The 144,179-nt window shown below is 41.8% G+C and overlaps 2 long non-coding RNA genes across 2 annotated transcripts; one reads left to right on the top strand and one right to left on the bottom strand.

Annotated features, from left to right (window-relative positions):
* The first annotated feature begins 29,032 nt into the window (after positions 1-29,032).
* Positions 29,033-132,735, top strand: LOC148005332 (uncharacterized). The gene is made up of 4 exons (XR_015623154.1): positions 29,033-29,378; positions 29,530-29,626; positions 31,411-31,478; positions 131,108-132,735. It is a non-coding gene; the product is annotated as an uncharacterized LOC148005332 (long non-coding RNA).
* LOC120103557 (uncharacterized) lies at positions 103,772-109,539 on the bottom strand. The gene is made up of 3 exons (XR_015623490.1): positions 109,277-109,539; positions 106,989-107,049; positions 103,772-105,986 (listed from the first exon to the last, which is right to left on the bottom strand). It is a non-coding gene; the product is annotated as an uncharacterized LOC120103557 (long non-coding RNA).
* Positions 132,736-144,179: the final 11,444 nt, after the last annotated feature.

Here is a 144,179-nt window from a genome sequence, read left to right as displayed (position 1 = left end):
GGCATTGGACATGTTTTAGTTTTAACGATGTTATCAAAACTTTCATAAATAAATACCTGGCAGTATCCAATTAAACATATTCTTTGTGATACCTGCACTTTAAAAAAAGCTTCCTTTTTTAAGTGGATAAAGATATACGTCGACATCGAAAGCATTTGTAAAGTATATAAAATGAGGGTTGTGTTCATATTCAAGAAATCAAACGGAAGAATCTTTGCCACTATTACTGTTTCCCTCAAATCTCTTAGCTTCTGGAAAAGTCTATTGTCGTTTTTATACGTGCAGAAGCTTTGCCTGAATCTGTGTGTGTGTGTCACGTACGTGTCTCGAGTGCATGGAGGTCAGAAAAGGGCATCAGATCCCATAGAACTGAACTTACAGACAATTGTGAGCCACCGTGTGGGTGCTGGGAACTGAATCTAGATCACTGCATGATCAGCAAGTGACCACAACCATGGAGCCATCTCTTCAGACTCTCGTTTTAAATTTTAATGAACATTGCAGCATGCTCATTAAAATATTATGGACATTAATGCATCAAAATGAACATTACTGCATGTTCATTAATATGAAATTAACATGTTCATTAATGAAATGCATAGGTCTGTAGCCAGAGTACCTAGATTCCAATTCCCCTCTGCCACTTACTAACTGAATTTCCCAAACTTTGGTTTCTCCCATCATCATCATCATCATCATCATCATCATCATCATCATCATCATCATCATCATCATCATCATCATCATTCCCTTTTTATCCAGAATGGTGTGCTCTCTCTCTCTCTCCTCTCTCTCTCTCTCTCTCTCTCTCTCTCTCTCTCTCTCTCTCTTCTCTTTTTCTCTGTATGCCTTCAAGACAGGGTTTCTCTGTGAGTAGCCTACCTGAACCTCAAAATGTAACTTTATTTGGAAGAAGGATTTTACAAATATAATTCCAATGAGACATATTAGATTGACATATCCTAAATCAAATGGCAGACATCCTTATAAGAAAGAAAATGATGTTGGGTATGGTGGAATACACCTATAATCCCAGCATTTGGAAGGTAGACACAGGAGGATCAGAAGTATCCTCAGCTACATAGTGAGTTTGAAACTAGCCTGGGCTATAATGTGATCCTATCTCAGAACAAAAAGAAACAAATAAGCCTCAAAGGACAAAACCACAACAGGATGGACACAAAGGGCCTCCAGATAAATGTTTTGCTTGAAAATGCAGTGAAGAGTTAAAGCGTTAGGTATCACCCTTGTTATAGCTGCAATTTCTTTGCTAGGTAAAGACCATCGTGTAAGACCTGTCATTTAACTTAAAGGAGAGATACCACAGGGGGAGAAAGGAGGAGAGGACACACGGAGGCAGAGGACGTCTGAAGGAGAAAGTAATGCTTGGAGTACAGCAACCACGTGACAAGGAATCACACTCTCAGGAGTAGCCAGAAGCTTAAAGAGTCTAGAACCTCAAGTCTTTGGGTAAAGCGAACCCTGCAGACACCTTCAACCGCTAGTGAGAAAAACTGTATTCACGTCTAAAGCCAGCAAACGTGTGTTTTGTTGCAGTAGCTTTGGGCGGCTGACCTGGTGGCACATCTGTCTCCCTTTGTTGTCCGCCCATAATAACCCTGCTTTCTCTTGTCATTGATATTAGAATATAACATTTGTTCACAATTTAGGGCTCTTTAAAGCCCAACCAGAACAGCCAATGTCACTCCCTTTACTTGAGTGGCTCACCACGGCATCTTTGCATGAATGTTTGTCATTCAGAGCTCAGCGAGTTAAATCACGCTTACAGAGACCTTTGTTCAGCCATCTTCCTTCTAAAGCAGGCTTCCAGTGTCTATTACATGACCCTGCTTTAGTTTATCCTTACAACGCGATTCTTTGTATTCATTCATGTATTTAGAATGTATCACTGATTCCTCAAAACACACACAAGTGCACACAAGTAGACATATACACATCGCATCTTCATGTATTCACTAGAACCACATTGTACTGTGCAGTGCAGTAGCTACCAGCTCTATGTAGTTATTTAAATATAAATTTAAACTAATATAAACATTTAAAATATATGTTTCTAATCCTAACGGCCATATTTCCCGTGCTGATTGCCACGGTAGTAACCACATTCAACTGCAAAGGTCTTGAATGTTCCCATCGCTGAAAGAGATCCATTCTATAGTGATACTATGGAACACAAGCACAAAATTACTCTATATTCTCAGTACTATGAATTTGTCTGTGATTTAATAGATGTCAAATAAATATTTTTCTTAGTGAAGATTGAATAAGCCTTCGGAAGATGGTTGATGTTGATGTGAATGAATTCTGTAATAATAGTCATCGCTGCTCCATGAAAGCAAACATGGTTTCTAGGGAGAGGATTCTCTACCCTGAATGATGGTTTCTTTGGCTTATAAATAAAGATTTCAATAGGGATCCACCGAGAAGTGGGAAGCGACCAGGTAGTGGGTGCGGGTTGAATATTATCTTCTATGCAATGTAGCATTTGCTTTTGGATGTCTAGAGAGACAGTGTTATCAATCTCACATCTTTAGTAATAATTTCTCTGTGCTTTGATTAATGTGGGTGTAAAATGTGTCTGATGTAACAGCATGTGTCTGAAACACTCTGAGGCAAAAGAAATAAAAAAGCAATTTTAATTTTAAAAAATAGGCTAAAAAGGAATGACAGCACTTAATTAGCAAAATGCCATTTTACTGCATTAGAGGAAAATCATAGAAATGTATCTTTGCCATACATGCAGAACAGAGCCAGTACATTTAAAAACCATTAAATCTCTGTCCATATGCTCCCTTTTCTGTTTTTAAATCATCACTATGAGGTTAGGAGCAAAATTTGTGAGAGCATGATACTGTACTTCACATATGAAAAAGGAAGGTCTGGTTTATTTTTTCCATTTCATTTCTGCCTGGAATTTATTATGTATTTATGAAGGCCAGAGGTCAATCCCACTGTCATTCCTCAGGAGCTCACTCATTATGCTAGCCTGGCTGGCTAGTGAGTACCAGGATCTGCCTCTCTCTGCCACCGTGGTGCTAGGATTGCAAGTGTATGCTACCACAAATGAGAGTTTTTAAATTATTTCACAATTTTACACACACAAACACACACATGTGCACACACACTCACACATACTCACACTCACACACGCTCACATAAACACACACATACACACTCACAAACACACACTCACACACACACTCACACTCACATACACACTCACACACACACACTCACTCATACCTACACACACGTGCACATATACTCACACACACATGCACACACATATACACTTAGATCACATTCCTCTCCATTATCTTTTTATCCCCCTCCCTTCAAGCTTCTCCTTGCTAACAAATGTCCCTCTTATTTTCCTGTTTTCTCTGTGTGTGTCCCATTGCATTTAATTAGGTTTGCTTGCAGAAGCATGGGTGTGGGGGTCATTAACTTGGTCCAGATCAACTTACCAGTGGCCACTCCACTGAAGAACACAACTTCCTCTCTTCTAGCTACTATTAACTGCCTATCGCTTCTTGTGTATGTGTGTGTACGGGTGATGGAGCTTCATGAACTTCCCCCTCATCCATGATGGAATGTTGGAATGTTGATTGGCCCAGGACAGGCCATGTACAGAGTCCTACTGTTGCTGTCAGTTCCTGGTTACAGCAGCTATTGCCGTGTTCAGGAGCCAACATCACACTGCATTTTTTTCCATTCTCAGGCTCCTCTATTCTTTCTGCAATGTTCCCTGAACCTTGAAAGGGGAGCTATAGATGTCCCACTTAGAACTGAGAAGTCAAGAGTCACATATTCTTAGTACTTTGACCAAATGTGAGTCTCTGTATTAACTGTTGTCCATTGCAATGAAGTTTCTATGACCCAGAATGACAGTAGCACTAATCTGTGAGTATAAACATATATATTTAGAAGGAAGATTGACACTTTGCCCACTCAGCAAAACAACAGTAGTAGATTCCCCTCTAGGGCCTGGGACTTTTCCCACTATGGACATTTGACCATCTTTACAGTACTAGGCGTGAGCTTCCTCCTCTGTGAAGTGGGCCTTAAATCCAGCCAGAAAGCAGTTGGCCACCTGCAAGCACTTATGCTACTATTGTACCCATGGTGACATCTTGCCTGGCAGGTCAGTACTGTAGCTCATGGAGATCATACCTAGGTAAGGGTGTTGATCACTTTCTCCCTCAGAAACCTGCATAACACCCTCTAACACTGACAGGAAGACCCAAGGAGGAAGTCACTACCTTACTCCCAGCTTAATTTCTCTACGTCCTGCAGCCAGAGTATGTGTTATCTTTAGCAATAGGGTCTTATTTTGTGGTTCCAATGGGTAACCAAGAGCAATGGCAATAGTCCAATTATGGTGGGAGGTGTCTCTGCGTCCACCCTCACCAAAATATCAGAGGAAGGTATTCTACGTCAGACACTGGGATTAGTACCCAGCTTTTTACATGAACGCTGGGGAGCTAACTCAGGCTTTCATATTGTAGGAAGTACTTTGCTGACTAAGCTGTCTCTGCAGCCCCCATTCCTCTCTCTTTATAGAATTCCTATGTATATAAAAACTCAAGCAAGGAAGTTCATTGATTAGCTAATAGAGAGTTATTATTGGCTACCTAATGGAAATTTCTTACTTCAAGATTACCTTGATTAAAAAGCTAATAAGTAATCCAAGGATTAGTTCTCAATGGGTGAATTTAAAGAATATTTAGTAACATCTACCCATTTCCTATTATAAAATCGTTCACAGAGTGTGGTTAGGATACTGTAAAGATGCAATAATCATTATTTGGTCTGAAGTGGGTTGTCCCATACCCTGCTGCACTGCTAAAGTGTTTCCAAACAAAAGTATCTGTGGACTTAGTAATATTAATAATATTTTGATATATGACTGAAATAGAAGAAACAGAAGAAACCAGAGTAGGGACTTTTTGCTGTAAAATAGAAAAGAGGTGTATGTGTGGGGGTTGAATCTTGGAAATCAAGAAAAGAAGACATTGAAAAGATTTAAAAGAGACTCTTAGTGATCTTTCTTCTCCTCTAACCTCCAATACACACATCTCACCCTTGCTGTGTTGTGTGCAGTGACCACAAGGCCATTCCTGGTTGATAAAGCTGCTGTCATATTGGTAAGGCCCCCCATCCACTGAATTTCTGGTGAGAGATAAGAAGCATGAAGGTTATATCACAATGATTTTTGGATCTTTTTTTTTTTTTTTTTATTAACTTGAGTATTTCTTATATACATTTCGAGTGTTATTCCCTTTCCCGGTTTCCGGGCAAACATCCCCCTCCCCCCTCCCCTTCCTTATGGGTGTTCCCCTCCCAACCCTCCCCCCATTGCCGCCCTCCCCCCATAGACTAGTTCACTGTGGGTTCAGTCTTAGCAGGACCCAGGGCTTCCCCTTCCACTGGTGCTCTTACTAGGATATTCATTGCTACCTATGGGGTCAGAGTCCAGGGTCAGTCCATGTATAGTCTTTAGGTAGTGGCTTAGTCCCTGGAAGCTCTGGTTGCTTGGCATTGTTGTACTTTTGGGGTCTCGAGCCCCTTCAAGCTCTTCCAGTTCTTTCTCTGATTCCTTCAATAGGGGACCTATTCTCAGTTCAGTGGTTTGCTGCTGGCATTCGCCTCTATATTTGCTGTATTCTGGCTGTGTCTCTCAGGAGCGATCTACATCCGGCTCCTGTCGGTCTGCACTTCTTTGCTTCATCCATCTTGTCTAATTGGGTGGCTGTATATGTATGGGCCACATGTGGGGCAGGCTCTGAATGGGTGTTCCTTCAGTCTCTGTTTTAATCTTTGCCTCTCCCTTCCCTGCCAAGGGTATTCTTTTTCCTCATTTAAAGAAGGAGTGAAGCATTCACATTTTGATCATCCGTCTTGAGTTTCGTTTGTTCTAGGGATCTAGGGTAATTCAAGCATTTGGGCTAATAGCCACTTATCAATGAGTGCATACCATGTATGTCTTTCTGTGATTGGGTTAGCTCACTCAGGATGATATTTTCCAGTTCCAACCATTTGCCTACGAATTTCATAAACTCGTTGTTTTTGATAGCTGAGTAATATTCCATTGTGTAGATGTACCACATTTTCTGTATCCATTCCTCTGTTGAAGGGCATCTGGGTTCTTTCCAGCTTCTGGCTATTATAAATAAGGCTGCGATGAACATAGTGGAGCACGTGTCTCTTTTATATGTTGAGGCATCTTTTGGGTATATGCCCAAGAGAGGTATAGCTGGATCATCAGGCAGTTCAATGTCCAATTTTCTGAGGAACCTCCAGACTGATTTCCAGAATGGTTTTACCAGTCTGCAATCCCACCAACAATGGAGGAGTGTTCCTCTTTCTCCACATCCTCGCCAGCATCTGCTGTCACCTGAGTTTTTGATCTTAGCCATTCTCACTGGTGTGAGGTGAAATCTCAGGGTTGTTTTGATTTGCATTTCCCTTATGACTAAAGATGTTGAACATTTCTTTAGGTGTTTCTCAGCCATTCCGCATTCCTCAGCTGTGAATTCTTTGTTTAGCTCTGAACCCCATTTTTTAATAGGGTTATTTGTTTCCCTGCGGTCTAACTTCTTGAGTTCTTTGTATATTTTGGAAATAAGGCCTCTATCTGTTGTAGGATTGGTAAAGATCTTTTCCCAATCTGTTGGTTGCCGTTTTGTCCTAACCACAGTGTCCTTTGCCTTACAGAAGCTTTGCAGTTTTATGAGATCCCATTTGTCGATTCTTGATCTTAGAGCATAAGCCATTGGTGTTTTGTTCAGGAAATTTTTTCCAGTGCCCATGTGTTCCAGATGCTTCCCTAGTTTTTCTTCTATTAGTTTGAGTGTGTCTGGTTTGATGTGGAGGTCCTTGATCCACTTGGACTTAAGCTTTGTACAGGGTGATAAGGATGGATCGATCTGCATTCTTCTACATGTTGCCCTCCAGTTGAACCAGCACCATTTGCTGAAAATACTATCTTTTTTCCATTGGATGGTTTTGGCTCCTTTGTCAAAAATCAAGTGACCATAGGTGTGCGGGTTCATTTCTGGGTCTTCAATTCTATTCCATTGGTCTATCTGTCTGTCTCTGTACCAATACCATGCAGTTTTTATCACTATTGCTCTGTAATACTGCTTGAGTTCAGGGATAGTGATTCCCCCTGAAGTCCTTTTATTGTTGAGGATAGCTTTAGCTATCCTGGGTTTTTTGTTATTCCAGATGAATTTGCAAATTGTTCTGTCTAACTCTTTGAAGAATTGGATTGGTATTTTGATGGGGATTGCATTGAATCTGTAGATTGCTTTTGGTAAAATGGCCATTTTTACCATATTAATCCTGCCAATCCATGAGCATGGGAGATCTTTCCATCTTCTGAGGTCTTCTTCAATTTCTTTCCTCAGTGTCTTGAAGTTCTTATTGTACAGATCTTTTACTTGCTTGGTTAAAGTCACACCGAGGTACTTTATATTATTTGGGTCTATTATGAAGGGTGTCGTTTCCCTAATTTCTTTCTCGGCTTGTTTCTCTTTTGTATAGAGGAAGGCAACTGATTTATTTGAGTTAATTTTATACCCAGCCACTTTGCTGAAGTTGTTTATCAGCTTTAGTAGTTCTCTGGTGGAACTTTTGGGATCACTTAAATATACTATCATGTCATCTGCAAATAGTGATATTTTGACCTCTTCTTTTCCGATCTGTATCCCTTTGATCTCCTTTTGTTGTCTGATTGCTCTGGCTAGAACTTCAAGAACTATATTGAATAAGTAGGGAGAGAGTGGGCAGCCTTGTCTAGTCCCTGATTTTAGTGGGATTGCTTCAAGTTTCTCTCCATTTAGTTTAATGTTAGCAACTGGTTTGCTGTATATGGCTTTTACTATGTTTAGGTATGGGCCTTGAATTCCTATTCTTTCCAGGACTTTTATCATGAAGGGGTGTTGAATTTTGTCAAATGCTTTCTCAGCATCTAATGAAATGATCATGTGGTTCTGTTCTTTCAGTTTGTTTATATAATGGATCACGTTGATGGTTTTCCGTATATTAAACCATCCCTGCATGCCTGGGATGAAGCCTACTTGATCATGGTGGATGATTGTTTTGATGTGCTCTTGAATTCGGTTTGCCAGAATTTTATTGAGTATTTTTGCGTCGATATTCATAAGGGAAATTGGTCTGAAGTTCTCTTTCTTTGTTGTGTCTTTGTGTGGTTTAGGTATAAGAGTAATTGTGGCTTCGTAGAAGGAATTCGGTAGGGCTCCATCTGTTTCAATTTTGTGGAATAGTTTGGATAATATTGGTATGAGGTCTTCTATGAAGGTTTGATAGAATTCTGCACTAAACCCGTCTGGACCTGGGCTCTTTTTGGTTGGGAGACCTTTAATGACTGCTTCTATTTCCTTAGGAGTTATGGGGTTGTTTAACTGGTTTATCTGTTCCTGATTTAACTTCGATACCTGGTATCTGTCTAGGAAATTGTCCATTTCCTGAAGATTTTCAAATTTTGTTGAATATAGGTTTTTATAGTAAGATCTGATGATTTTTTGAATTTCCTCCGAATCTGTAGTTATGTCTCCCTTTTCATTTCTGATTTTGTTAATTTGGACACACTCTCTGTGTCCTCTCGTTAGTCTGGCTAAGGGTTTATCTATCTTGTTGATTTTCTCAAAGAACCAACTATTGGTTCTGTTGATTCTTTCTATGGTCCTTTTTGTTTCTACTTGGTTGATTTCAGCTCTGAGTTTGATTATTTCCTGCCTTCTACTCCTCCTGGGTGTATTTGCTTCTTTTTGTTCTAGAGCTTTTAGGTGTGCTGTCAAGCTGCTGACATATGCTCTTTCCTGTTTCTTTCTGCAGGCACTCAGCGCTATGAGTTTTCCTCTTAGCACAGCTTTCATTGTGTCCCATAAGTTTGAGTATGTTGTATCTTCATTTTCATTAAATTCTAAAAAGTTTTTAATTTCTTTCTTTATTTCTTCCTTGACCAGGTTATCATTGAGTAGAGCATTGTTCAATTTCCACGTATATGTGGGCATTCTTCCCTTATTGTTATTGAAGACCAGTTTTAGGCCGTGGTGGTCCGATAGCACGCATGGGATTATTTCTATCTTTCTGTACCTGTTGAGGCCCATTTTTTGACCAATTATATGGTCAATTTTGGAGAAAGTACCATGAGGAGCTGAGAAGAAGGTATATCCTTTTGCTTTAGGATAGAATGTTCTATAAATATCCGTTAAGTCCATTTGGCTCATGACTTCTCTTAGTCTGTCTACATCACTGTTTAATTTCTGTTTCCATGATCTGTCCATTGATGAGAGTGGGGTGTTGAAATCTCCCACTATTATTGTGTGAGGTGCAATGTGTGTTTTGAGCTTTAGTAAGGTTTCCTTTACATATGTAGGTGCCCTTGTATTTGGGGCATAGATATTTAGGATTGAGAGTTCATCTTGGTTGATTTTTCCTTTGATGAATATGAAGTGTCCTTCCTTATCTTTTTTGATGACTTTTAGTTGGAAATTGATTTTATTTGATATTAGAATGGCTACTCCAGCTTGCTTCTTCTGACCATTTGCTTGGAAAGTTGTTTTCCAGCCTTTCACTCTGAGGTAGTGTCTGTCTTTGTCTCTGAGGTGTGTTTCCTGTAGGCAGCAGAATGCAGGGTCCTCGTTGCGTATCCAGTTTGTTAATCTATGTCTTTTTATTGGGGAGTTGAGGCCATTGATATTGAGAGATATTAAGGAATAGTGATTATTGCTTCCCGTTATATTCATATTTGATGTGAGGTTATGTTTGTGTGCTTTCATTCTCTTTGTTTTGTTGCCAAGACGATTAGTTTCTTGCTTCTTCTAGGGTATAGCTTGCCTCCTTATGTTGGGCTTTACCATTTATTATCCTTTGTAGTGCTGGATTTGTAGAAAGATATTGTGTAAATTTGGTTTTGTCATGGAATATCTTGGTTTCTCCATCAATGTTAATTGAGAGTTTTGCTGGATACAGTAATCTGGGCTGGCATTTGTGTTCTCTTAGGGTCTGTATAACATCAGTCCAGGATCTTCTGGCCTTCATAGTTTCTGGCGAGAAGTCTGGTGTGATTCTGATAGGTCTCCCTTTATATGTTACTTGACCTTTTTCCCTTACTGCTTTTAATATTCTTTCTTTATTTTGTGCGTTTGGTGTTTTGACAATTATGTGACGGGAGGTGTTTCTTTTCTGGTCCAATCTATTTGGAGTTCTGTAGGCTTCCTGTATGTCTATGGGTATCTCTTTTTTTAGGTTAGGGAAGTTTTCTTCTATGATTTTGTTGAAGATATTTACTGGTCCTTTGAGCTGGGAGTCTTCACTCTCTTCTATACCTATTATCCTTAGGTTTGATCTTCTCATTGAGTCCTGGATTTCCTGTATGTTTTGGACCAGTAGCTTTTTCCGCTTTACATTATCTTTGACAGTTGAGTCAATGATTTCTATGGAATCTTCTGCTCCTGAGATTCTCTCTTCCATCTCTTGTATTCTGTTGGTGAAGCTTGTATCTACAGCTCCTTGTCTCTTCTTTTGGTTTTCTATATCCAGGGTTGTTTCCATGTGTTCTTTCTTGATTGCTTCTATTTCCATTTTTAATTCCTTCAACTGTTTGATTGTGTTTTCCTGGAATTCTTTCAGGGATTTTTGCGATTCCTCTCTGTAGGCTTTTACTTGTTTATTAATGTTTTCCTGTGCTTCCCTAAGTGTGTTCAGGTCTTTCCTGAAGTCCTCCAGCATCATGATCAAATATGATTTTGAAACTAGATCTTGCTTTTCTGGTGTGTTTGGATATTCCATGTTTGTTTTGGTGGGAGAATTGGGCTCCGATGATGGCATGTAGTCTTGGTTTCTGTTGCTTGGGTTCCTGCGCTTGCCTCTCGCCATCAGATTATCTCTAGTGTTACTTTGTTCTGCTATTTCTGACAGTGGCTAGACTGTCCTATAAGCCTGTGTGTCAGGAGTGCTGTATACCTGTTTTCCTCTCTTTCAGTCAGTTATGGGGACAGAGTGTTCTGCTTTCGGGCGTGTAGTTTTTCCTCTCTACAGGTCTTCAGCTGTTCCTGTGGGCCTGTGTCTTGAGTTCACCAGGCAGCTTTCTTGCAGCCGAAAATTTGGTCTTACCTGTGGTCCCGAGGCTCAGGTTTGCTCGTGGGGTGCTCTCCAGGGGCTCTCTGCAGCGGCAGCAACCAGGAAGACCTGTGCCGCCCCTTCCGGGAGCTTCAGTGCACCAGGGTTCCAGATGGTCTTTGGCTTTTTCCTCTGGCGTCCGAGATGTGTGTGCAGGGAGCAGTCTCTTCTGGTTTCCCAGGCCTGTCTGCCTCTCTGAAGGTTTAGCTCTCCCTCCCACGGGATTTGGGTGCAGAGAACTGTTTATCCGGTCTGTTTCCTTCATGGTCCGGCGGTGTCTCCGGCAGGGGTCCTGCCGCTCCTGGGCCCTCCCCCACGGGAGCCCAGAGGCCTTATACAGTTTCCTCTTGGGCCAGGGATGTGGGCAGGGGTGAGCAGTGTTGGTGGTCTCTTCCGCTCTGCAGCCTCAGGAGTGCCCACCTGACCAGGCGGTTGGGTCTCTCTCTCACCGGGTCTGGGAGCAGAGAGCTGCTGCGGGCCGGGATCCGCGGGTGTGGGACTTCCGGTAAACACAGAACGTGCCCGGTTCTAGAGAAATTCTGCTTCCGTGTGTCCCAAGCTCACCAGGCAGCTTTCTTGCAGCAGAAAATTTGGTCTTACCTGTGGTCCCGAGGCTCAAGTTCGCTCGTGGGGTGCTGCCCAGGGGCTCTCTGCAGCGGCAGCAACCAGGAAGCATGATTTTTGGATCTTAAGGAATTATGTGTTGGTCAAAGTGACTCAGTTTAGGGAAGAAGGGAGTCCTTGGCCGTGGACAAAGTTAATAATGAAAGAAACATACTGGCTGGGAATTCTTTTGTGCAATCTAATTCTGGAAAGTGTATCTGCTCCATTACAGTCAATACTAAGGGAAATCATATGTTCTGTGTTTTTGTGCGTTTCTCTCCCTTAACTAGGAGACTGTGAAGAACTGATTTTTCTTGTCTTCATATTGAATGGGGCCTGACTCTGGTAACAGGCGAGTTAGAGTGGAGGCATTCAGAGAGGGGGACATGGAGGAGGAAGGGGGAAAGATAGATGTTTCTACTGTGTATGCTGATGAAAGTCTTCTCATATTCTACAGGCAGCTGTAAAACTGAGCCCATGTCTTGATGTGACCCCATGTCTTTCCTCCTAGATGTTATAGTAGGTTGAGCTCTGAGCAGATCCTGCAGCCATGGAGAGCTCACTCACCTCTGCTTTTTTCTCGATATTTTACCTCTCTCTCTTTCTTTCGCCACTTTCTTTAGCAGATGCATAGAGTGGCAAGTTACTTCGGCAGTTCTCATCTTGGTTCTTTCTATCTTTGACCTTGAGCTTATCCCAGGAAAAGCTTTACATACCCACAGGACTCCTGGCCCTGTTTCATCTCCGCCAGGCTCTCACTGTGCCTGGAAACTGAAGGAAGGAGACAGATTAATGGTATTACTTTGCTGACTCGGATTTAGCTCAACCTTGAACTAAAACACAAGTAGGAAGATGGTGAAGAAACAAAGGCTGGGCAAATAAACAATAGCTCCACTTTTTAAAAATATCCTTTCATGGGCAAACAGGATTAGTGGTTTGTATTGAACAACCCATCTGTCACCACAAGTTCAGAAAAACAAAGAAGAGATCTAAAAATCTCCAAGTGATAATAGTAGTAGTCGTGATGTGCATATTGTAGAAATTGGAAGCATTTCATCAGAAGAGTCAATATGCTGACGGTCCAGGTTCTACCCTGAGAGCTTAGTCACTTTGCCATTACCCAAACTGTTATCCTTTCAACCTCCTCTATCACGATGATTTCCTACTCAGGGTATCTTGAACTCACCCCATTGCAAATATTTCCTATCTTCTTACATACTTTATCCTAGACTGACATTCTGACAACGTTGTTACCGGGTTTCCCAAGTCCGCCACTAGCCACCCACCATCTGTCCATAAGGCATCAGGTCCAGGGAAAGCATCTGCCCATGAACACGCTGTACTCATTGCTATGCTCATTGTTTTCTCTAGGTATCACCCCTTTCCTCCATCATGGGCTGCTCTCTGTTCTGCTTCACTTGCTCCACAGCAGCTCCCCATCCAGGCCAACTCCTCCACTCAAATGTAGCAGAGTTCGCATTTCTCCACTTTAATCTTAGGCAGCCCTTCAAAGACTGCAGTCCAGCTTTTGATGGCGTACATTTGCTCGCTATTAAATAGTGTACATAACATGTGGAAGTTCCTGACAACCAGTAAAGCCCGACATATAGTAACCACCAACGAATATTCATCCATTCACCCATCCATTCCTTTTGTTCCTGAATACTGAGTTTTTAAAAAGGGGGTGGCAACTAATTGAAGAAAGTGATCACTTTGTTTTCTCTTCTATTTGCCTCCAGCAGGGCCTGGCACTCTAGAGAGCACTCAGTAGATAATCGATAAGTATTTATTGACTAACTGATTGATTAATATGTCTCGCATTTGGATTCTAAGTAAAGAAGTGCTTGGGGTTACTCTCATTTTTCTGCAAATGATTTCAAACTGACCTATAATTCATGGCAGAAAAAAAGCCACTAATTTTCTTTGCAGATGGAGAAGATGAAACATAAAGAAAGAATTAAAAGACTCTCAAGGTCAAGCGGGATTAGCTACAGACACAAATAGAATTTAAAAACCAAACATCTTGACTGCCAAACCATTGAATTTAGTCATTGAAGTATCATTTTTTTTCTCTGACATATATAGCTTTTTCCACTACCAGTTAATCTGTGATAAGTCAGTCAGGACATGCTGCTATGTGTCTATGCGTTTACTTTCCCCTTCCCCTTCCTCTCTCTCTCTCTCTCTCTCTCTCTCTCTCTCTCTCTCTCTCTCTCTCTCTCTCTTTCAATTCTGTTCCTTTCATTTCTAAAAGGGTCTTTCTATATAGCTGAGGTCGGCTTTCAACTCTTTATCTTCCTTCCAAAATGCCTGTTTGTTTGTTTTAGTTGACTCTTACATGTAAAAGACACAATTATTTATCTTATTATCCATCAAAGTGGTTATTTTATATTTCCTAGCACATTTTGTAAGGTCCAGGGCCATACCGTATGTGTCTCTACAGTTTTCGTGTATAGCATAGTAATGGCCATGAAATGGATATTTCTGAATGGATGAGTATGTTCAGATAAAAATGATCTTTTCATTAGATCATTCCTATTGTGATGCCAAGGATCAAACCTAGCCTTTTACATATGCTAAGCATGTGCTCTACCACTAAAGTATACCTGGAGCTTCAGGTAATTTTAGAGTACTGGTCAATTAACATGCCTATGTCCTCTGTACAGTGGTATAGGGAGTTCAGTGTCTAAACTGCCTCATTTAATTTACAACAACTTCTTCTTTACGTTTATTATCGTGTGTGTGTGTGTGTGTGTGCATATGTGTGTGTCTGTGCACATGCACACGTGTATGCACACATGTACTGAGGGAGGGACCTGCCATGGCTCATGTGGAAGTCAGAGGATAACTGGTGAAAGTTGGTTTTCTTTTTTCACCACATGGGTTCTGGGGATTGAAGTCGGGCTGCCAAGCCTGGTGGCTCCTACCTTCTGAGCAACGTTGCTGACTCTCAGTAACTTATTCTTAACGTCAAGCCATAAGTCTCTTGCCTAGTTACTGTCCCTTAGAGATTAAATAAGAAATTGAATCCATTATCGCATTATCCTTGGTTTGATTCTTAAACTCTTAAGTTAAACTAGACTTTAGTTTTCATAGAGAAGAGCAAAACACATATTTAAGGAAGGAAAATAAGTTCTCCCAACTGAAATAAGAGGCAATTCAAGGAGAAAGAGTTATTGGCCCCAAGTTAGTAAAGAAACATTTTAAACCTGACTCATCTGTGCCTTATGGATTTCATAACTGATGATTAGCTTCTCTTAATCAGTTGAATATCCATTTAGGGGACAAATTGATTAGCTCCTTGCATAATTAACAGAACATTAAGTACCATCACTTTGAGTTGAAAAATTGTTTTGATTAACAGCAATATGCACAGTTTAACATTGAGACATTAAATGGCATTTCCCTCTGCCATTATTAATCTGATTTTTTTCAATCTCCCAGATGTTAAAGAGGATATTTGCATCAATCTTTAGTGGCCAACGTTTGCAGTTTCCAAAATGCTTCTCTGGGAGGGGCTGGCACTAAATTTAACACACCTTTTCCACAGAGAACGCGAAAATAATAGAATGTGTGAATAACAATCGACATTACTATGTGACCAAACTCTCAATGTGTGATAACACTGTACTTAGTTAAATGGTAAAGCAACCCAGTTCTGAAGCATGGAACAAAAAAAATCCCTGATTAAATATTAAGCTTTTGAGAATAATTTTTAGGGAGAATTGATAAGGAGTTGGAGGAGGGTTGACAAGAATATTAAAATGGAGAGGACGGCTGTGAGCATCAGGAGCTGTATCACATAAACAGGTTCAGGAGCAGGGAGACATTACAGTTGAAAAATGTGTAGATATAGAGTAGAAGCAAACAAGACATGGGAGAAATGAAAGATTCAAAAGCTCTTCCTGGTGCAGCCAGGTCTAAGGAGATATTCAAACGTGGAGAGACAACCGAGGGATCAATGTTACAGTTCATGGAAGTCAAGAACACCGTTTGCAGATGGGCAGTGTTAGTGGTCCACAGAAGATTTCATCAAGCCACACAGATGCACAATTAAACCTAAACACTCTGAGCGCTAGGCAGCAGCATCCTGAGCCTGATGGTATTGGATTCTGAATATATCTTGGGCACCGAGGACCTAATTAGTCTTTGCAGGAGGATGTGCAGGTGTCTGTCAGTGTGGAGTCTGTGTTGAGCAAGACAGGTTAATGGAGACACTGGAATATTTATTTGAAATTGATGAGGTCTGAGGCAGCCTTCAAAAAAAAACTAACTGCAGAAGTTTAGAAACTTAGAGAATGTGTAAGAATATGGCTTAGGACTATTTTGAAAGGTCTGCCCTCTATGTCCATCTTCTCAGTTCTTACTAATTCACTCGACTCCATAAGGATTTGGTTCAAGAGGATTGCTGTGCAGGCTCCAGACAATTGATGCTGACCTATTTAAGATGACCATGTCGTTGGAACATTATTGCACAGTGCTCTTCACTGAGGGAGGGATGAATGTGACCAAGCAAATGCTGTCTGCCTCATAGTGGAGAGTATAGAATTCCTGAACCAGGTTAAGTCGCTTGAGCTCCACTAAGACTCATGGTTCCAAGCTTCATAGTAGTGGCCGGCTATCAAGTTGAAAATATGGTTCTTCATGGTCTTCAGAGATTCAGATTTAGAAAACTCTCTGGCATTTTGATTCCTAGCGGCAAGGGAGCTGACAATAAATCCCCAAACACAGAAAAGATCCCCTTTTGAAAATAATCAATAAACTAAGAGTTTCCTGAGAGTAAGTCCGATTATTACTGAACTTCAAATAATTGCTTTAGCACCCTAAGGTGAAAATGCTTGGAGACAGGGGCCATTGATTAGTTTTGAAAGACCAAATGAATGGGCAATAGTTGTGCCATGTGATTACTCCTGACTCTGTCTGCTCTCAGTAATATCAAAGTGTTTCCGAGTTCTGCAGTGTTTGTCTATGAACTCTAGCTGGTTTTTGCCTAGCCCATGCACAAAGCCATAAATCTGACCCCCAGTCATGCATGTACATACATATACACATGGGGATGGGAGTGGGGGCAGGGGTGGGGGAGTCTTGCATTTTTCTCTTCTTCACTGCCTCCCTTTTTTTGAGATAGGGATTTTTTTATGTAGCCCTTACTATTTTGGAACTCACTCTGTAGCTCGATCCCAAGAGATCCACCTGCTTCTGCCTCCTGAATGCTCTGACTAAAGGTACCTGTCACCATGCCCAGCTTAAAATTTTCATTATGAGCAGAATCTTGTTTTGTAGTTGGGGGATTTGTACATCAGTCATTTAACATTTAAAAATTATTTGTCCAACTCCTACTATGCACTAGGGTCCCCTCTGAACGCTTGAGATAAAACAATGAAATAGGCAAAGATTCTCCCTCATGAGGTTTACATTCTAAAAATATGCATGCATCATACTTCTAAGTTTGAGACTTTAAATTATTTTCTCAGAATATAATTGCCTCTTACAAGTTCTTCGCAAAAAAAAAGCAACTCAGAGTTTGAATTAAGTGAAAAAATTATTTTGGAAGCTTTCAAAGCTCACTGAGGAGAATAGAGATTGGCTTAAAGCACTAGGGAGTTTTATTTTTGCACATAAATATTTATGTGTGTAAAGGGGTGTGTGGTTAATTATAAGCGACGGGAGGAGAATGACAGATGCTTAGATCCTCTGTCCCCACAGAGAGACAGACCTTGCTTGTTGGAGTGTAGTGGCACATCGTGTGGTCTGTGTACTGAATCACTGATTTAAATATTGCAGCAGCTGGAGTGCAAAGTACATCAGCAAATACTACAGGAGGAGGAACACATGTGCCCTGAATGCAAAGTAAGAAGGCACTAGGTTTGCACCATCACACTGAGCAAAGCTGTGCATGCATGTTTCTATACTTCAGACTCTAAGGGTTAGAGAAGGACAACTGGGCAGTCCAGAAAACATAGACAGAGGAGTGAGTAGGAAGGGTAGGGAGACCTGATAGTAAGTCCTAAATTTCCAGGAAAGGTTTAAGGGAGGGAAGAAGGGGGCTGGAGAAATGGCTCAGCGGTTAAGAGCAGTGACTGCTCTTCCAGAGGTCCTGAGTTCAATTCCCAGCAACCACATGGTGGCTCACAACCATCTGTAATGGGATCTGATGCCCTCTTCTGGTGTGTCTGAAGAAAGAGACAGTATATTCACATACATATAATAAATAAATCTAAAAAAAGAAAGGGAAGAAGGAGAGAGGTAACTGAGGAATAGAAAAGAGAGGGGAGAAGAGGGGATGGGAAGCTAGAAAGAGGGGGAGAGAAGAGGTAGGGAGTAAGAGAGGGGGGAGAGAGAGATTCTCTTATTCTGTGGAAGAGATTGATTGATTGATTGACTGATTCTCTTATTCTGCCAAGGAAGCCTACTTAGAGAATTCATTTTTGTAATGAAGTCACTAAACCAAACAAATATAGTCCTTACTCCAGTGCTCACCGGGAGAATGAAAAGAAACCAGGAGCTAGTTTTCTTTAGCTCTCCCATTTTACTGTTTCCATTTTTACTGTGATCTGAAGTTCAAAACCCTTTGCTAAAATTTCCTTAAATAAATATTATCCACAGGGCTTTCTTGGTTTACACAGATGCTCCCCACATAGTTTTTTTTTTCCATTTTCTCTACGTTATAGCTTAGGATTCTGAGGCACAGAGTTTAAATGATAGCATACAAAGCTCACTCGTTTAGTATGCAGCAGAATGAAAGTGAAATTGAGAGCCCCTGGTTGCAAATCTATCTCCCCAGCATGCTGACACCTCTCACACTTACTCCTCTTCTTTGTTGATGCTGGTCTCTCTCTTCTCTTTATATTTCCACAGTCAGCAATGACAGAAATGCTGGGGGAGGAAGGCAGAGACAACAGTTAATGGTGACAGTGGGACATTTCTATTCACAGACATGACATTGCAAAGGAGGAAAAAACAGAAAGAGAAGCTTTTGAAGAAATATGAATCCCAAACAGGAAATGGACAGACACATTTTATCCAAAGAACAAGAAACTAGCCAAGAAATGCTACCTATTCTATAACGCAACCATTTATACTCAATATTTTCTGTCATCTTGGTGACTTCCTGGGGAAACAGTATGACCAAAAGTAGCCTTGAAAGTTATGAGATAACACAAGAAGATCCACCTCAACCTCTACCAGAAGATGCCTGTGATGGTCATCAGAAATTATGCCCTGGGGCCCCTTAACATTCTAATTTCTTCTAAGACTGTCACAGTCAACCGTCTATGTTGGCATGAGTAGGTTTCATAATGCTCATGTGGAAACAGCAGGGAACAGTCTACTGGATTCCCTTCTGCTTCATGCTTCATCAAGCAGATGGTGGGCTGTAACACTGATGTCAGAGGCAAGTGCACACAGCTGAAATTTCAGATTTTAGGGTATAGAGATTGTGAAATGCTAAACATTTGGGAGGAGATTACTACTGGGCTAGAGGATAGATTCATCTAGACCTGTTGGAGAGTTTTCAGTGCTAGGTTGGAGTGGCATTTCTGTGTAATTGTGTTTGGGGCCATAGCTGCATTTGAATCCTCTTTCTCAGGCCCACTGGTGTCCTTAGCCAGCTACTGTGTGTTGAGTCTGGAGACTTTAGCCTTGACATCCTAGATACCCATCAACATTTGGCTACTACTGCATATCTTTATTTTCCACTGCCATTTGATGACTAGCTTGAACCCCCCAAGATTAAGAGTGGGAAATAATTAAGGAGATAAACTTCCAGAAACTTGGGGATTTTACACTTATGAGTATATCCGTATAATTGTGCACTTTGTCTAGGATGTAAAAAATATTACATGTCCTTTTCTTCTTTACCTGGCTTTGTCATGTTATGGCTAAAAGTAAAGCTACTTGCAGGCATATGGGACAAGGGAGTGGGTATGAAGCTAGACCCCTACCAGGGTTTGGGAAATGTTAAAAGCTTGGAGAGTGGGTCTTGAATCTTTATTTTATCTTACTTATTGCTTAAAAAATAATGCTCATTAGCTAAGCCTATTTGGTCTGTTTAAATATGAATAGTTTAATGCATCAAATTTAGCCATTGCTGTAAGATAATGAGAGCTGTTAACTATGCCTTACCACTCCACTTGAGGGGTCTCAACACTCCTGGGCTCTTGCATGGGAGTAGGATTCAAGTTGATCAATTCTGAATCGCAGCCCTCAAAATCCCTCCCATCATTCAATCCTTTCTCTTTCTTCAGAGTTCAGGCCATGAACCCCTCGCTCTTCAAGCACCAGTTCATTACCAAAATTAAGATCTGAGGTTAAGGCTGTTACAAGTGACAGGGGGTGTTGCTTTCAGGGTCTCTTCTGAAGAGAAGTTCTGAAAAAGAGCCAAGCTACTGCAATGATTTCCACAAGGGAGGCTGGTCATAGGGACCTGCTTATTCTTCTTGGAAGAGAGATCAGGGAGAAGAAAATGTCCCTTCCCTACCTTCTATTCACCTACAGCAGCAAGAACAAAGTAAAATTAATATCGCAATGAATCATCTGCCACAGTGAGGTAGGTGACTTGTAGGTTATTAAGGTTCAGTGAAGACGTGTGGGCTATGCACACTCTATCTGTGATTGAATCAAGTTTGGCGATGGAGGACCAGAGAATGATTGGGCAATGATTTGCAGATGAGTGCTTGATTCAGGAAGATTCAAGCAATACTTTACTGGGATAATAAATGTGACGTTCGGTGTCAGAAGAGTAACACATTTTGGGAGGGAGGACTCTTCAGACAGGAGCAATAAATAGCATTTCTGTTGCCAAGAGTGCCTGCATGTAAGTATGCATAAAATGCCTAAGCTGTTACCTCTCTGCTGTGCTGCAGAAAGGACTCTCCCACAGCTGCTGCTGCAGCAAAGGGGGATGCCATGGAGTTTAACCCCCAGGAATTAACCTATGTAAATGACTTCTGGGTAGCAGGGTGAGATTTTTTCTTTTCCAAAAGCTCTCAGCCCAGAAGTAGCTCTTTTCTTGCCAACATTCTGGGTGATTTATACAAGTGTTCCCACTGAAGAGTGCAGAGAGAGGAAATTTTGCAGCAGAATGTGATTGTGGAACCAGAGGCAAGAGATGGCCCCTGAAATTTTAAAATGTACACAGAAGCAGGGCGGAAAAGATCAGCTGGACCAAGGCAAAGATTTATGTTTTGAGCTAAAACGGTGTTCCGATGAGACAGAGTTAACAGTTAGTACCTCATCTGCATGGTTCTTACGATTGTCCTTTGCTTAGAAATAGGAAAAACTGATATGCTTATTATCCTTGTGATATATTAAAATAACCAGATATTAAATATTAACAGTTTTGCTGAGTGCCTATGGTAGCTTGAAGCCCATCTACATATTTTCCCTCAGTCTCTTTCCCACTGATGTGTCCCTCTCTCACTGACGCTGGGCTAGGTCATATGACTCATGCTGGGAAAATGGCAACTGTGAGACAGGCAGGCTCAAAAGGTACTTGAGTGGAACAGCTGTTTTGTCGATGCTCTTAGAACCTTTAACACTCTGGTAAGCCCAGGCTACCCAGGAGGAGGTTGAAGGACATACAGTCTACCCGCTTCCCCCATCAGAGCAGCTCCACAGAGAGCTGAGCTCCAGAAGGAGGATGAGCTGGCTGATCAGTCACTGACCGCGGATGTGTGAGTAAGCAGCCCTGAGATTAGCAGAAGAACTTTCCAGAACAGCCAAAATATGACCTATCAAATTGCAAGCTGAAATAAAAAAAAATGGTTCTCCTGCTATGTCTGTACCTTTTGGGATATTTTGTTTTGAAGGTCGGTTGCTCATCAATAGAGAATAGAGTTTTTTTTTTTTTTTCCGGAGCTGGGGACCGAACCCAGGGCCTTGCGCTTCCTAGGCAAGCGCTCTACCACTGAGCTAAATCCCCAACCCTGATAATAGAGGTTTTTACACTGTGGATTATTCAATGCTTGTAAAAGTCCTATACAGTATCATAACTCTCATGTTAGAGATAAGAAAGCAGAGGAAGAGAAGGGATGAGAACATGGACCAGGCTCGCACAGCCTGCACGATGTAGGAATGAGATTGAAGGAGTCTCATTCTATCATCCGCCCACTTAATCACCTATGATCAAACACTACCTTAGGTCTTAGTTGGACAATGAAACACTTGACTTCAAATGTAATTCAATTATTTTAACTCATTATTATGCATGATCATTATGTAACTATGAATTTGCATATGAAAGTATATATTTAGTCCACACAACTTGATAAGTTTAGAGCTCAGTAGATACCCCTGAAACCATCGCATCACCATCAACATGTTCCCTCTGCCCTCTTCCTTTGTTGGCTGCTATTACTATCACTGTTATTTAGTGCAGAGAGTGACCAGCACTACCTTTTTTAGCTGAATTTTAATATTCAGTAAAATACTCCTGGGTAAAAGCACTGTGCTAGACCAGAGCACTGTGCTAGACCATGGATCTCCAGGATTTTCTCATCTCATCTACTAAAACTTTGTGCCCCTTCACTCATATCTCCTCATTCCCTCCTCCCCTTTCTTATTCCACTCTTTTGCTTCTCTGAGTTCAGCTCTTTTAGATTCTTCATGTAAGTTATGTCATAAAGTAATTGCTCTTTGGTATGTGGGCTACTTCATTAGAATGGTGTCCTCCAGGTTCATCTGTGTTGTTTCAAGTAGCAGGATTTTCTTTTTAAGGGTAAATAATATTCTATGGTAGATACACCATTTTCTTCATGCATGTTTATGTATACAGGAACACTCATGTGATGGGTGCACACGTGTACAGAGGGCAGAAGACAACTTTGGATGCTGTTACTCAGGTACTGTCCATCTTTATTTCTGAGGCAATATCTTTACCCAACCTGGAACTTGCCAGATAGGCTGGGCTGGCTGAGCGCTGAACCCTGGGAATCTGCTTGTCTTAGCATTCCCAGGGCTAGGATTACAGGATGCACCACCATGGGTTCTGAAACTTAAACTCAGGTCCTTTACTGACAGTCATCTCCCCAGCACCCCTCTCACCCATACCTCTTTGCTGTTTTCGATTGTCTTAACAATGCCTTGTACTGTAAGGAGCCCCTTAGGGAGCATCCAGCCATAGGGAAGCACGAAGAAGCACATCTACTAATATTTCTCCAACAGTATAAAAACTAAACAATATGGATGAAATGGTAAGCTTGAGGCATTGAACAAGTAACACAGGGCCATGATCCCTGAGATCTGGAAAGTAAACAAGAATCCCTATAATTATAAGACACTGTTCCCTAGGGAGGCAAAAATTGAAGAAGACAGGAATCCAAAGTGAGACCAGCTCTAGGTGTTGAGCTGGTGTCTCAGTTAGGACTGTGAACAGACACCATGACTAAGGCAACTCTTATAAGGATGGCATTTAGTTGGGGGCTGTTTTCCAGGTTCAGAGGTTCATCAAGGCGGGAGCATGGCAGCATTCAGGCAGGCTTGTGTGGGAGGAACTGAGAGTTCTACATCTTCATCTGAAGGCTGTTAGGAGAAGACTCGCTTCCAGGCAGCTAGAACAAGGGTAAACCCTTGCCCACCTACTCAAACAAGGCCACACCTACTCCAACAAGGCTATACCTCCTCATAGTGCCACTTCCTGGGCCAATCATATACAAAACATCACAGCTGGAAAGATGTAACTGTCAGGGACGTTAGGAAGACCAGGCTTCTTAGAATTTTTAGTGTAAAATAAATATAGGAGCATGAGGGAGAGAGGGAGGGGAGGAAGGGAGTACAAATATCTTCAGTTTGCTGCAGAGAGAACTTTTGAATCTATAGCTGGGTATTCATCTGCTTATCTGCTCATGCAAGGGAAGATACTGAAGAGCAACTTGGAAAGAAATACCCAGACTTAGTAGGCCTGGGAACAGCCCAAGCAGTAGGGCATCTAAACATTAAAGCCCTAAAGCAGAGTGCTCCAAAAGATAAAGACTTGATAAATTAACCCCGGATTAAAGGTTCCTTAAAATTCATAATAGTAAATCTTAAAAACAAAACTTGAGGTGACTAAACTGACTCCAGGAACTTAACTGTCTCCTGGAACAAACCTTAGCAATAGCTAAAGGCATATTCTAAAGCTAGTGTTCCACAATCGAAAAACTTAAGTGTTCCACACCCAGTGAAGCCATCAACCATCCTCCCCAAAAATATGACCTGTAATCAAGGGAAAGTCCATAGAAACTCAGAGGCAATGGAAATGATCGAATTATATGACAAAGACATTAAATTCTCATTTAGAAGTGCCCAAGAAGTGACAAATGGATGAAGTGAAGGAAGTAGGTGAATAAAAGACCCTAGCTGAGAGGGAGGGGCACTGAGGCAAGAGAATTGTGAGGCTAGCCTGGTCTACCTGGTGAGACATTGGGTCAACAAATAAATAAAGACCCTAATTTAATTTGTGGAGATTTACCAAAAAAGGTATCTGAATTTAAAAATCAAGACAGCAAGCAGATTGATATAAAGCCAGTTACATCGATGTTTCCATAAGATATAAATTATTTAAATAGTACCGCTAAAAGGAAAAGATTGGCAGACTAAAGAGTCCCAACTTTATTCTTTTTATAACACCACATTTTAACTACAAGGATAGATGAATTAAAATAAAAGCACAGGGACCTGCAAGATGGCTCTGTGTGTATGAAGCCTGACCTTAGTTTGATCTCAGAACCCAAACGGTGGAGGGAGAGAATGGATACCAGCAAATTGTCCTTTGACCTTCACATGTGTGCTGCTGTACACACAGACAGAGACATGTAGGCACACACAAATGCAGCTAAAATTTCTAAAAGATAATTGACCAGGCTTGAAATAAAATTAGAAATTTAAATTAAAAATACAGTATTTGTAACAGTATCAAAAACTATGGGATTTTATGAGTATATTTGGCAAAATAATGCTACATATGTATACTGAAAACTGCAAGACACTCTTCCTGAGAAGCAAAGAAAACCTGAATTAAAGAGAAATAAACCATGACTATCAGTAAGACGGGATCTTTAAGATGTCAAAATCCAAGCAGAATCCCCATCTAAACGGAGAAGCTAATTCTGGAGTTTGTACAAACATGAGAGATCAAGCAGAACACTTGCAAACAAGAGCGAAGTCTGAGGGCATAGAATAACTGGTTCTAACTTACTATAAACATAGCTAAGCCATCAAGATGATATGATTTAGGAGTAACATGGATGTAGATGAACAGAGCAAATCAGAGAGTCTAAAACCAGACCTTTGTAACACACAGTCAACCAATCCTTGATGGTGTATAAGGCAATTCAGTTGGGAGATGTAATTTTCAACAAATGTACTATGAAAATCGAAAAGCTATATGTGAAAAGAACCCCCCCCCCTTTCCCCCGCCAGTTGCATTTTAGTGAAGAACCACTCTGTGAACAGACAGTGACTTGGGAAGCTTTATAGAGTGTGGCCTGAAGATGATGCTTCCGCTGTGTTTCCATTTGGAGGGGCAATTTTTGTGCCTTAAGTTCCGAAATGCCTTCTAGCTTATGGTTAGAGTTGCTAAGAACAGAGTGTTTATACACCGAGTTCAGGCTGAGGAGTTGCTCTGCTGCCGCAGCTCACTTCACCCACACAGATCTGCAGTACTTGAAGTAGAGAACTCAGAAGAGATCTCCAACTATGTTTTGGAAATACTTGACCTTTGACAAGAAACCAATGCATAGGAAGGGAAGGTAGCTTGAAGACACAAGAGATCCGTTTTATATTTTATGTGGTATGTAACATTAGCTATAAACTTCAAATATGTGAGAAATAATTTTTGGTATGTTTTTATTTTGGTGAAGGTACATAAAATATAAAATTTACCAATTTATCTTCCTAGGACATGCAATTCAGCGACATTGTTATGGTTTGAAATGGAACACCCCTGCTCCCACCCCACACCCTAGCTCTTGGCACCCAGCTGTTGGCATGTCTTAGAAGGAAGGGTATGGGAGCTTTGGGATATGAACCCCAACTGAAAGATGTTTACAAGTGATCTTTTAAAGTTAGAGCCTGGCTCTGGTATTGATTCCTTCTCTGCTTCCTGATTGGTCAAGATGTGTGGCCTTGTCTACTCAGGTTCCTGCTGCAATGAGTTGAGCTACTTAGCTCCCCCCCCCCACCCATGCCTTCTATGCCACAGTGGACTGTATCTCCTGGAACCATGACCCTGTCTCCCCTTATGTCAGGTGTTTCCTCACAGTGAGAAGGAGAAGCTAACGCAGCATTAAACATGCACAGAACATGCAACCATCACCACTATTCATGAAATGATTTTTCTCATTACAGAAAGAAACCCCATAACTAGTAAGCACGAATTCCCACCTCTAGTACCCCTTTCCACAGGCCCTCAATTGACTCTAGTTTATTTGTGTGAAATTATTTTAGAGATTTCATATGAATGGGATCATACATCTGTCCCTTTGGGCCTTACAGTACTTGTTGTCCTGTCTTTCATCCATCTTGTATCCTTTCCTTTTTATAATCAAATAATATTCCGTCGCGTGTATGTAAAATACTTGGTTTATCCACCATCTTCTGATGGATACTCGAGTTCACACTTTTGCTTATGGTGGATAATGCTGTAGTGAACATCATATCTGAGTACCTGGTTCAGTCCCTACTGCCCAAGCTTTGGGGCAGATACCTAATAGTGAGACTATTGGGTACTATGAATGGTAGGGTTATTTTCAACTCTAGTGAATGTCTGTTATAAAAGAATTAAGATGCAGAGGCAGAAGCTTGAACAACAAAATGTCCCTATTAATAACAGGCTGCTTCTTTCTACCTTGCTCTGGGCTTCCCATATTGTGAAAAATACTTCAATGCACAGCTGGGTATATATTGTAACTGAAGGTAGTTGATTGATAGTCTGCCGTACAGGCTCAAAAGTGGGATGGCCACCTTTCTAAATCATAAAAGAGAAGAAAGAAACTTTAAGTGAGGCTTCAGAGTAGGCCAAACACCTCCTCCTGATTGACCTATGGATGTTCAATTTGTGCACTGAAAATCCCACATTCAGGGATTTCTTATTCCTGGAGAAACAGACCTTGCTTTAGGGTCATCTGGTAACTCCAGTTCTGGTACTACTGCTGATGTTGACCATGGTAGTTAGGTAACTACACTGGAGCCTCAGTTTTCTCATTCACAAATGGGCATCATGTATTCTGTAAGTGCCTCACAGGCACTTGGGGAGGATAGTACCTAGAAAGTTGTTTTTTTTGAAGATAAAGGCATTATCATACTATGTGGTGACAACAGTTTTACTGTGTGTGTGCGCGTGTGCGCTTGTGCGTGCGTGTGTGTTGGCATGTGTGGAGGTCAGACACCAGCTTGTGGGAGTTGGTTTTCTTCTCCTACCATGTGGGTTCTGGGGATTGATCTCAGGTCCATAGGCTTGGCAGTGAGCACCTTTGCCTCCTGAGCCATCTCAATGGCTCTCGATAGATTTTAAAGTTTTTTTTCCTCCCTTTCCCCCTAAGTATCTTATAATCAGGCAGTCTTGCTGATTTAATTTTGGCTCTTTTCTCTTTCCCTTTGGGAAGTCAAATGGCTAGAACCCAGATTCAGGAAGAGCTGCAAGGCAGAAATATACTTCAGAAGAACCTTGTCAGTTATATGCGGAAGGCTGCCTTAGGCAAGAGACTGCACCAGGCTTTCTGTCGGAAAAGAACTGATGACAGATAAATCTCAGGGTTTCCAGATATGATGCAAGATTACAGTGTTTCCAGGCCACTGTGAGGGAAATACGCAGCCTGTGTACATTATATACAATGCCAGCAGGGCCTGTAACCTACGTATATAACCTGTAGTCCAACGCATATAAACTAGGAAAGAACCAGTAATAGTTTCCCAAACAATTGGATCAAGTTTGTAGGCATGCAAGCTATACAGCCCCTTCAGCTTTGAGAAAAGCGATTTATGATTGAAGATGTGAGTATTTGTACAGTTTTCAGGGAATCATAGGAACAGTGTTGGGTTAAATCATAGAATATTTAAAAACAGTGACTTGAAGGGAGTGTTTTCCATAAGTTGTCTAATATCCTCAGGAAATAGTATCATTAAGCAAACACTTAAGATGCCAGCCTCATATGACCTCATTTATTTTTTCTCACCTCATTAATATGTGCCATTATTAGCTGTCAATACAGGCTTAGCCTCAACTAATGCTTGAGTGAAATAAGCCAGGTTCTCCACTCAACCAAATGACACAGCAGGGAATCAGCAGAGCAGAGAAGTTTTCCAATGAGACAGAAATTTAAGTTTTTAGAATCCCCCCACTCCTCCCCCGCAAAGCCACACATACTGGGGGAAAGACAGTAATTGGCTGTTTAGTCTGAAGTATTTTCCAGATTTCTTACCATTCCACTCCTTCAGCTTCGTGCTCCCCTTTAGAGACTCCGATGATAATAGCTAGCCCTTTTCAAGTGCTCACCATAAGCCGGACCATTATCACTTCGAATCCTCACACATCTCGAGGTAGGTTCTTTCATTGCCATTAGCAGGTCAGGGAACTAATATTGCGACACGCTATCTACCTTGCCAGAACGCTCTGGAAAAAGTTACTAATATCTTAATACAACCTCGAGATTTTACTTTAAACAAAATATTCTGCAGAAATTTAAATATAACATCAATAAATTAGGAGCCTATTATTTATCATTATAAAATAATGCTTACTTCACACACACACACATGCACACACGCACACACACACATACACACACATGCATGCACACACACACATATATTTAAGAGAAGGATTTCTTTAAATTACATTCTATTGGCGCATTTTGTTTATTGGTTAATACTTGGTGAAGAGGCTGGGAACCTACTGCCAAATGATAACCAATCAAGACTAGAAATAAAGACAGAAATAGTAAAGCAAATCACTGAGAAAGCACAACTCAATTGAATCCTTTCTTTTCATAAATGTATGCATCTTAGAGGTGGTTTGATTTGGACTGGGAAGATAGTCTTCCTAGGTATTTAGGAGATGCATTTTAGAAGCCTTGCCTTGAAAGAACCCTGTCAGATGGCATTAGAAGAGTCACTGGGCTTAGCTGAAAGCTGCAGACAGGATTCTTATTTAAGAAATGGGCAAACCAGGTAAATAGTTTATCTCAGTGCAGCAACTTGCATTGCTCAAACCTAATCGGAATGCTACCACAGTTATTTTTAGTCTACAGGGACTGCCCTCCTCTTTAATTATTTCTGTTTCAGATACCGTATGTAGAATACTTAAGTACTACTCGAGGGGCACACTGATTAGAACCACAGAAAGCGATTTAGCATTATAGAACAAGAGTGGGTCTTAGTGGAGACAGAGCCCACAACAAGCATATTTTGAGTAAACAAAAAATTAGCTTTCTTGAAGAGGTCTCTCCAGAATCAGAAAGCAACCAGAAGAGATAGAGGAAAATGGTGTGAAGTGAAATTGAAAAATAAGCGCCTGCTTTGATAGGCTCCTGTGATTAGATGACAAGATATTTGCATGATTAAGCAGGACCCAGCACGGTGGCATTACAGACTCAGGAAAACAGTACTTCCTAAAGACTCCATTTGAGGTAATTTTCTAGCTTTGCTTCCCCAGCTTCCCCAGCCTCTTACTTTGCACTGTGGCACTCACTACCTTTCCAACCTAAGCATTCGATTTTGCAATCAGATTTTTCTCAAGTACATCTCCTTATTACTTTTTCTTCCCTTTTTGTCTTCCAGATTTCACATTTGGATTACTCTGCTTCGACAAGACATTTCCACTTCCTTTCACAACAATAACCATGGCGTTCTCCGGTTGTGCGCTTAATTTTTGCAAGTGAGTATATTAAATGCTCCGTATGACTTGCTGTTATTAATCTCCAGTTAACCTAACGAGGAAAGTGAGGGTTAGAGAGGTTATCCATTTCTTCATGGCTGTGACGGGGCCAGGGAACTGAGACCATGGGATTCCATCTGGTGGGGGAAGGAAGAGTTCACCATTAGACACCAGGCTCTGTTGTTTAGTAACTTGGCAGTAACTACTGAACTCTTTATCTTCTATTATATGACCTTCAATTTCTGATAACACTTCAAAAATCATTGGAATGTAGGTAGCTGTTCCTACTGTTCCAGCTATTACTTTAAATATCAAAGTTACATCATGCAAGAGAACTAGTCAGAGATTAAATGACTCATCATTGTGGGGATTGGAGTCTAGAAGAGCATCACCCTCCTTTGGGCTAGGTGTTGCAAGGGCTACAAAACAAGCCGGATGAGGTAATTGCTCTCACATTAATGGTCCTGATTCAGTGAGATTCAGGATTAGAGCCCTTGGTTTCCTCTTGCCCCACTGTGGTTTTTTTTAATCCATCACTGGTCTATGTTCTGGTGGAATGGTCTTACCTAGCTTGCATGAAGACACTGGGATGAGACTTGGAGGGCTGCTGCGTACAGCAGTAAACTGAGGTTTCTGCAACGAGAGGAAAAGAAGGCACCAAAACAAACAACTCATTATGTTAAATATGATTTTAATTCTCCTTAAAAAAATAAAGCAAGTGACACAATAGTTTGGCATATTTTTGACAGCACCCACATTTGGTTTGATGAGCTATCTGATCCTAGTTGAGTTGTGTCCAAAAGAGGGCAGACAGATGGAAGGCTTCCACAAGGAGGGGGAAATCCTGGTTAGCACGAGCCTGGAATCCCTAATGTGCTGCTAATTTTTTTTCTCTTAAAAAGCAATAAATAGGTCTTAACAGATGGGCAAGCACTTGAACTGAAAGCATCTTTGAAAATTTGCAAGAAACAAGTGCCTTATCCAGTTGCAGAGAGCTCTAATGCATGGGAATCGTGGCCCACCTCACGGGGGAGGCTACAGACGTCAGTGCTCTGAGAAGCAAGCATTGACTCTATAAAAGCCAGTGAGCCGAGACCTGTAGCAAACTTGCCCTTCTTTGCTTCTCTGTTGGTGTGATGAGACATGACTGAAAGCACTGGAGGAGGGGTGTGGGTTGTTTGGCTTTTGGGAGTAGGTGGGTATTTGGCTTTCAGACCCATCAAAGGGAAGCTAAGGCAGGAGCTCAAGGCAGGAACCTAGAAGCAGGAACAGAAACAGAGAACGTTGTGTACCGTTTGCTCAAATGCCTTTTTCCCCCCTCTATCTTTATTAACTTGGGTATTGCTTATTTACATTTCAATTGTTATTCCCTTTCCCAGTTTCCAGGCCAACATCCCCCTAACCCTTCCCCCTCCCCTTCTATATGGGTGTTCCCCTCCCCATCCTCCCCCCATTATGGCTCTCCCCCCAATTATAGAGCCCAGGTACAATCAGAAATCGGGAAATGGCCCACAGGCGTGCCATGGGCCAGTCTGATGGAGGCAATGCCTCAACTGAGGTTTCTTCTTCTTCTTGGGCATCTCTAGGTTGTATCAAGTTGACAAAAACTTACTATGGCAATAGCTTTTTAAACTAGGAGTTGTGACCTATTAACAGGACCTGAAATCAATGTCAGTTGCTATGACTAGAATTTTTTAAAAGGTAGTGATAAGAGGAGGCCTTCAGCTCCAGCAGGACCTGAGTATGCCTAGTTTCTACCTCTGTTCCAATTTTGATTTCTGCAGGACCAGAGATCAGTGGATCTTTGCCCACAAGACAAGAACAGGACCTTTTGCAGTATATACCATGTGAGGTTAGAGTAAATGTCGTATCACGATGCTTTGATTCCATAATACAGTAAAAACTGGGTTCTGATAAATTTTTCCTACATGTTGTAGTCTATCTATCTATCATCTATCTATCTATCTATCTATCTATCTATCTATCTATCTATCTATCTATTATCATCATCATCTTCTCATTGCTATGTATTTAAACTTGCAAACTCTAATCAATCAGATAATGAATGCATCTACGTTCCAATGTAAACCCCATTCATGAATAACCACACTTTATTGTATAACATTAACACTTGAGTTGTGCTTGTAAATATGCCAGTATAATCAAGGAAACTCTCATTAGCTTGAGCAGGGTTGGCTGGGGTAGTCTGTGAAAACATTGTAGTTGCCAGATGTCTCTGGCAAGAATGCCTGGGGTAGATTTAGAAGCCTGGTGTTGGCGTAGCGTGAGCACCCGGAGGACAGGTGAACGATTGCTTTCTCTTTGTGAACCCAACTCAGGGACACTATTTTCAGATATCATGAAGTTAGAAATGTGGTAAGGAGTGAGAAGGAAGGGATCTAGAAGTCAAGCACAGTGAGGAACCAACACATAACAACTCATTTCCTTGCAAATAATTATTAATGAAAGTAAGAACGGGATTGGAGAAATAGTCAGAATGTTTCCTGCTTTTCCAGAGGACCTGAAATGGTTCCCAAAACCCCTATCTGGTGGCTGGCTCACCCTATCCCTAATTCCAGTTCCAGGGAATACAATCTCCTCTTTTGGCCTTTGAGGACACCGGCACTCATGTACACACACCCACACCCAGGCACACAGTCACATAATTAAAAATAAATCTTAAAATAATGCAGCAGTCTAGTGCTTGTTAACAGTTACTACATCCTACTACTGTGTTAAGTGTTTTATGTGAAGCATGGCAATCTTGGGACACAGGCACAGCAAATACACGCACGCTCAGAGATGTCGGGAAACTTGCGAATATATATAAAACCATCAGTGGTGAAAACAGAATTCACATTTACAGTCAGTGAAGCTTTTGGCTCCTTCCTGGTTCTGTGTTCAGCTTTGCAGCTCTGGTTGCTTTGACTCACTGTGTTCCTTGCCTGAGCTGGAAGCTATCGCCTCTTACCAGGACAGACAAGGACTTAGCTCCAGGAGTTATTCTCAGTCCCCACATTTTTCTTTTTTGCTGGTCTACATCCAGTCCATTAGTGCTTTGCCCAAAATATGGGCTATGCCATATTCATCCACTTTCTCCAAGTTCTGCTGCTTTTACCCCAACTGAAGCTGCTCTCAGGTAATTCTTAAGCTGCAGAGTGCTCCTCCAGCTATCGTTGGTGCTGCCCCACCATCCCGTCTCCGTGCCACAACTAAAGGAAAATGTAAAAGCATAAATTAAAAGAAAAATCACTCTTCTGCCCAAACACTACACTTGTTTTCCCTTGAGCCTAGAATAAAAGCGAACCTCTCAGCATTCTGACTGCAGAGGCTTTCTGTAGCAATTTTATGTGTAGCACTTAGTGACTCTTCTGAAATGATCTCTCTCTCCCTCTCTTTCTTCCTCCCTCTCTCTTTCTTCCTCCCTCTCTCTTTCCCTTCCTTCCTCCCTTCTTCCCTCCCTCCCTCTCCTTCTTCTGTCTGAACCTGATCTTGTCAGGTTGGCCTGGAATTGCTATGCAGCCCAAGGTTGGTCTGGAATTTGTATTCCTGTAGTCTCTGAGTCTGGAGTGCTGGGATTATAGGCCTGTGCCACCACACTGAGCTGTGAATACTTCTTACTTGTTAGTTTAGGATTTGCCTTCTCTGAGCACGAACTCTGCGATGCCCTTGCTGTATCCTTGCATTTAGAACACAACCAGCTTGTTAATAGCACACACTAAACATACCTGTGAGCACACGAATGGATTTGTTTTAGGATTTTTCAAAGGTTTACCTACTCCTCCCCCCACCCACAACATTTATTTTTAACTGGCAACCATACATGCTTAAAGCAGAACAATGTGATGATTTAATATACTGTAGAACGATTTCATGACACTGATGAACACAGTTTTTTCTTTAATTGCTTTGAGATAGGCAGTGCACCATTATCACCTTTGATTATCATGTTGGACAGCAGATTTTGAAAACAAATCCTCCCATCTAAATGAAATTTTGTATAGCTCGGTCAGCATTTCTCATCCCCAACCCCAGTCTCTGTGCCGACTGTCCACTCGCCCTCCGCAGATTCCATATGTTTGTGAAAACATGCAGTATGCATCTTCTTGTACCTGGCTATTTCACTCGGCATAATGTGTTCTAGGTCACCCATAGCAGGATTTCCTTCACTAAGGATGGATATTTGTTGATGAGCACTTAGGTAGATTCTGTATTTTGCCAAATGTTCCCATCTTGGGGCTGTCAAACCAGGAATAGAGTGAGGCTAGGATGTTCCCTTACCCTGCCAGTTGGATGGGCATTTCGAGCTACCCACTCAAAGCTGTCTTTGTGAGGCTTTCTTCTTTACATTTGGTTCTCTTTTCCTGTCAGACCTTCTGCCGTGACCCAGAGAGCTTTGAAAATGCACTTAGATGTGATGTCAAGTCTGCAATGGCTCCGAATCTTCGTTCTTATATCTGTAACGATAACAATCAGTGTGACTTGTGGGATGTTTCAAGGCTTCTATTAGGAAGTAGATATGAAAGCCAAAAATTTGGCAGCACATGGTGGTGCATATCTGAAATCCCAGAAGTCAGGAATTTGAGACAGGAGGATCATGGTGAAGTCAAGTCTAACCTGGAGTTCGGAATAAGAACTGGATATTAGGAGCACATTTTGTTTATTCTAAGTTTGGGGAAGGCTTCTATCTTCCAAACTGATGCTCAGAAATCAGGCAGTCACCCTCAAGGTTTTATCTCCCCTTATCTTCATATCCAATTACCTACCCTGACCACACCTAACCACCACAGGAACCTTCTACGTAAGGTGGGGCACCTGGTTTCAACCCTTAACAATTTGAGTTCTAATGCGAGGCCTAAGACTGTGACCTGGTGAACTGATGTGAATGGGATACAGAGATATGGAAAAAAATAATTCCATCTACTTATTTATTTTATAGGTGTGTGTGTGTGTGTGTGTGTGTGTGTGTGTGTGTGTATGCACACACACATGCCACAGCATGTATGTGGAGGTCAGAGGACAACTTGCAAAAGTCAGCTCTCTATTTCTTCATATTTCAAATGGAGCTTAGGGATCAAACTCAAGTTGTCAGGCTTTGTGGTAGGAACCTCTACCTACTGGGCCATCTTGTTTACCCTCAGAAACCTTTCCTCTCTTTTTCCAAATATAAGTTTCCTTCTTTGTCTTGAGGGAAATGCTATGTGTGCTTTTCTTCAAAATGCTTGTTCTATTCAGCAACATGGGACCCCCTTATCTGTGTAAACCAATACTTTCTTGGGCTTGTCAATGTTTGGTTGTTACCATTCTCTTACCTGGAGGTAGTAGCTTGAGGGGCATCTTCTCCTTTGTTTCCTCTTCTCCTTCTTCATAGGATTGAAGTAGTTCTGGAATCATCCTAGCAGTTTTCTTTTCCTCTTAATTTCTAACTGGGTGAAGTGACCACAAACTCTTACCAAACTGGCCTCACAAGTCTAGAGTCTGCCTTCATGCTCTAAATGAGAAAGCACTTAACTTACTGGCTTTGCACTTCTGTTGGTAATAAACCATCTTAGTTTATTGTGATTTTTTTTAATAAACTTAATTTCCCCATTCTTTCTTCCCATCTCATCATTACCGGCTGGACTACTGTAATGGCCACTAAGTGATACTCTTGCCTTTAATCTCACACCCCTCCAATCTAACTTGCTGTTACTGTTATTATCTCATTCCCTTAGGACCGTCTCCAGGCTTTCACAGTGACAATTAGGCAGTCTGGGAAACAAATTAAAGCCAGAGCCCATGGAGTTCGTGAGGCATGACTCCTACCTTTCTTATCTATCTCACGGGAGCTAGTCTAAGTGTGCCAACTGTGGACCTAATAAGAGAGGAGTGCCCTGGCAGAGCAATTCCAGATCTGACTGTGTACTAAATTGATGCTTAACCTGGACAGCCGCATCATGTCTCTGAGTCTTAGTGGGATGGCCTGATACAAAGACAATAGGAATAGTCAAAAATCTCTTCTACATTTACTATGTGCCAAAAAGCGTTATGAAGCTTTGAATGCATCTTCTTATTAGTTTATGACCTTTGAGGCAAATACTACTAGTGTCTACATTTTCTAAATGGGGCATAGACAAAAGATCTGGTCCAAAGATACACAGTTAAGAAATACTAAGACTGACTCCAACTCAGGCTCCAACGTTGACACTTAGATGCTATGAAAAGGAATTGATTTTGATGAGCTTCGGAAGTCGCGCTAGCTCTTAGAACACGTTAAGTTCCTGTTCCAGAGAAGGCTGAGGGTCCCCACAACCAACACAAAGCAAAGGAGCAGAGCTGTGTCAAGGTATGACACTGCAGCCAGTTCAGTTCACCCTCAGGCAGAGAACACTGTCTAAATATAGAACCTGCCTTACCATTGGAAAGTCTGACTAAAGTGGGTTAGTTGCCGGGCTGGCGAGGTGCTAGAGGCAGAGCAGGCAGAAAGGTGTGCCAGCTGCGCAGTAGCACCGCATAACAATGTAGGGCAAGATGCCTCCCCGAGCTCTGCCTCCTGAGCTCTGCCTCCTCTTTGCATCCCAGCTTGCATTGCATGCCCTTTTGCAGGATTACATAACACTGATTAAAGTAGATTACTCTATGGATCAATCTGCTTCTTAGTGAAGCAAGGGCGTTCTGCCAAACCCTTTCCCACCAGGATGACAATTTCACGCCTTTAGGTAGAATGTTCTTTGCTTGTTTTCAGTTTTAAGGAAACCCTGACATGTGTCTGATCCATTGCACGGCCGGGCTGACTTTGGACATACACACCTTCTAGCAATGTTAAAACTTCCATTTCTGACTTGACTCTTAGAGCATGTTTCCAGACCCCTTAGATACTGTCGTGAGTTGAACTGCCTTCCTCCCCCAAGGCACTCAAGGCTTTACTCCTAACACCTGTGAAAAGAGACTTTCTTTGGAATGGGGCTTTTGCGGAATGTAATCAAAAGATGATGAGGTCATACTAGATCTGGATTTATCTTTGCCCAACAAGAAGATGTCCTTATAAAAGGCAATTTGGATTCAAGCACTGATAGATTGGGTGGATGCTATGCAGTGTTAGGGATAGAGTCTGGAGTGATATATCTGTAAGTTAAAGATTGTCAAGGATTAAGAGCAAACTCTGGGACACAGAAAGAGGAAAAGCAAGGTTTCTTTGGAAACTCTTAGAAGCTTCAACGGGAGCATGTCCTGCTGACACCTTGATTTCAGACTTCTAGCATGCAAGAAGTGATGATGTAGAAGCTAAGAGAAGGGGCTATTTCAAGAACGTTTGAAAACTTATCGCATAGAAGAGAGAGGGGCAATTGGTAAAGCAATAAACTCGTTCACACACTGCTGACTGGTGGAGTCAGGCAGGGCCGAGCTGTTATCCTTCAGTGTAGCAATTTAGGGGGTGATTAATAAGTAACCTTGATGAGAGCAGTAGAGGCGTAGGTGGGACAAAATCGTGATTATAGTGGATTCAAAGGAAAATGTTAGCAGGCGAAGTGGAAATTCAGGACAAACTCTTTGGAGGAATTTTTTTTTTCTGCAAAGGGGCAGAAAAATAGCTGCAAGGTGATTTGATGTCAAGAAGAGAGAGGTTCGTCTTTTTGTTTACTTATTAAAGAGGGAAATACTGAAACATGGTAATGGCAGCAGCCTTCACAAAGAAGAAAAAGGATCTAGGGGACAGAAAAGAGACTTGCTGTGGCAATGTCCTTGAGCAGCTCTTGAGAATCGAGCCAGTGCACAGGGGGAGGGGCTGAGCCTTAAAAAGGAGCCTTGAGTGGATTCCCTGTCACTAGAGGGAAGACAGGATGTATGGGACAGACACAGCTAGCTAGGTTGTTTGTTATACAAGTGAGAGCTCATGGGATTTTTTTTTCTGATTGCTGTTTTTTTTTTTTCTATTTTTCTAGCCGTGTGGGAAGCAAGGTCATCGGCTAAGAATGAGGAGGGGGAAGAGGTGGGTCATGCTTCCTGAGGAGTGAGAATGAGCAAACTGAAATGTAGCAGAAACAGTTCCAGGCAGCAGTGTGGGATAAAAATGTAAGAGATTATTTGATGCGTAGAAAATAAAGGCTGGGGATTTCCTAAGTTGTTGGCAGCTCATCAGTGGGCTGGGCGAACAGGACTTGGGAATCTGAAGAATTGTGACCTTAAGGAGTTTAAAAATCAAGTGTAAGCAACAAATAACCAACACAGGGAAGGCTTGAATAATAATTTAAGACAATAGAAGAGATGTATGTGACAGGGAGGCATATAAAACTGCTGAATATGTTTAAAGAGTTCAGAGGAAGGAGAAAGGTGATCTAGAAGTGATGTGTTGGTTGAGCCTGGTACAAAAGATAAATTCAGCAAGGGATGAGTGAGGACAAAGGAAGTAATAGGTGCAAAGTCTGAAGCCTGGGGGGAAAGAGACAAAAATCTATCATCACCAAGTAGGGCTGCCTGATAAAACAAAGGACATCCCACTAAATCTGAATTTCAGATTAGTAACAAATAAACTTTCGTATAAAATTACTGGGTGCACACTTACCTGAGATCAGCTCTAACTGGCATCCATAGCACAAAACTGTTCAAGGGAAAATGAAAGGAATGAAGGGATTGGAGGCTTGGAAGGATGAAAAGGACATTCAGTGGTGGTGGGTGCTTCACAAAGCCATAGAAATGACACCTTGTCCCCAAGATGCCATTGGTGACACCTGGCACAGTGATGAAGACAGAAGTCCAAGCCATAGATACAGAGTACTCTGTGGAGAATTTTGGCAGTAGGAAGAGCAGCCACATGTCCCCCAGGCCCTCCTCTCACACCTCATGCTCCTCATGCTGCGTGCACTTAGACAAACAACAGAGATCCCATCTTTGAAGTATTCTGTGAAGGCCAGAGACTGACTAAACAAGAGCGATCAGTGCTGTTAGCTGGGAAATCAGCTACCCCCTGTTGAGGAAGAAGAGAAGTAAAGGAGACATTTAATTGCAAATGAAATACAAATGGAGGAAAAAGAGGAAGACAGATATGTCCTACTGTCATCAAAGATGTGTTTCCACATGAACACACTGCAGCCAGGGACCACAAGCACAACATAGGGACAAGACAGGGTCCATCAACATCGCATCATGAATGGGGCAGGGATTCATGAGGTCCCACCCCACCCCTCCCTAAGGAAGTATAGACTGTTCATGGTCACCATGGAAGGGGGAGTTATAGTCTTCAGTGGTGTAGCCACTGATAAGGTGCCCTTGTTCAAGTAAATGAACCCTATGTGTGCCCATGCAGTCTGTCCCTAGTTAATGGGACACACTCAATGAAAAATGGCATGGAAGCTTATGAGGAACATGTCGAGGGGAAGAGGAAGCAGTGTAGTGGGGGAGAGGAAAGAAACGAGAGAGGAGAAAGGAGAGGAGAGTCAATCTACATACATGATACATGTGCACAAATTTAAGAAAAACTAATTTTTAAAGCATATAGCAGTTCAACAGTAAACTCTCCGCCCACAATCAGACTACGAATCTCAGATTATAATTATAAATCATTTAGATGCAAACACTCCTTTGTCCGAGAAGGCCTGGCCCATGTAAAGTTTATTCCCTTGCAGATGAGTAGTTGGAGGAGTCAAAGAGCTTCCAGGAGGGTCAAGGGACAGCTGTGACAAGGACAATGGCGGAAACTTTCCTCCCTGGCCTCTAGAGTCAGGGCCCGGTGACTGAGGATGGCAAGTCCAAGGCTATAACTATCTGTGGGTGGAAGTGTTGGAATGACTAGTGAGTCTACCACATGTTTCCTCCCGTGGGCCCCAGTGTTCTATGGTATCATTCCAGAATATTTATTGTGGAAATGGTGCCCCCAGGAAGAAAAATTAACAGCTACCGGAAGGGGTGTTTTTAAAATGAGGGTTAACAGAGTGACCTTTGACAATAACTGCAAATGGATTAGGGTCAGGGACAGCGCAGTGCTCACAGATCTTAAAAATTTGTCATCTATCTTTCTCCCTGAACAGAGTATTCATCTTGCCAGTTCCTCTAGCTAATTAGATTGTTAACTCTGTCTATTTATAGCAACAAACACTTCACTGGCATGTAGGAAATGCTGATTATTAATCAGGGTCCTCCACTGACTCAGGGTGGAATGAAATGTGATTATTCAAATTAGATTTAGGCTTAGGTCTAATGACCTCACAGATATCATCCTGATTTTCCAAGTACTCATCTTTGAAAAATGCAGAGGTTTTTGGTCTCGTGGATCCTTGTGGTGAACAGCGATGCTGAATTTAGGCCCCCCCCCACCTTGTCCTTAAAAGGATTGTTCTCTCTTCTATACAAGTACCCGAGCACCTGCCAGCTCATGACTTAAGATCAGCGCCACCAAGTAAATCATTATACAAAGTAGTTATGGATGTAGAATTTTAATAGCAAATCAATGGAAGTTAATTTTCCCAGATGCTATTACGGAGGGTGTTCACCAGATCTGTCTCCTATCATATATCACATTACTTTATGCGTTGGGAGAAAAGCTGGGCTCTTACGTGGGTGATTTTAACAAAAGACAGACATTGTAATGACCCAACCCTCTCTTGTAGATTTGGCCAGCATCCTGCCCAGCATTTAACCATTTAGGCCTGCGGTTGAAAAGAAGGTCAGGGCAGGTAGGACAGAGGAAGAGAACGTAAGAGCAGTTTTTTGAAATAAGGCTTTTCTCAAACATTGAATGAGGTGTCAGGACAGATTAGCTGCTGCTGTCTCTTTTATACCTACTGACCCTTGGGCTAAACATATGTTACGTCAAGCCCCTGCCATGCTTGGGCCTCAGGAATTTTCAAGTGAGATGAGATTACTATTCCCTCCCTGCCTCCCTCCCTTCTCCATCTCTTTCCTTTTCTTTTTGAGACAGGGTCTTGCTATGTAGTCCAGGTTGGAACTTTTCCTGTTTATGCCTTGGCCTTCTAAAGTTCTGGGATTATTGCCACATACCACCACACTTTGTTTTGACCTATTTTTTTCTTAAGTAGCTTCAGATATTTGCTATTTAAACCTCTTTTCTTTTTTTAAAGGTTCTTCAGAGATTCTGAGAATCCTAGACATGCTGGTTCATGGTGTTTGTTTTGTTTTGTGAACTTGACACAGACCAGGGTTGACTTGGAAGAGGGAACCTCAAATGAGAAAATGCCTCCATTAGAGTGGCCTGTAGGCAAGTCTGTGAGACTTTTTTTTATTAATTGTTAATATGGGGTGGCCCGGTTCACTGTGGGTGGGGTCACTTTGGAGAGGTAGTCCTTTTGTATAGGAAAGCAGACTGAGCAAGCTAATCCTCCATGCTGAGCAAGCAGCATTCCTCCATGTTTCAGTTCCTGCCTCCAGATTCCTGCCTTCAGTTCCCACCCTGACTTCCCTTGTTGATGGGCTGTGAGGTGTAAGGTAAATTAGCCTTTCTCCCCTAGAAACAGCTGGCCATGGGCTTTCTCACAGGAACAGAAAGCAAACTAGAGCAGGTGGGGAGGGATACCTGCTGTAATTATTGCTATTTATCTGATATGCATCCTAGGGACGATTTAGTTCTAAGTAACAGAAATCGTCACCAGCATCCATAGACAGGTGTGGGGTCTCCAGATGTGCAGCTGGGACTTTCAGAGACCCACATGGGGTGCTCTATGCTCCTCTGTGAGAGCCGGGAGCAGCCTTTGCTGCTCTTTTGAATATCTGCCTTGTCTCTCTTTCTTTGGCAGACTAACTTGGTCTGATTCACTTGTATGTAGCTTACCACAGATGCCTTTAAGTGGTACTCCGAGTCCTTGAGTCTTAAGATATTTGTATCCTGGATCTCATAGGTACCTGATTTCATTCTTCTGGTGTCTTATGATGCTGGGGGAGATGGTTTTGTGAACCAGAGCACTGGCTGTGAAAGCCTATCTGAAAGCAGGGTAGGTCCCTGCATACGTATACATTCCCCATCCTTAGGTGCGGAGCCACATAGTAATGAGGCAGCCACTGGCCAGTCAGTTTAGATGAAATAATGAACTTCAGGTTCAGTGAGAGGCCCTGTCTCAGAAAGATGGAGAGTGACAGAAGGTGACACCAGACATCTGACCCTGGCTTCTGTACGTGCATGGAAAGACACCCCTGCACATACATGTGTGCATCCATCATCCTACAGCATACACACGCACATACAGCATAAGCATGTTTTAATAAAACTCACTGTTTTAAGCTGTGCAATGCTGTGGTTTTAATACATTTATTATGTTGCCCAGCCATCACCACTAATTTCAGAATATTTCCATCACTGGGAAAGAGTTATCAGAAAGTCAGAATTGTCCCCTGTTCTCATTCATTGTGCAACCACTAGTCTGACTTTGTCTCTATGGCTTTGCTAACTCTGGACATTTGACATAAACAGCATATGCGTCTTTCATTTGGCATAATCTTTTCAAGATTCATTTATATTGCAGCATATAGTAAGATTTTATTATTGACTAAATACTATTCTACTTATGGATATGTTACATTTTCACCAGCTAAATGATATATCTGCTATTTCTATTTTTGGGCTATTATCAACAAGGCTGCTATGAATATTTTTAAAAGGAATTTTAAGTATCTATTTTTAGGTAAAAAAAACCCAAAATTATGTGTACAATATAATTTCTGCGTATATGTTTGAGACAATGCATAGCCAAGTCTGGCCTTGAACTTGCAGTCTATGACCCTCCACCTCAAAAGTACCAGAATTACAGGTGTATCCTATTACACCAACAAATATGATGTTTTCGTATGTGTCTATATTATGGAATGATTAAATCTAGCTAATTATCACATCTACTACCTCATATATTTAATCATCTCTATAATGAGAATATTTAAAATCTACTCTCTTGGCAGTTTTCAAGTGCATTTTTATTGTTAATTACAGCCAGTTGCCATGCTGTACAATAGGTTCCTAGGACTGCTTCCTGTTTAACCGACCCTTGTGCATTTTACTCAGTATCTCCCCAGCACTACCCTCCCTCAAGTGCCTGCCCATCACCATTCTGTTGTGCATCTCTGGATTCGCAGAAGCTTTTCCGCAGAAGTGGGAGCACACGTGCTATTTGTCTTTCTGTGCCTGCCTTATTCCACTTGACTCAATGCTCCTTGGGTTCAGCCACGTTTGTGAAAACAGCAGTATTTTATTTTCTGTTCCTGATTGATATTAATACATTATGTTGATACACACGATACAGTTAAAAATTCCATCCATCTGCTGATGAACTCTTAGGTTGTTGCCGTGTCTTGGGATAATGCTACAAGGAGCCCAGCAGTGCAGATGTCTCTTTGGCGTGCTGGTTTCGGCTCCTCTGGGTGTATACTGAGTTATATCATAATTCAATTCTTCATTTTTTGAGAAACTTCTATAGCATTTTCCAACACTGGTATGGTAATTTTCACTGTCACCAACAGTGTTGGAGTGTATTCTTTTCACCACAATCCCAACAATGCCTGCTATCTGTCATCTGTTTAATTCAGTTACTCTAACCCATGTGAGGGGAAGTCCTCTAGGGTTTTGTTTTGCATTTCTCTAGTGATTAGACTTCCCTCTCTGTCTCCTTTTGAGAACTACACATTCAAGTCCTTTGCCCGTTTCTTCAGGCAAAATCTCTCTTAAATTGATTTGCATATGTGAAACTATCCTTGTAACTTAGAGATAAGTCCCACTTGATCATGATGAGTGCAGACCTTTCAATCGTTTTACTCCAAGAAGCTCACAAAGAAAAACATCAAAGAGATTGTTTAAGGAAGCCACATGAGCCCCTGCCCAGTCTGGAACACTATACATCACAGTCAACTTCTGTAGGGTCAGAATGGCTATTCTGAAACAATGGGGCTTCCTATGTGGTTTGACATTTTAACCAGCACTCACATTTTTATTCACTGCTCACCCCCTGCCCCCCACACACACAGGAAAAAGAAACTTCTAAGGAAGTTGACACTAGAAAGGTTTGCGTTACATCATCCTCTTTCATGACCCCTGTGCCCTTTGCCTGCAGGCCTTTTTATCAGCTAACATTAATTATTCTTGGTCTCCTTTCTGAGTTTTATACTATGCCTGCGCTTACAGTTATTTACACATCTGCATATATATATGTATGTATGTGTATATATATATATATATATATATATATATATATATATATATATATAATAGTCTAGGAACCACATATAAAGAAGAACATGGGATGTTTTCCGTACCGAATTTAGATCACCTCGATTAATAGTATACTTTCTCTGCCTGACCGTTTTGCTTCAAACCATAGTTTCATTTTTTCCTTACAGCTGAATAATATTCCTCTTTGTATGAGTACCACATTTTCATTATCTATTAATCTCCATTGACGGGTTTCTAGGTCGGTTCCATTTCCTTGCTATTGTAAATAGAACCATAATACATATGGATGTGCATGTATCTCTTTGGTAGAACATGGGACTCTTTGGAGAGGAATAACTGAGTCGTAATGCATCATTATTTTGATATGATGTGGAATTCAACTTACTAGTATATCATTGAGAGTATATCATTGAGAGTTTTATGTCTATTTTCAGCAAAGATATTCAGCCTACAATATTCTTTTTTGTGGTGTTTCTGTTTGGCTATGGTAAAAGATACAAAGTATTTTGAGAGGAACTAATTTTTTCAGTTCTCCTGAACTCATATATGATAAGGAAGTCTCAAGGTCATATGATATATCACTACTTAAACTTTTCAGAAACCACTATATTCTTTTTCCACAGTGACTACCTAATATTTTTAACATTCCTACCATAATTTTGAGATGAGGCTCATTAGTTTTTGGTATTATTGCTGTTATTGTTGTTATTATTATTGTTACTTTTATTTTCTTACAGTACAACTGTTGCTGCCCTTCCTGTCCCCCCTCCCACAGGTCCTCATCCCATTCCTCCTCCACACATACACACCTGTCTCCAAGAGGATTCTCTCCCCAAACCCCCGTCAGGCCTCCCTACTCCCTGGGGCCTTAGGTCTCTCTAGGGTCACAAGCATCTTCTCCCACTGAGACCAGACCAGGTAGTTCTCTGCCTGGTCAGACCAGCTCTAATGTGTGTATGCTGCCTGGTTGGTGTCTCAGTGTCTGAGAGATCTCAGAGGTCCTGTTAGTTGGGACTATAGTTGAGACTATAGGTCTTCCTATAGGGTTGCCTCCTCCTCAGCTTCTTCTAGCCTTTCTCTAATTCAACTACAGAGGTCTCCGGCTTCTGTCCAATGGTGAGGTGTAAGTATCTGCATCTGTCTCAGTCAGCTACTTGTTGGGTCTCTCAGAGGGCAGTCATACTAGGCTCCTGTCTGTAAGCATACCATAGCATTGGAAATAGGGTCAGACCTTGGAGCCTTCCCTTGAGATGGATCCCAAGTTAGCAGGTCACTGGACCTCCTTTCCCTCAGTCTCTTCTCCATTTTTCTTCCTGAAGTTCTTCTAAACAGGAACAATTTCTGAGTCAGAATTTTTGACTGTGGGATGGCAACCCCATCCCTCCACTTGATGCTCTATCTTTCTACTGGAGATAGACTTTAGTTTTTAAAGATTTATTTGTGGCCCAGAGCTGGGGCTATTCCACAGCCCACAGACACAAAACCTGACTGCAGAGAACTTGTCTGCCAGGAGCACTCTCCATCCTAAGCCCACAGGTAGGATCCCTCTTTCTCTCTACTGACTGTCCAAAGAGACACAGGAGTGCACAGGGCTCAGGAGCTGCAGGGAGGCCAGGCCAGGATGCTTCTGGTCTCCATCTGCATCCAGAGCTGGGACTGTCCCACAGCGCTTGGACCCAAAACCTACCAGCAGAGAGCTGGTCTGTCAGCTCTGTGACACTCCTAAGATCACAGGCTCACAGGCCCACAAGAGGGAAAAGCTTCAGTCAGAGACAGCGAGACCCACTAACATCAGAGATAACCAGATGGCAAGATGCAAGCACAAGGACCTAAGCAACTGAAACCAAAATTACTTGGCATCATCAGAACCCGATTCTGCCACGACAGCAAACACTGGAAATCCCAACACACCAGGAAAGCAAGATTTGGATTTAAAATCACATTTCATGATGATGAACACATAGGCACAGGGGAAATTTTCCTGAACAGAACACCAATGACTTATGCTCTACCTCATAAAATTGCAAAGCTTCTGTAAGGCAAAGGACACTGTCAATAGGACAAAACTGCAACCAACAGATTGGGAAAAGGTCTTTACCAATTCTATATCTGATAGAGGGCTATTATCCAAAATATACAAAGAACTCAAGAAGTCAGACCTTAGAGAATCAAATTACCAAATGGGGTAAAGAGTTAAACAAAGAATTCTCAACTGAAGAATACTGAACGGCTGTGAAGTACCGAAAGAAATGTTCAACATTCTTAGTCATCAGGGAAATGCAAACCAAAACAACCTGAGATACCACCTCACACCAGTCAGAGTGGCTAAGATAAAAACTCAGGTGACAGCAGATGCTGGCGAGGATGTGGAGAAAGAGGAACACTCCTCCACTGTTGGTGAAATTGCAAACTGGTACAACCACTCTGGAAATCAGTCTGGGGGTTCCTCAGAGTATTGGACATAGTGCTATCTGAGGACCCAGCTGTACCACTCCTGGGTACACACCCAAAATATGCTCCAACATATAGCAAGGACACGTGCTCCACTATGGTCATAGCAGCCTCATTTATAATAGCCAGGAGATGGAAAGAACCCAGATGCCACAGAGGAATAGGTACAGAAAATGTGGTACATTTACATAATGGAGTACTACTCAGGTATTAAAAACAAGGACTACATGAAATTCTTAGACAAATGGATGGAACTAGAAAACATCATCCTGAGTGAGGTAACCCAGTCACAAAAGAACACACATGGTATGCACTCACTGATAAGTGGGTATTAGCCTAAAAGCTTGGAATACCTAAGAAAAATGTACAGATCATATGAAACCCAAGAAGAAGGAAGACCAGAATGTGGATGCTCCACTCCTTCTTAGAAGGGAGAACACAATACTCACAGCAGGAAATACAGGGACAAAGGATGGGGCAGGGACTGAAGGAAAGGTCATCCAAAGACTTACCCCACCTGGGGATCCATCCCATATGCAGCCACCAAACCCAGTCACTATTGCTGATGCCAAGAGCTGCTTGCTGACAGGAGCCAGATATGGGTGTCTCCTGAGAGGCTCTGTGAGAGCCCTACAGATACAGATGAGGATGGTTGCAGCTAACCATAGAACTGAACCAGGGGACCCCAATGGAAACGTTAGAGAAAAGACTGAAGGAGCTGAAGCAGTTTGCAACCCTATAGGAAGAACAACAATATCAACCAACCAGACCCCACCAGAGCTCCCAGGGACTAAACCACCAACCGAAGAGTACACATGGAGGGACCCATGACACCAGCCACGTATGCAGCAGAGGATGGCATTGTCCAGCATCAGTAGCTTGGTCCCGTGAAGGCTCCTTTCCCCAATATAGGGTAATGCCAGGGCGTTGAGACTGGAGTGGATGGGTGGGATTGGGAACATCCTCATAGGAGCAGGAGGAAGGGGAAGGGTTATGGGAGAGAGGGTAAAGGGGATAACATTTGAAATGTAAATTCATAAAATATCCAAGAAAATAAAATAAAAACGGTTTATTTGTATTACTTTCCCCACATATGTAAATATATATCTGTGACTAGATATGTGTACCCTAATGCAGTATCTATGGCAGCCGGAGGCATCACTCTCCTGCAGTTGGAGTTACACATATGTGTAAGCTGCCTGACCTGAGTGTTAGGAATTGAACTCTGGTCCCCTGCAAGAGCAGTACCTGCTCTTAATCATTGAGGCATTTCTCCAATAGACCTTGCCTGGCTTTTATATTGAAATATTTAGGGAGTAGAATTGGATTGCCCCACTGCAATCACAGTGGTGGGGTCCATCTGGGTAAGAGAGGTATCTTGTTCAGTACAGCTCCAGATAGGGGTGGATAGCAGGCCATGTAAGAAAAATACCCATTGCCAAACAGTTCTCAGGAAGTGGGTGGTCTAGGCGTTCGTTATTTCTTCCTTCTGGGCTAACTAATAGTTATCAATATAGAGACGATCGGTTGGTGACATTGGGATTCTGTTGTTGTTCTGTTTGGTTTGTTTTTCAAGACAGGGTTTCTCTGTGTAGCCCTGGCTGTCCTGGAACTAGATCTGTAGACCAGGCTGGCTTCCAACTCAGAGATCTGCCTCTCTGCCTCTTGAATGCTGGGGTTAAAGGTGCATGACATCACCATCTAGCAACATTGTATTATTTTAAACTGAACTGATCCTTGAATGTTTCTTTAGGACAAGGCAGAAGAATCTGGTTAAAGGTAATATGCTCAGGATAGACAGACATTTCTTACATCAAATCTGTGAGGCAAACGAATATCCCAAGCCTTGTAACCGAGCTTGTAACTGACCACGAGATCACAAAGAGAGCTGGTGATCATCCTGGAATCAGCCTTTGGAACCCCATGCTTCTGACTGCATTCCCAGGCCACTTGTTGGATGAAACCGTAATTACTGCCCTTTGTTATTTTTTGGATCGAAATCTCCATTCTTTTTTCACCCTTTTGTGGAATTTTCAGACCAAACCACACATATACTTTCCAAAATGAGTTGGTTTAAAAAAAAAAAAAAACCCAAACCAAAACAATCCAGAACGCAGTCAAACCCATCTGTTTCCTTTTCTACACTGACTTATTTGTTGTGATAAAGCCCCCAACAGTCCTCAAAGAGATGCAGTTATAGGAAAGAAAACTGATTATAAAGGAAGGACTTTAGGGCTATGGAGATTTATTTCCCTTCTATGCAAAGTGCGCAGTAGCCTGTGATCACCTGGGCATAAAATATTGCTCACATTTGAGAGGCTAATCATGCAGTCTGTGCATGAGGGGAATAGTAAGCAAAGGATTCCCACTACAGAAGGCCTAACAATCAGGAGCTTAGCACACTGAGGTAGAAATGAAGCTGGCTGCACAGCATTTGAACCAAGCATTACTCTGGTGCTTGCCTCTGAGTATTAGGACTCTCAAAAATTATTGACTTGGATCCAAATGTGGAAAAGGATTTATTAACATTTACCTTGTTTTCTGTGAAAGTCATGATGAATATACATCAGTAAACCTGAATCTCCCCCCTCCCCGTGTGTGTGTGTGTGTGTGTGTGTGTGTGTGTGTGAGAGAGAGAGAGAGAGAGAGAGAGAGAGAGATACTAAAAGTAGATGTAGAGATCTGAGTATTGATATGCTGTTGATTAACAGTAAACTGTAGATAACTCATATTTGCTTCATATTGCTTTTGATAATTTTGAATTATTCCACATTACAACATTGTTTCACTACCTTGTGAGGTTAGGAAGCCAAGTCCTCCTTGCAGAGCAGGTCAAATGTTAAGTGAGTCTGTGTCTCAGATCATAGATTGTGGAACATGTTGCGTCTTCCCCCCGCTTCTGTTCCAAGAGGACTCTAGACAGAGCAGGTGACACTGATGGATGGTCCTTCCCTGGCTCTTTATTGAAAGCTCACATTGTACACAGGAAGGGTAAGATAGTTGATGTTTCAGTCAGGAGTAGACAGCTAACAGGTCAATAGAAACTCAACCTGAAATTGCTGTCACAGCAGCTTGTTACAGCTTTGGGCTTTGATATACAGCTACATCACTTTGTAATTCCGAGAGTGGCCTGCTTAGAGACGGTTCTATTCCGTGCAGCTGTAACCAGAAGTCAGGTGATCTGAGCCCAGCTCCTGCCAGAGCTGTGACCTTGGCAAGATTTCTCAATGCCTTTAAGATTATTTCTTCATTTGTTAGAACGGTAGTTAGGAAAGTGGAACTTTCCTAACCCAGGTTGACTAGCTGGACAGGCTAGAATTCTCTCAGGGGCATTTTTCTCTATAAGATGGGAAATGTGGGAGATGAGGACTAACATATAAGGAAAGCAGATATTATACATACTTGGATTTGCTTGATGTCACCAGGCTGGTGTATTAATTTTTCCATTTGTGGGTGAGTTAACAAGCTCAAAGATGAGTTGGTAGTGGTTGCTACTCAGTAGGACAAGGCTTGAAGAACTACATCTGACTTTAAAGTTATATCACTTGGAAGTGATTCCACTCCATTCAGCCATATATACCACACATCACATATTATATATTATATTTTTTAATTTCTACAAGAATGACCCATCTCCTCCTCTTTACTACTGCTGCCTCCTTGTTACAGGATGCTGGCCAAAGGAAAGCCTTAGCTTCACCCAGTCGTGAGGATTAGACCAGTGGGCCAATGCTAGGGACTGGAAGCTGTGGGCACAGAAGCAGTGCCTTGTCCATGCTGCTGATGCCACATCAGGAGTGGACAGCTCCCTAAGTTCACACTGGGCCTGAAGGCTTCCCTTCTCCCTTCAGCAGGAAGAATGAGAAAATGTCACTGCATATTATCTTTGCATTTTTACTGACATTAAACCATTATTGGAAAACACCCTTAAATATCTCCCCAGCCGGGTTCCGGAGCGAGCTCTCTGAGGGAAAGATTCCTCCTCAGTGGAGAGCAAGAATGCACTGTGAGCTTACACTCAGTGACAGATGGCTTAGGGCAGGGAGCTCTGACATCATTGGTCATTTTATCTGCATTTTCTTTATAGCTGAAAGGCCCAGCGCCATTATTTTTTCTAGTGCCCATTATCAATTGCACTTAATATACACCAGTTAATGAGATGTTAATAAAGTCCGTAAAAATAACATTACTTCACCTTAAGAGGGTGATTTGATTCACACACTTCAATCCTCTTCCTTCCAGTCAACTCATTTGAAATGTCCAAGGACATATTAAACACATCTCTAAATAACCAGAGAACAGAAAATGATGCCACCATCAGGCCAGAAACTGGAAGAGCTTTGTAGAAAACATTTGAAATAAAACTAAGCTTAGGATCTCACCATGTATGTTGTAATAAAAAAAATCTTACTAAATAACATTTGTATATGGATGAGTTGAATTGCATCTAAAAATAAGTTTAAAACTTTACCACCAGTGTCTGTGCATGTGGTCTTATTTTGAATTTAGGTCTTTGTCAATTCAGTCACACTGGAGTCTGGATTAGGGTGGGTTCAAAACCAGTGATAGGTGCCTATGGCAATGCGATATTCTGGTAATATCTCTTACATTCTGAGAGATTGGAACTTTTGCTGGACCTCATAGCCAAAGTTGATAATACACTTAAGGTCACATAAGACTTAAGATTGCTAGCCTACTGTTTGCTCAAATCTGCCTTTAAGAACAAAACAGAGATAACCCACCTCACTTGCTTTGGGTTTCCCATGTAATCGACCTTACAGCCTAAGCTAACACTTAGCTGTGACCTTAAATTATGTACCCTTGACCCAGAGGAATGTGTGTGTGTGTGTGTGTGTGTGTGTGTGTGTGTGTGTGTGTGTGTGTGTGTATCTTTTGCTGAAAGTGGCCAATACAGAAGTTGAAAGGGTATAAACTGATGACCACTTCAATGTATGGGGAAGATTTTTAATGTAGGTCTGAGAATGAGTACAGCCAGAGGCATCTACAAGAGTTGGAAGCAGAGAATGAAATTAGTAGACTGAACTTGGTCAGTGGACTGGACTTTACTGTGAGAGGAGAAAAAGGCCATGACCAAGAGAGTACACCGCCAAAACAGCAGTGTTATAAGGGAATGAGAAGGAGGGAGGAGGAAAGCTCAAGAGCTGGAGAAATTTAGGGTAGGGAATAGGGTATAAAGAGCTGTGAAAAGCCAGGATGCCAGCATAGATTTTGTAGTAGGTACTTGTGAGGTAGCCTAGAGACCACACAAGTGGTCTAATAGGCACCACAGAGAGCCATTTGTCCCCAGGTTCTTTTGGACCTGACAGAAAGCAACTTCTTAAAATCTACCATTGGTAGGTTGAAAGCATCTCATATATGGATGTTGTTTGGTAAGCAGTAATGTTTATTATCTGGGTCAGCTGAGATCAGTTGGAACCAGTAACTTAATTGTTTGTCAAATTGTTAAAACTTTCTATCCCATTCCTTCCCCATGTGTTGCTTTCTATGTTGTTTAATAAATACAAAGTGAAGTCCTTTGTTAGGGACAGACAGACACTGTCACACAACTCACAAAGGGATGGACACACATTGGGATAGACAGCCAGACACAAGGACAGATTCACAAAATATCCTTCAGGAAGGCACTGATTTACACTCCAACAGACAGACAGCGGGCAGAAGATATAAGGAACATGAAGTAGAGAATTAAAGTCTGAAGGTTCTCTAAACAACTCTAAGGGGCAGTGCTTTTATTTTCCTTAATGTAACATATGCATTATCGGTAATGCTGACTTAATCACTAATGTGTTATAATTCACGTATATGCCCTTATGAGAAATAGAAAATTTAGAAATTAATATAGCTACAAGCCAAGAACTGTTGGCAACTACCAGGAGTTAGAGGGGTAAGGAAAGAATTTTGCCTGGTGTCCTCAAGGGAGCATGATGCCACAGAATCCTTCACTATAGACTGCCAGCCTCCTAAAGTTTCAACCTGTGAGTTATGACCCCTTTGATGGGTCAAACAACCCCTTCACAGGGGCTGCCCAAGACCATTGGAAAACAGAGATATTTACATTATGACTCACAACAATAGCAAAATTACAGTTATGAAGTAGCAACAAAAATTATTTTATAGTTGGGGGTTGCTGCAATGCGCAAGAACTGTATTTAAGAGGCATGGCGTTAAGAAGGTTGTGAAACACTATTCTAGAACTATGAGAAACCATCATTTAAAATCTCCCTGTGATAACAACTCTAGGAAATAAATACATGTTTGATTGGAAAAGTCAGAAAGTGAGTTCATGGATATGCTCACCCACCTGCAGTTGGCAGACCCTAGATAATTTCAGGGCTCATGTGGTGTGGGACAAATCTGAAGCCTGTAAATGACCAAAGACATCTGGATCTTGACTGCACATGGAACAGCTGGGTCTGACCTGCACTGTCAAGTGAAATGGAGGTGCTATCACAGCAGGCTCCCATGAACCTTAGGAGAGGAGGCTGGCACAGGGACTTGTGTCACATGCAGAAAAGCTCAGGAGCTCACCTTATTGCATAAGTTTTCTCCAGATTCCAGGGTACGAAATAAACTGACAATGTTGTAAAAATAAAACTACAAAAATATAAAACATTCCTCCTTCCTTTGTTTGAAGTCGAACAGTTTAACTGGAAAGGCTCACATAATTCTGGTTGAGCAAAATATCTTAAATCCTGAAACAGGAAGCGTGTAGACATTATTTCATTAAAACTCATATTTTATCCAGCAGTTTGTATGGGGGCATGCTTAAGATAGAGATTTCATTTAGAGGCAACACCATATGCAAACATCAGAGTGGAAAAGAGAAAGAGGACATGGGTTAACTGAGTAGCTTCTGAAGCTGGATATTCAGTAGGCCAAGGCAGTAGAATGGAGAATTCGAGGCTAGCTTGGATTATGTATTAAACTCCAGGCCAACGTAATAAAACCCTGCCTTTAAAACCAAACCAAATCAAACAAACAACAGAGTTTATTTTAAAAACTACAAAGGTTTATTTCCTGAGGACTCTGCCTCTTGGGGCAGACCCAACTTAGTTCTCTTCCTCAGATCCTCTCAGCTTTCTCTTCTAGCTATCTCCATTCCTCCCTGTCAGCCACCCATAGCCAGAAACACTTTCTGCCAGAGACTTTCAGCAGACACACTGGGCTGAGACTCAGGTAGGTAATTTTTTCTATCCTTTAAGCCCTCAGTTATAATATCTTTATTCTCATTTTCAGTCTTATAGCCTTGTGTGTGCTCTCCTCACACCCAAACTCCACTCACTGGAGACTCCACCTCTTGGTACAAACTCAGGGTCTCCCTAGCACTTCCACCCTTGTCCTACAGACTTATTATCTGTCCTATGCAGCCTAATTTAAGGAGTCCCCTCCTCCCACCATACTTCCATTCCCTGGGGGCCTGATTTTTGGTGTGTACTGGATTCTTGTAGCTCTTTTGCAAGCCCCTCTCAGCCTTTTCTCTTAGCATGTCTCTATTCCTCTCTGCCACTTACCAACATGCCCAAGCACTGTACCAGGGACCACACAGCTACCATACATGAGACAGCAACAGCAACCAAAGAATGAAATGCCCTCTCAACAAAAACAAAGTAGATATTAAAACCTAGAAAAACCTCAATTATTATAACTTCAGATGCTTGGACCCCAGTGTAAAAATACAAGCCATGTACAACTAAGACAATTTGCCTCTACTTTAACTCAGTAACCCTTCTACAGTAGGCCCTTAGAAATATAATACATCTCATTTGCAAGACAAGGAATTCAAAATAGTAATTATGAATATGATCACAACTTTAGAGGATATCAATAAATCCCTTAATGAGGACCATGAAAACACAAAAAAACAGTTGAAAGAAATAAAGAAAACATTTTTAAAACCATGAAAGTAGAACTTAGAAAAGAAATAGAATCACTAAAGAATATCCAAACTGAAATAAAACTAGAAATGAAAATTTTAGGATGTCAAAAACTTTAGAGGTAAACCTCACCAACAGATTACAAAACATGGAAGAGAGAATCTCACTGCTGAAGACATGGTAGAAGAAATGAATATCTAAGTGAAAGAAAATGTTAAATATAAAAAAATCCATTCAACATCTAGGAAATCAGGGACACTATGAAAAAACAAAAATCTATGAATAATGGGGATAAAGGTAGGAGAAGAAACCTGGTTCAAAGGCACTGAAAATATTTTTTAACAAAATCATAGAAGAAAATTTCCCCAACCTAAATAAGGAGGTGTCTATCAAGATGCAAGAATCATATTGTCTTAGTTAGGTTACTATTGCTGTGATAAAGCACACGACTAAAGCAACTTGGGATAGAAAGGGTTTATTGGCTTATGCTTACACATTACTGCTTGTCCTCAAAGGAAGTCAGGGCAGGAACTCAAACAGGGCAGGAACCACAAAGCAAGAACTTATGCAGAGGCCACAGAGGAGTACTGCTTACTGGCTTGCTTCTCTTGGCTTGTTCAGCCTGCCTTTTTATAGAACCCAGGACCACCATCCCAGGGTTCTCCCACATCTATCACTAATTAATTGCCTGTAGCCTGACCTTATATAAACATTTTTGTCAAGTCTTCCTTCTTTCCAATGACTAAAGATTGTGTCAAATTGACATAAAACTAGCCAGTACAAATACAAATACCTAATAGATGAGGCCAAAGAATAAATTCACAACAACACATAATAACCAAAACATTAAATATAAAGAATAAAGAAAATATATTAAAAGCTTCATGAAAAATGACAAAATAACATATAAAGGCAGACTCATCAGAGTAACACTTGACTTCTCAGTGGAGACTCTGAAAGTCAGAAGGGACTGCATAGTTGTTCTACAGATGTAAGCCTGGACTACTATACCTAGCAAAACTGTCAATCACAGTAGATGGCGTAAGGAAAACATTCTACAATAAAACCAAATTTAAGCAGTATCTATATGTCAATCCAGCTTTACAGAGGCACTGGAATGAAACTTCAGTCTGAATAGGTTAACCACACCTTAAAAGAAACAAAGAATAAATAACTCCATAACAGTAAATCAGAAGAGGAGGGAAAAACATACCATAACAATAAAATAACAGAAATCAATAAACACTGTTCATTCATAACTCTATATATCGATGGTCTCAAATCCCCAATAAAAAAACACAACCAGACTGGATTAGAAAACTGAATGTATCTGTTTGATGCATCCAAGAAACACCCTTAACATCAAAGATTGACATGACCTCACAGTAAAAGGATGGAAAAATGTTTTCCAAAAAAATAGACCCAAGAAGCAAGCAGGTGTAGCAATTTTAATATCTGACAAAATAAACTTCAAATCGAAACTTATCAAAAAACATAGAAAAGTAAACTCACTACATATTCATCAAAGGGGAACAAACTCAAGAGGATTTCACAATTCTAAATATCTATTCACCAAATACAAGGGCATCCAAGTTAGTAAAAAGTACACTCGCTACTACAACTAAAGTCACATATTCACTCTCACATAGTAATAGTGTATTATGCAATACCCCAATTCTTGCCAATAGACAGATTATCCAGACAAAAACTAAACAGAAAAATGCTGGAGTTAAACATCTGAAATCAGTGGACCTAGCAGATATTTAAAGAATATTTTACCCAAACACAAAAGAATGTACTTTCTTCTCAGCATCTGGTGGAACTTTCTCAAAAACTGATCATGTACTTGGACACAAGTAAACCTCAGCAGATACAAGAAAACTGAAATAACATTCTGAGTCTTATCTTACCATCACAGACTAAAACCTGCTATCAACAACAGAAAATTTACAAATTGATGAAAAGTGAATAGCTCACTACTAAATGAAAATATGGATCAATGGAAATTAAGGATATTAAAAACATAGAAATTAATGAAAATGTAAACACAACATACTCAAACTTATGAGACACAATGAAGGTGTTCTAAGAGGCAAGTTCAGAGCACTAAGTGACTACCTTTAAAAAATTAGAGAGATCACATATTAGAAACTTAATGGTACACCTGGAAGCTCTAGAACAAGAAGAAATAATACTGAAGCATAATAGATGGATGGATGGCTAACGGTCTTTACTGTATCTGATGTGGTTTTAGTGTTTCAGTCTATTCGTGTGGTAGGTTACATTTATTCAAATAGATATTTGAACCATCACTACATCTCTGTGTTGAAGCCCACTTGATCGTGGTGGATCTTTTTGATGTGTTCTTGTTTGCCGGTATTTTGCTGTGAGCCCCCAGCCTGGAGTGGGTTGCAATGAGACAGAGTCAGACTCTGGTATCCCTTTAAAGACTGATAGTTGTTGGATATTTGGCTCTCCACCTATACTAAATGCTCATTGACAGCTTCTAAAAGATCCTACAATTTTTCTTGTTTTTTTCTGAGGATAAAAAGCTGCTGGCTTAAGTGATTAACACCTGTAGTCCAATGGCAGGGAAGGGAGGAGGAGGAATAAGGGGGGGACTAAGTAAAGTAGACTTTATTCTATCTCTGCAGAAATTCCGTGACTCTAACTTTCAACTTGCTAGTTAAAGTCACAGGAAGAAAAGGGGACAGTTTGAGAAGTGATTTTATTTCTAAGTTGTAAAAGTTTCCTATGAAAGCTCTCTAAGAAAAAGGAGGAAAGGGCTTATAAGAAAGGGGGGAATATGGGGGTATAAGAAAAAGGGGATAAGCTGAATGTTTCCTCTCTTTGTTTCAACACTTATACATCTTTCAGAATACATAACATGGTAAAAAGTTCATCACAGATTTACACATTAATTTAAATCATAAATCGAATAAGAAGTTTACAACAGACAATGGTTACATGCATATCCATTAGGAGTAATTATCTGGCTAAACATTCATTATCTGTCACAGCTCTACAGGTTCATGGAGAATTAAAAGCCATAACTAAGTTATCGGTGAAGTTTTGTATGGATAAACCCAGTCAATATTTTATTTTCTGTTCTAGCGTCTATAATAAATTGCTAGTTCCTTTTATGACTTTTGGTTAATGATTTTACAACCCTTTGGAATGTGCTCTGAGTAGTATTTGCATACTTGCTATCTCAGAAGCAATTAACTCATGGCACTAAAAGCTGGCAAAGTTTTCACTGCAGTTTTGATTACTGGAGAGAACCTAATAGCAGTCCCACTATAAAAGAGCTTAATAATTACTAATATAATTTTAAGAATTCTTGTAGGATCACCATTAAGGATTAAGAAACCATCTATATAGCATCACTACAAGAAAGTACATCTTCATTGTTCTCCAGAGACCTGCTCAACAGGATGGGCTAATATCTAGTGAGTGTTATATATTTTGTTATATATAGGAAAAGCATAGGAATAGCAGGAGTCATCTCTAAAATGAATTTCTCCTGGGCCTTTCCTATTGGAGAAAATCTGTCATGGATTATAATCCAAGGCAGACTCACCTTAGGAAGATCACCTTCTAGTTATTAGCTTCTGCCGTGATGGCTCCTGAAAGTATTTTATTGAGAATTTTTGCCCAAATGACTAGATTTCTTAATATGGGCAACCTACCAAAGTTAAATCAAGATCAGATAAGCAATTTAAGCAGACCCATGACCCCAAAGTAAATTTCTCCTCCCTCAAAAGCCATGACCCAATGGATTCAGTGTAGAATTCTACCCAATTTTTAAATGCCAATACAGTTAGAAACTGAAGTAACATTTCCTAATTGTTTTTGTAAGTCTATAATTACCCTGACACTTTTTCCACACAAAGACCCTACAAAGGAAGGAAATTACAGACCAGTATACTGTTTTAAACATAGATGCAAAAATTCAGATGCAAAAATTTTCAATAAAATACCAGCAAACTGATTCCGAGAATATCAAAAGAGATTATCCATCATGATCAAATGGGCTTCATCACAGAGATGCAGGGATTTTTCAAAATATGTATACCAAAAATGTAATCCACTACATAAACAGGCTGAAAAACAAATTCCACATGATCATGTAAGTAGGTGCGGCAAAGGCTTTAGACAAAATCAAACCTCCTTTCATGATTAAAGTCCTGGAGAGACTAGGGATACAAGGCACACATCTCAACATAATAGAGGCAATTTTCAGCATGTCGACAGCCAACATCAATCTAAATGGAGAGAAACTCAAAGCATTTCCACTAAAATAGAAATAAGATAAGGATTTCCATTCTCTCTATCTACTTAATATAGTATTTACTTAGCTAGAGAAGCAAGACAACTGAAAGAGATCAAGGGGATACAAATATGGAAGAAAGAAATCAAACTATCTTTATCTGCATTTGATAAGATTTTATATGTAAATGACCCTAAAAGCTACATAAAGAAACTTCTAAAGCTTATAAACACTTTGAGCAAAGTAGCAGGATACAGAATTAACACACAAAAATTAGTAGCCTTCCTAAATACAGAGGACAAACAGACTGAAAAAGAAATCAAGGAACAGTACCTTTTACAGTATTCTCAAAATAATATCTTGGGGTGATTCTAACTAAGCAAGTGTAAGATTTGTACAATAAAAATGTTAAGATATTTATGAAAAATATTGAAGAAAACATCAGAAGTTGAAAATATCTCCATTGCTCATGGATCAGTAGAATTAACAGAGTCAAAATGACCATTCTACAAAAAGCAATCTACAGATTCAATACAATTTCCATCAAAATTCCAACCCAATTCTTTCCCCAAACTGAAAACACTATTTTCAACTTCATATGGAAACACACACACACACACACACACACACACACACACACACACACACACACTCCTCAAGATAGCTAAAAACAAACCTGAATAATAAAAGACATGCTGGAGGTTTCACTACCAGAATTCAAGATGTACTACAGAGCTATAGTAATAACAATAACACATGATGTTGGAATTAAACAGATATATTGACAAATGGAATTCAGTTGAAGATCCAGAAATAAGTACAAATTCCACATTCCTTTGGACACCTGATTTTTAACAAAGAAGCCAAATATACCCACTGGATAAGAAATATCTTCAACAAATGGTTCTGGTTAGACTGGATTGTTGCAGGCAGAAAATGGAAATAAATCAATATTAATCACCCTACACAAAACTGAACTCGAGATGGATCAAGAACCTCCATATAAGGCCAGGTACCATGAATCTGATAGAAGATAAAAATGGCAATAGCTTCGAACTCATTAACATAGGAAAAGGCTACCTGAAGAGGACACCAATATCACAAGCATTAAGATCGAAAACTAATATATGGGACCTCATGAAATTTAAGATTTTTGTACGGCAAAGGACACCATCATCTGGACAAATTGACAGGCTACAGAATGGGCAAAGATCTTTAACGATTACACACAACAGGGGAACACTGCTGACACCAAGGGCCAATTGATAAAGAACTAGGGTCTAAAATATACAAACAACTAAAAAATACTTGGACATCAAGAAAACAATTAACCCAATTAAAAATGGGGTACAGAAGTAAGCAATGAGGTCTCAGAAGATGAAACACGAATGGCCAAGAAACACTTAATAAATGTTCAATGTACTTGGTCATCAGAGAAATGTAAATTAAAACTACTTTGAGATTTTATCTCTTACCAGTCAGAATGGACAGGATCCATCAAATGAACGAGAACTCACGCTGGTGAGGGATTGGGGATAGGGGAACAATTACTGCTGGTAGGACTGCAAACTTGAATGGGTACCATGGAGGTCAGTGACACATGCTCATTCACATTCATTGCTGCTCTACTTAAAATAGCCAGAAATTAGAAATAGCTAGATGCATATCAACTGATTGGATGGATAATGAAAATGTATGCGTATATGCAGTGGAATGTCATTCAGCTGTTAAAAAGTCCTAAATTATGAAATGGGTGGGTAAATGAATGGTGATGGAAAAAAAATCATCCTGGAGTAACACAGACCTCAAAAGGCAAATATTGTGTGTTCTCTCTTGTACGTGGATATAAGCTTTTAAGCCTTCAATGGGTGTACTACAGTCTGTGTGACCTCAGAGGTTTGATATGGAGTAAGGAACTGAATGGAGGGGATGATCTTCTAAGGAAAGAGAAATAGAATATATTTGAGTAGGAAGACTAAGTGGAGAGAAAGAAGGAAGGGAGGGGGAAAAGAGGGAGAAATGACAGAATACAGAGAAATACTAAGGGCCAACTGAGGGGTTGTATAGAAAACTATCACTGTAGAAGCTTCCTAAAGCAAATACATACATGAAAGGGATCTAATGGAGTCACTAAACAAGGGAGACAATACCCCATCTTGTACCACCAAGTAAAAACTTTAATGCCAGGAAAGAGCTACATCTAATTGAGCTATTGGCCAAAGGGGAATCAAAGAAACCTCCAAACAACAATTACATATTTCATCAAGTGTGTAGAACTCAACCTGATACCTAACCAAAGCCTTCATTCTACTGATTAGCATTCATGGTACTGAAAGGTATCTGCATGCTACCAGAGGAGAAAGGTAAACATCAAGCCAGCTACAAACCCTGTCTACCATGGTATGTCTGCCTGCATGATATGCTAGTGTAATGGTGGCACAAATGCTGGAGTAATCAATACTTTCTGGTTGAATTTAAGGCTCACTCAATGAGATGAAACCCATGCTTGATGCTGAATGGGTAGCCATGAACTTGAGACTGAGTCGGCCACAGACCAAGAGGAAGACAAAGTACTATTGTTCTGTTAAAGGAACAGAGCAATAAAATGTCTCCTAATACATTCTACTACACCTACAGATCAGTGCCTCACTCAGCCATTATCAGAGAAGCTTCTCACAGTAGATGCAAACTAACAGAGAGACTGACAAATGGACAATACACAGAGAATGAGAAATTTTGGAAAAATTTTGAAATCCATCCTAAAGGGCATGTCTTCATCAGGGCTCAGGGAGCTGCATAGAAATGGAATGATTGTAAGCTTGAGAAGAGATGAATGACTCCAAGGAAAATGTCTTCCAGGCACAACAGTGTTGATCCACACAGAAATTTATAGAGACTGACAGCATGGACTGGGCCTGCAAAGGTCCCAGCCAGGGGTGTTGCCAGAACTGAGATGGGAAAGTGGGCACAAGCTCCCACCCTTACCCAAGAAGCCATTTGCACTTGACACCTCCTTGCAAAGGAAAAATTAGTTTTCTTTAAAAGAATATCAGTGAGTGTACTAACCATACTTCAGGGCAGGGTCCATGACCCTATTAGATGACCAACACAAAATGAAATCAATTTTATTTTTGTAGACTCTGAGTCTCAAATTGCTTTGTTTGGACATTTTTGTGTCTTGTTTTCCTTTTGTTTGCATATTTTCATTTCTGTTTTATTGTGGAGATTGTGTGTGTGTGTGTGTGTGTGTGTGTGTGTGTTTGTGTGTGTATGCATGAGTGCATGTTCATGTTAGGGTCTTGATTTTTAAAGATAGAGAAAGAGAAAGAAAGGGTGTGGAGTCGAGTGGAGAGAATCTGCGAGCTATTGAGTAAGGGGGAAAACATGATCAGCATATACTGTACATTTTTTAAAATGAAAACAGAATGACAAATGTATAATGGTAGATCAGGAGATGGCTCAACAGTTTTGAGCGCTTGTTGCCCTTTTAGAGGACCTGTGTTCAGTTTCTATCACCTACATAGTGGCTCCATCCATAACTACAGTTCCAGGGGATCCAATGTCCTCTTGACATCTGTAGTCATCAGGCATACATACATGGCATGTATAAATGTAGGCAAGATACTCATACACATAAAATAAAGGAAATCAAATCTACAAGGAAAGAAGGATTGGTAAAGAGGGAAGATCAACAAGTCTGGAAGTTTTTTCAATAAATATTTGAATAATTAAAAAGAAAGTCAGAGGTTATAACTTCTGATATGAACTTATTCAAAGTACATACAAAGAAAAATAGGAAATTTACCAATTCTTTTTAATATTTCAATACAAGATTAGCTAGGACACTCAATTTATGAAAATAGAATATTCTGAGGGTGGGGATATTGCCATAAGAACAAAAATAGAATCCTTAAATTAAAATTTTAAATAAAGGCTACAGAGAGAAAATTGAATCCTAAAGTAAATTGAATTGGTGAATTAGAGGATGAGGTTGAAAAATTGTTCCAGAACACAGAAAAATAAGCCAACAAGATCATATATATATGAAAGACACTTGGAGAATCAATTCAACACATCTACACTAGTTTAATAACAACCCTCAAAAGGGAAAACAGCCACAGAAAATGTAAAAAAAAACAAAGATACAAATAACCAAAAACAACAACAAACCCAAAACAAAGCAAAAAACAGGAGAAAAAAGGTCCTAAGCCTCGAAAACTCTAATACCTACTAGCTATTAAGTAAAATTAGGGTAGACTCCCACACTGAGCCCAGTGCACTTTTCTTCCTACACTCAGGCAAAGCCAAAAAGTAAACAAAGCATCATCTGGAAAAGGGAGCACATAAGTGTCTCAGCTCACCGCCTTTTCACCACACTAAGTGCCAGAACATAAGGAGAAGAGAGAGGAAACATTGGGAGGAAAAAATGTTACTCAAGAATTTATTTGGGACCTGGAGATGTAGCTCAGTGGGTAGGGTGCTAGCCTAGCATAAAAGAGACCTTGACTGAGTTCAACACCCAACACTAAATGAACTGGGCAGGGTGGCACACCCCTGAGATTACAATACTTGAGAGGTGGGAGAAGAAGGCTCTGAGGTTGAAAGTCATCACTGGCTACCTGGTAGGTTTGATGGTGGGATTCCTTGAAGAAGCCTGATGTCAGAAGTTAAAAATGAAACCAAATCAAACCCATACACACCGGAATAGGCCAGAGCACTATAGAAAAATTTTCAAAGGATGAACCTATAAGCGTATTGCTGTTCAAATAATTTCTGCTAACATTATAAGCATTATAAAATTTAGTAAATGTTAAGCTACCATGAATGAATCCTATGTGAGCAATAAAAATCTCCTACAGAAAGAGGAAACAACGATATACTTTAGAGACAATTTGAAGAAAAGCCAGATGGCAAAAGTGAAAACAGAATAAGAAAGAAGAAAAGATTTCAATCTAATTGGTAATCAGAAAACGAGAAGCTAAAGATATACCAGTTTGAATCGACCAATATGATTGTTGAAGTTCAATCAGAATGTGTGACATTACCAAAGGAATAATGACTAGGGAAATAGGAACTCAGTCTATTGGTAGGATTTTAAATTAGACTAATACTATGAGGAATTCAGTGATAATGGACCAAATTGAGGATTTCTGCTTTTATGTACCTAAAAGGCAATTGCAAATATACTCCGGCATTGGTTGCAATAGCAGAAAGTTAGAAACAACCTACATCATCAGAAGAAGAAAGGCAAAGAGACAATAGTAAAGCACACAATTGACTCTGTGCGCATGCGTGTGCACAGGTGTGTTACAACTAGCAAATATTACATTAGTGGATCAACCTCAGTAAGAGATCTGCAAATTTTAAGATGGTATGTTCACCATGCATCCAGGTATAGTTCAATACTTCTCAAAGCCATACAGGCATTTATATAAACAGCATGAATCTATATAAGCAGCTAATAACATTGAGGAATAAGAGTGACATAGAGGTGTATGGAATTGTAATAGCCATTGCCTCGGAGGGATGGAGCAGAGAGTTAGGGGAATGTGAATTGCAACATGGCATTTCATCCCAGTAACATTTTGCCTCCTTTACTAAAATCTAAATCACACAGAATGCTAGCATTCATTAATTCTGAAGAACAATCTCCGTGATTATCTTGTTACTCTTTTTAATTTAAAATCTCTCATACACCCCAATGTGGAATGAACACCCTACCTTATGGTTTTGTTTGTTTGTTTGTTTTAATAACAAGGGTTCTGCTGGAGGATGGATGGATGGGTTTCTGGAGGGTAACTCCATAAAAACTGTTCTGAAAATGTATTTGCAACAGGCTATCTGTACCTGTGTTTTGCTTGGAGAGTGGACAAAACTGAATCTCTTTAAGAAGAACTTAGCAGCTGTTTTTATCCGCTCAGTAGTTGAATAGTGTTATTGGTATTTAGCAGCTGGGCCCAAAGATTCTGAATATACTGCGAATTGCACTCCTGCCTCCACACAATAAAGAGCTGACCCACTCCAAATGCCAATTATGAGCTAGGAATTGCATTCTATAGGGAATAATATAAAAATGTACCAGTCATTGTCTAAAAACATAAACATGTTCTTTTGTTTACGTGACAGGAAGTCTGGGCCGTTGTTGGCACTGGTTCAGTGCCTCAAGGATGTCAGGCTCCGTCTCACCATGTTCCTGGTTGCCTTTTCCTCAGTGTCATAATGGAGGCTGAAGCTTTGAGGTATCAATTCCAATGCCCAAACAAATCACAAGGACTCAGGAGGAAAGAGTAACTCTATATTTCCAAAACCAACCAACCAACCAAACAACAACCCTTTCTAGAAAACTCCCAGTAGCCTTTTACTTAGGTGTTACTGCACCACAAAGCCTTTGGTACCTTGATACTAGAAAGAAGTGGAGTTTGGAATGAACGTTGAGTCAACTCATAGCCCTGACGGCAGACGTGAATAGGCTAAAGTTTTAATATGAAATTTTAAAAAGCGAGTGTACCATTTAGGAAAATGCCACCTTGTATTTAAATCAAAGGGGGTTTTAACATAGAAATTTGACTACATGTCCAGATGACTAGAGAAACCAAGCAGAAGGCAGGAGGCAGCCTAGGTACTGTACCGCCTTTAAGCATCTACCTGCCTAGAAGGACACAGGGAGAAGGGAGAGTTACTCGGGTGCCAGGGCAGAAGCTGGCACCATGACAGGGCGATGCATCCGGATCTGGAGCCAAGGAGGGACTGCAGCATAGACGGGAAGGAAAGAGGCTGGCTGGCTTCTGCCTTTCTTCATGGGGTTCTGCCCCAGCTAAATTCAGCTGGAAGCTAGCTGATTCGGTCTGTAGGGTGCGCTCTCAGACGTAAAACTGGCCAGAGACGAACATGGAATTAACAAGAGAGGGAGAAGCGATCCAGGAACATGTTCATTGGATCAAATTCAAAGCATGTTTCTATGTAAGACAGGGAAGGAGACCACTAGCAACAAATTAATATCAGACGGTGATTTAGAATTCAAGGTGCGGGGCAATAAATATGATGCAAGGAGTTTGCTTCGTCTGCTTCCTCCCTTCCACCGGCTCTCCCACCTTCCCTACTTTTTCTTCCTCTCTTCTTATAGCTGACAGGTGCAATTCATAATGAAGAACACAATTATTTTGCAACTACAATGCGAAATTCTGTATCTATAGAGGTGATCTTAACGTCTTCGATAGATCAAAGCCACCAAGAATAAGTAAGGACATTCAGCAATAGTTCATATTAAGACAGATGACAGCAGATATCCACAACTGTGAGTGCGTCTGTTATTCCACAAGAAAAATGAGAGTGGATGGAGTCTATTATGGCTTCCACTCAAGAGGACATAAAAAACCAATATAACTTAAGGAAAGCAAGAGAGAAGAATCGATAAAAACAAAAACAGAAATCGATATGTTTAAAAGAAGAGGGGAACTGATAAATCCACCAAGGTCCCATTTCAAAAAAGATCAATAAAAGACAAAAACTCATCATAAAAAAAATGAGTCAAAGGCTAGCAAGATGTCTCGGAGGATAAAAGCACATGGTGTCAAGCCCTGTGACCTGAGCTTGATTCCCCAGAACCTACACGGTGGAAGGCGAAAACAGACTCTAGGCACATATGCACATATTCACATAAACACAACACACAGGGACACACACAGACACACACAGACACACACACACACAGACACATACACACACACAGACACACACACACACACACACACACACACACACACACACACACACACACTGACAACAGCTTTGAAAATGAAGCCAGAGACAGTTTGCAAAATCAAGGGAGAAAAGAAAAACTAAATACATAGCACTGAGAAGTAAATGCTAGCTAAAGATGGTCAAAGGTACTTTGCTGCCAACACTGACAGCTTGAGGTTAATTCCTGGACTCTCATGGTGAAAAGGGGGAACCTGATCCTGCAAATCATGCTCGTGGTGTGGCATTCAAGCTCACCCCTATAAGTAAATTAAAAATTTTTTTTTACAAAAAGAAATAAATGCTAATATGGTCACAGATATTAGATCAAATCCATTGTAAGAGCCATGCTGCCTGTGACGTAAATCACTTGGAAATATCCATTGTGAGGATGATTTTTTTCTTTAGTGAAACAGAAAAATTATAAAATTGGAAGAGGGCTTATTACAATTCATGAGGTCTGGAAATTACACTGTGTCATAGAATCAATATTAATAACATATGAATAATTTCTCCTATATGTATGCATCTCATCTATCAGTAAATTTAATTTACCAGCCTCTTTCCTCTTTTCCCCCATTAAAATCTACACTTCCTGAGGGCAAGGACCTGTCTCTTGATTTCGCAAACTCCAATATCTAGCTAAAGATCTACCGTGGCTGCCCAGGGAATGGATGTTTAAAAAAGAGCCTTCCCTCCTCTGTGATTCCTCCCGTCTTTCCTCAACATTCCTCCATAGAATAATCGAAAGCAAGGGCCATTCAGCCTGGAATGGAGCCTCTCCATCATCATTCTCTATGTCCTATCTGTGACCCATTTCTCTACAGACACTGTAGTCCTGGGAAGGACGCATGGACTGGCAGACTCCAGCGTGGTGCCCACAAAGGATCCTCTGCAAACCTTGCTGCTTATCAAGAGCTGCCCCAAGCTGGTGACTCACAGAATGGCCCAGCAGGCTCTGACGGTTGCTAGGAAACCATGGTTCCCATGTGGAACTCAGCACCACACTTGCAGGTTGTCCCTGATAACTTAGAGGAAAATAAAGAGTTGTCAGAAAAGGTAGGGAAAAACAAAAGGCTGAAGTGGAAACAGTTAATAACACCCATCTATGGGGATTCGAGACAAAAAAAATATGTTGGCATTTTCAACAAAAGCCAAATTTGTTTTTATCACTTCTGATGTGGAAACCAGTGAGTACCAGATCAAGAAAATGCCCAATTGTACTCTTGGAACTTTGGCTATGAAAGGCTTTGGGAAGTCACACGAAGTTCTCATGCTCTGGACCCCAGTCCACACTCTGATCTGGCTTTTGCAAGTACATTTTTGACCTACTGTTTCATTGTGAGTCATGTACTCAGAGGAAGCAGCACAAGGAATTATCAGTGGGTTTCAAACTTGACCGCATACCAAGATTAGCTGAAGAGTTTCTCAAATGCATATTGGAGCCCTCTACCCTCAGAATTTCTGATTAATGAGTGGCGTGGGTGGTGAGAGAAAGTGTGTATTCCTAATTATGTGTCCAGGTAACCTGATGGTGCAATCCAGTGATAACACTTTGGGAGTCTGCCTAGATTTTTAAGTCTTACTATGAAGCCTTAAGGAATTGCCAGATCATATAACTGGTAAAGAACCAGTCCAAGGGATGGTAGTGGATCTCCTAATCACTTAGCTACTACTACTGGTAGTGAGCTCAGACCCAGGCTCCCTGCATTCAACACCAGCACTTTTCCCACTACAAAATGCTCTCCAAGCGATGCCTCTTTAAAAATCCTCCAAGACACTCCAGATGGCTGCCAACAGGGGTGGTCCTGCCCAGTGAATGCCAAGTTGCTAAATCCAACCCTGATAGCGACAGCTTTGAAAATGAAGCCAGAGACAGTTTGCGAAAGCCTTTGTGTTCTTCCCAGCATCGTCTCTCATATTTCTAAAAACTGTAGATAGAGAAGGAAGTGTGTGGAAGACGAACAGACACAGTGAAGCAGGGCTCTGCCACATTTCCGAAGAGGCAGGCCTCCAACTCTGTGCTGCAAGCCAGAGCTGTTGGCAGGAAAGCCCATCTGCTTTGGACTCAAACCATGAAGCAGTCCCCTCTTGTCCGCCCCCTGACTCCCAGCCTCCTGTGTGCTGAGATGGCCTCAGAGATATATTTAAAATGTAAAATATACACATGCCTGCCACTTTTGCTTGAATTATGGGCTTTAGTGTAAGCTTCGAGATATAGCTCTTTCAATTCAAATCCTGGGTGCGGCAACGCAGCCCAATAATGCTATTACTTGGGAAGCTGAGGCAGGAGGATCAAAAGTTCAAGACCATCTTGGTCTACATCACGAGTTGTAGGCTAGCCTAGGTTACAGATTAAGCTCCAGGCAATCTGGGCTACAGAAGGAGACCTTGTCTCGAAACAAAACAAAAAGTCAGCTAAACAGCTTTTTATTCAGAAGGTCTGGATAAAGGCAAAATTGGGGGTGGGGGAGGTCCTGTGAAATTTGTCCTGGGTTCAACTAGTCTTCTTTCTGACCCTGTCAAGATGCCCAAGGACCACTCTTCCCTGCCCTCCCTGATTTCTATCCCCAAAGGAATTGCTGTTTATTCACCTCCAGCAAACCTTAGCTAAAGTGATGAGATGAGAGATCTGAGGGCTTGTTTGCCACAGGCCTTTTAATTTTAATAAAAGATGTTTTTAGATTAAAGAAACTTTTGATGCTTGAAAAAAATTCTAATGAAGAGAATGTGGATATGGGGTGGGGAGAGAATCACCAACCTTTAGTATCTTTCTTGGGAGTCTCTGTGCCATACCTCCCAGGTGGCCACACTTGTGTCCTCCTAAAGCTAAAGCTTACCTTGTGCACTGATGACGCTGACAGGCTGAGATCTTAAAGCCCACTCGGATCTGCAACAGCCTCTTTGGGGCTTTATGTCCACTAGGTGGCATTCAGCTAGAGCCTGCCGACCAGTTCGGCCAGGGTCTCCTTTCTCTTAGGGTTTCAGGTTTATTCATACACTCAAAGAATGAACTCTGGGTACATGTGTGTGTGTGTGTGTGTGTGTGTGTGTGTGTGTGTGTGTGTGTGTGTGTGTGTGCACTTACTATTATTGTGTGTATGTGTGTGTGTGCATTTACTATTATTGTATGTGTGTTTGTATTGGTGTGTGTGTGTGTGTGTGTGTGTGTGTGTGTGTGCGTGTGTCTAACTACTGTTGACTGAGAGCAGAAATATATGACATTTTACTTGCGAATGCCACTTTGAAGTTGCCAGTGTGCTTCACATTATCCTCTTTAAGCTCATTTCTTGGATTGGTAAAAAATTTCATTTCCATTCACTTATGGCATAGCAGAGGTTTAAATATCTCAGCTTGAAAGTAGCTCAGTTAGAACTTGAATGTAAGTCTTGATTTGGATTCCAACAATATATGTCATCAAACCCAGAAAACAAGGAAGTAGCATAGAGGAGATATAATCTGGCTGATTGTGTGGGTAGAGAGGCCTCTGGAGGACCAAGTGGACCTGGAAACTCAGTCTGGTCAAACTATCAAAGTACAGAGGAGGAAATCGCATGATGGCAGCCCTTCCACTGGGGATACCAGTGGATGTATTAGTCTCTGTACTTGGCCTCCAGTGCTCGTGTTACACTAGGTAGCCTGTGACTTCCAGGAAGGCAATAAACTTTGTCACTTAGGGTTGAGCTGACAGGGAGGAAAGGTTCCTTCAATGTGGCAGAGTATTTTCCTGGGAACCTTTGAGATTCTATTCATGTAGTCAAGACAACTCCTGAGAAGGTGTGAGGTTGTTTTCAAACTACATTCCCGCTGAGAATGCAAAAGAAATGACTATGGGCACACGGAAGAGCTTGTACTGAGCAAGATCTCCCAGGAATTATCTATACTCTGTCTATGCATGCAGTGTTCAATATAAGTGTTATCTAGCAGTGTACTTCATTAATACTGTCTTGTTCTAGCATGCCTGTCCTATATTTCAGATGTTGCCAGGGATGCTAAGAAAAGGGACTATTTTAACCAGCAAGGTTCCATACATTTAATTACTACTGGGAAATTAATATGGCAATGCCTTTGACCAGAGGGGTTAAGAGGAGGGAATTTTAGGGGTATGGGTTAGCAAGCACAAGGATACCATATAGGAAGGAGTTTAATCTACAGGGAAAAATAAAATCCCTTGTCTTATCAAAGCGAAGAATCTGGAAACAGGAAAAAGTAAGGTTAAAACAAGTAACTTAAGACTGGTCTATAGGGTCTAGTGTGCCATGATGCAAGACAGCTGCGCTGTTTGTGGGCACCTGGGCAGCACTGAAGACTTTATTTTCATTCCGGGAGGACTATTCTAGAATGTTCATGATAGTTTAGAGACATTAGCAGGAAAGTGGTGGTGGGGAGCATAAGACACTAAAAAGGATTTTTCTTCTTTAAATTTAAAAAAGCATATTTACTATTAATGTTTGTGTGTGTGTGTGTGTGTGTGTGTGTGTGTGTGTGTGTGTGTGTGTGTGTCTGCAGAAGTTGAGAGTGAGTTATCTGCTTCCATGGTGGAGTCTTGAGATTAAACATAGATCCATTGAGCCATATTGCTAGTCCAAGATTTTCCTGTCAAAATGTGTGTGTGTGTGTGTATGTGTGTGTGTGTGTGTGTGACAGAGAGAGAGAGAGAGAGAGAGAGAGAGAGAGAGAGAGAGAGAGAGAGTGCAGTGGGTACAGGTAGAAATCAGAGGAAAATCCTCAGTTGACAGTTTCTTGGAGACCTGGCACTTTGCCAGCTAGGCCAGGCTTGCTTGCCACAAAGCTTGCCACTCTACAGGTATCCATCCATCTCCGCATCAAGTATGGCCGCTCTCGGGATTACAGGCATGCACCAGTACACCTGACTCTCTTTGTGGGTTCTGAGGGTTTGAACTCAGGTCTTCACAGTTGTGAAGTAAATGCTTTATAGCCATCTCCCCAGCCCTAGGATGATTTTTTTTTTTATGAGGCACAGAGGGATGACCTTGGTGTGGAAATGGAGAGAGAGGACAGATATGGAGAATCCTGGCAGGATCCTTGTTCCTTGCCAGTGAGAAACTCTTATCTTTTTTGAACATATTGTTCCCACTGATCTTGTGGATAAAAGCAAGTTTTCCTACCCCTTCTTCAACTGCACATTCTTGCTGCTTGTTTTTGTAATGTGATCCCCTGTTGTCTTAGCAGAGCAATAGAGCCCTCCTCGTTAAGACTGTGCTGCACATTAGAAGTGTTATTCATTGCAAGGAACTGATTTTATAGTGTTTCAAACCTGCCAAGTTGACAAATTAGGCACTGTACTATTTTCTACAATCTGGAGTCTCAGATTTGGGGAATTTTTAAAGTAAGCAAAATCCTGTGGCAAATGGCAGCACCTGCTGGCAAATACGGTATCACATGCTAAGTCTATGGTGTAGACGGTGTAATGGCCCAGAGAAAGATGAACAAAGAGAACAAAACTGCAGGGGCAAAGGCTTAGGATGCGACCCTGAGGGAGAAATAAACATATTCTGGGAAACAATAGGAAAACAGCACTGACAAGAAAATTCTAGACTTGGGCAAATCATTTTCTGGAGGTTTGAAAGAGCTAATAGACGTCTCTTACTGTGCTCGGTGGTTTTGCACAATGTAGATATGAATAACATCAGTCAGGGTGTGTGGCCTCATGGGTTATTTAGGAAGATACATTATAACATTATTCAGAGCTCGATGTAAGAAAGTTCCAACAGGATAACATTGTAATCAGTCCTTCAAGTCTGATACCTTTTCCCTGAAAACTTCATTGGCAATTTTAATGTGTGTGTGAAATGACTGTTTTAAAGGTTTCCCATGAGAAAACCCATTTTAAATACCTTACTAGGAATTGGTGTGAGGAGAACGCCACAGATTTTGGCCCTCACATTGCACCTTGATTGAAACAGTTTCCTGCTGTTGGGGTGCTGCTTATAACAAGGTATCTGGCCCAAGAGCTTAGAGTTCACCTGTCTCTACCTCCCATCTCCCTGCATCACAGACACTTGCTACCGTGCCTAGCTTTATGTGAGTTCTAGGGCTTTGAACTCAGGTCCTCGCACTTGCACAACAGGTCTTTTACCAATGGAACCATCTCTCTAGCATCTTTTCAACTGTCGTGCAAGAAAGCTCCAAAATGTATTTGTTTCTATTTTGTCATGGTTTCCCTCCCAGGAAGGACTCAAGATACAGTCAGTAAACCACGAACAGCTAACAGTCATAGTACCTTAAACCAGCTATGGAAAAGGGTGAAAGGAGGGATCTGAGAAAAGAGTGATGGCTCTTAGGGTTGGGAAGACAGGCGTGGGGATAAATAGTCACTGGAAGACAAATAGAAATGTTGTGTGTTAAGGATGAGCATTCCTGGTGTGAGATCAGAACCTTGGTGTGGTAGTCCTCTAGCTTGGTAACCTTGGGGAAATGAAGTAAAAATCTCTCATCTTTAAAAGAGGAAAAATAATAGCAGCTGCCTCATCGGGTGCTGTGGGTTTAAAAATAAGTTAAAATATGAAAGCAGCCTATAAAGGCTGGCTTATAGTAAGTACTATATGTGTCATTACTATTATTATAGCAGGTGACAAATGAGTAGCATCTCTCACAGCGCTGCACCAGCAGTTATAAATTCTCTCAGGAAATTGTGGCATAAATGAACTTTCTATCCTTCCCTCTCTCTGCCGAAGGCTGATCCCGAGGCATGTTGAGCGCCAGACTTTAGAAACACTATTTAGAAGGGAAAAGCACAAGTGGACAGACTGGGAGAGTCCCTGGGAAGTGGTTGGTGTCCACATAAACAGTTTGTTTTTTTTAAAAATAAAAAACAGAAGATTTGTATCAGAGAAGAGAACTGCCTGAAGAATAATTCAGAAATTTGTAGAGGTTCTTCTAGGGACAAGGAAAAAGGCTAGCCTAGTTAGGGTGCTGTGATGGTAATTTTTGCTTGTCAACTTGATGGAATTTAAAATCACCATTGAAACAAACCTCTGGACACATCTGTGAAGTTACTATATTAGGTTAGTTAGAGCGAGAACATCTACCCTGAATGTAGATACTACCATTCCATGCTCTGGGGTCTTGGACCAAGTAAGGAAGGAAAGAATTGGAACTTCAGCATTCACTGCTCTTTCCTTCCTAATCGGATGCAAGGACCAGCTGCCTGAAGCATCTGTCTACCGGGATGGACCATACAATACATCCTCAAATTGTAAGCCCAGACAAGACTTTCTTCACTTACATTGCTTTTTATCAGGATTTTGATTCAGCCATAGTGTAAGGAAAATACTAAGAGTGGGATCCGCATCTCTGTATCAGGGAAATAACTAAAGAGCAAGGCAGCGAAAGAATTTTCATACCAGACTGAGAAGGCGAGATGTTACTTTAAAGGCTCAGGAACCACAGGTAGATTTGGGTGGGATAAGGTGGCACACGGGGGGAATTAGAGAGTACAAGTCCAGAACACTGTCTAGGGGTCAGTCAGGACAAGGAATACCTTGAGGGTTTAGACTAAGGAAGGATAGATGGAAGATCGACAAGATGGCCCTCACTAAGGAAGCACTGAATGCAAAAGGCGAGGGGAGGAGAGGGCCTATGGTTTGAACTTAGAGATGCTAGCTCAACTGTGGCTATCAAGTAAATGAACCAGAATGTGTCTGCAGATGCTACAGATGCTAAGTTGTATTTGCTACGTGCTGAGGTTACGTGATGGAGAACATCATACTCTTAATTTCTGGGAGCAATTCCCATCCTCGTTTCCATGTAGAGGAGCTCCTTGATTGAAGGGTAGTTCCCTAGTCTCGACAATCCCAACAATTTTACCAAGTTTTCATTTTCCAGTATGTGTAGTGTCATTATAGGTCTGGTGACATCCCTGTTTACAGATTGCGTCTGTGTAGCGTTTATCTGAACCCTGCCAAAAAGACCCTAGAGCAGTGTGCAGTTTTCTTCGTTATTAGCAGCAGGGCTGATCCACAGTGAGCCCGTTTGTACTGACTTTCTGCCCCAGGACTGCAATGTCTCACCTTCCACTTCAGCATTAATATTAATGATGACTGCTAGAGCAGAAAAACGGATCGGCATGAGGAGTCATGGATCTGCTCTCCAAGGACTTGCCTGAATGCAAAGTTTACCCAGTACAAAGGTCCAGGACTGGTTTTTGACCTTCAGGTGAAGTCATATGAGAACCACTTTCTTCAAGTCTAAATCCTAATGCCTTTGGAGATGGTCTACTTTTTGCAACCCCATGTAGCAGTGCATGAAAGAGCGAGCGGTCCATTAAGCTGCAAGCAGCTGTGTGGTGGCCCCAAAGGCTTCTAAGGGCACTGGGTTGAGATGTAGTGGCTTCACTGTTTCATTTCTGAGTTGGAAGCCATTTAGACCTCTGTAAAAGGAACAGACAGAACAGCAAGTGCTATGAAATCAAACTGGGCCAGATTTGCCCTAACATTAAATTAAGACTGGTGTTCCGAGATCCAGGAATAGTAACATCAGGACACATAAAACAAAATAGGGGGTATTGTGGAAGGGACCATTTGTTTTCACATTTCAAGGCCCGAGTGGTCAGATGTAATAAGGGGTAGGAAGTAAAGGAGGAATAAATATTCAAATCTGTAGTTGGGCCCTGCTGCCAGATTGTGTTTAAATGCATTTCTGTATGTTTTGGGTCCTTGGCTATTTATTTTTAATTCATGGCATTATACATGGGTTCGAGATTATCTTCAGGTTGTGGAATTTCTCCAGCCTACAATCTGTTCACTCCTTGTCCTGCCATGTATAAGCCGGCGATGCCCCCAGTGGCTGTGAGCACAAAGAGCATTGAGTCATACTTGCCATTTTTACATTTTCTAGGTTTATGGCCTAATTTTAGGCCTGACTTATTTTTTTCCTGTCTAAGGGCTATATTAACAAGAGTCACAACGCCTCAACTGTGGCACAGCCGAGCATCCATCACATGACTGTTTCGTAAGCATGGTAGGCAGGAAGGAGCTCAGGAAGAAAGCTGACTACAGCTTCAGTGACGCGGTTGTGAGAGCAGTGTTAGTATCAGGAAGGCACACTGGAGCCGCAAGCTTGTGTGATTGTGCACAGTTCCGAGTTATCTGCTAAACGAGGATGTGTGGCCTTCACCAAATGAAGACTTGGTACACGTAATGCTCCTCCCAGAATACCCAGAGTATTCACCGACCCCCAGAAATTCATTGTTAAAGAAATAATTAACTCCGGAGGGGAGGTTTCAGACAGCAAGGATAAATACAGCAGAATATGTCCAGTGTCATGGAGATGACCTAATAGCCTTTACGGTGCTGGCTGCATACTATACCCATGTGGCATTCTTCTCTCTGTGGATGTTCTTCAGTGATGAGATTCATGTTGAAGGGGGACTTGAAAATCTTCTGAAATGTGAGAATTTTCCAAGCACAAGTTTGAAGGGCTTATTCTCAGCTTTTAATAATACAAACCGTGAGCAAACCGGGGCTCTGTACGATACACTTCGACCTCCTTCAAATGACGAATGAATCAAACGACAAACAAAAAGAACAAATGCAAAGTGAGGTATTCAAAAGTGATGCTTGAACTAGAACCTGCCAAGAGGCCATAGTCCCATGGCCTTCCTATGCCAATCGTGACTATTAGCATCTCTGACCATGGCGAGGGAGCGAGGGCTGGCTAGTGAGATGATTTACCAGATAAACAGGCTCACTGCCAAGCCTAATGACCTGAGTCCAATCCCCAGGACCTAAGTGGTAGAAGAAAGCTGGTTCCCACACAGCTTAGTACCTTCACACATTCCACCCCACCTCCTACACAGAGAATGAATACATAAATCTTTTTTTTTTTTTAAGAAAGACAGTGGACCAATTTTTGTTTCAGGCTTAATTTTCTTCGTGACTCAGTGAAGATGCCAAGATGACTAGAAGATAATTTGCCCTTTCCTCTCAATTAACCTGTAACTCAGTCAATCAAGCAACAGAGAAGGAGGCTGGACTCAGGATTAACAACAGTAAACCCACCACCAAGTTTATCAGGTAGAAATGAAAACCCACGGGTTCCTTTCAACCAAATGGTCTCTGGATTTAATGTTGCCTGTGGAAATTGAGCAGGTGCCTCCCACAAAGAGATCATGTCAATGGCTTCCAAGCCAGCAGTGCCACTCAAAATGTTATAACCCTCAGCCTCCACAGATTTTTAAAGTCTCAGCGTAGTCTTCCCCCACTCTGGACACTAATTTTTTGCTTACATTGCCTCTCAAAGAGAGGTTGTCATCCCATAATATTAAGCAGACAGTAAAAGCTGCTTGAGTAGGAAATAGCCTTAGGTTCTTATCCGAAATCACTGTTTTCTAACCACAATGACAGATTCCTGGAAAGGGCTCTGAGGCTGTATCCAGCCGACTTGTAACTGTTTTCCAATATGACAGTGGGGAACTCCTGAAGATGGCAGCAGCACTTTAAATTTCGCCAGCCTCAGAAGGGCGAGCATGCTTCATGCAAAAAGAAACCCTAAGATGCCAGCATTCGATCTCAGTCTTTCATTCTCACGTTCGGCCGCAGCATCAGATTTCACCTTTCCTTCTTCAAGCTTTGCACTGCATGGAATCTGGAGAGAGGAACTTAGAGGTGAAAAAAATGCATGTAGGATCCACTTTTTATCAAAGGAAAGGGAGGTTTTTGAAACCTTTCAACACCAGCAGCCCTACACACCCTCCCCAGCATGCAGTCCCCTCCTGTGAAACTGAAGAAACACACAAAGGTTGCAGATCTGCACTGATTTTTTTTTAAATGCTATTGCTCTCCACTGATCAGTAACTGTATTAGTTGAAGAATGAACAAAGTATTCTTTCTGCTTTTTCATTGTTGTTGCTAGAAATACCCATTAGGAAAAAATAATGTTTATTCTATAATTGCAGGAAACAGTACGAGGCAATGCCTGTATGGAAGAAATCTCCATGAATATAAATGAACCTTTCACTTTTGATTTAAAAAGCTATATTCTTCACATAATTTTCTATGTAGAGCTGAAAGCCTAAAACATATTTTCTAAGCTGATTATTACATTTACATTTACAATTATGTTTAGCTAAATTAGATATTTAAACTGTATAGGCAATACGAATCTATATAAAACTAACATAATGCATATTTGTATATGTATTTAATAATTTCCTGTCCTGTATCTCAGGTCACTGTTAAATATGCTTTAATAATTTGCCAAAAGGGTAGGAGGCACACTTTACACATTATTGCAACTTTCTGTAGATCAATAGATGCCAATTATACTCAGTTAATAGCTGCATACTTTTCCTACTGTGTCTGTAACACAAATGATTGAACCACAGTGCTATGATGGACAGTTTTTTTTTAATTTTAAATGCGTACCCCCTATGATTTGATGTAAACTTACATACTTGTCCTTTTATTCTTGCAGATCAGAGTTCCCCAGAGGTTCAGAGGCACAGAGGTTTTGTTTAACATGCAATTTAGAAAGCAGCTGTGGGTCGCTTTCTAATGTTGGAATAATGCATGAGTGTTCATCTTCTCACATCCTTCCAGAAACTGATGTTACCAGTATTCACCAGTGCTTAAGGTTTATTTGTCTGTTGTTTGTTTGCTTTTGTCTTTGGGGAAAGAAAAGGTATCGCTTTTGAGTTTTTGTTTTCCTCACAAAGTTGCCTAGCTTGGTATCTAAGTATGTATACCCAGAGTTCCAACTGCTTGACTGTACAGCGGATCCATTGTTTGATCTTGATAAATTAACATAATTTTTCTGTGACTCAGTCTCATCATTCCCACTGAAATTGGGAAAATGATAGTTCTCGCCACATAGGATTATTACTGGGATTAATTGAGCTCCTAGTCATGAAGACTTAAGAGTGTTGCTTAGTGCTTCTGGCAGTGCCTGATCCATGGTGAGCTCTGAGTAAGCTAAATGAATGTATCCAGTAATAATGAATGCCTCTGTACTGGTTACTGCTCTTGTTTTGTGACAAAATACTTGACAAAAAGCAACTTAAGAGGGAAAGGTTTATGCTGACTCACAATTCAAGGGGATACAATGTACTATGGTAGGAAAGCAGCTGCAGGAATATGTCTCATAGCATCCATAGTCAGAAAGCAGAAAGTGAGCAGACTAAAAAGCCTCAAGGCCCAACCCCAATGACATACTTTCTTTAGCATGACTCACCCTTAAATGTTCCACAACCTCTCCAAACAGTACTACCAGTTGGGGACTATGTATCCAAATACATGAGCCAATGGGGGAACATTTCACATTTAAATGACAATAACATTTTCATTTGCTTATTAAATAGTTGCATTTCTTTTGCTAAATATGAATGTTAAAATGTTAATTTTAAATGTAAAAAAGTATGAGGGTTTTAAATTTTCCTTAGAAAGCACTGTAATCCCAGATCCCCAACTTCCTTCTCTGATAAGCCCTATGGCTTATAAGATGCCAGATATGTGAGATTTGCCAAACCATTTGAATGGGAAGGAAATTGCTAAGGATTTTGGAAAATAGGAACATCATTTTCTAAGTAAAGAACATCCCAGGATTGACTACTCCTAATATCTTTTTTTAAATGATGAAATTTTCTTATCCAGTAGGCATAATCTTAGCTTACCTAGATAGATAATTTAATCTATTGCTGGAGAGAAAGGAAAAGGAGGAGGAAGAGAAGGAGGAGGAGGGGGAGGAGGAGGGGAGGAGGAGGAAGAAGAGGAGAGGGGAAAAGGAGGAGGAAGAGGGGAAGGGGAGGAGGGGGAAGAGTAAGAAGAGGAGGAGGAGGAGGAGGAGAGGTGTTGGTGGTAGTAGTTAGAAGGCTATTTAATTATGAGGGGATTAATTACCATGGGTGAGAAACAGTCCTTTTGGTATCTTGGGTGTCAGGTAGGTTAGTCTTCTCTGTTGAGATTGCTGATCACATCTCTCTTCTCCATGGGTTGTTTTTCAACTTAGATTTGTCCTCAACAAGCACTCTTGTATTATTTATCAGACACACAAATCTGAAAACATCCAGCATCAGGCTCCTCTAAATGTCAGAGACAACTATTTCTTGTCTTCTTCCTCTCGGCTTTTATTTGCGACATACCTTCTTATGTCACACCCCCCATGGCCCCTCTCTTCTATACAATGAAGGATAGATGTTCTTTGATCAGATTTAGTTTTATCTGTTTCAGTTAAATTAAAATTTGAGTAGTTATTCTCTATTTTAGAAAGATGTCAGATGCAACGTGTGTGTGTGTGTGTGTTGTGTGTGTGTGTTGTGTGTGTTGTGTGTGTGTGTGTTGTGTGTGTGTGTTGTGTGTGTGTTGTGTGTGTGTGTTGTGTGTGTGTTGTGTGTGTTGTGTGTGTGTGTTGTGTGTGTTGTGTGTGTGTTGTGTGTGTGTGTGTTGTGTGTGTGTGTGTTGTGTGTGTGTGTGTGTGTGTGTGTGTTGGGGGAGGGAGAAGAGAATAGAATAGAAGAGGAAATGTAAGAGATGGAAGGAACGTAAGGTCTGATTTCATTTCCCTGTTGGTGATAAAATATTCTGGCAAGATAAAACTAAGTGAGAAAGAGTTTTATTCTGACTGATAGTTCAAAAGTGTTGAGGGTATAAGGTCCTCGTACACACAGATAAGTACTAGGAGACCCAGGAAAGTTAAACACGCAGGCTTGTCTCTTCAAAGTCAGGAGATGTTCACCTGTTTTCCACCCAGAAGGTTGGGAATGGATGTGGTCTATAACCTGACGATGTTCGCTATCTGTAGGACTAGCCATCACCTCAATCCCCCAGACTTATGTTTGTTTATCCAGACATCCCCTCCCCCCATACTTTAAGCATTGCTTCTCAGTCAATAAAACCTCTCCTTATAGAAGATGTGGAATGCATTTTACAACAGTCTAAGTGACTTTTGTGCTATCTTAGAGCCAGATCAATTCCAGCTCTCACAGACATTGCTTATCTCAGTCATTCTTCCTAAACCCTTATGTTGAGCATGTTTCTGAGTCAACAGAACCCATCTTTATGGAAGAGGCCATATGTACTTTGTAAAGAGTTCAATGTAAATGCCTAAGTTTTGTTGTGTGCCACATAACAAGGACACATGCTCCACTATGTTCATAGCAGCCTTCCAGAAGCTGGAAGAACCCAGATGCCCTTCGACAGAGGAATGGATACAGAAAATGTGGTACATCTACACAATGGAGTACAGCTCACATGAAGCTCAAGAAGGATGACCAAAGTGCAGATGCTTCAATCCTTCTTAAAAGGGGGAACAAAAATATTCATAGGAGGGGATATGGAGACAAAGTTTGGAACAGAGACTAAAGGAATGGCCATTCAGAGCCTGTCCCACCTGGGGATACAGCCCATTTATATACAGCCACCAAAAACTAAATAATATTGATGAAGCCAAAGAGTACATGCTGACAGGAGCCTGATATAGCTGTCTCCCGAGAGGCTCTGCCAGAGCACGTCAAATACAGAGACAAATGCTAGCAGCAAACCATTGAACTGAGAATGGGATCCCAATGGGGGGGTGGACGACAGGGGACTTAGAGAAAGGATTGAAGCAGTTGAAGGGGTTTGCAACCCCATAAGAATAACAATGCCAACCAACCAGAGCTCCCAGGGACTAAAACACTACCTAAAAAGTACACATTTAGACCCATGGCTCAGCTGCATATGTAGCAGAAGAAGGCCTTGTTGGGCACCAAAGGGAGAAGCCCTTGGTCCTGCCAAGGCTGGAACCCCAGGGTACAGGAATGTTGAGGCGGGGGGGGGGGGAAGTAGGGTGGTTGGGGAGAGGGAACACCCTCATAGAAGCAGGGGGAGGGGGATGGGATAAGGGGCGTATGGCTGAAAAACCCCGTGGGAGAGAGACCTCACCGCCTGATCAGGTGGGCACTCCTGAGGCTGCAGAGCGGAGGAGACCACCAACACTGCCCACCCCTGCCCACATCCCTGGCCCAAGAGGCAACTGTATAAGGCCTCTGGGTTCCAGTAGGGGAGGGCCCAGGAGTGGCAGGATCCCTGCGCCTGAGACACCGCCGGACCCTGAAGGAAACAGACTGGATAAACAGTTCTCTGCACCCAAATCCCGTGGGAGGGAGAGCTAAACCTTCAGAGAGGCAGACACGCCTGGGAAACCAGAAGAGACTGCACTCTGTGCACATCCAGACGCCAGAGGAAAACACCAAACGTCATCTGGAACCCTGGTGCACGGAGGCTCCCGGAAAGAGCGGCGCAGATCTTCCCAGTTGCTGCCGCCGCGGAGAGGACTTGGGCAGTACCCCACGAGCAAACTTGAGCCTTGGAACCACAGGTAGGACCAACTTTTCCCCTGCAAGAAACCTGCCTGGTGAACTCAAGACACAGGCCCACAGGAACAGCTGAAGACCTGTAGAGAGGAAAAACTACACGCCCGAAAGCAGAACACTCTGTCCCCATAACTGGCTGAAAGAAAACAGGAAAACAGGTCTACAGCACTCCTGACACACAGGCTTATAGGACAGTCTAGCCACGGTCAGAAATAGCAGAACAAAGTAACACTAGAGATAATCTGGTGGCGAGAGGCAAGCGCAGGAACCCAAGCAACAGAAACCAAGACTACATGGCATCATCAGAGCCCAATTCTCCCACCAAAGCAAACACGGAATATCCAAACACACCAGAAAAGCAAGATCTAGTTTCAAAATCATATTTGATCATGATGCTGGAGGACTTCAAGAAAGACATAAAGAACTCCCTTAGAGAACAAGTAGAAGCCTACAGAGAGGAATCGCAAAAATCCCTGAAAGAATTCCAGGAAAACACAATCAAACAGTTGAAGGAATTAAAAATGGAAATAGAAGCAATCAAGAAAGAACACATGGAAACAACCCTGGACATAGAAAATCAAAAGAAAAGACAAGGAGCTGTAGATACAAGCTTCACCAACAGAATACAAGAGATGGAAGAGAGAATCTCGGCAGCAGAAGATTCCATAGAAATCATTGACTCAACTGTCAAAGATAATGTAAAGCAGAAAAAGCTACTGGTCCAAAACATACAGGAAATCCAGGACTCAATGAGAAGATCAAACCTAAGGATAATAGGTATAGAAGAGAGTGAAGACTCCCAGCTCAAAGGACCAGTAAATATCTTCAACAAAATCATAGAAGAAAACTTCCCTAACCTAAAAAAAGAGATACCCATAGGCATACAAGAAGCCTACAGAACTCCAAATAGATTGGACCAGAAAAGAAACACCTCCCGTCACATAATTGTCAAAACACCAAACGCACAAAATAAAGAAAGAATATTAAAAGCAGTAAGGGAAAAAGGTCAAGTAACATATAAAGGGAGACCTATCAGAATCACACCAGACTTCTCGCCAGAAACTATGAAGGCCAGAAGATCCTGGACAGATGTCATACAGACCCTAAGAGAACACAAATGCCAGCCCAGGTTACGGTATCCTGCAAAACTCTCAATTAACATAGATGGAGAAACCAAGATATTCCATGACAAAACCAAATTTACACAATATCTTTCTACAAATCCAGCACTACAAAGGATAATAAATGGTAAAGCCCAACATAAGGAGGCAAGCTATACCCTAGAAGAAGCAAGAAACTAATCGTCTTGGCAACAAAACAAAGAGAATGAAAGCACACAAACATAACCTCACATCCAAATATGAATATAACGGGAAGCAATAATCACTATTCCTTAATATCTCTCAACATCAATGGCCTCAACTCCCCAATAAAAAGACATAGATTAACAAACTGGATACGCAACAAGGACCCTGCATTCTGCTGCCTACAGGAAACACACCTCAGAGACAAAGACAGACACTACCTCAGAGTGAAAGGCTGGAAAACAACTTTCCAAGCAAATGGTCAGAAGAAGCAAGCTGGAGTAGCCATTCTAATATCAAATAAAATCAATTTTCAATTAAAAGTCATCAAAAAAGATAAGGAAGGACACTTCATATTCATCAAAGGAAAAATCCACCAAGATGAACTCTCAATCCTCATCTTCGATTGGTTTATATACAAGTGTGCAATTTCTAGGCTTGAAAGTAAAATGATGCTATCTGGTGCTGGATAGAGGAGCCTTATTTTTTATTATGGCAGCTTGTTATTTTTGTAACATGGTGATTTGGTTGAACACAATAAAGTACAGTAGTAACTGATCTCCCCCTCTTCCTGGATGAGTGAGGAGATGATTAAATGTTGATGTCAGCATCCATGAACATATTCAGATGAGCTTCTGCTTCTGTTGAAAAGGATGCTGCGTTTGATTGTGGTCCGAAGCTTTGAAGCACTACTTGGCATCTCCTTCCTTGGAGGTCTCACTGTTTAAACATAACAGATTTGATAGCTTGTTGGTAAGGTGAGGTCCAGCTTGTCTCCACTAGGTCATCTTCATGTGAATCCGGTGGTTATACGGTTTTGTTCTAGGGATATTTCATTTTTTAAATAACGGTTTTAGCTGACATTCATGAAGAGAATGAATCCTTAGAAGTGTGCCACTAGTGAAAGGAAATCCTGTCTAGAGTATGTTTCTTTACAAAGCTGTGTCACACCATCCTTTGGGCCCTCTGCTGGAAAAGTAGAATCAAGTCTCAAATAATGCCTTTTAAATTGTATCCTCTAGTATTATAGATGTAGGACAGTACTGTATCATACCTCTGTGGATGTAAAATAGCTTGTACCTGCTTTATGATACGTAGTAGTGACCGTGCTTTATCAGAGCTGTTTTTAATGATGTTGCTCAGAATGTTTTCTTTCCAGATGATGATTGAGAAGCTAATTTAAAAAAAAATGGTGCCAGGTACCACAAGAGTAACAGAACTGTGCTGTTTTCTCGGGTTTTGTTTTTTTACTTTTTTTTTTAATGGAGTGTGCTGGATGTCTCTACAGTTTTGTTCAGATGACTGCAGAACCTGGAAAAGCTGTTGCTGCTGTTGATGCATAACACACTGTTATTATTGGTCTTTTTATATAAATATAAATATATATATACAGATATATAATTTGAATTTTTTGAAACTTTACCTGTGCTGTCAACTTTCGAAAAAAGTATCCCCGTTTACTGTGTTGAGTTGGCACTGTACAGAAATTAACAGCCATATTGGTCTAGAAATGTTGAACTTAAGTTTTTTCCATTTGTACAGGGGTAACACACTGTATTAAATATATAAGGTCTTATATACGTGGGTTTGATTACAAAAACTAATAAAGTATTCCCTAAATTAAAAAAAAAGGGGGGGGCGTATGGCTGGGAAAGCGAGAAAGGGAATAATAATAATAATAATAATAATAATAATAATAATAGTATAAAAAGAAGTATCTGGTAAAAAAAAAGTTTTGTTGTACACAAAGGACCAAGTTAATTATCTATCATCAGGAAACTTTTTTCCAAAATTGTACTGTGTTTAAATCTGGCTAAAATAAGCTGCCTGGTGTCAGACTGTAGAAATGTGAACAGGCCTAGCTAACTACATCATGCTGAACTGGATTTCCTTTTTGCCTCACACAGATAGTGGCTTTGTGAGCCCTGGTAGTTGCAGGGACCCCCACAGGAAGGTACAATCAACCACCATGGGGAGGTAAGGGCGCCAGGACCTTGAAGCAGCTGGACACATTGCATCCAGTCAGGAACAGAGACTAATGATTGTATGTTATCGCTCAGTTCCCTTTCTCTATTTACCCAGTCCAGAATCCTGTCCAGGGAATGGTGCCACCCACAGTGTGCAAGGCTTCCCACCAAAGTCAGTCAAGATAACTCTGCACAGGCATACCCGGGGGTCCCTCATTCAGGTGATTTTAGACTCTGCCAAGTTGATGATTAACAGTAATCATCACAGAACATAGTATTTCTGAATTACATATTATCACATCTGTATAATAATTGTAGGCATCATTACAACTATTTTCTTGACTCTTAGGAACAATGGCAAGTAATGGGAATGTTTATGGTGATATGTACCCTGTGTATTCTCAATTGTAAGCATCCTGATTTCAGCTTTAACTTTTTCTTTCTCTCCTTTCTTTCTTTCTTTCTTTCTTTCTTTCTTTCTTTCTTTCTTTCTTTCTTTCCTTCTCTCTCTCTCTCTCTCTCTCTCTCTCTCTCTCTCTCTCTCTCTTTCTTTCTTTTTTTTAATATGTAGACACTAACAGCTCTTTTTCCTTACATCTGGTCTCTTCTTCCCTTCACATCTGCACTGACCTTTGCTGCCCTTCATGTTTTTACCTTCCTCTTTAACAGACTGTCTAATCTAGCCGAGTTGTTAAAACAAATACTCTGTCATTACCACCTGCACACAAGCAGGTTGCAGTCAGTACACCATCTTTCAAAGAAATTAAATATTGGTGTTGATCGTAAGTTTTATAAACACATCCATAAGGGGGAACGGTATGAGAACAGGTATTGAAGACAAAGTTGGCCTCTTTCCTGAAGGAAAGTACAAAACATTTAAATTTTTCAAAGCCAAAATTGGTGATACAGTAAAACAGACATTCTGTAAAATAGCAAAACAGACTGGTAATTGGTGTATTTAAAGGTGTATTTAGCACATGAAGAAACAAGAGACATCACCAGGTTTCTGTGGAAGAATTAATAAAATCAATGTTGATAGGCTGCCAACTATTTGTAAGTCTAAATCATTTAATTTTTCTAAAGATAATATTAAAGATTAAAATTACATCAGGGATCATATAGCTTAGAATTTTCAACTCCCAAGAAAGTACAAAAGAAGGTAACATGTAGATCTGTTTAAGTGAAAGTATTTAAACCATCATCAATAAAGCATGCACTTTGCCTCTGGATGCTGAATGCTCCTTTGTCTTCAACTTCCTGGGCTGTGTTCACTGCACAGAAAGGATCTGCTGGGAGGGTACAGGGAACAGGTTCATTGCAGTGAATGGTTTCCTCAGTCTGGGTCACGCTGGCATCTCTCATCTGAAGCTGCTGGAGTGCATAGTTCACAATTCATAGGTCTGTCTGTCTGTCTGTCTGTCTGTCTGTCTGTCAGCTCTAATGCTGATTAGCTCTTGGACTTCGAGTTGTGTGCAGCCACCCCTCTAAGCGGGTTATGTTCTCTGTCCCTGCTTCTGCATCCTCCAAGTACAGGTCTACCATCCAGGGTTATGTTTTTGAGACATCAAGCAGCTGAGCAGTAGAGATCTGAAACAAGGTCCTTGGCTGTTAAAAGGTCAACAGACATTGTTTAAGTTGAAGGAGGCTGGAGGTGGTAGCATTCTCATGCTCAGGCATACAGCTCAGCAAATGCTTTCATGGCCGGGGACAGCAGGGCATCTGCAATGCTAGGGACTATGGTGCTTCCTGGTAATAAAGTCATCTGAGTTTTCACTGTACTTGGGTACTTTGCTCTGAGAGCCACTGTGACTCTCCTATTTCTACCTGGCTGCAGTGTTTGTACACCAAGAGAGTCAGCTTCTTGTGCTGAGTTCATTACTCTAGGGACAGGATGATATTTTAGACATTGGGTGTGATAATCACCACCTCAAAAAAAAAAGCCTCACTTCCTCTGACCCCAAGTCACCTTCCAGCTACTTCTCTGTGTGCATGGTCTCATTTCAGTAGTTCCGAAAGAATTGCATCTGTCTTGCCTATTCTCTCTGCTGCTCATTTTTCTCCCTGAGCCCAACCCTTCTGATTTTCCTTTCTCTATTCAACTACCCATCAGGCCATGGTACCACCATCATCACTGTTATAATTGACGTGGTCATCTCTGATGCTGTTTCTCTTTCTTGGTACACATGCACTACACGAGGAAACTTCCAAGGTAGCATCTTTTCAATAGTCACAGTTGTTTCCTTTGACACCTCCATAATTCCATCAGTTATCCTAGCCATCACCATCCCTCATCTGGACTCATTGACTTGTTCTCCATGCTTTCACCACTATCAATCCAATCCCCAGTACACACTGCATAGAAAAATTCTTTAAAACATACGGACCTGCTTCTGTCATGCCTTTGCACAAATACCTAGACACTCTTCTTGCTCTGAGCAAATTCAAAATCCATAGATTCTCAGGGGTGAGGCAGTGGGCTTCCACACCGTCTAGCTCTCTGCCACTTTCTTAGTCCTTAGGATCACCATAGTCTCTCTTCTCTCACTGCTTAGAGCCAGTGACCTCTTGGTTCTCCCTTGGGCATACCAAACCTCAAGGATTTTGTTCCTATTTCATCCTTTGCTTGGAACATGCTGTTCCCCCATTTCTAAATGACTTGTGCCTCAGCTGAAGTGCTATGTCATGACAAGGGCCCCCACACTGTGCTTTGTAATAGAGCTACCTATCTCACCTCCATCCTACTGTGCTCCCATGCCTGCTTTGTATTTGCTTGTTACTCAGCACCACCTGACACATTTGTTTATTTATTTATCCTTCCTTCCTTCCTTCCTTCCTTCCTTCCTTCCTCTCTCTCTCTCTCTCTCTCTCTCTCTCTCTCTCTCTCTTTCTTTCAACCCTCTGCGAGAACAGGACCATTGATTGATGTCCATTTTCCACTTTTAGTTATTTGGGGACAGTGACAGTGACTGAAATCATAATGAACTCAAGTCTAACCCAATCGGCCTGACTGCAGAGCCTACAGCTTCTTTGGTGGTCTGCACAGCCTTCACCGTGTCTCAGGAGTGGCTGCTTGATGATGGTCGGTTGTTTAGTGGCTGACTTGAGCCAGAGCACAAGTGGGGGAAATACAAGCTTGAAGATGACGGTGGCATAGACTGCACCTGGAAGAAGGGCTTCCAGATGGGGTCAAGGTGTTCTTTGTGCCACGTTTTGGTTGGCTTGGATTCTCTGTGTAGTTACTCTTACAACACCATGAAGTGGAGGGCTATTTACAGCGTGTTGCCTAGTTCTACTAGGCTTAAGGTACGTGAGTCGGTACTCATTTTCTTGATTGCTGCTGAATTTCAGATAAGACATCTTTAATGAGTTACCATCTGAGTCGAAATGCTCACATTTTGTACCTGGCTAAAATCACCACAGGCTATCGTATGTTCTGATTTTGAAAAGGAAGCAGATGTTTACAGTGTCCTCTGCTTGAGAAAAGAACAAGTTAGTCCCAGGTCATTTTCAATTAGATTTCACAGCATTCTGAATCCTTATGCAAACAGGTAAGTTTTGTAGGCAACATATTTCTAGTCAGAAGCTTAGACAACCAAACCAGGCAACCAGCCATACAGCTCCTCTAATGTTTCCAAAACTGATTCAGGATTAGTTAGGGTTGATTATGTCAATATCATTGGAAGTCAAGGAGTAGAAGTGAAGCTTGATGCTTTTTCTTTTATTAGATTTTTTTATTTACATTTCAAATGTTATCCCCTTTCTCGGTTTCCTGTCCATAAACCCCCTATTTCATCCCCCTCCCCCTTCTTCTGTGAAAGAGTTCCCCCACCCAACCACCCACCCCTTCCTGCCTCCCTCTTTTCTAAGTAGATATCCACGGTCTTGCCGTTATTACCTTCAACTTGAACTTCAGTGAACCTTCCTTTGTATGGTGCGTTACAGCTGATAAAGCGAGACACCTGATACTAAGTTTGCATTTCTTTTTATTTCATATTGCTGCTGTTGTTGTTGCTGCTGCTGCTGTTGTTGTTAAAGGCAAGGGCTAAATTATAATAAGTTGATTTTCCCTTTGTTTAAAATGGTGTGACAGCTTTGAATCCTTTACTTACATGAACTAACGAAACAGAAGTTAAAAAATATGAAGTTAGTTGAGTTGGACAACAATACATAGACATGGCTTCTGAATACTAAGACTAGAGACAACAAAAGCAGGTTTTCTAAAGCCAAGCTATTAAGTGGATAACTTCAAATATGTGTTTTTTTTATATTAATGCTATAGTAAATCTGAAGAGGCATCTTAGAAGCACATAGATGGTTGCCATAGTGAATAAGAACGGGATCAGGAACTGAGTAGGAAAGTTCTTACAAATTTGGCTTGAATTTTCCTGCTAGACAGAGTCTAACTGATTAACCAGAGTCTTGGGAACAACACGGTTAGCTATCTTATTTTCAGTTTTCCATGAAAAGGGATAGCCCTCATGTAACGATTCTCGATTTAAAATGCTGGGTAAGTGATCTTAACCTCTGTGTCTCATTTGCAATCTGACACTCTTGGCCTCCATCTCTCCAGGAAGGTTACTTGGGAAAATAGTTGATAGCAGTGCTTAGGAAGTGCAGTGCTATATAAATGTCAAAATCAATGACTACGGAGAGTGGGAGGGAGGGTAAGCTGCCTTCTCTGCCTAACAGTGCCCTGTGCGGCTTGACCTCCGGGAAAGTCATCTTGTTTGTGAGTGTCTGAGCATGTGTGCATACACTTAAGCTCTCAGAGAATATAGACTCGATCATTCCTCAAGTCAGGTTTTGTCTTTATCTCAATTTCTTGAGGATTTATAGCTGTCAAGTTAATAACATTCAAATTTGTAAGATAAAGGCAGGGTTTTTTTTTTTCCTTCCTCATTTGGGTCTAGATACATAGATGGAAACATGGAGTTTTCCTTGTCAGTAACCAACTTTAAAGGCAACTACAGTGTAATAAGCTGTAGCTGAGTGCTCCCGGCCCAGTCAGCCTCTCTCTGCTTGAGCACAGGGACAAGTGACTCATTCTCAGCAGGAAGAAGAAAGGGCCTGCACTATTTTCCTAAAAATCCAACGTAAAAGCCACATGGGACGGGCGGTGACATCTCCCTCCCCAGCCCTAGCAGCATGTCCATAGCAAGTCTGTTGAGAACGTCTCTCAACTGTTGTGCTTTAGTGTGTGGATTCAGTTCCCTGGAGGGAGTAATGTTGGAATAGCTATGGCTCCCCTCCCAGCAAGATTTCATCCTAATTCTGCATTCAAGTTCTACTTCCTAGAAGTAAAAAAGTCCCAAGCCAATTAGGAAGCGCAGAGCTAATTGCAGCCAAATATTAGAAGAAATGGGGATCCAGCTTTTTAATGAAAAGACATCATGTGAGAGAACTCAGTTCTCCTTTGAGATCCTAAGTGGACTGTATGATTTTTTGGTTCTTTCAAATTCTGCTACAATTGATTTCATTCTATGCAAACCACTGGGAGCCACAAGAACGGAAGTGCAGAAAAACATCCTATTTCTAAAATGTTTTCATATCTAAGAGAAGACTTCTCTGGCAAGGACGAGGCAATGTTTGGCAGCATCCTCCTTACAAAATAAATTGGGGCTCACAACCTTGAGTCTACACAAGTCATCATCAGTTGTACAGAGTTCTGTTGGAGACAAACATTCCATACATTATTCCTTTTTGCCTGACTCTTGGCTGTGGAGAGCAGGTGAAGACAGATCTTTAACTGCATGCACCTTTGTTGCCATTTGGCTCTGTCTTTCGTTGGGTGTGCTTCCTTTTCTAAAGACAACCTTGCATGTCTTTGTCCCTTTCTCTTCTTGTACCTGTCATCTGTGATCAGGAGAAAACTCCCTTATGTCCACCTGTGGTTCAAAAGCAGGTAAAATGGTTAAAGGACTCTCCTTTTACTCTTCTTGGAGCATTTACTACCTTCGAGCCCATCTTTAAACCTCACTGTGGCTTTCTCTGAGGAGAAAGCGCTCTACAAGAAAACGTGTAAAATGATTGGCTCGAGCTTACTCCTGAGACCTTCCTGTTTTCTCTTTCACTTAGAGCTGCATGGTTCACCGCTTCTGAATGTGAGTGGAGATCAGGTCTAATTATACATCGTGTAATAAATATCATTGCCAGCATTCAGTGTGCTGCCTTTCAGAAGGAGTAAAATCAGTGAAACTATTTTTGGCACTAGTTGGGCACTTGTGATGAAAAGCGGAAGAAGGAGGCAGGATTTTTCTTGAGTCTCAAAAGGCCACAAAGTACTCAGGGATCCAGTTTCCTCCCCTCATTTCTATCCCCTCCCCCTCTCTCCTACTTTGTGTATTACTTGGTTTGTTTCAACATGAAGGAGAAAATGCTGTTTTCATTCGTGTGGATTCTCCTGGGTGTGGACAGAAGACTTGGCTTCTAGAAGCTTTGATAGAGCCATCCTATAATGAGCTCTTTGATCTTCTTCAATTATTAGGGATGTTTCCAGACACCCCCCCCCCCAAATAAGCACACTCAGCAGAAGCAGCCTTTAGACTTAATGTGTCTTCCACCCAGGGAAACCATTAACCACGCTCTTTCACCTCTTCCATAAAATCAGATCCTGTCTCTTGCCTGGGCTTGATGAACTGATATTAGTTTTCTAAACTTGCTTACTCGTCCGTTCATTCAGCTTAGTTTCTACTCACATGAAGCAGATGTTGTTAAGGTTTTGCTGAAGTTGGCTGAAACAGAATACAAATTCAGTAGCTCTTCAGAGGTCCATGGTGCCGGGCAGTGTGAAGGACAGAGGAACGGGATTTCTTACAAAACCCTGTCTCTTCCTGCTGCCCATGTCTGTGTCTCATAGACTAGTTCCAGTGTTGATCTCGGCTGCAGCTTGGAGGGTGATGCATGCAGCTAGGACAAGGACTGACTGCCAGGCTGTGGCTGGTGTGGCAGGAAAAGAGACACAGCAGGGAAACAAATGTTTATTTCAGAGTTCACCAATGAAAAGCCCAATCGCACGGGACTGCGTCTGAGTTAATCTGTGTAGGAAAAAAATGTACAGATAGAAAAAAAAAAGTGCAGATAGGAAGTATCAAGGATAGTTAGAAGCCTTCTACTTACAAAGATCCTCTTTTCAACATCTTACTCATGCTGCTAGGCAACGAGACATATCATGGAGGAGTTTCTGTAGCAGGACACTTCATGGAAAAGAAACAAACCAGGTCACACACTGCCAAATAATTTTCTAAACAGTATGTCGGCAAGGTCTTTTTTTTTCTTTATCTAGATGGTAGAAGAATGATAACATTTAAGCAGCCCAGAGCTCTTGACAACTATCTAACTGATAACAGAGAATTCACACAAAGGTCTGGAAAGCAGAGATGACTGTGAAAAGGTTGGCCGGGAGAGCACTAAGGAGGAGATAAAGAGTACCAGATGCCCACATGGGTATTCCTACATAGAGCATCTCTGGTGATCCTGAAAGGGAGGCCTGGTTATCTTCATTTTTATAGATTGTTCAAAAGACTATCAGAGAATAAAACGACTTTTTTTTTCAAGACTTTCTTGCTCACCAGTGGCAGAGTTGAGATTTATACTAGTCAATCAAATCCTTTCCTCTGTGCCCCTTTGCCTTGGGCTGGTCCAGAAAGATGTATGCAATTGATCTATAGAGTAGGGAAGCTTGGGAAGAGCTTTGGACCTGGCGTGGGGGTGGGAAGCACTGAGAAGAGGGGAAGGTGACTAAACACTATTCCTCCCCATACACCCCACCCTGCAATAATGTCTGTGAGGAGGGGATCAGTGTAGACACGATTCCCCAGCCTACATTCACAAACCCAAGCCTCCTGACACCAAATTAATGCTCTTCTCACTATGCGTTAGCAATAAAATATTTTATTCCACAGTTGGAATAAAAGATAATAGGTCTCAAAATTCGAAAGCATAACACACTGTGAATCAGTTTGTTAATGTTTGAGAGGACTGTGGCGGAGAAGTGCTTAAAGGCCAGGTCCTTGAGGAGTCATGGGAACTGAGAATGATCACGTTTACTCCCGGCTTCTACCCCAGGATGTGCTCTCTCTTCTCTCTCTCTCTCTCTCTCTCTCTCTCTCTCTCTCTCTCTCTCTCTCTCCCTCCCTCCCTCCCTCCCTCCCTCCCTCCCTCCTCCCCCCTCTCTCTCCCCTCATCTGCACCAGTCTGCACATCCATATGTGCATTGGTACACAATTGGAGCCTTCTGGGAGGTATTTCCTGCCATTTCGATGGACCCGCTTGCTCTACAAAGTCAAGGCTAGTTGTGTAGTTGTGCGAGCTTTCTCTGTCTTGTCATTAGCAACATTGTTTTCCATTTTCCAACTCCTGAACAGCCCCCCTCCCTGCACTTTCCCCTGCAGGCTTGCTAAGCCAATCTGTGGGTGTGTCTCTATCACAGGTAGACTATGATGATTCTTGCTGAGGTGAAGGTCCTGGGAGAAGAGGGTCGGTGGAAGTAAGCTAGTTCGGTTGTGTCTGGTCCTGAGTTTCTCCCATTCCTGAGCACTGGCTTATTTCCACGGACTCTCTTCTCCCAGGAGCTTCCCAGATGTAGACACTTACAAGGGTCTAGTGTTTCCTTCTTAATCCTACTACAATTGATCCGGGACCCTGCCATTATTGCTTTGGCCTGGCCCAGTCATTCCTTCCTGCTGGTAACGACTTAACCAGTATTGCAGTGTGATTCCTGGCAAGACATCCAATGGAAGGGTCATGGCTCACACGTGCCAGACTGATGAGCTACTCTCGTCAGGAATATGAATTTTATACAGATTGATCCCAGGATAAAAAGTGGTTGAAGGTCATTACCCTCAGTGACTCATCACCAGTCTTCAAGCTATTGTCCATGAGTTATTATCAGTGCATACCGCAAATAAAGGTTTGGACAAACAATAGGGTAAACTCAGTAAAAACCATTAGTCTCTTGGGAAAATGGCGCTGCAGGAACTCCAGAGGTGACGTTTACCAATATCAACTTGTACATGTGATATCACAAATAGACTCGGAACAGACTCAGAACGTTCTGTTGCTTAACCATGGGCTGGGGCAATTAGTCAACAACGCTTACCTGGAACTCACCCTTGCAGATCCCCCAGAAAATGCTCTAAGAAGAGCCATTCTCAGAGTTGTTCTAGAAGCTATGTCTGCATGACTTCTGTTCTGCCACTGTGGAGATTCTCCTGGCTGTGATGGGATGCCAGTAAGTGAAGGTTTGCATACAGGAGAGAATGGAGCTTTTTCCATCATAAAGAATAATATGGGGTCCTGTTTGACTCAGTTGATTGAATCTAGAAGGCAAGGCTGTCCGTAGTCCTGGGTTTGAGATCCTCTGTAGTATGGGTACTTCATGAGCTGTTGAGGGTCAAGAACACACTCCTCTTCTTTAGGATGAGGTTGAAAAGCAACTTAGAACTTTCCAATGCACCTAAAGTGATTTTTCAGGCCTTTCTGACTGTGGCCATACTTTCTGTAGTTAGCCTGTGTCTGAGCAGGGATGGGTACCAGCACAGGTGACCTGTTCATTCTGGCTCTGCACACATGATTTCGCTAAAAGGTATACATATAGCCTCAAAGGGCCAGTCAGCCTCTTTTCCCTTAGCAGTCTGGGCAGACTTCCCAGGCAGGGAGAAGGCTGCTGAGCTACATCAGACATAAATGAATCAATACAAACCAATTCCTTCACAAAAGCAAACCTAATTAGTCACGCTGCTGCTGCTAGAACCAACGACTTCCCTATCCCAGCGGCTAACGTATTCCAATTTCTGCATACAACTCATTCTGACTTCTATTAATGAAAAACACGTGTCCACTTTGTTATTGTCAAGTTTCTAAGCCTTGCCAAGTTTGTTTTATAAAGCACAACCAGTAATAGAAACTTTATTATGGTCTTAGAAGGGTTTCCACAGTTTGGGGAAAAGTCAGGCTGTGCGTTAGGAGATAGAATTCACAGAGGGTTATGATGTCATTTCAGGGAGTGTTTTACTTGTCTGCTTTGCAAAAGGGAAATGTAGAATAGCTGCACCCTGGGAAGTGTAGCAATCAACTACACTCTAGTTAGAACACACAGTTCCCAGATGCCTTTCCTCCTGCGCTGTGTCACTGCAGGACACAAAGTGATACCAGTTGAGTGAAATGGGAGTGGAATATCTATGGCAGGTGTTTCTGCAGAGAGCTGAGTGCACGGGTTTGCAGGCAAGGTTTCCAGGTTCACAACCCTGTTCTGTCACTCACAAGATACACAAGCAACCTTAGATGAGGGCCTGCATGTGTCCGTGCACACATGCCCGAGTGTGTGTGTGTGTGTGTGTGTGTGTGTGTACACATGTATGCGTGCTTGTGGGCATGCATGCATGTGCATGTGCATGTGTATGTGGGTGAACACGAGGCCATCACTTTTGAATGTCTTCCTCGATAGTGCTACACTTTGTTTTTTGAAGCAGGGTCTCTCACTGAACACAGACTTTGCTGATTTTCCACACTGTCTGCCCTTTAAGTCCTAGAGTTTCCACTCTCCTTTCCTCAGTCCTAGAGAGTTTCTGGTCTCTCCTGGGATCACAGTAATGCACCACTGCACCTGGCATTTTACATCAGTGCTGAGGACCTAAATTCAAGTCCTCGGGCTTGCACAGTAGGTGCTTTACTGACTGAGACATCTCTCCCACCCCTACTTTACTCTTCAAGCTTCCATTTCCTTACCTGCAAAAAGAATGTGGTTAATTCTATCTTTCCTGGGATCTAGAATGTTGCCATTGTTCTATCTACAACTAAGGTAGAAATACTGCTGACCATTAAATTATGACATTGGTTGTAAAACGAATCGCCTTCAGAGATGCTAGAATATAAAAAGAATAAAAGCCACACATATTGGTGTTGAGGGAACAGCACTCACTCATGGTGCCGATGTGAAGTGAGGTAATTCGAACACATGCCTGCCATTCTGTCTGCCACTCAGTGAATTGTAATAAATGATCACTACTGCTCCTGCTGGCAGAAGGTGGTGGTTTGGGTAACTTCAGCAAATCATTTAACCCTCTGTGGTTTATTTTCTTCACCCTCAGAATGACTGGGTAACCATATGGTCCTGCCACCCAGAATTAGGAAGAAAAACCAATTAAGGAACATTTTTAGGTTCTTAGCAATTCTAAACGGGAAGCACTGTCAACTGCTTCTGTTATTCACCCTCCATGTCTGAGAACTGAGAAGGAACACATTCTGTGTGTTTCTCTTTGACTTGAAGCATTTGTCTTTCTATTGTAGTTATTGAAAAATATTTAAAATTTTGCTTTAGCCTCAATGAAACTGATTTTTCATTAATCATTTATTTAAACATTTTGTCTTAATACACTCCTTGTTGGGTAAGCCTAAAGAAATGTTTATCAGATGTGTGGACCTCTACAAATCTTGAATGACTGATGGGGTTAATCTCCATTGTATCAGTTGAGTGGTAAAGAAAAGATAGGTTTCAAGTTATTACCAGTATTTGTTAAATTGATGTGGTGACACGCCCTGCAGCCCGTAGCACGTGGGAAGCAGAAGCAGGAGTTCAAACTTGTCTTGAACTGTGCTGTAAGTTTGGACCACATGAGATCCTACCTCAACAAAACCTCAGAATCAGCAATTACACACACACACACACACACACACACACACACACACACACACCCATACATGTATGTTCATGTAAGAGATTCATTTAACACAAGTCTCAGACACTAGTTTCACAGAATCCTGTGTTAGATGCCCCTTGAATGGCAAAACTATTTAACTCTCAGGTGTTGAGTCTTTAGTCTGAATCAGGCTATAGAGATGCCAAGAAATTTAATATCAAAGTTTTGCCTTTAAAAAAGTCTATTCCAACAAGAAATAACAACACATTGTTTACTACACAGGTGACATGGGAATTCCTGGCAAGCACAGCCAGTTTTACCTGGCTAAGCAAAGGGAGGTTTTAAAGGTTGTGTTTTTAAAACTGAGAGGCTGGGAAAATATGTTGCCTGCAAGGAGAACTGTGTTTGCAGTGTTTCATGAAGAACCAAGATAAGGGTGCAGTGCCTGTGGTGTGTGTATGTACGATGAGATGGGCACACACTGCTTATGAGTTCATTGTCATCATTGTCGTTTTAATTATTAAATTGTAAGTTGTTTGTGGCAGAAGTAGCTGCTTTTCTATGTCGGTGACTCTGCTCAGCCCCAGGGAGGCACTTCTGAATTGGGCGGTGGTCACATTTGGTCACCCCACTGGCTGATGAAGCCGTGGACTGCGGCTAACCTCTGAAATAGTTTCCCTGTATTAAATGGGATATCTTTCTCCCCCAGACTTTGTGTGGGAGGCTTACACATTTGGTTTGGTAATGAGTTTGCTTTTTGAGCCAAAGAAGAGAAGAGAATAAAGGAAGAGAAAAGGCGTGAGAGGCAATCATAGAAACTTGGAGGTTCAGATCCTTCAAAATGAAAAGGGAGCCTTCGTTTCCTCAGAAACAAGAGAGAAACAACTAACACTCGCAAAGCTCATTACGATTTAACTTTGAGATAGCACAAAATGACAGTAATGTGGCTGCTGAAGCCTGTTCAAGCCATCAGCAGGACAAAGAAGTAGAAACGGAGCGTATTTGAAGCAGCAGGAAGATAACCTCCTCTGTTGCAGGCTGTGCATACATTAGTGCACGGACGTAACTGCTAAATGCTACTCATTCTCGCTAAAACGGCCATCTCCCTTTCTGTGGCAAGTGATTGAAAAATCTTTGTTGTGTGTTTACTTGAACAGAATTCTTGGAACCTCTAAGACACTGGCTTTCGGTAGAAGAATGAAAACTGATGTTGATGGTGGCCTTAGACAGGGGTGGGTGTGGGGCAGGGAGGATGGGGCGGGGTGACAGCTGAACGGACAAGCTGCCTTGCAAGGCTCAAAGAGTAGGAGCTCATTTAGTCCCCCACCCCCACCCCATCCCCTGAAGAGAACATTTCCTTTTGTTCAGGGTGTCGTAGGCAAACGGAAACTAGAAGAGTCTGCATGCTCCATTTTCATCACTTCAGTCTATTATTATTAAGATGATTGCTATTGCCATCTTCCTTTCAATTTTCTATCTAAGAAGTAAAAATTATCCTAAGCATCACATTCTGAGCCCAGAGTCTGAATAGAAGTGCCAGACATCGGCGTTTGTCCATATTATTTCGGAAGCTGGGAATATTATAGTTTAATCTTGAGTATCAGAAGGAGACATTAGTCTTCAAAATCATCTCACTCAACTCTTTCAATACACGCCATCTTAAGGAAGGAGCTTCAAAGGCATCAACGGTTCTGAAAAAGTTTTAAATTTTAAACCAACCAAATCAGTTCACTGCAAAGCACTCAAAAGTGACATCCAGAGTCAAGAGCGGAGTTGCAGAGCAAAACCACCATCGACAGATGCCATAAGGCTAACTACTTGAATTCAAATGAGGGCCTGGGGTCCTAGGGGACAGGCAGAGGAAAGAGTCAGCTCTCTCAGTTTTGTCAGACTCATGGGCCAAGCACCTGGGTTTTGGTATTATGACTTGGGGTGAGTGTGTGCATGTGTATAGACCAGAGGTCCACACTAAATGTCCTTTACAATTGTTCTCCATTTTATCTTTCTAAACATTGAACTTGTAAACAACATGCTCACAAATTGGCTTTATTTGCTGGCCAGTGAGTTCGGAGGATCAACGTGTCTCTGCCTCCCAGCGCCAGTGACAGGGTTACAGATAGATACACATGACCATGAGGAACTGGCTTTTGTGGTTGTTGTTGTTTGTTTGTTTGTTTTTCTTTTGTAATGTGGGTGCTGGGAAGCCAGGATCGTATGCATTTTATCAACTCTTAGTCACTGCTCTTATTTTGAAGAGACATTATGATCAAGGCAATTCTTAATAAAAAATAAAGTATATCATTAGTGGATCGCTTTCAGTTTCAGAGGCTCTGTCCATTATCATCATGGCAGGGAACGTGGTGACAGAAAGCATGGTGGCAACCATGCATGATGCTGGAGAAGTTGCTGAGAGCTGTAGCCTGACCTTGAGAGGGAGAGAGGGAAGGAGGGATAGGGGGATGGAGAGGGAGAGGAAGAAGGGAGACAATTAGGCCTTTTGAAACAATTTTGAAACCTCAAAGCCCACTCCCACTTCCTCCAATAAGGCCACACTTACTCCAACAGGACCACACCTCCTAATCCTTCTAATTCATCAAAAACCTCACTTACTACCTGGTATCTAAGCATTCAAGCCTATGGGGACTATTCCTACTCAAAGTAACCCTAACAGCTGAGCCATCTCCTCTTTCCAGAATCATGACTTCACATGTATCATAAGGTGAGAGGCGGTATGAGTCAGATGACCAGGGGTCAGTGCCCTTCTATGTCTCCTCATGATCGTGAACAAATCACTTTAAATCCTTATGAGCTTTCTTCATTTGCAAAATGAGCATGCTAGAAAAGATATTTTTCCATTATTTCTTTCAGCTCTAAAGTGTATGATTCAGAGCAAATGCAAATTAGCACTGTGTGAGCAAGACGATCTGTTCACTTAATCAGCAGCACCGAGAGCATCCCAGGAGCTAAGCCCTGTTAATGGGGCTGTGGATATAGCAGAGGGGATGCTTGCTGCTGCTTTCAAGAGGCCAGCAAGGACAAAGCAGGGCTGACCAACCAGCAATGGCAATGCCCTGTGCTGAGTGTGGATGGCATTGAGACATACAGGCCCAGACAAGGGCAGAACGAGCTCAGGGCTTAGGCAAGGTTGTTGTGGTGGTATTTGCAATAGGTTCCCAAAGACTAGGAAAATATCATTAACGAGAGAAGGGCAGAGTTCCTGCTGCCAATAAGGGAGCAGGGTGAAGAAGAGGACTCAAGAATAGAAATGTATGCCTTGCCCTTGATATTGGATATCTCAATAGGGGAATGTGAGGAGTGCTTGAGATTTGACTGTGGAATCCTAGAAAGCTATATATACTAAAGGTTTTGACTTTATCTGAAAGGCACCGAGGAAACTTGGAGAATAGGTTAAAAGTTCTAGAATGAATTTAGAGAAAGTTCCTTCAGGTGGCTGCTAAGTCTGACAAGAGCAAGGGTGGCAGAGAGAGGAAGCTCTTGGGAGATGTCTTTTTATTGCTCATGGGAGAAACAATAAAGAGGGTGTGCTGGTTAGTTTTATGTTAACTTGACACAAGCTAGAGTCACCAAACAGGAAGGAAACTCAATGAACAAAAATGCCTCCATACGATTGAGCTGTAGACAAGCCTGTAAGGCATTTTCTTAATTAGCTATTGATGTGGGAGAGCCTACCTAGCTCAATGTGGGTGGTGCTGTGATCTAAAGACCCCTGGGTTGGTGGCCCTGTCGTCTATAACAGAGCAGATTGAACAAGCCATGAGGAACAAGTCAGTAAGCAGCACTCCTCCATGATCCTGCATCCGCTCCTGCCCTGTTTGAGTTCCTGTCCTGAATTTCTTCAGTGATGGACAAGGAGGAGAAAGCATACGTCTATTTAACCCTTTCCTCCTCGAGTGGCTTTGGTCTAGGTATTTTATCACAGTATTAGAAACAATCGTTTAGACAGAGGTTGGTATTAGGGTAGTGGAGTATTGCTGTGTCAGCCACGGCCATGATGTTTTAGGGAGGATTGTAGAAGAACTTTGGAACTTTGGGCAAGAAATACCATTGAGTGTGGAGAGCTCAGTTAGCTGTTCTGTGGGAGCTTGGAAGGTAAGAATGTTGAGAGCAGTGCAGATGATGGAGGCCTGGCTTGTGAAGTTTCCAAGGGATTCAAAGACTCTACGGGGCCATCTCTGTGAAGAATCTGTGGTTTTGGTCAGCTGGGGCTGAAGAGTCAGCTGTGGTGAACAAGAGACCGGAACCGCTAAAGTCAAACCTTTGTTTTCCTGAGACAATGGATGCTGGTCAGTCAGGGCTGAAGAACCAGCTGTAATTACGATGAGACCATCGGTGAGAAAAAGTCTTCTGGGAAGTGGTACCTCATGGTCGGCAAACATAAACTGTTGCAGAGTAGCCCAGATTGTACCTCATGCCGGCAGTTGAACTTGGGAGTGTAAGAGTAATCCAGGTAGCACTGGGCTTTGAAAGCATGAGGTGGTCATGGAATGCAGCTGAGGCCTGGCACTGTGTGGCGGGGCTGGAGTCCTTGAAGAGAGCACGCGAGAGGCTCCTGGTGAAAGTGTACAATGGTTGTAGCAAGGGACCCCAGCAGTTTTGGAGACAGTAGTACCATGGGGTGACTACTAAGAACACCAGCAGGCCTGAGACTAGATGACAAGCCATGTGTGCTGCAGAGGGGAGCTAGAGAAATGACACCACAGCCTTCGGAGGAGCCCAGAAGACTGTGAGTGGATCTCAGACACTGGTCATTGAGTGTTTCAGTATTGGCATTTGGTTTTGCTTTGATCTGATTATGACTATGCCATGATTCTCTCCTCTTGAAGTAGGAAATTATTTAATGTATTTTATAGGATCCCACAGTTGAGAGACATATTTGTAAAGACTTTGGGTTTTAAAAGAGATGGCATTTTAAAGAGACCGAATTTTTAAGTATTTAAAATTTTGAAGATTGTGGGACTTTTTGAGTTTGTAAAATGTTTTATATCACGATGTCTTTATTAACAGGTGATCTTGGGGATGAACAAGAAAGGAAAGGTTGTGACCTAACAGTGATGTGTTTTTGTTTCAAATTGACAAGTGGTCAGTAGTTTGGGCTAGTATTGGGTCAACTTAACAGAAAGAAGGTAAAGTCATCTGAGGGGAGCGAACCTCAATTAGGAAAATGCCTTCATAAGATTAGGCTGTAGGCAAACCCGCAGAGCATGTTTTTAAAATTAGCGATTGACAGGGGAGGGCCCAGCTCACTGTGCATGGTGTCGTCTCTGGGAAGGTGGTCCTGGGTTCTGTAAGAAAGCAGGCTGAGCAAGCCATGTGGAGCAGCCCAGTGAGCAGCACCCTCCATGACTCCTGGCATCAGCTCCTGCCTCCAGGTCGCCACCGTGTGTGGATTCCTGTCCTGACTTTCTACACTGCTGCACAGTGATAAGGAGGGTGAGCCAAATAAACCCTCCTCTCCAAGCTGCTTTGCATGGTGTCCTGTCACAGTGGTGGTGACTCCAACTAGGCAGGAGGCCGAGGGTTATCTGAGAGCGTAACCACAGAACCAAGGGGTGTGTGTGTGTGTGTGTGTGTGTGTGTGTGTGTCTATATGTGTGTGTGTATGTGTGTGTGTGTATGTGTGTGTATGTATGTGTATGTGCGTGTGTGAGTGTGTGTGTATGTATGTGTGTATGTATGTGTGTGTATGTGTGTGAGTGTGTGTGTATGTGTGTGTGTATGTGTGTATGTGTGTGTGTGTGTGTGTGTGAAAGAGAAAGGGGGTGGGGGAGGGAGAGGGAGAGGAAGGAAAAGAGAAAGCTGTAGAAAGAGGGAGACTAGGGATATACTTGGCCAAAAGAAGGACAAGAGAGAGAGAGAGAGAGAGAGAGAGAGAGAGAGAGAGAGAGAGAGAGAGAGAGAGCAGAGAGGGAAAATGTTGAGGAAAAACCTTTAAATGTTGTGGGCTAAGCCGCAGGACACCATTGTGTACTTTCAGCAGAGGGGATTTATGTAGTATAATAGAAAAAGATTGAATTAATGCCTGAAGATCCAGGTTAGGACACTGTCTAGCTGGGCCAGTCTGACAGTTAATATCTCCATTTGTGTGTTTTGGATGGGAATTAAAAAAGTTGTTGAGATGGGAGCCCGGCCAAGACTGAACTGCAATAGTCCACTTGCAAATGCATTTGAGGTGCATTTTCCCCCAGCCAGACTCGTAGAACACAGAAGTTGCGTGTGAAGCAATCATTACATAGAAGTCAGGAAGTGGAGGGTTAGTGACAGAAGGGAGAAGCCCGCTGGGCTGGAGGTGCTCTGGATGGACGGCAGCTCCTTTTCTTCTGCTCCGTGGAAGCCCAGCTGCTTTTGACGTTCCTGGCCTAACAAACCAAGACTACAAACTTACAAAGCAAATGGATGTGATTTCTTTCTGCTTATTTGAAACTACCAAAGTGTCACAAGTCTTTGTCCTCAGTGGATTATAGAAACATGCTCACCTAAACACACAGAGGCTGGGTAAAGAATACTCTGTATGCTATACAAAGGAACACAATGACAAAACAAAAGTGATTTGGCAAAGGGATATTTTTTTTAGTAAAAAGGGGCACTAGAACACAAAACAAGCTAGCAAACACATTTCTTCAAGATGGCCGCTGGCTTTTATTCCCGACATAGGTAATGATTTTGTCTTATCCCCTAAGTCTGAGCTCAACGTCACAGTCTGACACAACTGGCCAGCCATAACCAGTGGGGAGACAGAGCAGGAAGTTCAGGAAATATGGGCTCTGGTGGGGCTAACTTTCTTTGGCAGAGGAAAAAAAATACCTCATCTTCACACAGATTATTGTGTGACAAACAGTCTTTAGTTCTACAACTGGCAAAGTGTGCTGGGGAGAAAATCTATAACCACACTGCTAACTTGGCTGAGTCCTAATTTAAGGTCCTAAGCATCGAGGGTATTTCTGTTTGCTTCTAAAATATCACACCGAGTCCCTTCCGGGAGAAGCACTGGCTCCCTATAGCAAATGTTCTCTTGGGAACTGGATGAGGGCTTCAGCCAAAGAGAGTCAGATTCTCTTTTCCATTCCAAAAGTCAGCTGGGATCTCTCGCCTTGGGCTGCCCTGTCTCATCGGTCAGTTGCTTCTCCACCTTTCCCCGTGCTGGCCCAGAGAGCTCACTGGTGAAAACACTCATCTTTGTCCAGAGGTCACATGCTAAAATCTAGATTCCAGAGAATCGTGAGGTCAGACCCAGATATCACTGGACCCCTTCACCCCAAAAGAGTCAGTTTAAAGTCTGGAAATTAATAAGAAAAACCACCCATTTAGATGCAATTTTTTTCATGAATTAAAATGCCCAATGTGGAGGTAAAACACTTTTTTGGGAAAAAATTGCATTTTTTTTCAAGATCTTTTTTTCAAAATAGAGACAGACTAAATACAACACACCATTTATTTGCCCTTCCCATAACCCCTGCTAGTCTTCAGCATTTATTAGCAGTTTTTAGTTTCAGCAGCTGTTTTTGAGTGTGCCCCTTAAATTCTTCTGATTCCAGTCAGCCTACAGATGGGAGGTTATACTTCGGGTCCTTCCTGAGGGACACCCGAAGTCAGCTTTTTCTCTTAAGCAGGTATCGAAAGCCAGATTTTTTTTTTATTTCTTTTCTAAGAGAGGGAAATGAAGCCTGGATAGAAAGGTTGTCTGGCAACCAGATAAAGGAAGAAATTCCTTTCAGGCTTTCCAAGAAGACAGAATGGAAATCTTGAAATATAAATTACTTTTTAATGGTGTCTTGAAAAGGGTGTTATTCTTCACTCTCTGCTTCCTAAGTGTGGCCTATGTAAGCAATTAAACCTTTGTGAAGCTTTAAATGAGCAAAAGTAGAGATATTTTAAGGGATAGAAGGGAAGCGGAGAGATGCCCTGGTTTATTTGTCTATTATCTGAAGCAGAGAATTGGGATTTAGAATTTGAAAAAGATTTCTTTCCTTTTAGGAATGAGCTAAGTCCCCAGCCCAGGATTCTCATCACTGCCACAAAGGTAAGATAGGAATACCAGTGGCTGTACTAAAAAAGAGAACAGTATTTGAAGCCTACTACCAAGCCCCAGTGTCTGACCTGGTAGAAAGGTGACTGAATTAGTTCAAGTACCCAGGCCAGGGAGACATTAAACGTCTGAACTGAAATCATTACCCACACTGACACTTTCACCTCAGAGGAAAAACATCTGTAGTTCTGAATGTCATTTGTCCCTGTTTCCTGCAGGAGGGCCTGTCGGTTCTCTGCCTTCTTGTCCAGAATTGTTCTATTTACCCCTATTCTCTGCCCCGTTTAGGTCCCCACTGGGACTCTGCCCCAGTGGAAAGCCTGTTGGCAGTCCTGGAGTGTCAGCCTACTGTGTGAGGATGCCTCTCGTCAAATCCATGCCTGTGAACTTCCTACAACTCTATAGCCTCACGTGATAATTATACAAATCAACCTCGGTGGAGTTATATAGGCCAGTGTCTGGGGCTTAGAAACACTTGTTTCTAATGGTCTCATTGTGAAAACACTCTCTATTCCTATTCTCTATGCCTATCTTTCTCATAGTGTGTTAGGGTTCTTGAAAGGAATAGAAGCAATAGAAATACATATGGGGATTTGCTAGCGTCTGTGATCTGAGGAGTCCAGCAGTGGCTGTCTCATGACAGAAAGGTCTATAGTCTGGTTCAGTCAATGAGGCTGGGTGTCTAAGAAGTCCCAGTCTGGTGATGAAGTCCTAGAAGACTCCCAGAGAGCAGCTTATCTTCAGTCTGTGTTGGATCCTGGAGATGTTAGTTCACATACGTGGAAAGGGACGTTCCACAGCAGAGTAGATGAACACGCCCATGGGAGTGCGGGTGAGCAGGCAAAAAGCTCCCTTCTTCTACATCTTTTTATGTGGACTGCCGCTAGAAGATTTAGGCTGGATCCTTCCTACGTCAAATAATGGGACTAAGAAGATTGTCGGGTAGTGGTGGTGCATGAATTTAATCCCAGCACTTGGGAGACAGAGGCAGAAGCAGGCAGATCTTGAGTTTGAAGCCAGCCTGGTTTACATACAGACCAACAGCAAGTTCCAGGGTTCAGGCTACACAGAGAAACCCTGTCTCAAACAAAACAAAACAAAACAACAAACTAGAAAACCCCCCAAATAATTAAAAAAGTGCCTGCAGCTTGGATCTTAGTTGATTCTGAGTGTAGGCAAGTTGACATCATGAAACCAGGATTAGCCATCACACAGTTTCTTGATAAACCCAGAGTTTTCCTAAGGAGGTTGGGCCTGGCTCTTCTAAACACCTTTGCCTTTCTGTCCTGAATGGGTGACACAGCACTGTCTTTTGCAGTACAAGGCCCACGCTGTGGTTCCTTGCTCTTCTGCTTCACCCAGCTCTTTTCTGATGGTCTTGCTGGGAAGCTGGAAGGAGAGAGTGTCAGGGACTCAAGCTGAGGTGGGGCAGTGGACGCTAGACTGAGGGAACTGAAGAGTTACAATGTGAGGCAGACGATCGTCATCCGTGTCAGTGGAGATGGTGTGGGTGTGAGGCATTTCACAGTACAGCACAGGATCAATTGGAAGACAGTCCTGGCAGAGAAATGCATGGCTGCTCACGGGGACCTCACAATGCAGACTGGGGGGAAAGAAAGGAGGAAAGAGCCTATTGAGCTCTGAGGGGTAAAGTGTCATGGCTCTGGGCATGCAGCTTCAAGTCAATGTGACACAAGCTAGAACCATTCAGGAAGAGGAAATCTCAGTGGTGAAAATACCTCCTTGAAATTGGCTTTCCTGAAACCCTGGGAGGTTATCTATCTATCTATCTATCTATCTATCTATCTATCTATCTATCTATCTATCTATTTGATTGATGATTGCTATGGGAGAGGCAAGCCCCATACCTACCCCCCAGGCAGGTGGTTCTAGATGGTGTGATAAAGCAGGCTGAGAAAGCCCTGAAGAACAAACCAGTAACCTGTGTTCCTCCAGGGCTTCTTCATTTCCTGCTTTTGGGCTTTGTCCTCCCTGAATGATGTGACCTGAGAGTTGTAAACCACAACTGTAAACAGTCCATTTTGACTTTGCATGAACTCCTTCGGAGGCATCAGCTCCAGCACCCCCCACCTCCACCCCAGCCAACCCCTGCTACTGCCATGGTAACTCACTGGTCACACCTTTATTGGCTGTAGTCCTTCCAGATCTCACTTCCCTTTCCCTTCTAGTGTGCCCTGGCATGACTGCCCCAGTGAACCGTGGGTGCACAGAAATCCTCATCTCTGGGAGAACTCACCCAGCTCAATCAAATTGTTTCTGTTTCAGCAAAGTGTGAACTAAAGTTTGGGCGTGGATTTGCTAAGAAAACTTCTGTGGATTCAGCATTGGGTGTGGTGGTTTGAATGAGACTGACCCACATAGGCTCATGAGGTTGAATATATGGTCTCCAGCTGGGGGAACAGTCTGGGAAGGATTAAGAGGCATGGCTTTGTTGGAATAGAGGAAGTGAGACCTGAAGACAAGGGTATTACCTGGGGTTGGGGATTTAGCTCAGTGGTAGAGCGCTTGCCTAGGAAGCCCTGGGTTCGGTCCCAGCTCTGAAAAAAAAAAAAAAAAGAAAAAAGAAAAAAGAAAAGGGTATTACCTGTGAGCCACCACAGGAAAGAGGGACAATGACACTGGAGCTTATGCCTCTGAAGGATTCCCTGAGAAGTTAACAAAAAAAGAACCGTCAAATTATTCTGGTTGGACGTGAGAGAACTTAGGTATCTCTTCCCCATTTTCTGTCATGACAGTGGTTTTGCTTTACGGCATCTGATTTAACCTAGCAGTTGATGGGATACTCAGAATCCCCTGGGGCTTTTCCTCTGCTTTCTGCTGCTTTTCCATAGGATATGTTTAAGCTCTTCCCTGGTAGGCTATTCTATGGCAGTCTGCAATGGTTCAGACCTTCACTTAGCTGTGCACTTCTGGCATGTAAGAAGCCACTGTTAGGCAAAGCTCTGTAGCCAGTACCATAGCTAGATATGGTCTTACGGGAATTTCTGAGAATGGCAGATCCTACAGTCCTGTGGAAATCAAACAAACCCCTCCTGCTGCAGCGTTGCTGACCTCATTTCAAGCACTGACTAGTCGAGAGAGTACCAGGTTCTGAGAAGTCTTCCTCTGAGTGTGGGAAGAACCTTGCCCACAGTTCTAGTTACCATTCATGTTGCAGCTGGGTTACTGGGTCGACAACTGGGTCTGGCACCCAGAGACCCTTGGTTCTTCCCACATAAATAGTAAAGTGAAACTGATATGTGATCAGTCCCAGGAAGGCTTCATTGCAAACAGATCTGTTGCCTGAGCTCCTGCCTTCTACCCTACCCTCAGGCTCAGCATCCTTGATCTGCTCAGGCACCTCAGGAGCTCCCCTGGCTGTATTAGGCTCTGGTGTTTTTGCAGCATTGAATCCAGAACATGGCATCCCTTGTAGCCTCTTCTCTTACAGAGTCTGGTGGCAAGACTAATCTGAGTCTCCTGGTTGGCTTTAACTGTCAGTATCACACAAACTAGAGTCACTTGAGGAGAGAGAGAGCCTATGTTGAGGGATTGCCTTGATCAGATTGACTTATGGGAGAGTGTCTTGATTGTTAATAGAAAAAGGAGGGCCCAGCCCATTGTGGGCAGCACCATCCCCAAGCAGGCGAGTCCAGGCTGTATAAGAAAGCTATCTGAATATAAGCCAGTTGTGAGCTAGCTAGTAAATAGCACGTTCCATGGTTCCTGTTGTGCTTTGGCTGTGAAGTGAGTCCCTTGGTTGGAGGCAATGCTGTGTGTACAGCCAGTAGGCCTGCTCTCAGGAACTTCTGTTTGAGCTCCTGCCCTGACCTCCTAGTGATGGACCGTGACCTGTATGCTGAAACAACCCCTTAAATTGTTCAGGGTGTTTATCACAGCAACAGAAATGAAATTAGAACACTCAGCGAATCAGACAGTGCGTTTCAAGAAATGATTTGTAAATTCTGTGAAACTGGGCAGAATAAAAAGCCATATTCTAGAGGAAGATTTAAGCTCTTTTCCACTTTCATTCAGTTCCTAAACGTTTTTAATTTCTTACTTTTTATATTTTCTTTTTATTATTTAAAACCATTTTAAATTTAAATATATTTTCATCATATTTTCCACCCCCTCCTAATCCTTCCAGATCCCTTTCCCCTCCCTACCTTTCCAAATTTAAGTTCTTTCTTAGAAAACAAACAAAAAAACCAATGCAACAACAAACAGCCCCCAAACCAAGAAAACAAAATACAACCACACCCCAAAAGAAAAACAGTCCAGACCAAACTGGAACGGAATAAAAACACACATACTCAAATCTGTGGAATCATGAGAACACAGGCCCCAGAATTAACTGACCAGGACTCAGTGGGAGCTCATGGAGATCAGGGAGCCTGAAGGGGTCTGACTTAGGTCCTCTACATATATGTTATGGCTGAGAAGCAGGTGTTCTTGTGGGATCCTAAAACTGAGGCCTGTCCTGGGGTGGCTGGTAATACCCAGTATCCTTCTATTGGAGAAAACTGATTTCCCCCCCTTTCCCAGCAAGTGTAAGTGACAATTCAGTTGTTAATTTTTACCCTAGTGGCAAAGTTTTCATTCATTCACTTTTTAAAAAATATAACAAAATAAAATATAGTCAGATAAGACAAAAATTCTCACTTTGGAGTTAGAGGAGACAGACCAACAGAAAATGGGAGGTCTCCATTAAACCCTCCCCTTCAGAGGTCAGGAAACCCTCAGAAGAGGAGGCAGAAAGAGTGAAAGCGCCAGAGGGCAAGGAGAAAAGGAAGAAATGAGAGAATGAGCATGAGAAAGGCACACAAAGTCACAGAGATGTAGGTCAGCACGCACAGGGCCTGCGTGGGGCTGCACCGGGTCCTCTGAACTTACATCACAGCTTCCAGTTTAGCGTTTTTGTGAGATTCCTGCGTGAGTGAACAAGTAGGTCTCTGATTCTTGTTCCTTCTTTTGGGCTCTTTTCCTTCTGTTGGTTTAAGGATTTTTAAGTGTATACTTTGCAATTAATTTTTCTGTTTCTTCTTCTGCCCTCCTTTCTCTCTCTGTGTGTGTTTATGTATGCATGCACACACATGGAGGCCAGAGATCCATGCCAAGTGTCTTCCTCAATTGCTCTCTGCTTCCTTTGTTGAGACAGAGTCTTACTGAACCCAGAGTTTGCTAATTAGGCTAGTCTGGCGGCCAGCAAGCTCGAGGATCCTCCCACCTCCACCTTCACAGTGCCTGGCTTTTATGTGGGTGCTGGGAATCTAGCTCATGTGGTCAGGCTTGTGTGGCAAGTACTTTACTGACTGAGCCATATCCCCAGCCCCTAATTTATCTATTTGTGGATGCAAGTGAAATTGCATTGCAGGGACACATTTCAGTGTGGATAATTTAGATGCCCAAAAGTAGAACCGTGTTTCCCTTTAGACTTCACACTTGTTATGTATTAAAATTTTCTCTCCCCCTCCTCCCCGCCTCCTGCTAAAGATACCCTATATCTCAGAACACACTCTTATTTGGAGAGTGTCTTTACAGAAATAACTGAATTAGCATGAGGGCACTAGGGTGAGCTCCCATCTAATATGATTAATGAAAAGGGAGATTCTGGACACAGCCATGCACACAGGGAAATCATGATCTAGAGAGGGAAGTAATGCTTCTATAAGCCAAATATTGATAAGCCAAATAAAGCCAAGGATTGCCATTGAACTATAAGGAGCCAGAGAGGGAGTCTGAAAGCACCCTGTCCTCCTGTGTGTGTGACTTGAAACCAACATTTTTAGTGTCTTTATCTCTAGATCCTGGCCTTGACATTCTGAGACAGTAACATTTACGTTGTATAATGGGAAAGGGAGCTCCAATAAAGTAACACTCAGGCTTTTTTTTTTTCTTTTTATTCATGGTGATAAACTTAACCTCACCAGTTCAAAGCAAATTTAAGAGTCTTCATTTAAACTCAGTCTTTTTTTTTTTAAATAAACATTCACCCCGTGCAGGCTTTCCTTTTCCCCTCTCCCTTCTCCAGATTGTTTCTGCGGGCAGAGGTGTCTGTTCACTGTGCACTCGGCTGGTCTGTCTCTGTGCGTTGTTAACTCTGCACACTGTATTGCTGGTGTCTATTCCACACACTGTCAGCTTAATGGATTTTACTATTTTGCCTCATTTTAAACATGAGGCATGCTGGGTAGTGTGGCACAAGCCTTTAATCCAAGTACTTGGGAGGCAGAGGTGGATGGATCTCTGTGAACTTCAGGCCAGCCTGTTCTACAGAGAGAGTTCTTGGACATCCAGGGCTACAAAATGAGACCCTCAAGACAAAACAGAACAACAAAAGGTGATTTGTTTTTTGTAGTAAAAGATGAAGGAGTTTTGTCTTCACTGAATGATTTCCTAAGCATATTAAGTTCTGTAATGTGGACAGTTTTGTTATAGTTTAGATTGTAAACGTGTGAGAAAGGCCCGCATGCTAATGGCTTCGTTATCAACCTTCTGCACTACTGGGAAGTGGTGGGACTTTTGGATGGTAGAGCCTGGTGGATGGAAGTTGGGTTTTCTGGGATGGTTCAGTGAAGGGGATATTGAGGCCATGGATTCCTTCATGTCCTTCTTTTTATCCCCCCCCCCCCCAGCCACCACACAGTATAAAGCTTTGACCACCATATTTGTCTGCCATAGGCCCAAAGTGCCAGGGTCAAGTGACTATGAGCTAAGATCTCTGAAACTGAGCCAAAGAGACCGTCCTCCTTTTACATTGATTGCCTCAGGTGTGTTTTGTTACAGTAAGGGAAAGCTGATGTGGTCTCATTCTGTTTTTACACAATCTCTCTCTGTCTCTGTCTCTGTCTCTGTGTGTGTGTGTGTGTGTGTGTCCACAGGCACCTGTGTATGTATGTGTGCACGAATGCATGTACATGTGTGACTGTGTGTGTATATTGTGTGTGTGTATGTGTGTGTGTGTGTGTGTGTGTGTGTGTGTGTGTGTGTGTAAATTTAAAGACCACAGAAACTCTCAGACACGTACTGTACATTAGCAGGGTCATCCACGGAAGACAGATAATTCAGGTGAGATGAGCTGAGCTGATAACAAGGGGACTTTGCTTTTACCTAGATTCTCTTTTGGGGAGGTACTACCTAAAATATTAATAGAGTTGTATTAATGAACTATGACAGTCTAACAAATGAAAACTACAAACCAAACCTCAACCAACAGCATGAATCACACTGCAATGGCCTGGCTGTCTACCTCCTTTCCCCACACTCCTGAAGCTGACTGTCCTACTTTATTTAATTTGAAAAGAACCTGGCACATATGAAGACTTTCTCTGAATTCTCCCTTTTTTCCCCTGTGGAAATATTGTTAGCCTAAAACTTTAATGAATAAATAAAAGACCAGAAAGTATAGCTCTCAGTTGCCCTCCAGACCAAAGCCAACTCTGTCACAGAGGCCTCTGGCAATCCAGAAGGAATGAAGTTGAATCAAGTAACAAGAGAGATCAATATCTTATTCATGTTAAACCTGCCCGATGCCCTTCATTATGTGATTCACTGCACGGAGAATCGATCCATTTCTCTTCTGGTAGGACACGAGGGTTCTAAAATTTTCATTTATATATATTAATTTTTAGGATGAGAATTTCACTTTATGGAGCTATTTTTCTCTCTGTGTATCACCGGTGGGTAAGCAGAGTCTCAGAGCCCCTCGTGCCGGGTGTCACTTCTGCATACTAAATAAACAATCTTGAAGGAACAGTCCTTGGGTCAGGACAAGGATAATAGTGGTCATTAATAACCATCACTCATTGCATGGCTCTTTCCCTGAGCTCCTCTGACCTGCCTGTTCATAAATGCTTTTTAATGTACCATGCACAGTCCTGTCTCTGCTTCCCCTCCCAGCCAGACACACTTGGAAGGAGGTTAATTGCCACTGTCTTCATGAGTCCTGACCCGTGCAACGTTCCTGGATCACCACTTCCACCTCTAGGGTAGAGGCTAATGGTCACCTAGAAGGCTGCTTGGGACACAGAGTAGTGGAATCTAATTACTGGCTCTTGTGGACCCAGGAGTTTGTCTTTATGAACAGGATGGGCCAAGTCTCCTCCCGGTATGCATGCTAACAACAAGCTATTGTTATTTTGAAAACCCTAAGGAAATTATGCCTTAATTTGAGTTGAGAATGCTCCCCATTAACTCTCTCTATTCCCCTATCTGCTTCTTATTGCTATGAAACCTACTTGATCCAGATGCAATCAAATTACGTCCCTGTTTTGTCCAGAACTCAGATTATGCTATTTAGGTAGCCACAGTCCCCAATGTGAGTTTGTCTGTCCCTTCGGTGGGGGTCCCTGCCTCCCACACCCACAGAGTCTCTACACACACAAGCATGCAATCATCTTCCTAAGCAGATTGGAGTAGATTATCTGTTTTCTGGTTTTTAAAGATGGTAAGCTCAGACGCCTCGAGACGCAAATTTCTGTATCAATTTCATTTTTCCTTTGGAGTTGGTGGTGAAATCACTAGAAGAAAGAACCAGCAGAGTTGATGGTGAAAATTACAATTGTAGTTGGAACTTGAAGTAGCATTTAGAGTCACTGTTAATATGACTTTATCCTTCTGGTTTGGGTTCATCCATGTTTGTTTTACCAGCAGATAAGTTATTTACCCCCCGGAACCCCTGGAAAACAGCATCGTTATGTTGTGAACACATAGATACTTATTCTGGCCAAATAAGTACCCTCTTTATCTTGAATCTTTCAGGCAGACTTTTTTTCTCAGTGAAGGGAGGAACTAAAATTGAAAAGTGCCTTATCTGACAAATGATTAGGAAATTATCTTCTTAAAGAAAATGAATGCCAAAACAAATCAGCTCCCTCAAGTGACATGAAATCTCCTCAAACTGCATCTGGGAATATTAATAAACGAAGTGACGCCTCTGCCCGCATCCAGCTCATCACCTCCGTCTCCCTCCAGCCCTGCAGGCAGCCGAGAGCTGGAGCTTCCAGATCAGAGGTTAAAGCCTGCCATCTTGCGGCCACGTTCTTGAATTACACTGGCATTTGTACCTTTTCTTGAATAATAGTAGTGTTGGAATTAGGTGTTACTGGCACTTGCCCCCTCCCCAAGCAGCTGAATTTGGGGCGTGCTTATTCTTTGAGAGGTATCAAGAACTCTGCAACTCAGAAACGCCAGCATATCTGTGCCATATCACTCTAAGGTTACATCCCAGTGGCTGCTGGGATGGTGTTCTACGGCAGTACCCCTTCTAGAACTTCTGACGCTGAAAAACTGCACCACCTGGGATGCCAGTGGCTACAGCCTCCTCAGTTTTAGCCACGTGGGTACTTTTTCTGAAGAAGCCCTCTGCTGTGCAGGAAAACTTTGGGCTTGTCAGACAAACCACATTTTTTCAGGCATCTGTAGCGGTCATACTTGGAGGCGCAGTGAAGCTCCCAGCTCCTGAGGCAGATACACCCACTGGCTGCTCAGATATGAGAACTCATGCTACCTGCTGCTGGGTGGGAAGTTTTCCTCTGACCTAGACAAATGAGAATGATATAAAAGTTTATTTAAAAGATGCCATCTGACTTATGCTCTTGAAGGTTGGAGAACATCTGCAGAGATGCCTTCTTAAAGAGTACTGGTCTGAACACGATGGCTTTCCCCCACAGACCCTACCACCCCCGTGCCATTCCTTCCTTCATCATGTTCAGGGTTGGGAAATCAAAGGGAAGTTCATGGTTCTTCTGGGTTCAGTCTGTCTGGAGGTCAGAGTGGGGAGGGCAGGGAGGAGGAAAAGGGGAATAAGGCTTCCTGAGACAGAGAAATTTGAGGAGGCTAAGTACTTCATACATTTTCAGAGGCAGCCGTGGACTTCAATTTTCCGTCTGTAAGCTGGATTGGTGGAGTGTGGTAGCCTCCAAAGATGCGATAGCAGCAGGAGTGTGCGCTCTATCAGAAGGGGCGCGCAACATTCAGTTTCAGGATCTCTCTTCTTTTAGTGGCATCTGCTCTGTGGTCTAGTTAAGAACAGAAATCACCTTCTAGGGAAACATTCCCTATTCTTCAAGGAATGCATGGGTAGGCTCCCTTGATTATGTAAATGTCAGCTGAGTAGACTTCCTGGTCCACAGAGGTGGACATAAGAAGAGACATTGGACTTTGAGTTGTTGAGTTGATGAGGCCTCTCATCCAGGAGGATGGGTGGTGCAGAGCCATGGGGAGGGCTATGTGTTGAACATAATTCCTTGGTTAAGAATGATTAATTCCTTGGTTAAGAACATTAATTCTCCTTAGAATTACTGACTACTCCTCACCCTTCCCTGGACCAGTCTTACCTTGACCAAACACTTCCATTTCTTCACCGGCTGCTTTTGGGACCATCCACTTTGTAAGAAGAGATCTTATCATTAGATAAGCCCATCCCTCAGGCTGTTCTAATGGTTTTCTCCTAGAGTGTGGTGTCTGTTGCTAAAGCATACTTCTCCAAGAGGTGAAAATCAGTCTCTTACACAAAAATAAAAGAGGCATGCCAAGAGGTTATATGACTTATTAACACATGAAGAGGCCAGCAAGACTTGGAAATGCAGGACAGAAGAAAGAATGAGGGCTACACATAGACACTCAGGTATGTATTGCGAACTTGCTAATGGGTGCAGAATGGGTACCGTCCCAGGAAACAATAAAAGATGGTGACTGGGATTGTGATTTCTATCAGCTATTTCTGTGGGAACAAAACTTATTCGCAGTGTTTGTCCCAGTTACTTTTGTATCGCTGTGAAGAGACACCATGACCAAGGCAACTTTTAAAGGAAATGTTTAGTGAGGCTGACAGTTTCTGATGGTTAGAATCCATGATCATCGTTGCGAGGAGCAAGACAGTAGGCAAGCAGGCACAGGGTTGGTACCTAAGAGCTAGCATCCTGATCTGAAAGTTGGAGAGAGTTACTTGGAATGGCATGGGCTTTTGAAACCTCAAAGCCAAAGCCCGGTGATACACCTCCACCAACAAATCATACCTTGTGATCTGTAGTCCTTCCAAAACAGTTCCACCAATGGGGGTGGGAGGAGCTAACTCTGGAGACCATTCCCATTCAAACCACCATAGAGCTCTACAGACAGCAGCCATTTACACCATCTTTCTGCAGCTGTATTTCTACACCTGGAAGTACATAAAATAGATCCACTGATATTGAGGCAAAGGATTGAACACAGCTATACACATAGAAACTTCTGGAAGATTCTCTACCTGGTGCCTAGCACTCTCAGCAATCTCTCTCATCAAAGGCTGATTTTGACACTTTCACTGTTGAAGACCGAACTCACACGTGCTAGATGCCTCGGTCCCCGTTCTCTCGCTATGAAGAGACATCACGACCAAGGCAACTCCTTTAAAAGCAAGAATTTTAGTTGGGGACTTGCTTACAGTTTCGGAAGCTTAGTGTGCTATCAGTCCCGGCAGGAAGCACGGAGACAATCATCACACTAGAGCAGTAGCTGAGAGCTGCATCCTGATTCATAGGCAGAGAGGGGCTCGGGCACAGAGGCCTCAGAGACCACTCAGTGCCACACTTCCTCCAATAAGCCACACCTCCTAATTCTTCTAATCCTTTCAAATGGTGCCACTCCCTGGTGACTAAACATTCAAATAGATGATCCTGTGGAGGACTTTCTTATTCAAACCACCATCCTAGGCAAGTAATCCTCCACCAAGCTACCCTCGACCTTTCCCTGCCAGCCCTAAGTTCTCTGACCCCTCAGTTGTACTTCCTGGGCACTCTTGCCTATGCCATAGTTTGTACTACTTCCAATAGCTGACCTTAGTTTTTAATTTTCCTTCTTATTCTTTCAGCACCAAGTCTACGCACGCATGTGATCATTCCTCTGAGATGTTTTTGAGGCTAGAGAGAAGGTCATTTGCTTTAGGTCTTTTAGCTTATTAAAAGAGTAGACGTTTCAACTTGGCATGATCCAACTTCAGAACTGGGGCCAAAAGATTTTAACATTAACAGGAGACAGTTCCAGAGATGCCTTAAAGTAAGGGCCAAACCAAATAGGCAGGCCTCTCCTGTGGAGGAGGGCTAGGTGAGCAGGCATTTCCTGTGGGAGAGATCTGGGTGAGGCAGGCCTCTTCTTATAGAGGAGGACTTGGGTTCTCTAGAGCAAAAGGACTTATAGAAAGAATATGCACACAGATATGTATAGCATACACATATACACACATATACATATACATACACATATACACACATATACATATACATACACATATACACACACATATATGCATATATATGTATATACATATATGCATATATATATGTATATATATATACATATATGAATGAATAAGTTACAGGCTGTGGCTCAGCTATTCCAAAAATGGCTACTTATGAACAGAAAGTCCAAAAATCTGATAGTTTTTCAGTCCACAAGGCTGGATGTTTCAGTTCTTCTTCAGAATATGCTGTAGTTCTCAAGAAGTAGGCTCTAATGCCAGTGAAGAAATGGGTTTCCTAACGAGGGTAAGAGCAGGCAGGCAAAGAGTGCAACTTCTTTACTCCATGTTCTTACATAGGATTCTAACAGAAGGTGTGGTCCAGGCTAGAGGTGGGTCTTTCCACTTCAAAAGATTGGAATTAAAGGTCTATCTTCCTACCTCAAAGATTCAGATTAGAAGTAGTCTTCCCACTTCGAATGATTAAGCAAAAGTCCCCCACATGTATCCAGTCATCTTTTGAGTTTTAGTTAACTCCATATACAGTTAACTTTACAATAAAAAATTACTGTGGCAAATCTTTGGGGGAATGGGAGTGTTTTTGCTCTCTCCTGGTAAAGCAGAAGTAGATATTAATTCCTTTCCTCTGCTATCTTTTAGAGACAGGGGGATTCTTAGATTTCTGCCCTTGATCTAGAACCTACTTTTTCTACACATAGGGTGAAGCCTCCCACCTGGGCTTGGGTGGCCGTGGAACAAGGCTTGGGATGTTCTCTGATGGCTTTACATAACTGATGCTTCTGTCCTGTGGCTTTGGTTGTCTGCAGTCATGTCCCTTTAATGCACTGGCCCTGCGACCTTTTAACTTCTCCCTAGGGTGTACCCACTTCCTTTCAGAAAGAGGAACATCTCAAGTCTTAGCAGCTTGTGACTGTTCTCACAAGTTTGGCATCAAATCTCATCCTGTAGGCTCTTACTTCCTCCTGTTTGGTCTCTTTCTTCTGTTCCTGGTTTCCCAGCTTGAGCCCAGAAACTGTTCAGTTAGTGAGCAGATGACAAGTGTCAGAGAGGTGTGAGGACAACCAGTAAATACAGCCCTGGCATAATGACAAGATCAGTTACTATCTGGGGGAAAGTTTGTGGGAAATATTCTTGAAGGCCCACTGCCAGTGCCTCTCACTGTTTGTTCCTTCTCCAGTCATTTCCCTGCAATCCCTGTGTGGGCAAAGATCATCTCAGTGGGGACCTACTTTATTGGGAGGGCAAATGGAGGCCAGACTGTTTGGCCCGAACGTTGATGGGGGCACTAGGGAAATTCTGTTAAGTCTAGAGTTCCCTCAACGGTAAACACTGACACACTGGATAATGAATCTCAGTGAAAAAAAGAACTGGAAGCAAGGGGATAGATGGATAGAACTGGAAGACTAGATTAGCTAGAAAATGGAATTAGAATAAATTAGACTGGATTAGAATTTTTCCCTTCCTGTGTGCTTGAGGTTCCAGCTATACCTCAGCGATGGGGTCTGCAGATGGCATCTGTGTGCAGTCCTGCAGGATTGCTCCTGCATGCATTGAACTGGTGGCCATGTGTCCTGCAGCTTCACAAAGTCCTAACTTAGATCCTGAAGGTTGGTGGGAAGGCAGAGGTGGGGTCACAGCTGCCTTCATCAGGGGAATCCCTCTTCTCTGACCTCACTGGCTGCCCAGAGCTATATCCATATGCACTTCGTGTGTGTGTGTGTGTGTGTGTGTGTGTGTGTGTGTGTGTGTGTGTGTGTTAGCTCTGGTTATACACTCAGACTGCTATTTCTGAGCACATCCCCTAGCTTTAGGAGACTAAGGATTTTTTGCAACTGGGGAACCAGGGGATTCTGCACACAGATCTCCTTTGAACTCCTTCCACTAAGAGATCTGAAAATAGAACATTTTTAGAAGTTTCTTTCCCTTTATTTCCAACCAGGACCGCCTAAAACCGTTCTTTAGCTTAGGTGCTGCTCCTGTTGGTGTAGAACTTCACATATGAGAACGCCTCAGGAACCATCTGTAGTTTTCTTGAATTAAAAAGACAGAGCTCTTTTGTTAGGGTCTCTCTAGGAATGCAGTGAACTTATTCCCTGGGCTTCATTCCTCAGTTTTTCTCCCCTAGGCCGACCTTCCTCTGCTTGTATTTAGCGGGAAAGAAGCTTTAAAATATTAAGCAGTGGGAACTGGAGAGACAGCTCTGCAGTTAAGAGCACCGGCTGCTCTTACAGAAGACCCAGGTTCAATTCCTAGCACCCACACGGCAGCTGTAAATCCTCATAACGATCTGTAATTCCCTGCCCCAAACACACCACACACACACACACACACACACACACACACACACACACACACACACACCCTTTTTGTCTCGTTCCCCTAATAAAACAATATAAGAAGCATATAGCAATCTGAGGTGGTATAAAATATACAGGTAGAAGTTGTCTGTAAATGCGCACCATTTTATCAAAGGGAGTAGAGCAGCCAAGCATCCTTGTGGGGATCATTGAGCCAAACTCCTACAGATACAAGGAAGATATATGTCTGTATCTTCTGGCAGCAAGTGTTCATATGCTATGGCTTTTCAAGACTTCACTTTAAATAAACAGCGTGACATTATCACAAGTATTACCCTGTAGAGTCTAGAACATTTTTCCTGTATGGGAGAAATTATCGACTGAACATCACTCCTTGTGTCCCTTTCAGGGCCTGGTTTTCCTATTTTGCTTGTCAATGGGTGTGTCTCCTTGTGGCCTCTGTGCTGCTGGGACAGGCTGACATTACCTTAAGAATGTCTTTAGTACTCATCTGTGTTATACCACATGGCAGGATTCCCTTCTTACATCCGAGCGAGGGTTCTGTTTAGTCTTGCCACATTTTCTGTATCTGCTTTTCCACTGATAGAAATGGAAGCTGCCTCTACCCTTGGTGATTATTAATAACAACACAGCAAGCATGGAAACGAGATCTCCAGTCAGATTCTGGTTTCAGCTCTTTTGGAGAAATACTCAGGGTGGAATTGCTCTATCATATCTAGCGCTATTTTCCAGTAAATCGAAGAGCCTCTGTATTGCATTATGTAGCAGCAATGCTACCTTAGTTCCCTCCCATAGCGTATAGGACTCCCAATTTCTACATATTTTGAGTAACGACTGTGAATGCTTATCAGTAATCTCTGGTAACGATCATTTTGTCAAGCATAGTTTACTCTGCATCAAGCTTTAATTTCTAGCTTCTTGGTAGGTAGTCACCTCTGCTAGCTTTCCAGGTATATTTTGGCTACTTATGTGTCTTCTTTGGAAATACGCCTTTTAAAATACTTCATCGATTAAAAGATACAAATGTATAAGGTTACATAGTTCCCAGTATGTTTATATTAACCCTTTATTAGGGGGTACCCTGGAAGCGCCTCTCCCGTTCTGTAGGCTGCATCTCTGTAGCTCCTGTTCCTTTGCTGTGTGAGGCTTTCGAGTTTGGTTCAGGCTCACTTGGCTGGATTCTGCTTTTATTGCTCAGGCTCCTACTGTCACGTCTGAGAGATCATTGCCAAGACAGTGTCGGGAACATCTCCCTCATGTCTCCTCTCAGGTACTTGTTTCAGTGTTACTCCACATTTAAGTTTTCCTTTCATTTGAGTTGGTTTTTGTGTATGGTAGGATAAAGATCCAATTACGCATGTGTCACACCGGGGATCAAACCCAGGGCTTCACACATGCTTGGCCAACACTTGGTCATTTTTATTTTTTAAAACTTGACCACCTCTCCAGAGTGATTCGTCCAGGGGAAGACCCTTGCCTAAGTTTGGTTTACGATAATTGAGGCTTCTAAGTCCTCATGGAAGGAGTGTAACTTCTTTGGGTCTGTATGAATACTTTCTCGAGCGTATCAAACCGACTGCTTCTCGGGATGCTTGCGCTCTCTTGCTCTCCCTGGTGTCTTTGTAGCACTCTGGTTCCAGAATAGCATGCCACCCCACTCTTTGTCCTCAAGAGCTACCAGACCTTCAAGGCATTCCATCCTCCAACTGGCATCCTTGTCCACTCAAGACAGACCCTCGTCCTTTGAGCAGCGCTCTCAGAGGTCAGGCTGTGGGATACATGTTCTCATCACCTTGTCCCCTGAAGGAGAAGATCTGTGTTTTTATGGGTTTACCTGGTCACTCTGTGCCAGGATGGCCACAGAGAAAATTCCTCTTCCCCTTTCCTTCTCAGCAGCCCCCAAGGCATCTGAAACACACTCATTCTGATAGTACTTGGACTGGGAACAGACAGAAATACGTTTCTCATAGTTCTCCAAAGTTCCAGACTGCTGGATTCATACTACCCCTTTCTTCCCCTTAGGGCAGAAATCATCAGCTGGGATATTGTATGGGTTTTGAGCTTGGGCATGAGGCTCACTCGGGTAAAGGGAAAGCATCTTTTCCTCCGTTCTGCCCTCTGCTTTGTGTTTGCTTGGATATTGCAACTTCTTAATTGGTTTCTGAAATTCCCATAAATGTATTTTGGTTTACACTCCACATGTAATTTCATTGCACACATCCTATATTTCTGTTGAATTTCTTCCTAAGTATTTTAGTCACTTTGATGTTTGGCGATGATATATCTTCCCAATTTCAATTTTGGATTGTTCATTGCTAGTATCTATAAATATAATCTTTTGTATATTGAACTTATATTTTATAACCGTAGAACTTGCTTATTAATTCTGATAGTTTTATTATGTACTCCTTAGGATTTTTATGTGTAAGACGATGTTATCAGAGAATAGGGATTGTTTTAGTTCTTCCCCGATCTTGACAGGGCCTTTTGTTAGGGGACTATTTTATAACTAACCTTCTCCCACATCCTTATCCCTCAACAATATTGTTCTTGTTGCTACAGAACTGCCGTCCTTCCCCGGGAACACACTCATAGCAAACAGTTAAACTTATTTGCATCATGAACTTCGTGATCACTGGCCATCCCCTGTGGGGGGTGTCCTTCATACTTTGCTTATGTACCAACTCTTGGACAACCTCCTGGACCCCAAGTCTCCTAGTTCCCCCTCAAATTCTTAAGTGCAAGCCTTAATCTCCAATAGGACTGTATTCATAGGCTGATCTCTTAGGTGTTGATTAAGATTAAGTGTGGCCATAAGGGTGGAATCCTAAACTATATGAAGAGGAAAAGAGAGAGAGGACGTTCTTGCTCTACATGGGCGCATGCCCAGTAAACAAGCAAACCAATTTAGAAGATGAGAATAAAATGGCCTACAAGCCAGAAAGAAGCGCCACCTGGGTGCTAGCCCTGCTGGCCTGGGTCTTACACTCTCTGGCCTCTAGAAGCCTGAGCAAGCACATTGCTGTCCAAATGACCTGATCTGTGGTATTTTTAAGGCCAGCATGGAATGATTAATATAGCTATGCTCAGACTTCTTCTGTCTCCAGTCATTCCAGGTCCTCATTTCTTTCTTTAGAATGTCTCAGCATCTTCTTCACTTCATGCTGTGGAACAGTCCAACCTTTATGGTCTCACGCAGTCACATCTATGCTTGTTCAAACAGCAGTGACAATTTTTAATATCCAAAAAGTTAAGCCCCAGTAAACCTATACTAATGTCGTTTAGGAGGGGACATTTCGCCTTTCCCCTAAAAATGACAAGTAGCTGCCATCAATTTTGCACACGTCTTATATTTCTGTTAATAGATAATATGTATCAATCCAGTGACCAGCCATCTGTAGCTCAGTTAAACAGAACTCTTTTGTTTTTAGGAGGCTTTTCTCTGATAAGAGAGTTTTTATTCAGGAAACCCAAACATCTTCAGTTCTTAAACCAGATGCCACCCATCTTCCTCCCTGCAACGCAAAGCAAGCTCATGCCAGAGAGTGGCTGCGAGTCTTCATGACACGTGTACTTGACTGGGGAGTCGGGAGTGAACTGTGAAAGAGCAGCAACTGTTCTGAGGTCATAGGAAATAAAAATGGAACCCAATGAAAGCCAACACTGAAAACAATGTTTCAGGTTCAGATCTGTAGCTGTAGATGTACTCGTAGTGTATATGCTTGCCTGGTGTGTGCAAGGTTATGGGTTTGTTCCCAGCACACACATCGATATATAGATGCATAGGCACCCAGACACACAGAGACACAGAGTCACATACACACTTATTTATTTATTTATTTATTTATCTATCTATTTATTTATTTATTATATTTTTCCATCTTTATTAAATTGGGTGTTTCTTATTTACATTTCAAATGTTATTCCCTTACCTGGTTTCCAGGCCAACATCCCCCTAACTCCTCTTCCTCCCCTTCTGTATGGGTGTTCCCCTCCCCATCCTCTCCCCAATACCTGCCTTCCCCCAAGAATCCCATTCACTGGGGGTCCAGCCTTGGCAGGACCCAGGGCTTCCCCTTCCACTGGTGCCCTTACTAGGCTATTCATTGTTGCCTATGCAGTTGGAGCCCAGGGTCAGTCCATGTATAGTCTTTAGGTAGTGGCTTAGTCCCTGGAAGCTCTGGTTGCTTGGCATTGTTGTACATATGGGGTCTCAAGCCCCTTCAGCTCTTTCAGTCCTTTCTCTGATTCCTTCAACGGGGGTCCCATTCTCAGTTCAGTGGTTTGCTGCTGGTATTCGCCTCTGTATTTGCTGTATTCTGGCTGTGTCTCTCAGGAGAGATCTACATCGGTTCCTGTCAGCCTGCACTTCTTTGCTTCATCCATCTTATCTAGTTTGGTGGCTGTAGATGTATGGGCCACATGTGGGGCAGGCTCTGAATGGGCGTTCCTTCAGCGTCTGTTCTAAACTTTGCCTCCCTATCCCGGTTCTCAATCTTCTTAATGCTGTGACCCTTTAATATAGTTCTTGTTGTGGTGACTCCGAACCATAAAATTATTTCCTTGCTACTTTATAACTGTAACTTTATAGAGACAAGGTGTCCCAGTTCCTAAGACCATTGGAAATATGTGTTTTTTGATGGCTGAAATCTACATGTTAAGAAACACAGCTCCAGGGGGGTAAGTGGTAGGGAATATCCGTATGGGGGAGGGGGTGGGGATGGGGGCTTATGGACAGGAAACCGGGAAAGGGAATAACATTTGAAATGTAAGTAAAGAAATATATCTAAAAAAAAGAAGAAGGAGAAAAAGAAAGGAAGGAAGGAAGGAAGGAAGGAAGGAAGGAAGAAAGCTCCAGAACAAAAACTTATTATGATTTTTTTTTTTAGTTTCTCTGAGAGAAATCTTTCTCAAAGTTACCTGGGAGAAGATGCATGAAATATTTATTCAGTGCTAAAAAATTCTTTGTTTTTATTTTTTACTCTCATTATATATATACCCCAGACTAACTCTGAGTTCATAATCTTCCTGCCTCAGTCTCCTCAGTGCTCAGATTACTGCTACACTCAACCAAGACACTATAATTTAGAAACAATAATGAAGATAGAAGAAAAAGAATTAAAAATTATTAAGCAAGGTAAGAATTATCTGGGTGTGGTTGTGTCATACTGCCCTATAATCCCAGAGGTTGAGGCAGTAGGATGGATCACACTGCAAAGTTTGAGACAAGTCTGGTTTACATAGTGAGTTCCGGGCCAGCCTGGCTGTACAGAGAAACACTGTATCCACAAAACAAAGCAAATGAAACAAGAAAAATATCAAATGCTGTTCTCTCTGGGGAAGAAGACTTTCCGTTTAGTTAGATTAATAAGCAAACAAGTGAAACAAAAGTCCAACAGCTATGTTACTGGTGGGCAGTGTGTGGGCCAGGTATTTCAGGTTCTTGGCCTCGTGATTTGGGGCTTGAAATAAAGGCTCACACAAACTTGCCAGATAGCAAAAATCTTTGTTTGAAATGGAATAATAGGGCAGCTTAGAGAGGGACAGACTGTCATGGTTGATAGTGGGTCACTTGAGTGAGTGGAGCCATAGATTGCAACCTGAGGTTTCTTTTTACATTGTTCAAAAAAAAGGGGAGGGGGGTTGACTGATAAAAGAAATTATTTGGCTAGTTCTCTATTTTGATGGATCCTTAAGCCATATATTCATTTTTCTTACTGTTCCTGTCTCTTACCATAATGCATTTGACTTTAATCATGTGCATGCTCGATCATGCACAGGCATAATGTGTAAACAAAGGGTTCTCCCTAAAAGCTCACTTGAAGGACACAGTTGCCTCCCTGCACATGCATCCTAAACCAGTTCTAGACAAATCAGAATTAGGAATGTATTTGAATAAGAACTGTTTAAATTTGATTGTTGTTAGGGGCAGAGGAACTTAACTAGTGTTCAGAGAGGGGTGTACATGTGGCCGCATGCAGTGGAGTCTGAGGGGGTCTGAGGTTGCAGGGAGCATTGTTGGAGAGGGGTGGTAGTGCATAGTACATGCAGGTAAAGGAGCTGGGCTGCCAAGCACATTATTAGAACTGAGGGGATATTTATAACTCAAAGCAATTAGTGCCCCAGGCCGCTAAACTATTCCCATGCTCACCTGCTGTAGAAAGGCTGCATAAGTCATTGACAAACTTTTTCTTAAATGGGTCAGATGCTAAACATTTTGGGCTTTGTTGTATCTACTCAACTTTATAATAACAGGGAAGAGTAGGTATAGCTAATAAATGAACAAATGGGTGTGGTCATGTTCCAATAAAACTTTATTTATAAAGACAGAATGTGGCATGAATTGTCCTATGGGCCAATGTTATGCTAGAACAGCACAAGGACCGATTAAGGGAGCCTCACAGGATTGTAACAGTGGAGAAGGAACTTGTGTAGAATCCTACCTGAGGAGATATTGCAGCTGCAATACACCAGCATGCCTTTCTCCTGTGATACACGAAGCTTGATACCACTTTTCAGTTTTAATATGGCAATTTTAGAAGTGAGAGAACAAAAAGACATGTAATGTCATACTTTTATAATAGGAAAAGACACTTCAATTGAATTGAAACTTTTTTTATATATATATGTAAAGTAGAGAGGGCAGAAAATCTAGACTAAAACTCCTTAGATAAATCCTGTTTCTCAGGATTTCTATATCTATGTTAAAAAGGAGATATATGATTTGAGAGCTCACAGAATTTTACAGTAAAACCATGTCCTGCAAACGTACATCCATTCTGTACCCTCCGCCCCTCTGGTGCCCCCTAAATTGCAGAGAACCCTTGTTTCCGTCCCCAGGGGATGAGTTGTACTAAGATAAATATTACTTGTTGGTAGCCTAGAAATGTAGCCTTGCTTTGCTCTTCAGAGAATATGTGATCTGTTAACCAACCTGGAAATCATCTTCCTATTCTGAGGAAAAAAATTCTTTCTATGCAACTCCCACCTTGGAAAGAATGGAGAAAAAGGAATAGACTTGCAGTCTGATTTGTTTTCTGTTGCTGTGATTGGCCATCCTGAAAACAAACAACTTAGGGGAGGAAATGATTTGTTTCATCTTACATTTCCAGGTCAAATCCATCTCCAAAGACCTCAAGATATGAGCTCAGGCAGGAGCTAAAAAGGAAACTGTAAAGGAACTGCTGATTGGTGCGTTGGTTTTGGGTCATACTCAATTGACTTTCTTATACAACCAATGGCCACCTGTTAGAAAGTGGCACAGCCCACAGGGGGATGAACCTTCCTCTGTCAATCAACAATCAAGAATTTGTCCCACAGATACTCATAGGACAGTCTGATGGGGACAACTCTGATGGAGGAAGAGGTTGCCTCTTTCCAGGCAACTCTAGGTTATGTTGAGTTGACAATAAGCACTAACTAGCCTAACTACCCCTTGCCAACTTGACACACAAATACATCACTATAAGCCATACCTTTTCATTCCTTGTTTGTGCCCTATTGTCCAGTGTTAATATCATAATAGGAATACCATCCAACTTTTTATATTAAAAATTTTAATTAATTAAAATTAATTAAAAATTAATTAATTTTTGCACTCCATATTTTATTCCCCTCCCAATCCACCACCTGACAGTTCTACATCCCATACCTTCTCCCCACCCCTTATGTCCCCACAGGGATATCCCCACCCCACCCACCCCACCAGACCTCCAAACTTCCTGGGGCCTCCAGTCTCTTGAGGGTTAGGTTCATCTTCTCTGACTGAACCCAGACATGGGAGTCCTCTGCTGTATATGTGTAAGAGGCCTCATATCAGTTCATGTATGCTGCCTGGTTGGTGATCCAGTGTCTGAGAGATATCAGGGGTCCAGGTTAATTGAGACTGCTGGTCCTCCTACAGGGTTGCCCTCCTCCTCAGCTTCCTCCACTTTTCCCTAATTCAACCAGAGAGGTCAGCAGCTTCTGTTCATTGGTTGGGTACACATATCTGCATCTGACTCTTTCAGCTGCTTGTTGTGTCTTTTGGAGAGCAGTCATGGTAGGTCCCTTTTTGTGAGTGCCCCATAGCCTCAGTAATGGTGTCAGGTCTTAGGGCCTCCCCTTGAGCTGGATCCCACTTTAGGTCTGTTGCTGGACCTTCTTTTCCTCAGGCTCCTCTCCATTTCCATACCTGCATTTCTTTCAGACAGAAAGGATTATGGGTCAGAGCTTTGACTGTGAGATAGCAACCCCATCCTCTCTTGATGCCCTGTCTTTCTGTTGGAGGTGGGTTCACTAAGTTCCCTCTCCCCACTGTAGGACATTTCATCTAGGGTCCTCTCCTTTGAGTCCCGAGAGTCTCTCACTTCCCAGGTCATACATTCTGGAGAGTCCCCCCCCCCCAACCTCCTTCCTCCCAAGGTTGCTTGTTTTCATTCTTTCTGCTGGCCCTCAGGGCTTCAGTCCTTTTCCCCCACCCAATACCAGATGATGTTCTCCTCTTCCCCAACCCCCATCCACTTTCCCTTTCCTGTCCCTTCCTCCCTCCCACCTGTCTCCCTCCCCCGTTGTGGTTGCTTTTTTCTCCCTCCCAAGTGGGACTGAGACATCCTCACAATTTGTAAAGCCCCACAATTTTTAAAAATCCCAGTGCTTTAAAATTTCAGTGTATCTTTAAAATATCCAGTTTCTTAACATTTGGCTCCTATTAAAAATATCTAAGTTAAGTTCTTTCTTATTCCAAAAAGGAAGAACTAGGACACAGAAACAATCAAATTAAAGCAATCCAAAATTCAGCGGTGTAAATCAAATCCTGTAGCTCAGTGTCTAACACTTGTGCTCTTTGGGGGTTGAAAGGGTTTTAGGTGACCCCATGTCCTCAGCTCTGTCATTTGCAGCAGGTTTGGGCCAGCTCCACTCTAAACCTACCACTGCCTTTGGCAGATGTCCCATGACACTCACTATCATCATTGGCAGATGTCCCATGGTCCTGGCACCTCCAGTATTCTGGGTCTCCATTTCAACTAAGTTTGCTCCTTCACTCATGGCCTCTTCTGGTCTCTGGGGGAGATTCTGATCCTGCCACATGGTAGCATGTCTCAGTTTCTTTCATGACCCCCTGAATCCTGTAGACTTCAAGCTCCCAACAACAGTATCAAGTGAGAAACTCTCATGCATTATCAAATTCAGTCACCGGCTTCAGGTGCAGTCTTGCTGTGTATCAGACCACAGATTTTGTGTGCTAATGCTGACAAGACACTTCCCAGAAGATTTCGTGTCAGCTATGTTTATCTCTTGTTAATCACAGCTGATTCTTCATCCCCAACTGACCAGCAACCACATTCCTAGTATAAGATATTTCATAAATGACCTTCAAGTCCTTGCTTACCTCTGACACGTCACAAGCCATGGTTCCATTGTCTGCATTTTAACAGCATTCTTATCTTCCAACAACAGCCTATAGATCAACCTAATGGCTTTTCCAGTCCAAAATTCCAATGTTTTCACAACAGTGTGGCAAAGTCTTCTTTCCTTACAACTGCATTCTATGGAATGGCCCTATGGACCTTCATAGGAAGTAGCAGAGAACAATTAGTTTTAGCCCTAATGAGTTGGTTCTGGTACGTTAATTTCCTAACCATAGGAGCCTTCAGTGTGATTGTTAAGTTGGCTAAGTCACTGAAGAAATATACCTCCAGCCTGTTGTATAATTATCTCAGGAATTATAAAGGCAATAAATGCATGATTGTTTTTTATGAATACATTAAAGCAGAGATGTATAATTGGCACTTTAATGATCTACTGGCAGCAAATTAGATATTAATGTGATTACAAAATGATAATTACTTTTGGCAAATAATTGGCATCACCTTTCAGTAGCCCCTTCCTACTACATTCTTGTTGCCTATGAGAAAGAGAATCAAATGAAGGCCGAATGGGAAAGAGTGAGTTAATTGCCCAAACAACTGGTTGAACTTTATATTCTTGCCCAGTGAGTCTTCGGGGTTTAATAACAGCGGTAATAGACTATATATTTTCCTGCATGATGCACAAATGATGTATAAACTTCCGTAATGTAATTACCACCCTTAAATCACTTCTGTTTTGATGGCTGGTAGCTGCTCAGGAGATGAGATTGTTCTTCATAATCCTCATTAGTTTAAGAAGGGAAACCTTGCCTCAGAAGAAGGGCAGGTAGATATGGAGGAGCAGGGTCCTTGCTGTGTGCACAGTCAGGCATCAAACCATGCATACATGCGTCTCTGTGAGGGTCTGTGCACATGCGTGCCGGTGTTCATGGGGGCCAGAAGAAGATGTCAGATCCCCTGGAACTGGGGTTACAGGCAGTTCTGAGGCTCCTGCTGTGAGTACTGGAAAACAAACTCCAGTCCTTGAGAGGGAAGCAACAACCCTTGACCAACCATTGAGCCATCTCTTTACCCCCCATGATTAACTTCTAACCTCACATCTGTGTTTATGAAAATCATTTAAGAAGAAGGCTCCAAACACAGATTTGCACCTTTTTTTTTAAAAAAGGGGATTCTTGTTGGTTTCCTGTGCTGAACTCAGGACTTTGCATGTGCTTTACACTGAGTTATACCCCTTCCCTAAAAACACAGGTTCCTGAGACTCAACCAGCAAAGTTAATATAACCTTTCTATGTTTGATGGGGCATTTGAACTGTTTCCATTGGCTGAAAAAAATAGATAAGATACTCTTATACTGTTTCAATTAAGTCGTCATACTAATTGATATGTAAACTGTTGAGGTTGGTAACCAAGAGCACGCCATCAGCTGCTGACTTATCCTTACCCCATCTATATACACTGTGTTCAATTTTACCATGCACCTCCTGTCCTCTCGGGAAACTGAATAATAAGCTTAGGCACCCTCCACCCAGAGTAATGAGAGCAGACACTAGATTGATGGATTCCCAGTTGCTCAGATCTGCTTTTGATTTTCCTTTTGTATGCAATGAAGTCTCTAAGCAGGCCTTTCTGAATGTGGATGGCTAGCACCAGAGGCTGTGCTGTAAGACAGTGGAAAGCACGGGCAGAGTGAGACCCGAGGGTGAGGCCACTTCATAGGACCCACAAATCATGTTATTTGTGTGTCAGAGAGGTGGTTCAGTGATGACTACTGAGTGGATCCAGGTCACTTACATCTAGAAATGGGGTTGCTGGTTTTCAGAGTTAATGCTTAGATGTTCTTTGTGTTTCTAAGTTCTTGGTTACAGACTGAATATTTACGACTCTGAAGTTATGTACAGCATGCACTCACTTACTCATTGGTGCTTTCAGCAGTCACTTAGTAGGCATCTCTGAGTTTAGATACTATGTTACATTCTGGGTATACAGGAGGTGGCAAAGTAGTCACTTATTAAGTATCTCTGAGTTTAGATACTATGTTACATTCTGGGTATACAGGAGGTGGCAAACAGTCACTTAGTAAGCATCTCTGAGTTTAGATACTATGTTACATTCTGGGTATACAGGAGGTGGCAAACAGTCACTTAGCATCTCTGAGTTTAGATACTATGTTACATTCTGGGTATACAGGAGGTGGCAAACAGTCACTTAGTAAGCATCTCTGAGTTTAAATACTATGTTACATTCTGGGTATACAGCCTGTGGCAAAGCTGTCACTTAGTAGGCATCTCTGAGTGTAGATACTATGTTACATTCTGGGTATACAGGAGGTGGCAAAGTAGACATGGTCTTCACCTTTCTATGGCATATAGGAAAAAAAACAGTTCCATATTGTTGTTTCTGGAAGCACTCATCCAGATGAAGCTGGTTATTTGTTTTTTTCTCTTTTTCTTCTCTCCTTCCCCCTCTTCTCTTCTATCTTTTCCCACAGGGTTCTAAAAATTATTTTCATTGTGATACAGAGTTGATAACGTTTGGTTTATTAGATGATGCTGTTTGGGGAATATGACATAAAGTCCTGGGGACCAGCCATACATCTGCTGAACTCATTTCTCTTTGGATGGTTTTTAGGTTCCCTGGATGTATTAAATGTCCCCAAGAGGGATATTAACATTTAAGAATATGCTTTATTTGTACTTCTTTCTCTTTTCTTCATCATGTGCATGCACACGTGTGTGGGAGGGTGGGCTCCAATTTGGAGCCAAAGATCCAATTTGGGTATTTTTTTGTTTGTTTGTTGTTTGCTTTTCTCTCACAGAACCTGGAGCTCACAGTTTCACCTGAGGCTGGTGGGTCAGCAACCTCTGGGATCTGCTGTCACTGTCCTCATAGCCCTGGAGCTGCTGTACCCAGCTGTCATCGTGAGTGCCAAGGATCCAAACTCGATCCTTACACCTCTACAGCAAGCACTTTACCCACCGAACCAACTCCACAGCACTTTTCTTCGTTTTTTACTAAGGAAGAGTCCAGTGAATGGCTACCATCTAATTTCTGCTGGGTTACTCTTGTGGGTCAGATGATTTCTATAGTTACTGCGTAATGTCTCATGGAAACTTTTGAGAGGGAACTTACTCTCTTTTGGTAGGTGAAGAGACCAAGGGCAAGCAAGGGTTGGTAACTTGTCTAGAGTCTCACAATTATATATGACATAGCTGGGGTTCGAACTTAAGATTACAAAAATACAAGGCCCTGATGGATGCCCTCTTCATTCCTTACTGCTTCCAGAGTCTACAGGTGTCCTTTCTAACCACTCTCTGCTACCTCTGTAGGCTCCTCTTGCCTTTTTTCAAATAGGGATGCAGACAGTGATTGATCGCTCCTGCAAGACAGGGTTTCACTACCCTTTTGTTTGTTATTTTTATGCTAGTTTAATACTAAAAATAACAATACTCTCATACTCTGGCATTGACCTGGTTCCAGTATAGTACAAAATTTGGCCATGTCTCTTAACCAATTAAAAAAGAGGATGTTTTATTTCTTCTTTTTCTTGGCTAATGAGGGAGATAACCTGATTATTGACATATATTAAGAATGTGAGGTCTCTATAGATTCTGTTTTCACATAGGATTAGTAGATAAGTTTTGCAGATAGAGAAAACAAGATGTAAAGGCATAGCCAAGTTAGTTTTGATTCACTCTGGAGTTGAAGATTAGTTGCAAGAGTAGTAAAGGCCATACTGTTAGAGTCACTGCGCAAAGCTAATCTTCTAATGGAGCAATTGCCCCAGTTGTGCAAGTGGCTTTGAAATCACCTTTCCTTAGCATTTATTAAAAGGTGGTCACAGGGCACTTGTAAATAAATATCACTGACTGCACATTTTATTTCAGAAACCTTATTTGCTTACCACGAAAATGGAGTTTTTTGCTTGACTTTGAAGTCTGCTCAGCAAGAAAATGGTATTTCTAACCGAATTAAAGCTTTTAACTCTGGATAAATTGCCTTTGGTTGCCTTCATGCCTGTTTGCAATAATGTCCCATAAGCCCCATGTGTAGCAAATGCTAGTGTCAATAGATAGTGGTTTTTAGGAGTTACAATTAATTGCAAAGATATAAGGGAGACAGCATGCATTCACTAGTTTGCCAAATTTTGGGAAGCTCAAGGTTATATGAAAGCAACTATTTATGGTGCCAATTACTAGCAGTGAGGGTTTAATGTCTGAATGCATGCTGGGCACGATGGCCCATGCCTATAATCCCAGGACGCGATTTAGAAGACAGAGTGGGGAGCATCAGGAGTTTTAGGACAGACTAGTTTGGGCTACATGAGACTCTGTTCTTAAAAATAAAAAGTAGAAGACTGTTAGAAGGAATGCACTGGAAACGCTGTACCTGCCGTTAGAACCAGAGGCAAATATAAACTATTCATTCATTTATTCACTCCATTTCAACAATAACGGAGTATTGACTGTACATTCTTTTGGAAGAGAGAAAACGAAATAGGGCAACTATGGCCTTATTTCTTCTTGGAAACTTTTATAGACTTCATAGGAAAGCTGTCTGGACCTGAAGTGTGTTTTAAGGGAAGGTTCTAAACAGTGAATTACTTTTAAATTTAATTTTAGTTTTGTTCATGTATGGATATGCTTTATGTATCTAGTTTTTGTAACATCTTATCTTCCAATACTTCTGAAATGTCCAGTGATGATCTTTTTCATTCCTAGCATTGTTTGTACGTTTTCCTGAAGGACTTTATCGTAGGGTAAAAGCTCTGAGTCCACTCCAGATTTGAAAACCTACCAAACCCACCAATTCCTGAGCCCAAATACCCACCAGTCCCAATGCTCGAAAACCCACCAACCCCTGACCTTGAAATCACAGCAGTCCCTGAGCTCAAAATCCCACCAATCCCTGAGCTTGCTCCAAGCTCAAGACTTGAAATCCCACCAATCTCCACACTGAAAAGCGCCGCCTTGGAAAACTCCTCCCCCAAGAAACCCTACATAAGCCTGTCTCCTGCTCAGTTACTTGCTGCTTCTTGCCCTAGCAGAGTCAGCACTCTCCTGTGTTTTCCCCCAATAAATCTGTGTGAGGTTTGTTGTATGGTATCACTTTATAGTATTCCTTAGATCCTAAATACCTTGCCAGGATACCTTCTCCCTCAGAGCTGTAACACCTTTACTGGGGAAACCTTCCCCTTCAGGGCTGCAATATTTCCACTGAGGAAGCTTTTCCCTTCAGAGATGTAACACCTGCATTTATCAACATTGTTTTCTTCCAATAAACCAACTATTTCTTCAATGGTGCCTTCTATTAAACTTTTACTTTTTAAAAAGTTAATACATATTTTTATTATTTACTTGGGCTCAATGGTCTGTTTACATTTTAACTTGTATAGGAGTATACGCTGAGATTGTAACACTCTGTCCAATTGGGAAGCCCTTTAGGCAGGGAGGTGAACAACTTAAAATAGCTTCAGAAAGTCCTTGAAACTGACCAGGTTCACAAGGCCCTTCCCTCTCAGACAAGCCAAACTGCCAAGAAGACTCTGAGACCAGATCAGCTGTCTAGGGGAAGCAAAACCAGCTGCGCTGTTTAGAAGAGGTTCAGACCAGCTGAGTTACCTGAAAAGGATGCCCTCCAACCTTTGAGCTTCCTGTAGGCTGTGCAGTGTGTTCCTGGTTCTCAGTTTTTCTGAGCTGTCACCATGCTGGGGTGGGCTTGATGATACAGCTGTCTTTGAGTCATTTCTGCTCCAGTAAATAACCTATCAGCATATTCTATAATTAACTCCAGTAAGACTCAATGGTTCACCAAGTTAAACTTGGGTAATAACCATACTTTGATCTATCCTGGGTGTCCTATCTGGAGTGAGTAGATGTGTGTGTTATATATTCCTAGAAAAATTTTGTCACACATTTCTTAAAATGACTATTTAGTTCACTGATTTTCAGACTTTCAGCCTTTTCTGGTTTCTACTGTATATTTAGGATTAGACACTTCAGCCCAAATATGGAATACATATTTATATATATACTTATAAGACATGTATGTTCATGTATACTTTAAATATATAAATATATAAGTCAACTATATAATATATAAATCTATAATATGTAAATATATAAATATATTAAATATTTAAATATCAGTAAGTCAAAGAAGAAAATATATATGTATTTTCTTCTTTAGCTATTGACATTTATATATTTAATTCATAATATTAAAACATAATGATCTCATTTTTTAAATTTATCTAACTTACTACAACGGGGAGTAAAGAATCTACTCTTTTACAATCTTAATCTTTCAAAAATATGTTGAGGGTTCCTTCACAGTTCCAACTATTGCAGTTTTTATAAATGTTCATGTCTTCTTAAAAAGAATATATATATTCTATAGCCATTAAATATAATTTTATATGTATAAATATTTACATGTAAAACCATTCGCTTAATATATAATATTTATACATTATATATACATATATATTTATTAAACCATGGAACATCTGTTAATTGCTACGTCTTTGCCTGTACTGACTTTTTATAAGTGCTGAGGTTAAAGGAATGAACCACCATTCCTGGCCTCTACTAACTTTTGTGGCCATGTGTTCTAGCTATGAGACAGGTATATTGAATTTTCCTATTATAGTTATGGATTTGAATATTTTAGGGGGGTTGTCCACAAAATATTTGTAGCCCTACGTGGCCTGGAGCTTGTTATACAGACCAGCCAGGCCTCCTAACTGTGGTGACCCCTCTGTCTCTGCCTCCTGAGTGCTGGCGTTACAGGGGTGCTACCATGTCCAGCCCTCAGTTCTGTTTATCTTGCCTTATGTATTAAGAAGCAATTTTAAGAGATACAAACAAATTTGTCATAGTTCTAAATTTAGCATAGTATCTGTTATTGATATTTTCATTAGGTTTCTCCTCAAGTTTATTTTCCTCTAAAGTCTTATTTATCTGTTAGTCAAATAGCTAATATTTTTTGGCTAGTATTTTCATATCTTCTATATCTTACCTTCAATCTTAATATATTATATTCGAATATATCTCTTTAATCAGTATATATTAATCAGTATATGTGTGTGTGCTTATACGTATATAGCCATCTATTATGAAATCTATTTTAATCAACTGCGTTATTTACACAGAAGGAGGTTGTTGATGTAAGTATGCCTCCATCTGCCTACCATCTTACTATTGTCTACTTGTCTCATGTGGTCTTTGTTCTTTTTAAAAATTGCTTCTTTCTTTGCCTTTGGATTATTGTACCTGATCCATAGTTAAACATTATCTTCCTGTTCTTTTATTATTTACCCTAAGGATTAGATTATGTGTGCCAAAGTATCAAAGTCTAATTTGTATTAGAATTTTCCCCTCATACTCAGTAAAGCAAATCTTAGAATAGCATCCCTCAAAGCATGATTCGTGGACAAGCAGCTGTTCTACGTACTGTTTTCAGTTAATGATCTCAGAAGCTTGAAGCAGAATTGAAATCAACTACATCGCTGTGTTTACTGTTTATTTCAGCTGACACTTTTGCAAATGATGCTGCCATGTGTGTGTGTGTGTGTGTGTGTGTGTGTGCGCGCGCGCGCGCGTGTGTGTGTGTGTGTTCGTATGAAGCTCAAGACTTCATATATGCTAAGCATATATTCTGCAATTTAACTATACCCCCCAGCCCAGATGATTGCTTTCCAAATTAAAGGAGGAGTGTATGGAATTAAATTTTGGAACAAGCTTCTTACTTTGCTGTGGAATGGTGTGCTCCTCTGTCGTACACCATGATTCTCTGTTTTAAACCACAGAGGATATTGTTGCTGTGGCTTTGGACATTTAGCATGTTTTACATTTATCTCATATAACCTTTCATTGCACATTCCTATTTTTTTTCCTTAGGTTTTCACACGGGATCATTTCCTTTCTGCTTAAAAAATGCTCTTCACGAGGTAAAGAGATGGCTCAGTAGGTAACAGTGATTATCAGGCAAGAATCACACCCATATTTGAATCCCCAGTATCCCTGTCAAAAAGCACTGTGTGGCCACACATGCCAGGAAGCCCAGCATTGGAGTGGGAAGGGGACAGAGAGAGGTGAATCCTGGGAGTTTGAGGAGGAGCCAGTGTAACCCTAACAGTGAACTTGACCTTATCTCAAGGCAGAGGGCTACAGAGGAAGACACCAGATGTTCTCCTCTGGACTTCATGTGAATACACAGATGTATCTACTGCACACACACACACACACACACACACACACACACACACACACACACACACACACACCATACTTACCCTTCCCAAATGCTTTTTAGTACTTTTTCTTAGTGTAGTATTTCTTGAAAAATTGTATTCATCTGAAAACATTTATTTTCCTTTAGCTTTAAAGGATAATTTCCCCTCCCAGAGCACGTATTATATACTAACATGGGATAATTATTTCCTCTCAATACCCTTAATAAAAGATTCCACTGTGTTTTGGCTTCTTTGATTTGTAAGCCATGTATCTTAATTGTTTCTGTAAAAGTAATAAAGCCTCTCCCAACCATTATAAATATTTCCTCTTGCCTTTCAATTGTTTTACAATGATCTGCCTATTAAATTTCTCTTTCTCCTGTTGCACTTGAAGTTCACAGGACTCATTAAATCAGTTTTTAAGATGTTTGGCCAATATCTCTTCAAATATTGCCTCTGACCTTTCTAAAGCCTCGTGTTTTGAAACAGCGACTTTCATATATAATAGAGGTTGTTTTTCCCCCACCAGGCTTTGTTTATCTCTCATACTTTGTTCTGAATTTTTATTCTTTTTATTTCTGTGCCTCTGGTTACAACAGTATCCTAGAGATTTAGCTTTTAATTTACCATTTTTCTCTCTCCTTCCATTTTTAGTTTGCTATTAAAGCACTTCACTGAGACCTTAATTTTGGAAACTATACTTTTATCTCTTTTATTTGATTCTTTCTAAGCAATTTAGATTCTACCAAAATTCTTACATTTTAACTTTATTCCCTTGGCCACATTTAATATAACTCTGTTATTCAGATCCTACTTGTGTCTGTTTGTATTGTGTGTTACTTCCCTTAGATTTTGGTCACTATTTCATCCTCCTTATGGACAGAACATATTTGCTTCTGGAAAACACGAGGGGAAACTTAACTCCCGAGTGCCCTATGCTGGTTGGGCATTGAGAAGAGTCGAGTTTCCATCCCTGTATGTGGATGGGTGCCTTCTTTCTCTTCACCTTTCTTTGAGGATGCAGCACCTCAGGGCCTGTGAGAGTTGATTTCATCTTTCCATTTAACTGGGTCACTGTGCCTAAATATCAGACTATGCCAACGTTGGTGTAAATGTTGCTTTGTGTCCGCCTGGGGTTTGTTTGTTTCTTGCTAGGTGAGATTAACATTTAAGCCTATAAACTGTAGGTAAAGAAGGTGCCTTTCAGTCAGGAATTGAGAACGGTACCACTGATGTGCTGCATGTTACTTTCCTATTTTCCTTGTGTGTTCATCTACTTAGTGGTGAGTTTAGAATACAGTGGATCATAGAAAAGTCTCCAGGTCACCTTTAGGTTTAACATTAAATTGTCAGTTTCCCCCTAGATTTATATCTTGCTGGTTTTCTCTAAAGATTCTGGATTTGTCCGTTATTTTCTTTCTTTCTTTCTTTCTTTCTTTCTTTCTTTCTTTCTTTCTTTCTTTCTTTCTTTCTTTCTTTTAAGATTTACTTATTTTAAGTAAGTATATGAGTACACTGTAGCCATCTTTAGACACACCAGAAGAGGGTATCAGATCCCATTACAGATGGTTGTGAGCCACCATGTGGTTGCTGGGAATTGAACTCGACCTCTGGAAGAGCAGTCAGAGCTCTTAACCACTGAGCCATCTTGACAGCATCAGTTATTTTCTTAAAAATTAATTCTGTGTGTGTGTGTGTGTGTGTGTGTGTGTGTGTGTGTGTGTGTGTGTGTGTGTTTGCAGGACAGTTCTTTCAGAAACCCTAGCATTTAGACATTAGGTAGAGGAGGTTTGAGTGAAATGTTGGAAGTGTCTGTCAGATTCGAATATGGAATCATACAGGCAATCATACATTTTAAGGAGCACAGGATGTTCAAGGCGATGGGTGTGAGGACAAGTCTGACAACATGGGCCTAAAAAATTTCTGAGTATTCGAGTCTCACAGGTGTACCATGGCACTTGATAAATGGCTGTACTTTGCAGTGGAGTGGGTGGACAGCCACAGGAAGAGTGATCCGGGGACGTGGGAGGCCTGCCCAGCAGCAATCACCCTGGTGCCTTTCAGTCTATAATTGGATGAGTTTTGCACCTCTTCAACCTGAAAGGCTTATTTGAAATCTTCACTCTGTCCTTTTGGCAAATGATTCCGGTAATGCCCGTCAAGAGCAGAGAAGGATAGTAGCCTGCCCACTTCTTAATCTTCTCAGCGATTCAGGGAGCAAATGTGTGCCTCAGTACCATTCCACACTGGCACACGGCTGCACCTCTGGAGGTGAGCTTTCATTGTTTGCCCACTCGGAACCCAGCTGGATGACTCACCACAAGCAGGAGGCAGTATGAATATGCGTCTCTCATCCTAGGCTGAATGCTCTCCTATGACAAGCCTTTACTATTTTGAACTGCCAGTACATTCAGATTGATCCAGAGGAAGATTAAGAATAAAGTAAAACCCATTGTTTCTTCTTGACAAAGTATCAGAAAAGTCCAGCATCAAAGAATGAAAACAAGTGTCAATAATATGCTGCACACATGGCCTCTTTATTTCCTAGAAAGGGTTAAAGAGAGGCTACCTCCTGGTAGTGGCATATTTGTTGTTTTCCTGGTGAGTTTGACAACAGGACATGTTCACAGGCATGTCAACTAGAAAGAAAAGCAGTGACCCCGAAAGCCCAGCTTGCCTGTGGGTAAGTGTGGAGTAAACAGGTCCTTATCCAAGCCATTTTACATGCACAAAATGAATCTACTTCTTTCTTTAATTTTCCTGATTCCTCTCTGATAAGGCGAGAAGAGCCCATGAACTAGGCATAAATTATAACAAACTGTTTCACTTAAATAGGGGACATTAGATATACAGCATCCTGATACTTTGGGGAAAAGCTTTTTGGACATAGTTTAAAGCATTATTAAATATGGTCATTAATCAGTGCAACCTCAGCCCAGTTGTCTAACCCTACTATTTTGTGACTCTTGATGGTTATTAAAGAGCTATTTATATATGGTAATACCTCCATGGAAGAGATTAAACAATTTGTTGAGTTATCAGAGAGATGGTACAGTCCTGAAATATGTTCATTCTGGGTTTCAAATCATTTAATCTCTCTGATTTTGATTCTTAAATTAAAATTAGGAGTAAAATTGTCCTGGATATACCATCACATTGTAAACAAAATCAATCATGGTAATGTATAGAAGACCCTTTTAGATCAATGTAGGACTTTACTTGTTACACTGTGTTCAAGTCCTTATGACAAAATCCTTGCCTCTTGTCCATCACCATTGTTGGGAAGACTCTCTGTATACTAGAACAATGTCCAAAACTCACAAGCACTCAGAACTATTAGACTCTGGGAAATTTTCAGGATAGAATAAGTCCCAAGAAGAACAATCATAGCCTCCAACTTCAAAGGTTTTAGGATTAGCCATTTTGACATTTCAGAAAGGAACATACGTTTCTATTGGCTGGCAAAGGCTATAGCAGACAGGTCTGCCAGCTCCAAGTCTATGAAGTGTAGGAAGGAGAGGGGGTGGGAGAAGGAGTAAGAGGAAGAGGGGAATGGGAAGGAGGTGGATGAAGAAGAGGAAGAGGTTGTTCAGGAAAAGAGTGTAAAGTAATAATGAAAGGTGAGATTGCCTCACTCCCACCCCTAACCCATCAGTAGAGAAAGACATTATAAAGGTTTAATATTTGGAAGGTCATTTGGTTCACAGATAGTAACTTTCCCATTGTGTGTTTACACAGAACATGTTCCTTTCTTTTTCTGCTCATCCAAGATACTACATCATCAGGGCAACGAGCCATCCCAAAGCTGAAGTGTGAGGATGCTGTTCTCAAGGCCATGGGACACAGTGTGTGAGAGATACCATACCTCAATCAGTTATCATACGACTCCTACTGGATGAGGTAAGCAGGGCTCTCAGGTCAGGTGTAGAGTGGTGGGGGAATCTATCTACCCAGAAGATTCTAAGGGCTGCTGTAAGTCAATTTGATAAGGCACACACAAAGGATCTTATTCATCCTCCTTCTTACCATCCAAATTTAAGATGCTCCCTGTCTTAGTTAGGATCTTATTGCTGTGAACAGGCACCATGACCAATGCAAGTCTTATAAGGACAACATTTAATTGGGGCTGGCTTACAGGTTCAGAGGTTCAGTTCACTGTCATCAAGGCAGGAGCATGGCAGCATCCAGGCAGGCATGGTGCAGGAGGAGCTGAGTTCTACATCTTCACCCGAAGGAAGCCAGGAACAGACTGAGCATCCTCAGGCAGCTAGGAGGAGGGTCTCCAAGCCCACCCCCACAGTGACACACCTACTCCAACAAGGCCACACCTTCTAATAGTGCCACTCCCTGGGCCAAGCATATGGAAACCATCAAACTCCCCTTGCCAACTACAGTTCATTTTGAGTACGTGTTTCCCTGATGGTTGTACTATACTGGGAGGTTGTGAGATCTTTAGAAGGTGGGACCTAGCTGGAAGAAGTAGATAGCCAGGCAGAGGCCTTTCAGTGTCACATGTCAACTATACCTTGGTTTGGGCCTGTCCTGTTTCCTGGTACTCCACCATGTGAAGTGTCTGATTCTCTGCCCTCTTTCCACTCCTGTGATGTACCAAAACCCCTCTGAAATGGAGGCAAAATTAATATTTGCTTATTTAAATTACTTCTTCCAGGTATTCTGGCCATAACAATGCCAAAATGAATGCACTCCCCATACCACAGCCAGGAAACTAAACCACAGAGAGAGTATCTCGTGTTGTATGAATGTCTTGCCTATCAATCAGAAAGCCTTTGTCTATGGTTTAGGCAGGAAATAAAAATGGGACATCAGGAAGAGACAGAATTCTGGGAGAGAAGAAGGTAGTGAGTGGAGCTAGAAAAGAGGGAAGAGATGGGCATTTGATCCCTGAGCACAGTAACCAGCCATGTGGCACAATGTAAGGTAAAATAAACGGGTTCTCTGTAGTCTGATCTAGTCAGAGTAGAGCCTAGCTATAGGACCATGGTATCTGTAAATATAATTTGAGTCTGAGTCTTTTGGGGGGAGCATGGGGCTGGCAGGCACAACTGGGGGTTAACTACAACACTACACTCTGGGCCTGTAAATACGACCCTCGTCATACAATTAGCACTGAAATCCACATCCTTTTTCCAGGTGGAAACTCAAGACTCTTTCCTGAAAACGTTGGGTAAAGTGGCTGCAGTAGATACTGGCCCAGGACTTCAAGCTGAGGACAGTGGTTTCCTGAGGCTACAACAGAAAGAGCATCACCGAGTGGCTTAGTCAGCAGTTTGATGATAATGCCCCACACTTGGAGAGGCTAGAAGTCTGAGATAAAGGTGCTGACAGGGTTTATGCCCTCGGAGGCCTATGGGGATCTATTGTGGGCCCACCTCACAGTTTCTTGTGGTTTGCTAGCATTTTAAAAAAGTCATTTTCTAGCTCGCAAAAAATCTCACAAAATTCATGCGATGACTTCCCTTCCCCTTCGTGAATGTGTGCCTTTGCATTTCTTCTTTTTGATGGGCTCTACACCTTAGATTAGGACCAACTTCGATGACGCCATGTTAACTTGATTGTATCGCCTTCAAAGACTTATTTTCAAATAAAGTCATAGCCTGAAATGCCGAGGGTCCTGGCTTCAATACAGCTTGACTTATAGGAAAGTTCAGTTTTTCTCAAGTGTCAGTGCTCTGGCTTTTGGAGCTATAATGTAGTAATTTGCTTAATGACATTGCATCTAGCGCTGCTGGGGTCGACTTGTCAAGACCCCAGTAATAGAACATGCAAATGAATTCTATATTTATTGATAAACGATGCATTATTGTGGTTTAGAGAATAAGGAGTGGCCAGCAGGAGGCAATGCCCCTTCTCTGAGAATGAGTCCTGTGCCCTGCTGTTAGTACATGAATGGATCCAGACCACTCCAGGGTGGTCAACTGTTAGATGCCCTAGGATGAGGTTCCTCTGTAGACCACGTGAGGGAGAGCCATATTCTCTACCATGCAGAGGACACAACAGCATGGGAGGTGACTAGAGCTCTGTCTTGCCTAAGAACCCTGCTTCCTAAGAAAGATTGGTTAAATTGGTCTTTGGTTCTCTCCCTGCCCTTTCTTTGCAGTTCCTCTGTGTTATTGGGGGGCATTCTTTCCAACTCCCTCAAACATGTGGGATAGAGCTCTGTCCCTCTTCTCATGAACGTAATTCTTAATGGGAGCTCTGAAATACACAGGTTCACGTCTAGGTCAAAATGGCTGCTGTGGGTTTAAAGTGGGTTCTATCTTTAGTGTCTCATAGGTCATTAACAAGGACCTCTTGTCAGAGGAGCAAAGCTTTGAGGCTGCAAGATGAGGTCCTGCTGGTCTTAAAGACACCTCTTTTATTAACTAATCAGCCCCTACATTCAAAATAATTTATCTTCTGCAAATGTTAGTGATCCAGAGATGTGCTGATCATACTAGCCATTTCTTTTTGAGCTCTAGAGCAAGGTAAGGTAGAAACTTATACGTTTATAGCCTAAACCTGTCTGCAGTACGCCACCAACCTGACTTTGTTCTGTGTGTGTCCATCTGTCTAGCATCTGACAGGATGGTCCTTGCTTGACTGTCATTATTCAATCCCTTTCCTTGGTTGACTTGGAGACATAAATACCAACACTGTTTATTCTTAGGTGTTTTCTTTCCACCATGATCTCCATGATGGCATGCATTGAGCCGCTATAAGAGAAAGGTCCCTTTCTTTTAATAATGAAATTCTCCAGCTTAACTTTTGACTACTTTCTGTCTCCTTTAGTCTTTTGACTAGCTCAATCAAGGGGAAATTTTGACACAGGTGTAGTTAGGAACCTGGTGGACTGTGTGTTGGTGAAGATGGCCCTGACTGAATGAACGTTTTGTGGATATCTTAACACTCATCTGTCCATGATAGTTCAGAAACACGGCTTAGTCAACCCCTGAAGGTACTCATTAGCTACCAGGAGGCCTCCATGGCAAAGAGCTTATACCATTAACCTGTAATTCACAGCATCTTCAAGGGAACAGACAGGACTATCTGAGAGGCTCTACATACAATCAGAAAATTCTCCCTTGGTTACCTCTTTTGCTTTTGCAACTAACCTCACATCCGTGCAGTGCAACTAACCTCACATCTGTGCAGTGCAATTAGCAACTGTTTAGCCTGTAGCACAGGCAACAGGACCAGCAGATAGTAAATAATGCACTGAGAAATACATTCCAACCAACCCAAGTGATGTGAATGGAGAGTTCTTAATAAAGATAACATGTTTACAGACATTTATTACTGTGTATTATCACCACAGAGGCTAATTTATTCTGTTTTTTAATGATGTTTTTATTGGATGTTTTTCTAATTTGCATTTCTTTTCTTTTTTTTTTTTATTAACTTGAGTATTTCTTATATACATTTCGAGTGTTATTCCCTTTCCCGGTTTCCGGGCAAACATCCCCCTCCCCCCTCCCCTTCCTTATGGGTGTTCCCCTCCCAAACCTCCCCCCATTGCCGCCCTCCCCCCATAGTCTAGTTCACTGGGGGTTCAGTCTTAGCAGGACCCAGGGCTTCCCCTTCCACTGGTGCTCTTACTAGGATATTCATTGCTACCTATGGGGTCAGAGTCCAGGGTCAGTCTATGTATAGTCTT

This window comes from Rattus norvegicus, chromosome 6 (genome assembly GCF_021556685.1).
Source record: "Rattus norvegicus strain SHRSP/BbbUtx chromosome 6, alternate assembly SHRSP_T2T, whole genome shotgun sequence".
NCBI lineage: Eukaryota > Metazoa > Chordata > Mammalia > Rodentia > Muridae > Rattus > Rattus norvegicus.
The sequence above is the reverse complement of the archived record's forward strand: the minus strand, read 5'-3'. Positions and strand labels throughout refer to the sequence as shown.